The sequence below is a fragment of the Momordica charantia genome (assembly GCF_013281855.1).
Source record: "Momordica charantia cultivar OHB3-1 chromosome 6 unlocalized genomic scaffold, Mcharantia_2.0 BLBB01000006.1, whole genome shotgun sequence".
In the NCBI taxonomy this organism is placed as follows: domain Eukaryota; kingdom Viridiplantae; phylum Streptophyta; class Magnoliopsida; order Cucurbitales; family Cucurbitaceae; genus Momordica; species Momordica charantia.
Window position 1 is genome coordinate 31416261 of NW_028275164.1, and position 129722 is coordinate 31545982.

At 34.4% G+C, this 129722-nt stretch overlaps 15 protein-coding genes and 1 long non-coding RNA gene across 29 annotated transcripts; 11 read left to right on the top strand and 5 right to left on the bottom strand.

Moving 5' to 3' along the window:
* Positions 1–230: 230 nt before the first annotated feature.
* Positions 231–6143, top strand: LOC111022590 (uncharacterized). The gene is made up of 5 exons (XM_022299759.2): positions 231–851; positions 1332–1698; positions 2900–3758; positions 4316–5058; positions 5701–6143. The coding sequence occupies exons 1-5, from the start codon at positions 264–266 to the stop codon at positions 5994–5996; spliced, it is 2853 nt and encodes a 950-aa protein (XP_022155451.1). The 5' UTR covers positions 231–263; the 3' UTR covers positions 5997–6143.
* Positions 6144–7502: 1359 nt separating this feature from the next.
* Positions 7503–8906, bottom strand: LOC148211081 (uncharacterized). The gene is made up of 2 exons (XR_015791322.1): positions 8698–8906; positions 7503–7999 (listed from the first exon to the last, which is right to left on the bottom strand). It is a non-coding gene; the product is annotated as an uncharacterized LOC148211081 (long non-coding RNA).
* Positions 8907–12275: 3369 nt separating this feature from the next.
* NOA1 (P-loop containing nucleoside triphosphate hydrolases superfamily protein) lies at positions 12276–16874 on the bottom strand. Of its 2 annotated transcripts, none has more exons than XM_022304189.2 (13): positions 16356–16874; positions 15754–15939; positions 15566–15652; positions 15385–15464; positions 15057–15138; positions 14652–14672; positions 14102–14147; positions 13851–13969; positions 13580–13693; positions 13397–13504; positions 13217–13306; positions 12959–13068; positions 12276–12795 (listed from the first exon to the last, which is right to left on the bottom strand). In XM_022304189.2, exons 1-13 carry the CDS (start codon positions 16779–16781, stop codon positions 12549–12551), a joined length of 1716 nt encoding a protein of 571 aa, XP_022159881.1. In that variant the 5' UTR covers positions 16782–16874; the 3' UTR covers positions 12276–12548. The 2 variants fall into 2 exon arrangements, with proteins under 2 accessions (XP_022159881.1, XP_087982234.1); XM_088126108.1 differs by lacking the exon at positions 16356–16874 and adding an exon at positions 16142–16267.
* Positions 16875–18168: 1294 nt separating this feature from the next.
* Positions 18169–19460, bottom strand: TIP5;1 (tonoplast intrinsic protein 5;1). The gene is made up of 3 exons (XM_022304190.2): positions 19265–19460; positions 18847–19100; positions 18169–18629 (listed from the first exon to the last, which is right to left on the bottom strand). Exons 1-3 carry the CDS (start codon positions 19407–19409, stop codon positions 18246–18248), a joined length of 783 nt encoding a protein of 260 aa, XP_022159882.1. The 5' UTR covers positions 19410–19460; the 3' UTR covers positions 18169–18245.
* Positions 19461–23674: 4214 nt separating this feature from the next.
* On the top strand, positions 23675–27168 carry GONST3 (golgi nucleotide sugar transporter 3). Of its 2 annotated transcripts, none has more exons than XM_022304089.2 (2): positions 23675–24114; positions 25866–27168. In XM_022304089.2, the coding sequence occupies exon 2, from the start codon at positions 25866–25868 to the stop codon at positions 27009–27011; it is 1146 nt and encodes a 381-aa protein (XP_022159781.1). In that variant the 5' UTR covers positions 23675–24114; the 3' UTR covers positions 27012–27168. The 2 variants fall into 2 exon arrangements, with proteins under 2 accessions (XP_022159781.1, XP_087980832.1); XM_088124706.1 differs by lacking the exon at positions 23675–24114 and adding an exon at positions 24183–24910.
* Positions 27169–33453: 6285 nt separating this feature from the next.
* LOC111025983 (late embryogenesis abundant protein At5g17165) lies at positions 33454–37980 on the top strand. Its single transcript, XM_022303940.2, has 2 exons — positions 33454–33687; positions 37381–37980. The coding sequence occupies exons 1-2, from the start codon at positions 33578–33580 to the stop codon at positions 37670–37672; spliced, it is 402 nt and encodes a 133-aa protein (XP_022159632.1). The 5' UTR covers positions 33454–33577; the 3' UTR covers positions 37673–37980.
* A 1531-nt stretch (positions 37981–39511) lies between these two features.
* SRS2 (P-loop containing nucleoside triphosphate hydrolases superfamily protein) lies at positions 39512–57516 on the top strand. 5 transcript variants are annotated; one of them, XM_088125520.1, is made up of 29 exons: positions 39512–39896; positions 40036–40636; positions 40875–40916; positions 41092–41255; positions 41949–42144; positions 44469–44525; positions 44610–44715; positions 44799–44932; positions 45593–45667; positions 45802–45927; positions 46045–46173; positions 46284–46367; positions 46719–46832; positions 47002–47102; positions 47631–47697; positions 48375–48425; positions 49157–49234; positions 50268–50477; positions 50605–50643; positions 51158–51233; positions 51325–51407; positions 51478–51534; positions 53434–53624; positions 53717–53810; positions 54571–54621; positions 55108–55170; positions 55340–55399; positions 56213–56275; positions 57096–57516. In XM_088125520.1, the coding sequence occupies exons 1-29, from the start codon at positions 39724–39726 to the stop codon at positions 57183–57185; spliced, it is 3375 nt and encodes a 1124-aa protein (XP_087981646.1). In that variant the 5' UTR covers positions 39512–39723; the 3' UTR covers positions 57186–57516. The 5 variants fall into 5 exon arrangements, 4 of the variants coding, with proteins under 4 accessions (XP_087981646.1, XP_087981647.1, XP_087981648.1 ...); XM_088125521.1 differs by having other exon boundaries at positions 46045–46169; positions 46284–46344; XM_088125522.1 differs by lacking the exons at positions 53434–53624; positions 53717–53810.
* A 1278-nt stretch (positions 57517–58794) lies between these two features.
* LOC111026031 (glutamate dehydrogenase 2) lies at positions 58795–62653 on the top strand. The gene is made up of 9 exons (XM_022303996.2): positions 58795–59265; positions 59343–59456; positions 60368–60589; positions 60725–60799; positions 60900–61016; positions 61145–61395; positions 61758–61833; positions 61914–62000; positions 62282–62653. The coding sequence occupies exons 1-9, from the start codon at positions 59158–59160 to the stop codon at positions 62465–62467; spliced, it is 1236 nt and encodes a 411-aa protein (XP_022159688.1). The 5' UTR covers positions 58795–59157; the 3' UTR covers positions 62468–62653.
* Positions 62654–65626: 2973 nt separating this feature from the next.
* Positions 65627–77486, top strand: LOC111024168 (Mitochondrial import inner membrane translocase subunit Tim17/Tim22/Tim23 family protein). The gene is made up of 8 exons (XM_022301785.2): positions 65627–66212; positions 70150–70289; positions 70429–70528; positions 70656–70754; positions 72884–73231; positions 75903–75995; positions 76077–76283; positions 76864–77486. The coding sequence occupies exons 1-8, from the start codon at positions 65820–65822 to the stop codon at positions 77125–77127; spliced, it is 1644 nt and encodes a 547-aa protein (XP_022157477.1). The 5' UTR covers positions 65627–65819; the 3' UTR covers positions 77128–77486.
* A 2304-nt stretch (positions 77487–79790) lies between these two features.
* On the top strand, positions 79791–89989 carry EMB1270 (Pentatricopeptide repeat (PPR) superfamily protein). 5 transcript variants are annotated; one of them, XR_015791622.1, is made up of 6 exons: positions 79791–83580; positions 83695–83898; positions 85033–85123; positions 87617–88175; positions 88278–89286; positions 89701–89989. XR_015791622.1 is itself a non-coding variant. In XM_022301675.2 (5 exons), exons 1-4 carry the CDS (start codon positions 80012–80014, stop codon positions 88148–88150), a joined length of 4398 nt encoding a protein of 1465 aa, XP_022157367.1. In that variant the 5' UTR covers positions 79791–80011; the 3' UTR covers positions 88151–88175; positions 88278–89989. The 5 variants fall into 5 exon arrangements, 1 of the variants encoding a protein (XP_022157367.1); XR_015791623.1 differs by having other exon boundaries at positions 88278–88945; positions 89116–89989; XR_002603271.2 differs by having other exon boundaries at positions 88278–88365; positions 88453–89989.
* A 1444-nt stretch (positions 89990–91433) lies between these two features.
* On the top strand, positions 91434–94422 carry LOC111025159 (potassium transporter 5). Its single transcript, XM_022303006.2, has 5 exons — positions 91434–91700; positions 91774–91941; positions 92140–92394; positions 92939–93387; positions 93844–94422. The coding sequence occupies exons 1-5, from the start codon at positions 91484–91486 to the stop codon at positions 94282–94284; spliced, it is 1530 nt and encodes a 509-aa protein (XP_022158698.2). The 5' UTR covers positions 91434–91483; the 3' UTR covers positions 94285–94422.
* A 3572-nt stretch (positions 94423–97994) lies between these two features.
* LOC111026157 (large ribosomal subunit protein eL13z) lies at positions 97995–99734 on the top strand. Its single transcript, XM_022304179.2, has 5 exons — positions 97995–98129; positions 98548–98660; positions 98757–98890; positions 99098–99256; positions 99348–99734. The coding sequence occupies exons 2-5, from the start codon at positions 98555–98557 to the stop codon at positions 99567–99569; spliced, it is 621 nt and encodes a 206-aa protein (XP_022159871.1). The 5' UTR covers positions 97995–98129; positions 98548–98554; the 3' UTR covers positions 99570–99734.
* Positions 99735–100914: 1180 nt separating this feature from the next.
* Positions 100915–107251, bottom strand: SWC2 (DNA binding protein SWC2). Of its 3 annotated transcripts, none has more exons than XM_022303930.2 (12): positions 106741–107251; positions 106540–106609; positions 106099–106170; positions 105971–106014; positions 105637–105892; positions 104810–104885; positions 104581–104700; positions 104420–104488; positions 103737–103779; positions 102669–102734; positions 101509–101707; positions 100915–101412 (listed from the first exon to the last, which is right to left on the bottom strand). In XM_022303930.2, the coding sequence occupies exons 1-11, from the start codon at positions 106809–106811 to the stop codon at positions 101518–101520; spliced, it is 1077 nt and encodes a 358-aa protein (XP_022159622.1). In that variant the 5' UTR covers positions 106812–107251; the 3' UTR covers positions 100915–101412; positions 101509–101517. The 3 variants fall into 3 exon arrangements, with proteins under 3 accessions (XP_022159622.1, XP_022159623.1, XP_022159624.1); XM_022303931.2 differs by having other exon boundaries at positions 100915–101421; XM_022303932.2 differs by having other exon boundaries at positions 100915–101427.
* A 418-nt stretch (positions 107252–107669) lies between these two features.
* On the top strand, positions 107670–117502 carry LOC111026015 (replicase polyprotein 1ab protein). Its single transcript, XM_022303979.2, has 4 exons — positions 107670–108158; positions 108625–108678; positions 112692–112817; positions 116922–117502. The coding sequence occupies exons 1-4, from the start codon at positions 107796–107798 to the stop codon at positions 117099–117101; spliced, it is 723 nt and encodes a 240-aa protein (XP_022159671.1). The 5' UTR covers positions 107670–107795; the 3' UTR covers positions 117102–117502.
* Positions 117503–118945: 1443 nt separating this feature from the next.
* LOC111022604 (protein ORANGE-GREEN, chloroplastic) lies at positions 118946–124787 on the top strand. Of its 2 annotated transcripts, XM_088125149.1 has the most exons (8): positions 118951–119319; positions 119956–120070; positions 121338–121454; positions 121630–121716; positions 121919–121995; positions 123482–123609; positions 123724–123860; positions 124520–124787. In XM_088125149.1, exons 1-8 carry the CDS (start codon positions 119087–119089, stop codon positions 124595–124597), a joined length of 972 nt encoding a protein of 323 aa, XP_087981275.1. In that variant the 5' UTR covers positions 118951–119086; the 3' UTR covers positions 124598–124787. The 2 variants fall into 2 exon arrangements, with proteins under 2 accessions (XP_087981276.1, XP_087981275.1); XM_088125150.1 differs by lacking the exon at positions 121630–121716 and having other exon boundaries at positions 118946–119319.
* A 1407-nt stretch (positions 124788–126194) lies between these two features.
* LOC111022878 (U6 snRNA phosphodiesterase-like protein) lies at positions 126195–129159 on the bottom strand. Its single transcript, XM_022300173.2, has 6 exons — positions 128947–129159; positions 128749–128841; positions 127699–127945; positions 127508–127604; positions 126600–126665; positions 126195–126524 (listed from the first exon to the last, which is right to left on the bottom strand). Exons 1-6 carry the CDS (start codon positions 129095–129097, stop codon positions 126330–126332), a joined length of 849 nt encoding a protein of 282 aa, XP_022155865.1. The 5' UTR covers positions 129098–129159; the 3' UTR covers positions 126195–126329.
* Between the last annotated feature and the right edge of the window lie 563 nt (positions 129160–129722).

Sequence of the window (129722 nt, forward strand, 5' to 3'; positions counted from 1 at the left end):
GTAAAATTAACCTCACAAGTCACAAGTGGGGAAAATTGTGGAAAAGAAAAGAGAAGATAGAAGACCGACCCCACCACATCATAAATTTTCAAAAGCAAAGGTCCCAACAAACAAAGTGACAATTTTGCAAGTCTTCTTCCGACACAAAAGTCAACTCAAACGACAAAAAACAAAACAAAAGAACAAAAAATAAATAAATAAATCATGAATTATATATATAGTAATAATAGTGTTGCCATATCTAATGAAGAGCAAACTCAATTATGACCAACCAAATTTTACAGCCTATTATCCCACTTCCACTTGTGCCACTAATTGTTTCTTTGTTTGTAATCCTCTGTAGAGCGAGTGCGACCAATTCTGAAGCTGAAGCTCTCCTCAAATGGAAATCAAGTCTTCCAAAGCAATCCATTTTGGACACATGGCAGCTGGTTCCTTCAAATTCTTCAAGCTCCAGAGCTTCAAATCCATGTCAATGGCGGGGAATTACTTGCAACAACCAAAGCAGTGTCGTAGGAATCAATTTGGCTTACACTGGTTTGAATGGAACTCTCCACAACTTGGACTTCTCTTCATTTCCCAACCTTCTTCGTCTCGATCTCAAGGTCAATAATCTCAATGGATCCATTCCACCCTCCATTGGACTCGTCAAAAACCTCCAATTTCTGGATCTCTCCACAAACAATCTCAATAGTACCCTTCCTCCTTCTCTCGCTAATCTCACTCAGGTCTACGAGCTCGACGTCTCTCGAAACTACATCACCGGGGGCTTGCACCCCAGCTTCTTCCCAAGCGAAGATTCCGAGTTTGGCCTCAAAAGTTTACAGCACTTCCTCCTGCAAGACACCAAGGTAGAGGAAAAGAAGCATACTATACCTTAATTAGTGACTTATACCTTAATTATGAGTCGCGTCTGAATTAACTTTTAAATACACACTTTAATGGTAATGATTCTATAGATTTTCAATTTAGTCGATTTTGTTTAAAAAATTTCAATATGTTTTAACCCATTTTTTAATACAATATGTAGGGTGAAAATCAAACTCACAACTCCTTGTTTTGAGATATATGTCAATTACGGTTAAATCATATTCATTTTGACATGTTTTAACCATTTTTAATCATATGTTAAGATTGTCCGGTGACACGTTTGACTTTATATCTAATTATTTAGTCGTATAAATTCAAAAGATGAATTAATTCGTATTACAAAGCAAAGTTTCTAATTAATTACTGTTCTTGTATCAAATTTTAAATCCATCGCTACTATCAGAACTACAATTAATTTATAATCCGATCTTATATAAACTTTTGGATCTACCACTGTTCAGGTGGGAGGAAGGCTTCCGGAGGAGATCGGAAATATGAAGTCTTTGAATCTTATAGCTTTCGATGCTTGTGAGTTCTTCGGGCCAATTCCTCAGTCTCTGGGAAACTTGAGAAATTTAACCATTCTTCGTCTGAATGAAAATCGTTTCACTGGTGAAGTTCCGGAGGGTATAGGGAAGTTGACCAAATTGGAAGATCTACGGCTGTTCAGTAATAACTTAACTGGGCCACTGCCTCAAGGATTGGGAAACTTTTCATCTCTGGTCATCGTTCACGTCTTTGACAACAACTTCACTGGAAATTTGCCGGCGGGTCTGTGTAACGGTGGGAAGCTCGTTAACTTCACTGCTGCAAGTAATTCTTTTACAGGTCTGATCCCAAAGCTTTAATTTAAACGTTTTCAGTTAATTCATTCATATATGTGTGTAAGAAATTTGATTGATTATATATTTGCTTTGATATTAGGATTAACATTTATATTTATGATTATACCTCTTGAACATCAGACTATATCTGCTGCTTGAGCTTGTGTTCGTTATTGAATGTGACTGTCCTTAATAATCGTTGGAGGTAGGTTCGATTGTTCAAATTTATATACTCTAATATCTATTCGATACAAGTTTGAAAGGCTCTTTAGATCAAGAATTATATTTTAATTTACCAAAATTTTTTTTGGGGGAGCACGATGGATTGTTAGTGCAGACGATTTGGAAGATATAGTTGGAAGAGTCATGGTTAGGTTCTATGTATACACTTAGTGGAATTTGACTTATTTTAACTCAATCCTTTTAATAGACTTGCCACACATTGTATAGGGTATGTATGGTCCGGAGAAGCTTACTGATTACCGCTACTTTATTTATTTTCGTTTTAGTGTCGGATTTTATGTTTGGTTCAATAGTATACTAATCTCTAAGTTAGTTTTATGGTCCCATTTGATCACAACCCTCTAAAGTTCAACCATTTACTTTTCTAGTTAAGATTCTCAAGATGGAATTACTACTCCATGAATATTGATATGGCATCAGAATTCAAAACGTTCTAACGAACGTTTGGTCAAAAAATTGAATCAGATCAAGATCGATGAGTTAAAATAGTTACGATCTAGAAGGGATGTTAAGGGTCCTATATTGAAAAGATAAAATGAACTAACAAGAGTTTATAATATAAGTGGGTTATTCCTCTCGATTGATTTTGAAGGAACGCTTATGAATACTAATAGTTATAACCTCTTCTTTCTAGGATTTCCATAAAAGATCAGAGACTAGCCTATATTCTGGCCAAGTTGCATGCATACTTGAGAAAGGCATGAACTAGTACACATGATCTCCTACTTCCAAGTTACCTTTTCTCTAGCACATGAGTTTAGAAACTTTTCTTTTTTTTGGTATCATGAGTTTAGGAATTCTCTCTATGTGGTCTTGATTTCCTACATAGATCGGTTTATTTGTCTATTTATTTTTAGATACAATATAGATTTGTTTATAAAATTGCCAGTGAATAATAATCAACATTAAAAATTGCTCTGAAAACTCTCTTTTATCTTTGGTCATGTGTTCACATTTTACAGGTCCGATCCCAAGAAGCTTCAAAAACTGCTCAACGTTGTATAGGCTTCGTTTGGAACACAATCAGTTAACTGGAAATCTGGACGAAGATTTTGGGGTTTATCCAAGTTTGAATTACATAGACTTGAGTGATAATCGACTGACTGGGGAGCTCTCTCCAAACTGGGGAAAATGCAAAAATTTGACTAAATTGAATATTGCTGGGAACAGGGTGAGTGGAGAAATTCCAGATGAGATCACTCAGTTGAAGAATTTGGTAGTCCTTGACCTCTCCTTCAACAATATCTCAGGAGTAATACCGAAAAATATCGGAAATTTATCGGAGTTGTCGTCGCTGCAGCTGCAAAGTAATCAGCTTTTCGGCAGCGTGCCATCCGGGATTGGAAAGCTGTCGAATCTTGCGTCGCTTGATCTCTCGATGAATCAGGTTGAAGGTTCGATTCCCCGCCAGATTAGCGACTGCTCCAAACTTCAGAATCTGAACTTGAGCAGGAATAGGCTTAATGGTTCCATCCCATTTGAGATGGGGAATCTCTTTTCCTTGCAGAATTTGTTGAATTTGAGTTATAACTCCATAGTTGGAGAAATTCCTTCATCTCTTGGGAAGCTGGTATATTTAGAGAGCTTAAACTTATCCCACAATCATCTGTCTGGTCAAATCCCTCATTCCTTAAACAACATGCTGGGGTTGGTAGATATCAATCTCTCCTTCAACAATTTAACCGGCCCTCTTCCCTCCGGTGGCGTCTTCGACAAGGCTCGGCCGGAGGATTTCGTTAACAACACAGCTCTATGTGGAAATATCGCTGGCATGCAATCGTGCCACGAAGATTCCACAGGAAAAACTAGCAATGAGTTAAGGTATTATTATTCTATCCCTTAACTCAAAGTTTAAACTATATTAGCTTTGTTGAATTCAATATTGTGTCTAATAATTACTATTTAATCTTTAAAAATGATATAAAGTAGATCCTTAAAACTTTCAATTTTGTATCTAGGTTATTTTAATTTTTAATAAATTCTTGGCTTAATAGACATTTTATAGTTGCAAAATCTTTTAAGCACGGAATTAAGGACTCATTTGGTATTGTTTTCGTTTTTTATTTAAGGTTCGCAATTTTATTAAGAAACATAAATATTTGACAACTATTTATATTTTTGTTTTTCATTTTTTTCAGAAATATAATATTCTCAAAATTTCTTGTTTCTCGTTCTCATTTCTAATTTGTTCCAAACATGCATATAAAAGAACAATATAAACAAGAAACGGAAATATTACCAAACAAGCTCTAAAAGTTCACACTACAATTTTTGAAATACAATTTTTGAAATATGGAGACTTCTCTTAAACACACAATTAAAAGTTTAATAATCTAGATGATGAAACTTATAATTTAAAATATTTATATTGTTAACAGGCGGAAGCTAGTGATCATTCTCGTTCCTTCTCTATTGGGTGCTTTAATTTTCTCTTTGCTACTTTTTGGGATCATTTCGTGCTGCAAACGAGAAAAAGGAACACAAAGATTGAATGACGAAACAAGAACACCAAAAAACCAATCACAGTACCCATTTTCAAATCTTTGGGGCTACGACGGGACGCTAGTGTACGACGACATCATAGAAGCCACACAGAATTTCGACGACGAGTTCGTCGTCGGCGCCGGTGGATCCGGGAAAGTTTACAGAGTCGAAATGCGCAGCGGTGAGGTGTTAGCGGTGAAGAAGCTAAACTTTTGGGACAGTGACATGGGAATGGAGAACATGAAGAGTTTCAGAAGCGAGATCGCGGCTCTAACAGAAATCAGGCACAGGAACATTGTGAAGCTGTACGGGTTCTGCTCGCAAGGGGAACATGCGTTTTTGGTTTATGATTTCATCGAGAGGGGAAGTTTGGCGGATTGTTTGAGGAGCGAGAAGGCGGCGGCGGAGTTGGACTGGGTGAAGAGGGTGGAGATCGTGAAGGGCGTGGCGGAGGCTTTGTGTTATCTACATCATGACTGCGTCCCAGCGATTGTCCACCGCGACATAACGGCGAAGAATGTGCTCTTGGATGAGGAGTTTGAAGCTCATGTTGCAGATTTTGGCACTGCCAGGTTTTTGAAGTTTGATGCATTGCATTCGACGGGAGTTGCAGGCACTCATGGCTATGTTGCTCCAGGTGAGTTCTTTATGGTGCAGAAAACATTGGCGTTAACATCCTCCCTACCACCATTAAATTTTTGCATTTCTATCTTTTAGTTGTTGTCGCATATTGAATGGTGATAAGAAAAAAGTTGCTTCTATTTTTCTTATTATGCATGATTAACAACCAACTTGTTTTTGTTTACATCATCTACGTTTGAAAAAGGAAAGAAATTAAGTTAGAATTGCCAATTTTGTTCTTATAGTTCAAGAGTTTTAAAAACATAGGTTAAATTAACGTATTTCGTCTCTTAATTTTGATTCTTGTGTCTAATAAGTTATTGGATTTTAGAAACTTTCTCGATAGTTAACGTATATATTTTTGACCAAAAGTCTTAGTTCGAATTCTCATCCCTATCTGTTATACTCAAAAAATTAAAATAAGTTTTACAAATAAAAAACTTAAAAGCTGACATACCGTAGTTAGATTTCCATGATATTGATTTATTCATTTACACAATCCAAAAAAACATGCTTCACAAACCTAGGCTCGTTACCAAGTCCCACACTACAAGTTATGTTTAACATCTCTTGATTGCAATTGACAATAGTAATTAGTTCATATGCAGTTTTCAATCGCGATAACTATACAATTGTTTCTCGTATATTGCAAATGCAGAGCTTGCCTATACGAACAAAGCAACAGAAAAATGTGATGTCTTTAGCTTTGGAGTCGTGGTCTTAGAAGTCATCATGGGAATACATCCCGGAGAAACAGTCCTCTCCTTACAATCTTCGCCCGAAAACACCATCGACTTGAAAGACTTATTCGATCCTCGTCTTCCACAGCCTCGAAGTCGAAAGATTTTCGATGAATTAGCTTCAATTGTAAGTACAGCTGTCTCTTGTGTGCAGGCTGAACCTCAGTCACGACCCACCATGCGCAGCATCTGCCATTTGATGGGAATGCTGTGAGTGAAAAGGGAGGAAACTCAGAAGAAAAATGTGAACTTTTGTCTTTTGGGGGAGATTTTATGTTAGAATTTATTAGTTTTCTAGTAATATGAAAAGGGCAATACGTTATTATTCATGAGTAATACAATTCAAGTTAATTCAGCTTTATAGAGATTTCTATTGGTTATATGTCAATGAATAAATGGAATCCTTTGCTGGGAAAATTGGTGCATGGGAGACCAATAAGTATTCTATCTTAATTAGGAAAATAAGGTTATGGTCTCAAATGTCTAAAAAATTTAAGCTGTTTGTTTGGTAGCCTATTTGAAGCGTATAAAGCTTGTCAAAGCAAGCAATAGTTCAACGGTAATTGCATGGATTTTTAAAATAGTAATAAGAGTCTTGTCTATGTGTTATGCTCAACTTGACTGAACAAGGTATTAATAGTCTTCTATGAAGATGCTGGTTTTGAACTCACATGAACGGCCTAGCTTAACTACTAGCCGCAAGATCTCGGCCATATGCTCCTTAGACGGGTGTGCCATGATCATGTGATTCCCTTCAGCATCGTCTAAATATGGCATACCAAAATAAGCATTAAGAACTCCTTGACTAACTATTCAGCAACTCGAGTAGAAGGTGCAAAACGAATCTCTATGTTTGAATTTTTTGGATTCTGATATCATATCAATATTTACCATGTTTCGTCTCAAAAGTAATTGACTATTAGAGGAGTAACCCATATTTATTATAAACTTTTATTATGCTTCTTATATTTTTAACGTGGGATCCTTAACATTTTAGCTAATCAAATGGATAGGATTAGAGTTTGAAATCAGCAGAATAGACGTTGCATTTACAACCAAAAAAAATGTGTTATTGTTCAATAAATTAAAATGGTAAAGAATAAAATAGTTTTGGAAAAAATTTACTTTTTACCCATTAATTTTGAAGGTGAATCCATGTCTATTACCTTAAACTTTCAACTAATAACATAAAAAAATGGACCTTAAGTTTAGATATATAAGTTCACCTACTAATTTAACTGAGTAAAAATTTTCCAAAACTCATTAATGAAAATCAAGCACCGGCATGGATATAGATCAACTATTAATATCGGTCAAAGCAAGTATAGCTCAGTAATTGGCGTATATACCCTCCAACCACAAGGTTGCAAGTTCGAATCCCCTCTCAAACATGTTGTACTAAAAAAAACTATTAATATCGAATAAAACTCGTAAAACTCACCCATTTCAACAAAAATCCAATTAGTGACATGTTTTTATTTTATCTAAAGCCCAAACACTATTAATTTTATACAAATGCCTAATATTTGTTATATATTGAATGCATATATGAAAATATTTTGTTTAACAATTTTGCACTAAGATAAAAATTACAATACTTATTTAAGTCTAAGGTTTAATTTGATGATTATTTAAAATTTAAGGTATTGATTTGACCAACTTTTTTCTAGAGTAAAAATTGTTTCTTTCTCCTATTAGTCTTTTGTGCTAAGTTTAGAACTAAAATAAAATATTTGAAAGTCTTTTATTTACAACCAGTATTGTTGTAGGCCTGGGAAATTACAACACACGTATAATGTAATTTACAACCAAATAGAACTTTTGATCACTAAAAAAACATTAATAATTCTTGTAGCTAGGCATGGGAAATTACCATACACTTATAACTTATTGTCACAGCGAGCATATATAGTTCAGTGATAATTGGTATATATTTCCAATTAAGAGGTCGTGAGTTCGATCCGCCACCCCACATGTTGTACTAAAAAAAAACAGACTTATATAACTTATTATTTTATTACACTTATAAGAATAACATATTGAAGAATTTTTCATGAAACCCCTCTCTCTGTGTCTAGGTTTTAAGTTTTGGGTTTGAAGATGTGTGAGATGGAGGATTGTAGCCTCTCCATGGAGATGGATATACATTTCCTCCCCATGGACGATCCTGTGCAGCTTGTCTATCAACTTTTCCTCCCTTGACGCCAACATCATCATCTACAATTTCAACCAACACAACATCTAGATATTTTAATTCTTAATAACACAAGGAATTTAAAGAAACAAACTTACAAAATTACACATTAACTATTAGGGATGATTTGGAAGACGAGAGATATATATATATATATATATATATATATATTTCTTACAAAATAAAAAATGATTTATAGCTCAACTGATTAGGACACCTATCTTTGACTAAAAAATCTGAGTTCAAACCCCCAACCTTCATGCATTGTACATGAAAAATAAATAAAAATATAATAAAATATAATTTTCTTATAAAAATAAAGCTAAAATACTATGATTATTTTAGTGTCATGTCGAAATTGTGATCGAAAAATGAATGTGTGGATCAAAATAAATATTTTAAAAATACAAAGACCAAAACCAAAATGAATCAAAGTTGAAAATAGAAGTAACAAACTAGTATTTTAAACCTAGTAATAATAGTAATAACAAAAATGGAGAAGAAACGTAGTTTTTTTACAAAATTGGTTTATCAATCTTATTTGATCCCAAAGTTCAATTCTTCACTTCAGTCTGGTCCTAAAGTTTCTTAAAATAATATGTTATTCAGTCCCCAATTTTTTAATATTTTGTTTTAGTCTATAAATTTTACAAAAAGTAGAAAAATTACATAAAACTATTAACAAACAACAAAAGTTGAAGATTTAATTAAGAAAAATTACCATTAGGGGCAGCAACCAAGTTCCTTTTTGCAGTCACGTGGGTGGCTAAGAGAAGCACTGCTACAGCCAACAGAAGCAATTCTTCAATTCTTAAGAAGTGCTTCTTGGAAGCCATCTTTTTTCTTATTTGTGTGCATTTTTAAAGATTATATTGTTTGTATTTATAGACAAATAATGCAATTTCTTATTTGTTTTCGATGTCATTTTCAATGAGCCGTGTCAAAGCATTCTTAGAACATATATTTTATTTAGAGTGATTTGGAGATGATATTAGAAAATAAAAATAAGGGTTTTTGATGAAATATTTTTTCAACCAAATATTGTTGAAGAATTAATTGTGTGGTTTGATATGAGCTAAAAATGATAATAATATTTGTATTTATAGACAAATAATACAATTTCTTGGAGAGAAAAATTATTTTCGATGTCATTTTCAATGAGCTTGCCAAAGCATTCCTAGAACATATCTTTTATTTAGAGTGATTTGGAGATGATTTTAGAAAAGAAAAATAAGACTTCTTGCTGAAATATTTTTTCTACCAACGTTGTTGAAGAACTAAATACTGTTAAATAACTGAAAGTGTTTTTTGTGTTTTCTTTTTTTTTGGGGGGGGGGGGAAAGTCTACAATAAAATGCTTTTTGTCCTTAAATACTTTTAAATAACTGAAAAATAATTGACCAAAAAGTAGTACCAAAAAAAAAACTTTGCTATTAATAAAATCACTTTTGAATTAAGTGCAATAACCAAACAATGTTATTAAAAGTAAATTTTAAAACAATGTAACTAAATGCATAATTTAAAAGAATTCTTATTAAAAGTATTTTAAGAAAAGTTTCCTAAAGTATGTATCTAAAAGTATTTTAAGTGCTCATAAAAGTTTCAAAATTATTTCTGATTATCTAATAAAATTTTTAATTTGATGATTTGCATACTTATGAAATTGGAAAAACACAAACACACACTTAAATCATCTTTATATTTATTATTTTATTTAAATACAATCATTACAGACAAGATAATCATTTATAAATTATTTGTAATTTTCTTTTTCATATAATTTTATTTAGTTATTTATGTACTATGCTTCCATGGTCCAGCTATAACCTTCAGCCAAAATTCACGAGGCGAGATCCGAGTGATTGGGTGAGGAGCTGAATAGAGTGAACTGAAGAGGAAGACAACGCTCAAGTCAATTGAATACCTAAAGATTTGGTTGAAGATCAGAAAATAAAAATTTGAAAACAAGAGATTCACTTTTTAGTGTTTTCAGACATATGTTTCGTGACAAATTTGATAATTGAATCCCAATTTAGAAAATTGTTTAATGTGGGTTTAGTAATATATTTCTAAACGAGAGGTAGTTACAAACTAAATTTTAGTTTAATCTAAACTTATATTAATTAATTTATTAACATTTTTTTATAAATTTTGTGTAACTATTATTTTACAATGTTATATAATTTATAATACCTCATATTTTACATATTTTAATTTTAACAAACATAAAATGAGTTTATAATATGATGTAATATATTTATCAAAGTTTTCATCATTTTTTATGTAATTCTGCATCTTAAAAATTTCAAATTCTGAATCTAAAAACACTGAAAACATAGATTAGTCGAACTATTTTCAAAAACGAATTTCAAAATCCTGCCAAACCCATATTGGTCGAATTCATTTGATTCAGTGAATCTGAAAACGAAAAACAGAATTCGGATTTCCAACCAAACAGACCCTAAATCTCTAGGTTGAGTTTAGATAGAATTACATACTTGATTGAGTAGAGTAGAGGTATATTTTATAAGGGTCGGGTGGAATTCTCCTGTTGCGAAATTGCGGACAAGATCATCACGGAGATAATCTCGACATTGATTCCGCTTGAATCACTCCTAAATATACACAAGAGCACTTTGGCCCTTAGTTCATTGAACGACTCTTTGTGTTCTATCTTTGAACCCGTGTAAAGAATTACATAGATGGTGTAAATGTTGACATTTATTAGATAAACAATTATTATATTAGTCATTTGTTATTTCACTTTCGTGCATTAATTCTTATTATTGATCGTTGTTGTCTACTAGCAACTATATATTGTCTTCGGATTAGCGCTCTTGAACAAGACTTTGACCATCTTTGATCTCTCATCAAGATCAATTCGTTTGATGTTGCTGCTGCTTTTGCTGCTGTCGTTCTGGTCATTTACGGATGTATTGCCTTCTGTATTTCTCCTCCTCTGGTTCAATTTTAGTTCTACATGTTTCTAACATATTCGCAGTATTTATTTGTATTACACTATCAAGCTTGTAGTCAATTACGTTGTAATATTTTACTAGTGTTACACAATTTATATATATATAGCGTTTATTCTTGCATTTACCCCGACACTGAAAGTATCACTTACATTTTTTAACTATTACCCTCCTTTTTAATTCTATTTCCTAAAATTGAACAATAAATGATGACACAATATTTTTACAAATATTATTTTCTATAATTTGATAAATTTTTATGTTAAATATTCATCTCATTTTAGTCGTCAATATAACAAATATGATTGAAGATATAACACTCAGCCTTGGACAAGAGTGGTTATATGTTGTGATCATTCATTTAGTAGATTTCACTTCTCCAACCAACTTCTTCCAAAGATTATAAATATTTGAGAGAGACTTTTTCTGAAATTAGAACCACGCAATTATATTGTAGTGATTAATGGATGAATTAACTTGTAAATAATTAACAATATAATGGGTTAAATTATTAGATATTTTCGAGAGGAGTCTATCGCAACGTAATCGCCTTTCTTTGTTTGACCCAACTTCGTTCTAATGCTGAAGCAACGCTCCTTGAACATGAGTGGGATTAACTCCAAGTCTTTTGCAAATGCGCCTCTTAGATACTTGGTTGGACAATTCCTGACTTTCGAGATTCGAGTCAGCTTCTCCCCTATTGGTGACTAATTTACCATTTGTTGAGGGTGTCCAGCTTATCATTTGTACTGGTTTCGTCCTTTTCCAGGTCGTGTCTTTGCATTCGTGAGAAACTTGTTACTTTCCTTTGACTTTTCCAACTCCACGAGGCGTTGAAAACTTCATTACCTTATGGTAGGTAGAAGGTATGGTCTTTAGGTTTTGGAGGGTCGACTTTCCTAAGATCACATTATAGATCGAGGCGTAATCTACAACGAAGAACTCCACCAACCAAGTGACGAGGACTCCAATGCTTTTTTCAAGGATTACCAGTTCGCCTCTTCCTAAACTCATGGTATTGAAATCTACCAAGGAGAGCAAAGTTTATCGTTTCCTCCTTTAAGAAGTCAAATCCATGAGTTCGAGTCAGACAAGCTAGTATAGCCTTTGAGAGAATCTTAATTTCTCTAGCCCTCGCCTTTCTCTTCTATGATTTTTTATTTTGTTATCTACTCTAAAACATTTTCAAAATCCAAGTCAAATTTAAAAATAAAAATAAAAATAAAAAAAACTTTTTTTAAAATTTCGCTAAAAATATAAATGTATTTTAAGATCGGTGAAAAACACTTTCTTTAGACAAAGGAAGCAAAATATCAAACATGTATTGTTCCTCTTTCAAGATCTTCCCTCCAAGATCTCCATTATGCTTCATTTCACTTGCTAAGAAATCTTATTCACCCGAACTTCGAATGACTAATTCAGAATTGTTGTAGTTACAATAGCATTCTTCAGCCTGTAAATTAGTAGCTTAGATATTGTCCATTCTCTTTGCATCTACAGTTCATTCGCCTAGGCAGCGGAAGCGGCAGCCCGGATATACGATTAACCGAAAAATATAGAGATGAAGAGAGGTAGATGATAGAGTATCTAAGAAACTCTAAAAAAACCATCTTGGTCTTACTTCCTCTTCCTCTTCTGTCAAATCGCGGTACTGATACCATTCTGCTCCAGCTTTCCCAACAGGCATGGGAGGCCTAACAAAGATCTCCACTGGCTTCGGAACATGGACAACCAACTCGACTTCCTCGACCGATGTTTCTAAATCTGAATTAGTATTTTGGAATGGATTTTTTCGTTCAACTGCGATCCATCCCAAGCCTGATATAGCCACATCACAAGCAGGCCTGTCCAGAATGCAAGGAGAAAGAATTTCTTATCAACTGAAATGCACACATTACCCAGATTACACCAACTAAAACACATCCAGAATACCAAATCTTATCTCAGAGGACAAAGGTACTTCACAAAACAACATAACTCAGTCGATCAGTAAAAGTTCTAACGCACCTTTGCTCATCCTCAAAATTTATCGATAATCGGCGCACGGTTTCAAGTCCTCTCCAGCTGTCTGTTGTTTGTTTTCCAGTTGGAGGTGTCAGTGAATCCCCAAGTTCTTCCTGTCAAATAGCGAAAGAAAACTTCAAATGGCATATAATAAAAAGGAAAGAAGTAGTCCTATGGACGATTGCTTTCATTAAGTTAAGAAAGTCAACAAAGATTAATCTTGGAATTGTTTTTTACAATTATAAACAGCATTCAGATTACCTGATAAAATTCATCTGCCTTTTCAGTAGGAACCATGTGGATCTGCAATCCTTTTGGACCATAGAATGTCAAACATGTTTCTGGTAGAACCTGTTAACAACAATGACAGATGCCAAATCCGGAAAAAGTACCATTCCTGACTAGAAGAGAAAAAGCATTTTAAATAACTAAAATAAAGACCTTTAATAAATCTACTCTCACAAGACCTCCCCAAAAGATAGAAAAGCCATTCAACCCACTGTTTAAGTCCTTGCTTCCCATCCCATCGTCAGTTGGCAATTGATGAATCTGAAAAAAAAAGTTCAATTTCATTGAAGCAGAAGCCAAGCAATGTAACCATTGTGGAATTTTGAGTCTGCATACTGGGAAATGTTGACCCCTGAGCCGACTTTGAGGTGCCAGAGCAGGAAGATCTTCTGATTGAACAACTGCAGCTAGCCTATGGTGGAGATGAACTCCAGGTGTATCATATAATTTCTGCATAAGAAACATATGCTAATCACTTAAAAGAAACGAAAAAAATTTTATTGGTTTTATAGAAATTGGAATCACTGGTTAGGCAAACACAACAGAGAATCTATACTAACGCATGAGGCAGCTTCACATACAAAAAATCAGCAATATTAACGCATACCCCTCCTCCTAAGAAAGCGTCAATTTGAATTGGACCTAAAGTAGTTCCAGGGACAGCAGATTGTATCGGTCTGTATTTTTGTGCTGCTGCAGCGACCGGATCCCTTTCACCCATCTTCTCTGCCATTAGCCCAAAAGTAATTGGGATATTAAACACAATGTCACCCTATCTAAAGCTTGACATATGATGTGCATCCTTCTATGTTACTGTGAATGTGATATAGATAATAAACGAAAGGAAAATGTACTCACGCAGCAAAGCATTGATGAAAGCAGACTTCCCAACATTGGCTGACCCCTACACGCATGCCAAAATAAAATCCAGTCTCATCAATAAAATTATCTAAAATAAGACCTGATGACATGAAAGCTCACAACAAATTTTAAGAAATGGGGAGAAGGATAAAAAAGCTATTTCCCATCAATTGGTGATGGATTTTTTTTTTTTTTTTTTTGTGGAATTTAATTAAGGAGAAAGAAGAAAGAATAGAAAGCAAGAAGTAAGAAGAATCGAGAAAAAAAATGGAACTCAGGACTTGAGAATACTGGGGCCTGACCTGGCTTTCATACATAGTGGAGCATGTTTTTGGTTTTACTAGTGGCATGTGATTCAATTTTTAAATTATTTTATATCTCAAATTTCATACTTTTAAGGTGAGATAAGTCTTAAATTTTTACTCCCATTTCATATGAAAATCTTCAGTTATTTATTAATCTATGTTAATTATTTATCAATTTATGAGTGGATACATGATACTTATATCGCAATAACTGTTCCGTTTCAATTTAATTGTATACTAACCAGAATGTAGACATCTCGCCCCTGCAACAAAAAAATTAACTCAAAAACTTCAGTCACAAAAATGGTAACAAAATAGAGACAGCATCTTCGCAGAATGGAGATGAGCAAAAGTTGAGAGCATAGCCTCAAATATCCAATTATTATGGAAGGAAAAAGGTGCATAATAGTTGACAGATTTGCTTTCACAAACTTCATAATTATGCGGATATAGAACTTGTGACTAGATCACTAAGGTCATTAATGTTGTTATAATGAATCTTTAGACTTCCTAAAACTTCCATAATCCTAGTAAATACTCCATGAGGACAATTGTTAGACTATATCGAATTAGTTGGCTGGTTCATTTATTTATAAAAACATGAATGAAAATGTTTATGGAAACTTATTAGAGTGAAGTGGAAAGACCTTTTTCTCCTTTTGAATATCTGCCACAACTCCAGCTACTCCAACCAAAGACTTTGAGCTTGTCAGATGAACGCTCAGAACACTACAAAGTTTAAGCAATGCTTCAAAATATGAAAATCCAACAAGCAACTTTAGATCACAACAGATCATGCTCTAGCTCTGACCGATCAATAAATCACATTAACTATGGGTTTATGAATGTTTTAGTTAATGTAAGACTAAGATGAATTCTTGTATATGAAGTATTGCACAAAAGAATGCTCCACATTTCTAAAATGATGTAGATGGAAAGACATTCCACAACAAGACCAAAAGGAACCCAACTTACCCGAGCTTCTTTTTTGTAGTAGCCTCCACAACCCAATCACCAATGCAGTTCAGATCAGTCCCCTTGGGGAGGAGATCAACCTTTAGAAATCATTATTAGTTTCAATCACATTATAGGAATTGGGAAGTTTTTCAATATTCGACAATATCATGAGACTCAACAGATAAGTTGCAAAAAACACCTTGGTAACCACCAGTATTATCGGATTTGCACCAGCAAGATCACGCACACGTGCCAAAAAACTGCCATTGAAGTCAACTATATCAACCTAGAACTCATTGCCAGAAACCTCATATTATACTCTGCAACTGGGAATATCCTGACCTCACTTTAAGATAAATCAAACAAACACAAACGGCCAAAGCTTACCAACTTCACAATCAAAGCCTTCTCATAACGCAAGTGAGAGAGCTGTTCTCGAAGCTGCTCCGCTGCGATGAATTGCTTTCCCCCGGAATAACCTCCATTTCCACCCACAGCAGTTATCATGTAACCATGAGATAGAAGTCGGCACCTCCCACATATAACTCTTCTAAGTTGGTGATGCTTCTTTTTCTGCCCATTACAGAGATCAGACAAATGTAACTCAAGAGCATGTACCAATATACAGGACCATGAAATGTAACAGTATTTTTATTACAAATGCAGTCCAGACAAGTCATGTCATACTCATACATCTGATAATTTCACATCAAGAACCAAAAAACCAGTGAAACTGAGAGAAAAATGGTACAATTCCTAAATACAATACAGTAACCTCTTGAAAGCCACGGAACGAAAGGTTAACTCCTAGTACCAGGTCTGGAAACTGGAAAGACATCATCTGTTCTTCCCGCTCATGAATACTCCGAAAAAAACTTCAAACAAAATTCATGGCATCCAATCCAAAAACATCAAAATATATATATATATATATATATATATATATATATATATATATATATATATATAATTCTTATACAAGTACATACTAATTCGTAGGTTTCCGGGTCCACATATCCCGGAGCGTCCAATTCCGAGGTCTGCAACGGGGCTCCACATCCATAACAAGAGGCAACCGCCAACGAGACCTTCAACGCCTTCTCCTTCGTTTTTTTCCTATTCTTCTTGTTCTCTTTGAGCACAAACTTCGCAGCTTCGAGGGACTGCTGGTGTTCGAGAAACCTATCGCCTCGAGTGGGAGCGGCGGCTCCACTTCCGTCGAATTCCGGTCTGGAAGCGGAGGAAGTGGTAGTGTCGGCGGTGGGAGGGCTTTTCTGGTGGGTTTCGAGTGAGAATTGGGAGTTAATCGAGGAGGAAGCCGAGGGAGTTTTGAGAGATTTGGGGGTGAAGAATGAGGTTTTGAAGACAGAAGGAAGCGGAGGAAAGAAAGTGGAGGAGAGGGCAGCGGCAGCCATGGATGATCGTTGGTGTAACCTTCGCCGGAGATGGACTTACGGATATTTTTTCTTTTTCTTTTCTTTTCTTAATATTACAAATTTAATCACTCACTTCTTTTGGTTTTCTATTGTATCTATTTAAAATTTACAATATTTGGCCTTCAACTATTATTCTCTTTCGGTATCTTAACAATAATTGGTATCTTATCCACTCATTTATGTTTTTAACTTTCTATTTATTATAATGGTATGATTATAAAGTAAAAATTGGTTGATTCCGTACCAGGTAACAAATAGTTGCCAAGAAAGTAGACATTTAGTCGAATAAAAAATACAATATCGATATACTTATATCATTCAATATTACTTTCAACATTCCCATCTCTAACGAAAGAAACGCTCAAGATTCACTTATCCCACAATTCTTATCTATGCCATGGCATATCCTTGAACGTGTTGATCTTACACTACATTTTTAAGTTATTTCTCTTTAAATATTCAGGAAAGTAAAGCGATCAGGAGTCACTTACCTTCATAGAACTCAAAAACAAAATGACGTGAATTTGACTCTCAATCTACTTTTATATTTCATGTTGGGTTTCTAAATTCACATTTTTCTCCATTAAAAGTTACCATCAATCTCGGATGATATAAATCATATCATCTTATTCAAGTACTAAGTTTAAGAAAATCAAAGACTTCCCGAGAGTTCATTTCACTTGTTTTATGCCAAGAAAAGTTTCAAGATGGAATTGCACTAAATGTGCTTGGACTTCATTTACAACGAGTTTAAGTTCAATTAAAGCATCATTAATATTGGAAGTACCTGTGGAGTAATTCCAATATTGATTTTGAAGAGTAATTTGAATATTGAGTTTAGAAACAATTTTCTTTTCTTTATAATTTTTATATTGATCATCTAGGTAAATTCATTCTAACTTTTTATCTCTTTAATGGTATAAATTTTATTTAGAAGTTTCACCATTTGCAATTTGAGTGTTTGCATAATCTATATAGGTTCTTCATTCTTGGTTCAATTTCCTAAAATTTTCTTATCACTTGAATAGTTGGAACAAAAAATCAGTATAATTTATATAGTTTAAACATTAGTATTAAAATCTCTCTCATTTGTGTTCTTATGCTTAAAATTATTATAGGAAATATTATAGGTAATAAAACTCTGTGTATATTATATATCATAAGCTATACTATATATATTATATATCTATATATCTATGCTACAAATTTGTCTGATTGGCTTTAAAAATAGTCACTCATTTGATGGACCATAACATTCAAGTCAATCACATAGTGATAGTGATATCATTGCGAAGATCATGAGGACAAAAAAATTGTAAAAAAGAACATAGACTTAAAAATTATCACCAAATTAATGTTAGGTACATATTATATATATAATTAAACTACAACAATTAATACAAAAACATGTAATTATTCACTAAAATCAAAGTTTAAAAAAAATTACACCCCAACAGCCTCAGAAACCCCTCTGAAAGAATCTGCATTTTCAGCCGGAAAAACCACATTGTCATGAACAATTCCGGCCAGAGCAGCCCCAATCAACGGCCCAACCCAGTACACTGCCTGGTTCTTGAAACTCCCGGCCACAATCGCCGACCCGAACGCGCACGCCGGATTCACCGACCCACCGGAGAACGGCCCCGCAGCCAGCACATTGGCTCCGGCCATCAGCCCGACCATCACGGCTCCAATCGCATTGCATGGATCTCTTTTCGGATCACCGACGGCGAAGACAGTGTACACTAAAGCAAATGTTAATATGCCTTCCACCACCGATGCTCCGAATCCGGTCATTTCCTCCGCAATAGCGTAGCTTTGAACATGCTATAAGTAAGGTAATTGGTTAAATCATCTCTGAACTCAAAAGTTTAGACTGATTGATTACTATAAATTTAATATTTTTTGTTAGGAGAATTTTAATTTTTTTAATTTTATTTATGTTATTAACAAAGTTCAATGGAAGAAATTAAGAAAATTGAAATTGAAGAAGATTAAAAATTGGAAGGGGACGGTCTTGATGAAGATCTCAATTAGTTATTACCTGTCCAAGAATGGTGACTCTAAGAACAATGCAGGCCATGACAGAGGCAAGCATCTGGGCAAACCAATAGAAGAGAGCAGTTGGGATACTGACGTGGCCGCCGACCGCCATGCCAAATGTCACCGCCGGGTTGACATGTCCTCCAGAGATATTGGCTGCAATGTACACCGCAGAAGCCAAAGCAAAGACATTGACAACGGCTGCCACGAGAAGATTCGACGAGTCTGTCCTAACAGCGCCCGACATCATCTTCTCTGCCACATATAAAGTATAATTCAATCAGATCAAACAAAATTTTACCTTCTAACTTTTTATATTTTTGTTATTCCTAGTTAGGTAATTCTAAACTTCTCTCCACTCTCTTCTTCGCTCCGCCCTTATTATAAATAGAGATCAGTAAATGGCTTGTAATACTCACGGGAGGCCATGGATGATCCGACGACAGAGAAGACGTAGAAGAATGTGGAGATGAACTCGGCGGCATAGGATCGGAGTGCGGTCGGGGTGACCGATTGTCGGAAGCGGGAAGCGAGGGAAGATGGGGCCATTTTGCAGGAGAACATTGAACAAGGAAAAGGAGGGAAAATTAAACTGAGTTTTTTCTGGGAAAGGAAAATGAGAGAAAATTTAGCCAAACAATTTTCTCAGATAATGAAATGAATCAGATGAATGATGTATAAGAGATGGTGGCAGTTTGTCCCATGGACAGTTGCAACCTTAGGGAGGGATTTTGGATTTCAAAAGCTTTAACTGCTATTACACGTGGCAAAGTTTAATTGGCTGCTGATCTTTAATGTTTTGAATAATTTACTGGTTCAATTATTTCATTTTTCAGAAAAACAAAAACAAAATAAGCTCCTAACTTTTTTTTTTCAAAACAAAAGCTATATTATTATTATTTATTTATTTTTATTACGCAAGAGCAAGGAGGATGTTAAGTGAGTTTTAAATATGACTTGAATTTTATTTAAAAAGAAAAAGGAAATAATTAATAGAATTAATATTATAAAAGACAGTAATTAATTTAATAGAATTAATATTATAAAAGACATTAATTAATTTGATCAAAAAGGAGTTTAAATTTCATTTTAGTTCCAAAACTTTTTTCCATCATTTTAGTCTTTAAAACTTTCAAAATGTTTGTTTCCCTAAGTTTTGAAAAAAAAAATTATTATTTTGATCACTGGTGTTCTTCAATTATCAATTTTTAGCACATGAATGATTTTTTTTTTAATTGAATACAATCAGATGAAGGAATGAAGGTTTAAACTTCGATCTCAGAAGAAAAAGTAAATGTGAATTATCAATTATCATTCAACTAAACTCATATTGACAATGACATGTTTTTATTGTATATTAATATATGTTGATATAAGCCTGCATTGAGGAGAGAAACCAATCTTTTCTTTTTCTTTTTAAATAAAAATCAAGTCATATTTAAAACTCACTTAACATCCTCCTTGCTCTTGCTTAATAAAAAAATAATAATAATATTGGCTCAATTTGACCCATGCATCCCTACTAATTATACATTATACATGTAAGCACATTAATCACTCCTCATATTTGAAGCTATGTCATCCATCTATTGAACAATTTAAGAAAAAATAATGGCAAGGACAAAAAATTGTTATTTTTTAAAAGTTAAGGGATTGAAATACACATTTGGAGAGTTGGAGAGTTGGAGAGTTAAGGGACCAAAATGGAATTTAAGCTATCATGAAATCTATCGTCCTATGTTTGACAATCTATAAGAGAGAGAATGAATGTTGAGTGTTAAAGTTACACTAATGTAGTATTTTTAAAAGTTGACTTTAACAATCTAGTTAGGAAGTCACTATGATTGTTATAAATGCAGGGAAAATTCAATGGAGTTTTGATCGAGAGAACAAAAAATAATTGGCATATTATTTGGTGGATCTATATGAGGCTAATATTTATAACGGTAGAAGTTAGATTTGAACCTATCTCAATAAGGGATAAGTGACGATCTCACGTCTTAAATCACAATAGGTGATCGAAGGATAGGAGCACGTGCATTAGTCGAGCTGGTGAGTTGATTGGAAGGTAAAGGTGTATTTGTCCGTGCTCAGCGGATGACTTTGAGCTAGAGGTGCTCAAAACTATGGTGTAACTCATCTGGTTGAACAAAGTATGTTCTAAACTCTACATAGTTATAGTGTAGATGTCAAAAGATCTATTATTAAAAATCGCAACATATATATATATAGTTACAACATAACAGTAGAAAAATTAAAGATCGTGTATATATAGAAATACATATTATTTAAATTGAACCATAAGAGAGAAATACTTAAGTTGTTGTAATCATAGATGATAAGATGATAACAACAACATAACAGTAATCAAACAAAACTTGATGAACCACTAGAAACTGATGAAAAAGTAGTCGAGACAGACTTCAAAACAAAGATTTATTCTACACAGGTTGTTAGTAGACTACAATTATTGTCTCAATAGGATACAATGTGACTAACTTCATCGTAGAACAACAACTCTGAGCTGCTTAAAATTTGGCCTTTATACATTTTCTCTCGACATAAACAATGAACAAAAAGAGAAGATGAGAAAATTCTTGGAGGGGGAGACACACAAATTTGGAGTATTTGGAATACTTAGAAATCTTAGTCTCTCTCGAGTGAAGAGATTCAACAACTATATATAGTTGCACTCATGTATAACTATACTCTCACTATTAATATGAATTAATACAAGAAAATCGTAACTATTAAGGATTAGTCTAATAATTATAGCATCTTAGGGTGCCAGTACAGTGGCAAGAGGTTGGAGTGTTTACACCCTGGCGAGCATAGTTCAGTGGTAATTGACATATATCTTCAATCAATTGTAAGTTCGATCCCCCACCCCACATGTTCTACTTAAAAAAAATATGATTGTTTACACGCGAATATGTAAATAAATACAATGGTTTCAAAATTAAATAATCAAAATTATTTAAATTCTCGACAATGATTACAGTAATTAAATTCGTAATTCAACAACCATTTTGAGAATTTTAAAATTCAAACCACCATTATATTTCACACATCTAGATCAAAAATCCAACATTATAGAACGTTAAAGTTTAGATTGGTATTGCATTGGTTGATAACTACTTCAATAACAGAGGTTAAATAGAGTGAATGAAGATAAGCTCATCAAAGTTTTGATATAAGCATCAAAAAGCATCTCTGGTGCAATATCCCCAAGGATAGTATTTGTAATCGGGAAACTACAAGAATTATAATGAATCTTGCCGATAAGATATCAACAATGGTGATAAACTTCGACGTGATGGAGAGATTAGGTGACCATCTATCAAGGTAACAAGACAGTTGGAAAGTAGAAGCATACTAGAACTATGTGCGTCATCTAGACGAGTTCATGATATTTTGAATCGATTAGTCATGTGGAATCGATAACTCTTAACTTTTATTTGAGAGGCTAGATTGACCATGTAAATGCTACGACTCAAGCGATCAAATTGAGGACAATTCATATAATTGATATTTGGTTTCAGTCTACATAAATTTGTTCGATCATAAACTACAATAACGTAATATCGAGCAACTAGAATAAGATGAATAGCCCATAAACTACAATAACGTAATATCGAGCAACTAGAATAAGATGAATAGCCCGTGCACCAAGTTAAAAGAGATAAAAGTATGGTTTTAAATAATAATTATTATTGTACACTGTATCCCAAATTAAGTAGAGCTATATACATTACTCTTAAATAAAGAAATCACCCAATGATCAACTTGATGGGAAAGTCCTTTGAGTTAGTTACAAGCTTTTTGTTCAGTTTCTTCCGCTCCACTTTTCATGTTGTTTACTACTATCAAAAAATATATATAATTATTTTTAAATATATTAGTCAAAGGTTTCAAAAAGATCCATGTGTTTATATATAATTTAATATTTTGTAAAATTTTGCAATTAATCTGTATTTTTGGGATGAGGAGCCCTACATTACCGATCAAGCTAATCATAATGTTACTCTCTATTGGAATTGCTGATAGTAGGGGGAAAAAAGTCAACTACATCTCTTTGAAATTCCTCTTCCTTTGAATTTCTAAACTTATTTATTAGACTTCTTAAAGTCTTAAATGTAGATTAAATAGATCGGTAGACTATATTAAAAAAATTGATGCGGAAACTCAAAGTTAATCAATATGTCTATTACAAGGTCAGAAGTATTGACAAATATAAAATATGTTAACAAAATATCACTAGGGTTAATCATAAGATTTTTTAACTTTATTTGATCAAGTCGGTTTAAATGGAAGTTGATCTGAGAGAAGTTGAAACTCTAGCAAGTGGGGACATGCAAAAGAGACAACGTCCAAGTCAGTGACATATATCATAGAGAATATAGTTTCGCGTCCCTTGAAATGAGGCAAGAGGTCTCTATTTTTAGGCGGACTTTCCAACTGGACATCCGACAAGCCTCCAACAGTTGTTTAAGGTTTCGAGAATCACGGCCTATAATCGTAGACTACCACATGATTAGTAAGAAATCACCTCCAACAAACTTATTTAAGAGGTGAGGATGTTTATTGATTAATTTCTATGGACATAAATTTGAAATTTAGATATTTGACCTTTAGAGCATCATTGCATTATCTTTTTCTATAGAATATATTATTATACTATAGAAATAAAAGATTTAGAGTCCTAATATCTCAATTATTTAACTATACATTGGTTTACACAGTTTAATTTTTCTTTTCTTTTTTAACATATAATCAAATACATCACATTTAACTGTTTCACTAAAATCCCTCGTTCGTAGATCTCAAACGAGGGCGGGTTAGAGAGTTGCAGAGGGAAAGGGCATACCGTTCTTTTCAATTTTCTTCTTCATTTCCCTCGTTTGAATCCAATTACTTCTCCATTACTCCAAATTTCTACTTTTTCTCATCTGGGTTCTGCATTTTGCCTCCACGTTTGGCCTTACAGAGCAAACCCAGCTGCCCAATTCCATAAACAAATGGCTGCTCCGACCTCCTGAACCGCACAGTTTCCTCGGCTCGGTTTTCTTCAACCCTGAGCCCGCCCGCCGCTTACAATCAAACCCAATTTCGCTTTCTTTTCTTTCTTTTCGTTACAGTTTTAGTGAGCTTTTAGAAAGAGCTGCTCTTTGGAACCATCTGGGGCTATAAATTCAATTCGTACAACACCCATTGTGCTTCCACCCTTCTCCTCCGGCTTCGGGATTTGGGAACCCCTTGTCGGTGGCAGGTAATTCGTTCTCGTTTTTGTCTTCTGCAATTCGTATTTCCCATTTCTGATCTTGTTGATTACAGGGGATTTTTGCATTTTGCGTTTTCTTTATTTCCCATTACTTCTGATTTCTATCTTTTGGGTTCCCTGGAATGTTTTGAGGAAGAATGGAATGATATAGAAACTGAAAATTTCGGTTCTGGCGCCTAATTTATTACTCGTTTGCCTTCTTCTTCTGTGCAACTGTATTTGAATGTTTGTTATAGCTGGGGATTTGAGGTGTATTTCATTCAATCTTTTGAAAATTCATTGGATGTGGCTGTTTAAAATTTTTTTGGTTCAACTTTGATGCATTTTTAATCACAAGGAATTAAAGTGTTTCTTTGATTCTTTTATAAGTTATACCATCCATATATGCTTATTAGAAATACGAATGAGTTGAAGTGTTGGATTGGAAGCAGATGGAAGTTTACTTCAAGAACTAGTTTTTCTGTTACCTATTTGGGATTCTTTTTTTCTTTTATTTTTCCTGCTACACATTCTGGTCTTCATTTCAGGAACCATCTGAATGAGTTTTGCATCAATTCTGTAAAATATTGGCTCATGTGGTTTTATACCTCCTTTGTGCTGGAAAATTATTCTCTGTGTTATCTGTGTGGGATTCTTTTTCCTTTTTCCTGCAGGGAGAGCTTTTGACCATTCATACTCCTCATTTTGATCTACGAATGGGAATTGATCTTGAGAGGGGGGGAGGGGAGAGAGTTGAAAAATTACAAAGGATTACTGAGCATTCAAGAGGCCTACGTTGGATCAAGTTACAATCTCATTGATTATTCTTCGATTCTTTTATAAGTTATACAATCTCACTCAACTGACAAATTTAAAAATTACAATCTCATTAATGCTAAATCTCTCAACAGCTATGCCATAATGCGCATTTTTAGCAATGTTTTTCTAGATGTTGGATCTATTCCCTAAGATTGCTTATATTTTAATACCGATTTGATACAACTTAATCTTGAGATTGAAAATGGAGAAAAAATCAATATCAAAGAGGGAAATTACAAAGGGTTTCCTAGTACTTGAGAGGCTTATTTCTCTTCCAAATCCAATCTAAAGAAATGTCAATTTCCCAGTCCCCCCTCTATCTATATTACCTTTTTTTTCTTTGAGATAAGAGACAGAAGAGACTATGATTTAGAGCGCCAAAAAAAACAGCGTAAAGGACATACAGTTGATATTATTTCATATTTGACATACTTCAAATGACATACGTGTAACAGTCATCTCGTCGACACATTGTTTTATTCATTTTAGGAACGCTATGATTAGTTTTAAAGTACTTCAACATTGGCTCATGCCATTCTTTTTACCACAGAAGAGTTGAGGCATTATTTCTTTATCATTTTTGTAGATGTGTTTTCCTCTCTAGTATAACTTCGGAAAGTAAAAATTGTCAATGTGCTATCAATCCATATCATTTGCATAAAGGTGCATCAATAGCTTCATCTTTGTGATAGTGCAACTCTTATCTTATTATGGTTATTTTCCATCTTATTTTATATCTATGCTGTCATTTGTCCTAAACTATTTGAACTTGTAAGATCTCTTATGGTCAAATATGAACACATGGTATTGTATTGAATATTGATCCACTTAGCTGACAACTGCTTACTTAATCATGTTTTGGCTTGTTGGTTAAAGGACTGTATTTTTCCTTTTTCGCCTCCTCCATTTCCATCGCTAATTAAGTTTCTCATTCTTGATAGATGTCTAATAAAAATGATATTGAGAACCCCAATGCTGAGAAGGTCCAGAAAGGACCAGGAGCTTCTGCTTTATCAGGTGAGATCCCATCAAACTGGTATGCCGTTGTTCTGCAGCAAGTCTCAGTATATGGTGTTGCTGCCGGGTACTGTATTTCCGCATCCCTGCTTTCCATCATCAATAAATGGGCAGTCATGAAGTTTCCTTACCCGGGCGCACTGACCGCCCTACAATACTTCACTAGTGCAGCTGGAGTTGTTGTTTGTGGTTGGGCTGGATTTATCGAACCTGATCGACTTGATCTCTTGACAATGTGGCGTTTCCTACCTGCTGCAATCATATTCTATCTCTCTCTATTCACCAACAGTGAACTTCTCCTGCATGCCAATGTTGATACATTCATTGTTTTCCGATCAGCCGTGCCAATTTTTGTCGCTGTCGGTGAGACACTTTTCCTGCACCAGCCCTGGCCATCCATGAAGACATGGGTCTCGCTTGGTACCATCCTCGGTGGCAGCATCCTTTATGTACTAACAGATTACCAATTCACAATGACAGCTTACTTCTGGGCTCTAGCTTATCTCATAAGCATGTCTATAGATTTTGTGTACATAAAGCATGTTGTTATGACCATAGGGCTGAACACATGGGGTCTTGTTCTATACAACAACTTAGAGGCACTTCTACTCTTTCCAGTGGAACTACTTATAATGGGTGAACTCAAACAAATCAAGCACGAAATATCAGACCAATCAGATTGGCACTCCTTTGCGGTGGTTTTGCCCGTTGGATTATCATGCTTATTTGGTTTGTCGATCTCCTTCTTTGGGTTCTCCTGTCGAAGGGCGATTTCTGCAACTGGATTCACTGTGCTCGGAATCGTAAATAAACTTCTGACAGTAGTGATCAATCTAGTCATTTGGGATAAGCATTCGACACTCATCGGAACTGTGGGGTTATTAATATGTATGTTTGGTGGAATCTTGTACCAACAATCAACAAGCTCAAAGCCGAAGGCGGCCGCAAAAGAGGTACTAGTACAAGAAACAGAGGAAGAAGAGCAACAAAAGCTACTTGAGATGCAAAGCGTTTCAGATAGCGGTAACGTCGAGAAGAAAGCTAGTCAATCAGGGAATGGGAAATCATGAAGTGATTCCAAATGGTAATGCAATCCTTATAAGTCTCTCCAAATTGTTATTTCAGATAGCGTTTTTATAGAAATTGTATTTTGGCTGCATTCTGGGTTTGAATTCATCATTTTGTAACATGGCAACTTAGTTTATAAAAGGCTTCGCATTTGATGTATATCTTACTATGTTCATTGAAGTTGTTATTTTTTTTCCTTTAGAATACAGGTATTTTGCTTGACACTTTTGCCAGTGTTTCTCTTGGCCAACCCATAATGTAGGAGGATCTTTTAACTTATATTTACTTTTTTGTTCGTTAAAAGTCCTTGTACTATGGTTAAAGTAACCGTCTACCTTAGGAATTAGTAATTTCTTGTGTCTTTATTGATCAACACAATATGTTGGGGAGGGGATTCGAACTCACAACCTCTTGGTTGGAGGTATATGCCAATTACCGCTGAGCTATGCTCGCTTTGACCGACGTTTTCATCTTGTTTGTATTCATTTGTCTTCCCTTAGAACATGTATCATTGTTAACAATATTATTTAAATAAAATATATTTATGATAAAAATTTTAAGATAAATTGAAAAAATTTCATGGTAAAAAGAAAGAAAAATAAGAGAATTTAACTTGTTTGAAAAGTTGCTCACGAAATTTTGAAAGGCATGTTACTATCGGCCTCTTCAAAGACATTTTATTTTTTCAAGGTATGGGATTTCAACCGCAGGTGTTGTAATAAAAAAAATATTATATTTTCAGTATTATAAAAAAAACCAAATTAATTAAAAATAAATTATATATTATATCACTAGTAAAAAGTTTTAAAACTTTGTTTAAATATTTAATCTATTGTCTAATTATATTTTAAAAATAAAAATATTAATAGATATTATAGAATAAAAAAAAAGACATTTAAAAATTGGAGGCCTTTGGCAATCACCTCGGATCTTACGCCTTATACTAAAAGTTAAAGTAGTTTTATTGTTTGGAAAATATTCCGATGTTGAACACCATTAAATTGTTGATTAATAGGAGAGAAATTTTGTAAAAATAGGAAATTATTTAAAAAAATATATTGAACTATCAATTTTTCAATGATGGCCATATTCATATACGACGACTCTATGGCGCTTTAACAATTTTTGAACTTACATCATAAAGTATTGACGGTGTTATCACCCAAGATTCAAATTTGAGTCTTTTTGAGCGGATAAATCGAAAAAAAATCATTATTGAACTTTGATATATCATCAAAAAAGGGCAATTTACAAATCACACCAATATCTCTAACCATAAAAATCTTCGATGAAAATTGAAGACAAAATATTAATAGTTGGAGAGAAGATAAATTGAAAAAAAGGAACAATCTTTAAGAAGAAGAAGAAGAAGCGCCGAGGAAGAGGCGGTTGAAGAAGGAAAAGCAAGCGCGGAAGTTGGGCAAAAATTTGTTCCTCATCTTTCTTCTTCGCTCCTCAACGACCTCTTCAACGAACATGAAATCTTTCACTTCATCTCCCAATTGGTAGTAATGACCTCCCATGGCCAATTCATCTTCCTCCTCCTCGTCATCCGACCATTGGTAGCTCAACGGAAGTGCGCCGAATGGTCGTGCTATCTTCGGCGGGCCTAGGATCGGACTCTCACGGACGACACGACCGTGGAAAACAGCTCCGATCAACGTCGATTTCATCGCGGTTCGACAAATGAATTATTGTGAGTATGAATGTGTATGTGAGTGAGTGAGTGAGTGAGTGAGGTTGGGAAGCATGGCTTTCCTTCAATGTACGTATAAATATAAAACATACCAACTTCGACTTTGATTAGGGAAAGGAAATACTAATTCTGATTACTTTACCTATTCCTTTGTGTATTAGATTACGTAAATCCTGTTTTAATAATGGTTTTATCTTTTGTATGAAAACTATTTTAATCTTTAATGTTAATCTTTTCAAAAACAATTTAACAACCAAAAACTCAGAAAATATATATAAGATTTAAATCTTATTTTATTCGTAATTATTAGTCATTAAAATTTTTAACATTTTTGTTTTACTTCTTGAACTGTATAAAAAAAATTATTTAAATCTCGATTCGTCTTAATTTTGAAAAAAAGAACTATTTAATAAAACCTAACATATATACCAATATTATTTATTTACTTTATAAGTTTGTTTACCAAATATTTGATAGTAATTTTTGTGATCGGAACTTAAGAATGGTTTGGGTCAGACTTATAATTCAATTCATAAACTTTTTTTTTATTTAACTCAATCCTTAAACTAATTGAGCTTATATTGGCTCGTTGGATCGGATTTGAATTGACACATATAATAAATTCATTAAACTTTGTTTTTAAAAATATATTTTCAAACCCAGCTTTTTTGAGTTTTAAAATATGAAAATGACAATACTAAATATTAATTAATTATATATTAATATATAATATACAATATATTCTTATGTTTAATTATATTGAATCAGACCTTTAGGTCGGTATAACAAACTCATTCAAATAAGATTCAAGCGGACTGAAATATTATCTGGTCTAATTTTAAAATTCGATGGTGAAGTTGAATGTCTAACTATGATCAGTTTTCATTGATTTTGTGAAGAAATTATAATTAAATCGAAGATACAATTTCTCCCAAGATTTTTAAGAAAATCGTATGGTGGGAAAAAGGGAAAAAGTATCTTCAATTAAGGCTAACTTCCAATTAATCATTCATTTATTTGTTTTTTTTCCCTTTGTTTCTTAAAATTTTGAGATCCATCTACCTGTTATTTTAAAAAAATATCAAGTACGAAAAATGTAAGTAAAAAGTATACCAACTAAACTGAGCTCACACACCTTTCACATCTCTTTTCTCTTCTCTTTCTTTACTCATTTCTCTCTACTCATCTATGTCTAATTCTTTTTGTCGGTTACTTTTATATCTCTTATTTTTTATCATTGATTATTTAATTTTTAAAATAGGAATAGTAGTTTATTTTAGATTCATATTAATGAATCAGCATCCTTTCCACATCATATATATATCCAATTGGCATCAAAATCATATCAATAATTAATTATACGCAATTTTTCATTTTTATTTTTACAATCACATAACTTTTTTGTCAATAGTTTAGATTACTTTTAGATCAGAATCATTTTCTAAATTTATTTTTAAAACCAAATTATTCTTACAAGTAACCCTATAAACTTCGTAAAATCAAGTTTACTAATTAAACGTGAGCCATTTGACTAAAAATATTTATCAATAAAATAAAATGCATTATTCTGAGAAGAGGACAACGCTAAACTACATGAAAGTAATCTATTAAATTGTGAACCAACGTTGAATGGGGACCAAAAATATTTATTAAAAAAATGCATAGTGAGGAAGGAATAATGTCAGAATTTGTACTAAAAAAAAGGAATAATGTTATAATCCGTAAAATAAAATTTATTAAATTGTAAGCAATGGTGAAGGAACTAAAACGTAACTATCAAAAAATAAATAAAATGCAATTAATTTGTGTTCCATTAAATATTTTCTTGGTTTAGAAGACAATGGATTTCTTGGTGCCAAACCCACTGCTTTGCCCATGGAGCCAAATTGGAAGCTTTCACACAATATATTCTAGTACTGGAGTCAGTTGAAGGAAGTTCTAGTTAGTTAGATAACCACCTAACTATTATTGTTTTATTTTGGAGAATACTGTGACGTTAACTCCCTAAATTGAGAAATAAGATTTTATGCATTCGATCTCCCAACTTGATTTTCGATCTAAGATTAGGGTTCAACAGGGTGGGACGGTATCGAAGGTATCCCCATCCCCGTCGTGTTGGGGAATTTCACCCCATCTCCGTCCCCCGAAAGAATTAGAGGAGGATTATTTCATTTTTGTATCGAGAACGAACAGGTTAAAGAGATAAGAGAATTAAGGATACCCACCAGAAAGACTAATGCAATCCTTAATGATGTACCAGAAAATACAACATTTTTGTTACCCGACCAATCATCCGGAGAAGCAAATACAATGGGCACATAATAAGTAAGATTGATGAAGTAACCAAAAACAGCCAATTAAAAGGCAATAGTCATGTTTCTGATCCTCCAATATACCAACAAAATATACCATCTGATCCCTTTACCAACGAGCCAAAATTTTTATAAAATGTATCATGGAGGGATTTTACCATAAATCCATTTATTCTATATTACTTCTTACTTTTTTAATACTTGAGCATGTATGGATTGAGGGTAGCCTTTTTTTACTTCACAAAAGGGATACTGGATCATATCTATCTATATGCACCTCTTTTTTTTAATTTATTAATATATTTTTAATTCTTAAAAAAATATAATTTTTTTGTTTTATAGAATAGTGTAAATTTTAATTAAATACAATTATGATATTTTAGATGTATTTGGTTTTTTCAATCTGAATCTTTAATTTAGAATAAAAGTTTAATCCAACAATTCAAACCTCAAATTTTGAAGTTATACAATCTAAACAAGGAAAGATAAAGAAAATTAAGATTAAAGGTTTGAATTTTGAAAGAAATTGGGCTTGAGGAATTATAAAACTAATATAAATTAATAAATATTATTATTATTATTAATTTATATATATAAAAATAAAAAAATTAATAAACAATTAAACGGGACGGGGTCGGAGATGGGGATGGGGCGGGGGGACCGAGCCCCGTCCCTGCTGGGGAACCCGATTGGAATCTCGAGTCAAACCAGGAAACCTCCGTCCCGATCGGATCGGATTCCTGTGGGGATCGGATCCCGCGAGTATTTTTATCATCCCTATATAAGATTCAAAATAAAATAATTTAAAGATTTGAAAGACCCAGATATATGTGACTTAAACAAAATAATAATAATAATAATAATAATAATAATAATAATAAGATTTTATTAAATGTTATCCTATAAATATGAAAATAATATCAAATGAATAAAAATTGATACATCATCTTCAATTATTGGGACTAATTAAAAAATTTAATATTTTAAGAAGTTCACAGCCAGATTTTGAAATATTAAAATAAAATTACTTCTTAAAATTTTACAAGGTATTTGGCTTTAGAGGATATTTATCCGTTAACCTTATATCTACTCATGTTATATAAATTAAGTTGATTAAGGCCACTTTTTTAGGCTTCTATGTTAGGTTTTGTAGAACTTAATAATGAATACGCCTTAATTTGAAATTCATTTGAAGTATGATTTGAATCTAAAATAATAATAATAACAAACAGACATGATGTTGCAACATCACCGATAGAAGGTCATCAAAGAGGCTAGCGTATACATAGTCAAATCACAACACTATTGAATTGAAGAAGATGCTTTAACGATAATATTAGTTGTTATTAGTAGAACTTGTGGTGGTAGGAACCTATGCATAATTTCAAGTTTTGGGAATTGGCGTTGTTTATTTTCTCTACTTCTTTAGTTTATTATTATTATTTTATTTTTTTAGTAAGTTTTCTTCTTGTGTTGCTTATATTATTATAGTTGTACCATGGTGCATGCTTGTGGAAGAAACATTATATTTATGTTCCAGTTAATTAAAATGCCCAAAATTTCCAACATGGACCGTGCATGGATGAATGGGACTAAAAAGAAAGTATTTGTCCAAAAGAGAGGGAAAAAAAAAACAATACTAGTGAGGAAGGAATAAATAAAGAATAATGAGATTACCTGGAACAATATCTCGAGGGTAAAGGATCAAAAAATCTAAATAGGAAAATAATTGGATTCCAATAAAAATAATGTTCTTATCCCCGTTAAATATCTCACAAGTAAAATAGAGAAATTCAAAAAACAATACATATTTTTTAAAAATGATGAGTTGTTAAATATTTAATGGCGGTAGAAAAAAGATCTCTCCTTACCAATGAGAAATCAAGTATATTTTACCTCAAAATATATAGATCCCAACGGGTGAGGATCCATTATGCTCAACACGGTTAAATACTAGATAACTTTTCAAAACTGGCTAGCATAGAAATAGGTTCGAACGTAGGTATTTTTTTTTTTTTTGAAAAGTTATCTATTTGTTTACCTTTTTCTCTCCTATTTGTCAAAATTTGAGCAGTGTTAGTAAGAGTAGCCCTGGTTGATATCTAAACATTTTTACATTTTTCTCTCTTTTATTTTTCAAAAGTTTAACGGTGCCGTTAAACATAGCGCGTGACGAATCAACACGTATGTAATAAAATATTATTCGTTTAAAGCCGAATTACATGCGGTGATAGAAAGAGAGAAAAAAATGGTAGGAATGTACGTAAGAGGGGTACGGGGCCGGTGGGGACCGACGAAATCTGACTGTGAGTGAGGAACGAATATGACCCTTTTTTCTTTTTTTTTTTTGGTTCCTTTTTGCTGTTTGAAAAATAGAGAATAAATATATTGATTTATTGAGCATGTTCTCAGCATCGCCATTGTAGCGAGGAATAAAGACAAACTCCATAATCCGTTCCTTTTATTTAAGCCCCCTTCCCTCCATATTCCATTCCATTCCAACGAACACAATTTTCTGAATTCCCCGATTTCCTTTCGATCTCTGCGTTTCTTTCATTGCATGGCCGCCGCCACTTCCAGGTTTATTGCTCGACGACTCGCCGATTTCGGGAAGCAGCCACGGCGCCCTGTTTCGCCTAATTCTTCTCTCTCCGCCGCCCTCAGCCTCAGGTATGCCCTAGCCCTGGCCTCGCCTCTGTTTTCTTTTTGTTTTTTCATCTTTGATCTTCTGATCATCCATTCATCTTCCTCCGAAATTAACTAGTTATCGGATTCGGAATTGGTAATCCATCGCTGCAATTTTTCAGAATTCTCTGTAGTGTAGTGTAGTGATTTGATTGATGCCTGAAATTTTGTTCGGAATCGGAATCAAACTCTTTCGTAATTTGGATCCACTGTATGATCTGTGTGCTTTGCAAAATTATTTTGATTCGAAGAGCGGGAAAACTGAAATCCATTTTGTATTGTTAAACAGATTTTCGAACTACTTGTGCTTTGATTATTACTTCGAAAGTACTTCTACATGTACTTTTTTCAATTTCAAACTCACCGCATTCTAAACTCCTCGAACGATCATTTTTGTGTCACAGTGATAATTCGGCCACTAATAGTTTGAAAATTTTATCTTGATTCTTTTAAATCAATTACCAATTAAATTTATATGGTGGAGTAAAATTTTTGTGTGTGTGTTGTTGAAAGGACTTATCTTCTAAAATTTAGTGCGTATTTATTAAAAACTTATGAATCAATACAAAATTATTTTAAAATATACATACTAAAGGTCTAAAGTGGAATATATTTAACCTTTAAAGGTTAAAGATGGAATTTAAACCACTTAAAATTCAATTCATTTATACTCTTGAATGTTTTTAATAAGGATTTTTTTAAAAGAATATTATACTAAAATAAGGAATTTGAACTTATAACCCATTTAGACATAGATGTTCCAATCAAAGTTTTATTCGCATTTAATACTAGCTTTTAGTTTTATTAAAGTTCTTTGGTAAATTCAATCATACTTTTACAACTTTATATGAATGTGTTTTTTAAAAAAGTATTTATTTATATTCCTATTTGAAGTTAGATCATCAATTTTCTTTAGTAACAATTTGTTTTATTGTTATGGTAAGAAAACATGACATGCTGTGATTAGATATAGCTCTTTCGTTTTAACAAACTAATATATTTGAAACATGTCATAAAAAAATTATAATAAATAATAGACTCCTTATTTTGCTAGCAAAAATGACTTTATAAATTTTGTTGGGTAAGAAAATAATTTAGTTATATTTGTCAAAATTTATTTATAACGATCATTTAAAAAAAAACCTAACTAACCACTACCTAACTAAGAAGGTATGAAATGTCAACCAAAATATAGTTTAATTGATTTAGGCACCTATATCCAATTAAAAAGGTTGTGTGTTCAAATCTCTACATTTATATGTTAGAACTCAAAAAGTTAATAATAATAAAAATTTATGAAAAAAAATTTCAGTATAATATTTTAAGATTTCAATTTATAATGGTCAATTAGTTGAATGGACTCTATAGATTATTCCTTTGCCTTTTCTTAGCATATGCTTTTTTTTTCCTTTATACTAAAAAAGTAAAAAGAATTATTAAATCTATTACAAAATCTAATCCATTGGACAAAGGACAGGCCATTGTCCAATATAGTCCGGACAACTGACACTATTTGTACTTTTTTGAGGTCTATTGTATTTTTTACTTTCAAATTGAAATATATTTTTAAATTTCATACTTGTCCTCAAATTTTTATGTTTTTCTGATTTTTTTTTTCTTGAATACATGTTTTTCTGATTTTAATCCTTATGCTTTTACGTACTTTTATTTCTATCCTCAAATTTTTGTAACGAGTTGTTTCAAGGTTCTTGGTTCTTTCTTTTTTCTTAATAAATAAAAGTAGAACCGCCTATGATAATTTTTTTCCTCATTTCTTGTGCTATCTTTAGAAAATATAGAAGTATGTTTGATAATCATAGCTTACTTTTAAATTTTTATTTTAAAAAATACATTTTCTTTAAAAAATTGTGTTGCAGTGTCTCACAGCATGCTGTGGACTAAATTCATTTTATATTCAAATTAGTTTTCCTTTGTAACATATTTTTTGTGTTGATCGGTTGTATTGTCCAAATTTAATTAATAGATAATACATTATAAGTCAAACTCACTTATTGTATATTTAATAAGAAAACTTTATCATCAGCCTGTTTGTATTATCTTGGATTTTAAGAATATATGACGTTTTCTATAATGATTTAAAATCATAATAAACTAGTTATTTAATTAAACTAATAATATTGATTTATGTCTAAAAAAGATTACTAATAATTTAAAATTATTAACTAACCAATATATATAATTTTAACTTACGTATAGAAGGAGGAATTCGAACCTCTAAATTATCTTAACTAGTTGAGATAAATTCAGGTCGACTAAAAGAGATAATTATTCTTTTAGTCAATAACAAGTTAAATTTCGATTCTATAACATAAATTTAATATATATATATATATATATATATATATATATATATATATATATATTAACAAATATTACAACTTTTCAATCTATTTCTGAATACAATATAAGTTTCACTTTTATATTAGTGTTTACATTACATTTAATTTTGATTTATATTTAAATTATGCTCTTTTTGTAAATTTTTAACCTTTCTACTATAAAATTGAGAATACGTTTTTATTTTATATTATTTAGGTAAATATCTCTTAACTAATACATGGGTAATAGATGATGGCCTTCCTAATTCGGTATTTTTTCAGTTTAGTTTCTATTCGCATTTTAATTAAACTCATAATTATGGGATGCATGATGCTGCACGTATGGGAGGGCCACTTTCTTTCTTCTTCTCTTTATTTATTTATTATTTATTTTTTGTCTTTTTGTATTTTAATCTTGTACATTATCTTTTTGTGTTAGGGTCGGCTATGGTATATTAATATAATCCACGTGGCTGTTTAATTTATTTTATCAATCTATACGAAGTCAAACTCACTTATTGTATATTTAATTAAGAAAATTTGTATGGATGGGCTTTTCTTTATAGTTAATATGTATATGGAATTTTAAAAATAAGACATTTTTTAACTTACGGCTGACTTTAGTTTTAATTTTTCTTTTATGAGTTCAAAGTATACATGGGCTGAGCATTCAACTTTTGAATTTTTTCGATAATATTTATCTTAATTAGTTGAGTTACGTTAAGATTGATTATGATTGATTTTAGTTTATGTATATAATAGTTCTTCTTATAATAATATAATCGAAAGTAAAAATATATAGGTAACTCAATTGGAGATGGAATTATATTTAAGTTATTAGTTGAGCAATATATATATTGCTCTAATAATTGATTTATTTTGATATTTAATGAATTAGATTAACTATATTAAAATTATAATTAGTTGGTTAATTCAAGGTTGACTTTTCCTTTCCGTGACCCTTGTTCTGGAAGGCACATCGGCACCCATCGGAGGTTCGTACAGTTGTGTCTTGATTTAAGTTTAACTAATATATCATTCCACTCATTTGTATTTTAACAGGTAGATACCTATTAATATCCTTGGTTACTTAAATAATGTTGATCTCCATGAAAAGGGTGATCGAGTTAGCTCATAATATCTTAGTTAGAGACGTAGATGTTAATTACCGTTGAGTTAAACTCGTATTGCTACAATTTCTAGCACGGTTTTACTCTGTTACATCACCCGTTTGCCGCATGTGACACCAATGGACAATCGGGAAGTACCAAATTAATTAATATGCATATATTGATCATGCAAAACCAATCTGACGGTTGTTTGAAAATAATTGACACAGGAGAGGAGGGCATTGGTCAGCAACAGCAACAGCATATGAGAAGAACACAGAGGATCAGGAAGTGTGCCCAACAGTGGTACCCGACCATGTGATATTCCACACAGAAGCTGCAGCCCAAAACCAAAACTACTGGGCGCCGCACCCACAAACTGGAGTATTTGGGCCACCCGCCCACCACACCGACTACTCACCATCGGCTTCGGCTTCCAAGGAGGGCTCGGTTCTGGACCTCAAGGCTTGGTTCCGCCACACCGCCCTCGAGGACGTCGACAAGGACGACCCACTACACTAATAATCAAGCTTAATTATTATATGCACTGCATTACTAGAACTTATTCATGTCTGTCTTGTATTATCAATATGTATTTGATGCTGTATATTTGGATTCAGGGCTCTGCTCTTCTCTAAATATCTATATGTGTGCTATGGAGACTTAGGGGTAATATATGCTTAATTACCTGCATGGATTTGTAATAACAATCCCCTCTGATCTCTCTCTCTTTCCACGGTTTCTGAAGCATGGGATTTTACTTTTACTGCTCCAACTTTATAAACTTATGGAGGAGGAGGATAATATACACTCCTACAAAGTTTTCATTATTGACGCTTGGATTTTTTTTTGTTTATCATTCATGTTTGTTTGATCTCAGTGAAATTGCATGAATCTTGGACGAGATTCTGAATTATAATTCTTTTATCTATTGATACTAATTTAGATGGGTCACTTTACCAACTTGATGTAAAAAATGCTGATAATTTAGATTTATGCAATCTTCTTGCTGAAATTGCGTGAATCTCGACGGAATTCATATAAATTCGCCCAATTTTTTTTAGAAAAGAGTTCGTGCAACTATAAATAGAAATAAATTGAGAATCTCCCGGGTATAATAGTATATGTTATATTGTTAATTAAAAAAATTTTTGGTCCTTGCCAATAGTTCAAATATTGCCTTCAAATTCCTTTTAAACGTTTTATTTATTATTTACATACTAAGTAAAAAAATAATTGAAAATTGCCCAAGTAGAGTTGAACACTGGCCACGGGAGAATCAAAGTGCTTAATTTGCTGAACAAAAGAGGTTTTTGTTTAGATGTTAACCATTAATATATTATATTGCGTTTGCAACAAGATTTTATTTCCAAACCATCAAAATTCAAGCTAGTCTTTTTCGTATGCGCCCGAGTTTACTTCGAACTTGCTCGAGTTTTGGTCCATTTTTCTGCTTGAGACATAACACTTTTTATTAAACTAAGGTCATTCTTCACTGACATGTCCATTAGATCACATGAGCTATTTTTGACTTAATTACTTGATCCTATAGTTTACAGTTATACATATCTAGTTTTAGATATTCTTAGATAAGCTAGTTTTTGAACACATGTTTTTTTCTCAACCAATAGATCGAATATAGAATATATTCTATTAAGCCACAATTATGTTACCTAAAGTTATTTAGTAAGAGATTCCACGATTATGTTACTTAAAGTTATGTAGTACGATATTCTCGCTTTTGCATGAAAATTTAGTATTATTTTTATTTATTTTAACCCACGGTAACATTCATTTCCAATTCCTTTTTTCTTTTTTTCTTTATTTTCTATTTTCTTCAAGAATACATTGCCACGTGTCGCTCTTTAGTTGGTTGGCTGAAATGACTTAGCCATCACATCGTTCACTTTAGATATAGTTTATATGAACTTGTTTGGGTAATAACTTTTCAATTTCAACTCTGATTTGAGTGATTGAAAATACAATGAAATCGTTATTTCAAGTTATGTGATGTTAATCCTTTAAAAGTTATGTGATGTTAATCCTTTAAAATACTAAAATTGTTAGTAAACAAAATTAAATTTGTTATCACTGAAACACCAATCAAATTAATTAATTTGAGATTAAAGACGAAAAAGCCAATAAATCTCAATATTGTAGTTCATGTGATTGTGTAAGCTTCCCGCACTTATTTATTTATTATTTTTATTTTTTTTAAGAAAATAATAGCTACTGTTAAAATATTAATAACATTTTTGTGCTAAATAAAAGAAAATAACATTTATTGGAATGCTATGATTTAATTGTAATAATATAAACAACAATGTAAAACATAGAACATCTTCAAAGGAATGAAAGGAATGCTTGTTATTTCCTATTACATTCACAATTTCCTTGTAGACATATGTTCTTCTTTTCCCTCTCGTTTGAACTTTTTTTAGTTTTGGGGGGAAAGTGAAATGAAGAGACGCAGCCCATCGGACGAACATGCGGAATTTGGAAATCCGTATGTTTCCACTCTCTGATTCTTCGGCTGGTAGGCTCTGGATTTTAGTTTAGTTTCTTTAGAAGCAATGTCCGGTAATGAAAATTCTGCCATCACCGATGAAGAAAGGGCTCGAATTTCCCGCAATTTCAGAGCTGCTAAAGCTCTACTTGCTCGCAAACGCCCTCGTCTTCTCCATTCTCACCACCTCATTTCCCAGTGTTCTTCTGATAAACCTTCAGCTAACCTACTTCCTTGCAGGTTTGTGTTCTCCAAGTTATTATGTTTGCTCTGATTTGGACTAGAAAAAGGTCTCATAGCATGCTGATATGTGTGTTAATCCTAACAGTTCAAGATTTTGAGATTTTCCATTTGTTTTCTTGCAATTGTTTAATTCCAGAGTTGCGGATTTTAGTGTAAATGTGGCCCAAGGGTGTGATAATGGTGCAAAGAGGGCTGCATTGGCAGAGATTTCGGGAAACATTCCGTCATCGAAGTCAATTGCAATTGCAACTGACGCTAGCTCAAATGGGTTGGGGTTAGATTGTCTCAAAACTCCTGTAAAAAGTCCAGAATATTATAGTACAAGCAGTTATTTCTCAGCTCCAAGTATTCTAGACGATGATTTTGATGAGACCACTTTAGAGGAAATTGATGCTCTGTGCGAGCAGGAATCATCTGCGCGAGCAGAAAGGCAAGGTTCATATTCCATCTTCCATGCGGCAAATCATGATGATGTTAGTTATAATGGTGATCTTAATATAGATCTGGAGTCTGTAATTGGTAGCGAAAGTATAGAAACCAAAGACTTAACATGTTCATCAGATACCTTGGAATCAGGAGTAGAGTGGATCAACTCTGACTCCGTGACTAGAAAGATCGGAACCATGCCGGAAGAGTATTCAAAATATCTGTTGTCTCTTAATGACAGACAACGAGAAGCAGCTTGTGGTGACATTTCAATCCCTTTAATGATTCTCGCTGGTCCAGGAAGTGGAAAGGTCTCACTTCTTGTTCTCTGATTTGTAAATTGAGAATCTATAATATCATTTTCTCTTTCGTAAATTTTTTTGCCTTCAAGAATATTTGTTTAGTTTATGCTGAATGGTAATCTTATCTAAGCTGTATTTCATTTTAAGAAAATGCTGAAGAAAACATGAGTGTAGCTTTTTCCTTAACATGGGTCTTACTTAGAGCCTTTTTTTGCTCCCAAGGTGATGAAAATTTTGTTTTATGCAGACTTCCACAATGGTTGGTCGAGTTCTGATGCTTCTTAATGAGGTATTTTTCACCTCTTGGTATAATGTTACTTTCTAAGTTTATTTTTTTTTTCCTTCACTAATTTATTTTACTCTGATATTTGTATTGGTTCCTTTTATTTCACTCCTACATCTCATTTTAATGGTCGGATCTTATTTGTCTAGTTATTCCTTCTTTTTGGTTGTTTAAACTTTAGGGTATAAAGCCGTCAAATATTTTGGCAATGACTTTCACTACTGCAGCTGCTTCTGAAATGAGAGATCGTGTTGGTGCGGTGGCTGGGAAGAAAATGGCAAAAGAACTTGTGATTAGCACATTTCATTCATTTTCATTGCAACTTTGTCGTTTGCATGCAGAAAAGTATGCTCAATTTCTGATTGACCAAAATCTCTTATTTACCCTGCCTAGATATGTAATACGTATTTGGGGTTATTTTAAGCCTTACCATAAATGGAGCACGTTTGATAGTTCAATACCATTTCTTTGTCTATTTCAATTGCGCCATAACCAATAGGGAAATTATATTGATATGTATGGAGAAGTAAAATCTCACTGAACATTGTAAGTAGTAGGGGCAACTAATAGAAGGGAGAGAGATTTCTTTACGGGTGGACGCGTTCTTGTTTTCTAACTTACAAATGTGAATAGGATCTTATCAAATCTAGGAAGATGGTACTAATTAGGATTTAGGTATCTTACTTGAGGGAAGGAGACTAAACTGGAGTGAGAAATATTTGATTAAGATGGAATTATTGATTAGAGGTATCTTTCTGCTGAGTCATAACTCATAAGTCAAATGTAAACTTATAAACTCATCCATGTAGGATCAGATCTGATTTCGAATTGTACAATGCTTCAAAATGAATATATGCTTCTCTGTAGGATATGTATTTTTTTTCTCTTGTTTATTTAGGATTCAGTCATTAGTCTTGCTAAATCTTGAGTTCAAGCATTTCATACCAAAGTGCATTTGCTCAATGGCCTTATTTTTTTGTTAAGCTTTGATCCTAGTTATTATCTTGGGTTAGATGGTTATCTTTTATTATATTACAGGTTGGAGCGCACTACAGATTTTTCAATATATGGACATGGGCAACAAAGGAGGGCAATCATTGAGGCTGTGCGTCTATTGGAAAATGACAAAAGTAGACAAAAAGTGGACTCGAACATACTTGGTAATGCTTCTAAGGATGTTACACCGTCAAATTTTAAGGATAAGTCGAAGAAATGGCAAAAATTTGTCCCTAAGGTTAGTACTTCGTCAACTTTAGCATAGGGTCTTGTGCTGTGTGTTCTTTTCTCCCTTCTTAGTGTAGTCCAAAGGCTTTCTGAATAATTTAATTGCTTTATAATTGATAATTTCATAGGATTGGATACTAATTGCTAGGCTAAAATAACTTGTAGAGTTTAAATGATGTGGTGAGCAAACTACAAACAAATAGTCTAGAGAAGGGGTGAATTGGTTGATTTACGATCTCTTACTTATTTTATGAGGTAATAAAACTTTTTTAATAAATTTAAATCAAAGTAATGAAAACTCGAGGTACTTTCATTCTTTTCATAGACTCTTAGTAGCAAAATGAAAAGGCTTTCATTTTAGAGATAATTGAGAAGAGGGAGTTAGTTTGGGAGATAATAAACAAATTGGAGAGAAAAACTTCAACTCTTTCTGCAAATTGTATGAGAAAAAAGATGTCAAAGGCTCCTCCTGGAGGACAGAGAATGGAGACTTCAACCAATAATTAATGTTAGGTGGCCAGAGAGGCCTTTTGAGGGGCTCAAAATTGTTTATGACATTTGAAATGTGGGACGATAAAAGGGGCTTCAATCTGATCTTTCTAATGAAGATGCCTAGAGTCACACAACAATTGGTTTCCAACTGTTGAAGGAGGTTATCCGTAGATAGGAAGAGTAAAAAGTCTTGGAGTACCATGAAACCAGTATTTTCAAAGTGCAAGGCACATTTCAAGGGGATAAGTCTCTTAATCACCTCATGGTAGGAGGTGAATAACTCAGGCAACATCGCTTCAAGGCAAGAGGCGACAGAAAGACATTGTTTGAGTGAAGTGAGACATACCTTAATCAATAAATAAAATATACACAAAGTAAACATAGCCAAAAAAATACCAAAGCCTTATAATTTCAATATTTAATATATCAAAATGTAAAAGACGTACAACATTCAACTTCTATCAGTTTCAAAGAAGCATTAAGTCATTAAGAAGAAGATGGTAGGATTGAAAGTGTGAAACAGCAGTAGAAACCACAAAAAGAATGAAGGAAAATTGCATAAAAAATCAAATGAAGGAAAAACAAAAGAAATAATGATGGTAAAAAGAAAATAATTACTTAAGGCTAAAAGAAAACAATAGTCAAACAGCGGGCAAAACAAAAGCTGGAAACAGAGTAAATTTCTTTCAATTAACTCCCCACCTAATGACTCTTCAGCTACCCCAGACTTTCCATTGCCCCTATCCTCTTGAGAAATTTGAAAGTTTCTGGGCTAGAAGAAGAGCTACCAACTGCTTTTAATTCCTTTCTTGGAATTATCAACTCCAGTCCTACATTTACTGACCTACATGATTACCGCATTTGTTTAGTTCAATCATATTAAAATAAACAAACTAACAACGCCAACTTGCAGTTTGGTATTCTATTATTGTGTTTTAGAGCGCTGAACGAGTGTCAATCATATTACAAATTAGTACTACCGGGTGCATGGTTAAATTGACAATGCATGTGTGACAATATTTGGTATTCCATTGATAGCCATGATACGTGTCCAAAAAAATGAAAAGTTTCTAGATGAAAATATCTCCAAGTATATCTTAGAAAATGAGCTTTATGTGTGCTATTTGTGAGAGATGTGGGATATGCATCAACCTTCCTTCATCTGTAGTAAATTTGTCAAAATTGTGTTGGATTAGAAAGTTCTTGAGGTTTGAGTTAGATGTCTGGATCTTGAAGAGATCCTCATGTTGGCTTTTCCTCTCACCTCAAGGGATTATAGCAAACTCATTTGGCTTCATGTTGTTATTGCTTTTGAGAAGCCAGCATAAAAATTTTCCTTTGAGAGTTTGTATCTTGAACAATTTTCCTTTCCATATTTCCATATATCAATGAAAAGTTGTTTCTTAGTAAAATTAAAAAAAAAAAAAAGGAGCCAGCATAAAAATACATGAGTTGTGAAGTCTGTTTTAGCTTGAGACCTCTTTTTGGGGTTCTAATACCAAATATTTTTGTTATCTTACTCCTTATATTTTTTGGAATAAATTCTCTGTGTCTCTTATAAAAAAAAAAAAAAAAATCTTAATCTAATTTCAGTTAGTTGGAGAGGCTTTTATTTGTAACCTTTGTTACTTAAAAGTTTGGATTTACTTTTAACCTTCCTGTCTCTTGTGTATATATAACTCCTCCATGATACACTCAGCTATTTGACAAAAATGAAGGGGGAGGGCCCTCCAAGATGATACTTTTTGTTCATTTGAGTTATTTTTATTGAAAATCTTCTCTGTCAACGCACAAATGTAATTCTGTGGTGGCATTTAAGGAATTGGTTTCACTCCATTCCAGGCTAAAGCATGTGGAACGACTTCTGCAGAATTACTTACAAAGGGTGATGAGATTGGAGTAAGCTTCCAATGTTCTTGTTAACAAGGTTTCTGTCAGTGGCTCTGCTTGCCATTTTTATTTTAAGTTTTGTGTCTGAATCAGGCTGGAGTTCTTGACAACTATAATACTATTTTGAAATCTTGTAATGCTCTGGACTACCACGACTTAATATGCTGTTCCTTGAAGCTGCTTACTGATTTTCCTGAAGGTTCGATACTAGCTTATCATTTTAATTATTAATTTTAAGTCTTAGTTATGGTTTGATACATTTATTTCTCTGTTTGTTTAAAGTATACGAGGAGTGTCTGGATACATGGAAAGCCATTATTATTGACGAGTTTCAAGATACAAGTACCATGCAATACAAGCTTCTCCAGATTCTGGCATCCCATAAGCGGATAACTATAGTTGGTGACGATGATCAGGTCAGCCTTTTAGTTTGTCCGGACACAATTTGCATTCCACACATTTAATTTGGAGTCCCTCCTATTTTCAAAATGGAATATTTACATTGACAGATTTGTTCGTGAATATTTTTAAGTTTCCTACAAATTTCTCTGTGTGCCTGGAATTTTTCATTGGATGATTTATCTTTTATTTTTAAATAACCGTCATCCTGCTTTCTCCATTTTTGTGTATATTCATTTCGTTGAAAGCAAAGCTTTTTCAGCTTAGCTATCTGTATTAGACGTAAAAAAAACTGAGTGTTTGGTGTAATATTAAGAATTAACTTTAAATGATGAGTATACTTGCTTTCTAATTGGTGGTTTATTATTGTAAATATTAGCTCTAAATATTTAGACAATTAATGGTCTAGTTTATTCCTATTATTATTCCTTTTTCCTTTTCTATATTGAGCCTTTCTTTTGTATAAGGACGCTTTGCATATCTTACTTTTTAATATATTGGAATACAATATTTTATTCCACCCAAATCAAGACTAATTATAATTTCCTTGCTCTAACTTCTATTATAGCAGTAAAAAATTTGGATTACTTACTTTATTATAAATTCCTTCCCCCCTCACTTTTCAATGTTTAGTATATTTGTTATTCTCAAGTGTCATTTCCAATGTTGTAATGTAGTCCATATTCAGTTTCAACGGAGCCGATACCTCTGGATTTGACTCTTTCCGTAAGGATTTCCCAACCTATAAAGAGGTTTGCATTGTCTTTAGGCTTGGATCATGTAATTCCTTACATATTATTTTAGCTTCGTTGTGTAAAGTATTATTCCAGATTTCAATACCTTGATGTTGAGGAGTCCTTTAACTTGGTTTGTTTTTATCGTGTAGATTAGACTCAATAAAAATTATCGATCTACAGGCTGTATTATTGAGGCTGCATATTCTCTGATACAAAATAATAAAAAAAGATGCCCACTCAAAGATGTTCAAACTGATAATTTAACTGGATCTAAGGTATATTTATTCTATCCATATTCTTATATTAAGCAAAATTTATAATATAATTTTCTAATTCTTATTTCTATTGTCTACTCCATAATAATATTAAATGCATGTCCCAACTTTTCCCAGATTACAATAAAAGAATGCAATAATGAGGGTGCTCAATGTGCATTTATTATTGACAAGATCATGGAAAGCACTTCAAATGGCTCAAGTTCCAAAGGCTTCGGGAGCTTTGCAGTTCTTTACCGGAGGCAGGTCAAACTTAGCCACCAATATATCAATATCATAGTTTATGGAGAAGCAAAGAAAAGCAATAAAAGTTTACTGCCTTTGTTCTTACAAAACCATTATCTTTATTTCTGCAGATATCAGGAAAAATCTTTCAAACAGCTTTCCGTGAAAGAAAAATACCATTTAATGTTCATGGTGTGGCCTTTTACCGAAAAAAGGTGTATCTTATTGCACCAATAATATGAGTAATTTATGACATCGGTTCAGGCTGATTGTCCTATAGATGCAGTTTGCATGAATTGATTCTTATAATCAAGTATGTCAATGTTAAAAATTTAATGTTCTTGATGAGTATTATGCCAGATTTCTTCTGTCCTGCAAATTTTGTATTCATATTACTGGTATTTTATAGCGCTCATATGTCCATAATATGGGTGTTTTAGTACTAGGTGTAGTAGGTTATTTTGTTTGAAATTTTACGATCTGATTTAATTGTCTATCTTGCAATTTATTGACTATCATTCCAACTATGGCTATCACTTCTTGAAACTAATCAAATTCTCTTATAGGTAGTCAAAACCATTATTGCTCTGCTTAGAACAGCATTTCCTGATTGCGATGATGGTGCTTATCGTCAAGCTTTTAAGGCTTTAATTCCTTTTGAGAAAGAGGAAAAGAAGAGGGTAATTTTTTCCTTCTTTCACTTTTTATCCTCTTTCTTTGTAGCTTTTTTTTTCTTTTCATCTACTTTGATATTTTAGATCCTTGTGGTAATAGCTTTTTGCACTTCTCTTGAATGTTGGTTTTGCTTACTAGAAGGCAGTACTTCATCCTTTCTTTTCATTTTTGCAGATAATTAATCACATTGACAAAATTTCAACAATAAGAAAATGTCCATTGATTACTGCTGCAAGGGACATCTTCAGTTCAAAGATTTCTGGTACCTTAAAGAGGTCTAGTTTTAGAGATTCTGAAAAAAATGGAAATCTATGTATCAAATCATCACTGCTCTATTTTGTTTTTCGATTTATCATTTATTGCTCTATTTTAAAAGGCATGCATAGGCGCAAGCACATTGAAACACACTCTTCAGTTTTTTTTAATGTAATTTTTTTAAAGGATTAAGAAATGTGTTGCTTAAAAGCATTATATTTAAACAATATCTTAAAGAAACTTAATTTATTTAATTTTTGAGTATCTTATTATCATAATACTATATTCTTTTTTGTTTTAGAAAATTGTTATTTTTATTTTTCTATTATACGCTTCAAAAACAAAAAAAATTTTGATCTTTGGTGTGCTTCGCATTTTAAAAGACATGACTTGTGATTGGTGACTGATTTGTGTTCTATCAAATGTAAACTGTAAATCCCAGTCTGATTCGGTGCCAAAATCTTATAATGGGCTTGACGATTTTTTGATCAACCCAATGAAGTTTCCTATTAAATTACTGAGTTTTGATCCATGCCCAAATCTTACAGGAGTCAACTTAACCAAGGGCGTAAGGTGTTGTCAACATTAGAGATGATATCAAGACTTGTTCTAAGGGTAATGCATGTGGGATGCTGCTAGAGTATTTTATGTGACGATTTCAAGTGGTAGATACATAAGTTGTTTCATTTTTATCCCATCTGGAAATCTTATTGGCCTTTTCCAGTAAAAACGTGGAAAGAAAGCATGGCATCGGTAATTTTATATTTACCTAATATAATGAACGCGGAGCTTGTTTCCTAAAATATTGAGGTGAAGTATTTATTTTAGTTCTCTTTGGCCTCTTCCAATTGTCAGAGCTTTCTGTCTTTTCAATGTCTTTTTTTTGGTTTATGTCATTTATTATTTATTTATTTTTACTTCTTTTGTAACCTGGGTATTGGGGCATTATCCCCATTAACCCGTGGGTGACCTGCCCACTCAAAGGCTGAGTAGACATCAAGGGGTAGGAGAATTAATTCTTCTGATCTCTAAGCTTGTGTAGTTTGAACTCAGGATACCTTGTCTTATTTGGTAACTGTAACTGGTTTGAAGTTTGAACTCAGTCCGCATTTTTGGTGACTAGTTTATGTTAAATTTTTAAAATCTAAATTCTTCCATCATGTATTATTTGAAATGTGGAATTGAAATCTGTCAGCTCTTTTAGTTTATTTACTTCTTTTCTTCCTTTTTTTTCACTCTACTTTAATTTTAACTAATAATTCCATTTCAATCTTATTTGTAAATATTTGCAGGAGCAATCAATTTCAACAGTTATAACCTCTGTGTCTAACATGTTACCTGAGGTTTGTCTTCTTTCAAAGCAAATACCTTTTGTGAATTTTCATATGCAATTCGTTTGGCAGATAGGTTAAAACATGCATCGGGGCGAGCATATCCTAATATTTAGGTTTGCATCCTGTACTTCATGTATAAATCAATAGGTTTACATATTATATTACGATCTTCTGGCCTTTGATTTTAGTTTTCCACCTATAAATGCTAGAGGCCATGTTTGTTTGGTAGTAGATCTATAGCATTAAACTGTCACATGCTGGGGGGGCTTGGGATGTGACTTTGACCTACTTTTTCATGTTAATAATGGAGATAATTTTATGTAATAGTTGAAACAAGGTTGGTTGTTCTTATCATTATTATTATTATTGATAGGAAACTGGAATCGAGGTAAGTTGTTATTATTATTATTCTTGATATTTTGTAATGGTTAAAAGTTGATTTCATCCTTAATTCCATTAAGCTAGTGGATGAGTGGACAAGGTGGAAAAAAGGGTTTTTTGAAACTAGATCGAGAAGGGTCTATCGTTTGGTTGTTGACATTGTTTGGATGATGTTCTGATTGTTACCAAAAAGGTCTAACTTGCTACCGTATAGTTTTTTGTTTACAATTATGTTCTCTCCCCATCATGACAGTCGTGTCTTTTACTAAAAAGATAAAAAGACTATTATTTTTAAGCCTTAATGAATGCTGCTATTTTCTCACATTCTAACATCACTTCTTCCCGCGTCATATTTCCAGAAGTATCTTCTTGAGCAACAGGCAGTTATTAATGTTGATGGGGGAAAATTGCTGAACGAAGACAATGATACCAGATCTGTAAGTATCAATCCATGCCAATGAGCATAACAATATATTATGATTTGACGTAGATGAGGGAAAATCACTTAGCGAACACAACAATATCAGATTCAGATCTATTGGTGGAACTACATGTTCTGGGTATTAGGTATAAAATAAGGGTGTTTGAGGGGTTTTCTACCTACCGTAATAGTTTCTTTTAAAAGATCAAGATTTACTTTGAGAAACACTAATACCTTTGGGAGATCTAACTCATATTGAGAACTCTCAATTCTATAGATGAGAACACAAAATTCTCACGTGGTTCTCCACCTAGTGCTAATTAAGTTCTCTTTGTTAATTATGAAATAAATATTCACATTAAATTTCAATAAATTAAAAAGGTCTTGAAACCTATATTCTTAATGACCTCAAAAAAGATTTTAGGTTTCCCAACTTCAAATTCCGTATTCCTTTTGACTGTGTTCTTAGAATCTGACCCAAAATCACTTCTTTGAGTGTAAGGTTTTTAGATTTAAAATTAATCTATAGGCATCTTAAATCAATTAAGCTATGGCCAGTCAGTTAAATGATTATGAAAGTAAGAGCACAAATAGAGTTCAAGGAGCATTTAGTACAGAAAAAATGCTTAGTTCATAATCTTTTCTATTAAAAGAACAATGAGACCCCCAAGGGACAGCTCTATTGGCAAGGGCGTAGACCTTGTGGTATCACCTATCATGAGGTTTTGTGTTCTAATTTTTGGGTGAGCTTAATACCAAAAATCCTTGATGTCTCTCGGGTTTGGGCCTTGGAGCGGGCACAGGTGCCCTCTGGTTATAGAGGTAAAAAGCCAAAGAGCTATCAATTCCGAGCTAAAAAAAAACAATGAGACTAAATATATTATGCAAACTTTTGGTATTTAGTTGCATATTTGTTGCAAATTTCTAGTAGGACAGAATACACTCACATTAGATGGGGAAGATGCTGATGAGCTTTGCCAATTGCAATCCTTGTTTTTATTTTCTTAGCCTTGATTTGTCGTATGCGGCTGCCTTTCTTGTTCGTGAAGGTTCTTCAGTATTTGTTGGACGATGTCTCCAACTTTATGTCAAGCCATTTTACTGCGGGAGAAGGAAAGAGAGACAGTATGGGAAGTGATCCAGGTTGTCTTAATGCTCTAAAAGCTTTTGTTGACCATGTATCTGAGAGGGAAAAAGCAAATTTCTGCTCTCGTCGTGTTGACAATGAAAACTCTGTCACTTTGACTACCATTCATCAGGTTCTTCTTTCCTGCCTAATTTTTAGAACTGTCTTAGATTTGGTAATAATATTTTATTAATATCATTGACATTACAATACCATTTTATTGTTTTTCTTGTAAACTTCCTTCTGTCTTCCACATGTAGTCAAAAGGCTTGGAGTGGGATATTGTCTTCATAATTAAGGTAATTGAAAGCAATCTAGAAGATCGTATCTTTCATGCTTCATTTATTTACCTATTTCCTGTTTTTTGAGAATAGTTTCTTTCATACTCTAACAGGTTCTTGTTTTCTTTTCTTGTAAAATGATTATTTAAGTATGACATGAATACACGTATCCAAGGAAAGTGGTGCAGTGGATTGGTTGGATGATATTGTATCTTCTTTTCTTTAGTTGTAGTTTGTTAATTAGTTTTAGTTGGTTGTTGGTTTCTTTGTTAAGTAGTTTTATGGGTTGCTTAGTTGTTTCAGACTGGTTAATAGGAAACCTTTGTAAATGGCGGGATTACCTCTTGTATTTTCAAGACTTTTCGAATGGAATAAAGACTTTCCTTGCCTATTCTTAGAGTGGTCTTAGATTATAGGCTGCATTAGAAAGTATGTGTTTGATTTGTGTCGGTAATAGTATGTCGATGATATGTTGCATGTTTGCATTTGTGCTCCTGAGATGACAATATTTTTAGTACTTTGATGTTACTAGGCCAATGAATCAGAGATTCCTCTCTTGCATGAATCCAGTGGCATTACAAGGGAAAACGGAAGCTCGATTGAGGCAAGTTTTTTCATGTAAATAACATTGTTACTCGTAGTTCTAGAGAATGCCTTCCATTGGTGCTGTAGTGACTCTCATTTGAAAATAACAGGAAGAACGACGCTTACTATATGTTGCAATGACACGTGCTCGAGAGAAACTTTTTATATCGTATGTCTTGATGGACTCTGATTGGCAGGTTTGTTTTAGTTGAATATTTACTATCATATGAAGGTGGATGATTTTGTTGACTTTAGCATTTCCTTTAGATACTTCAACCTTCAAGATTTCTCAAAGAAATTCCAGATCATGTTCGAGAGATACAGGTATTGTTCCTTAAGTTTTATTAGAATGCATAGTTTATTATTTATAAATAGGCATAACAACAATATAAATGATTGCTCATCTACACTCGGGCTAATGCTTTTGAAAAAGAAAAAGAAAACATATTTATTCAAGCCAATATTGCTACTTACCCTGTTGCTCAATTTTCTCTTGCAAAGCACGGAAAATGCTATCCCTAATATCACATTAGAAGACTCATCTCACTTGCCCTGATGACCCCTTACAATTTCTTGGTATTGAAATAGCAATATAATGACATACAAGCAACCTGCCAATTCGAGAGGCTGGGAATCTCTCCTACAATAGTCTCAACTATTCAGAAAAACAAAACCTCCCCTACAAGGGAGTTCCCACTCACCTATATTCTGCTCCCTCCCTCTCTCCATACTCATTCTCTAACTAGCTTTGGTGGGGAGTTACCACTCTACCCCTCCCTACTATAGGTATTAACAACTTGGTGGGAAGTTCCCACTCTACCCCTCCTACTCGAGGTATTTACCACCAGTGGCCTTACAAATGTACATGAAAATAATCTTGTATATCTTTTTTGTCATTTCTTTTTTTTCATTTTCTTAATGCATAATGCAATTAGATAAGTATTGTGGGACCTATAGATAAGAATAACAAATTTTCATTAGATTGGGAGGTCATTGATGACCATTTGGGATATGTGGGGCAGGGGAGAAAACTTTTAGGGGGTGGGTGGCGACTGGGTAAGAACAAACTTTGAGCAGGAAGAAGAAATTGGGAAATGGAAATGTAGGAAGAACGAAGGGGACGAGTCAAAGAATTGGGGGGAATTGGTGGAGTGGGAAAGGGGAAAAGAATTAGAGGGGAAATTGGTGGAGAGAAGGGGAAAAAGAAATTTGGGGAAGTAGGACACTGGACACAGTTGGAAGGAGGACTTGTTGGAGGGTCATCATCGCTTGGAGCAGTCAGATTGCTGGCATGCCCAGGGAGATGATAGATGGGGGCTGAACTGGTTGGGGGAGTTAGAATGAAAAGTTGTGTTAGGATTGGGAATGCCACTGGAGTAGTTAGGATAGGAAGGATATATTAGTAATTAGCCAAATAGTTTGTCATTGAGAGTTTGTTAAATAAGAGGGAGAGGGAGGGGATGAAGGTAGGCAATGATTTAGTTGGTTTGGTTTAAGCTTCAGAATACTCAAAAGGGAGGTTACAAGTATCTCAAATATTTGAAAAGTTATTTTACTTCTTTATCTTTTAGCTTTCATTACAATTTCAGTTCCTGGTTCTTATCAAGTTGGCAGTTGGGTAAGAATAAACTAAGGAACAGAAAACTTTTAATGTATTTCCAAATATTTAGAACAAAATAAATAAGGCATTAAAAGTTAATTTTCAATATCATGTCAATTTGGTTTTGTTCGACCAAAACATGACTGAACCTCATGAATCAATTTAGTCATGGTCGATTCAGTTCAAAGTCAAACAGAAATTGAAAACAAAAAAGTTCAGACCAAATCCTGTCATTGTGGTGTCAGTTACAGTTCAGAACTCTTTCTTATACTTGTACCCCTCTTTGAAAATCAATTTTTAGAATCCTTGATAAGTCTTGCTGTGATATCCTTTTAAAATAATCGTTTGGAAATGTTTTAAAGCACATGCCAGATTAATTTTTTGCTTAATAATTTTTTGTTCTATATCGATTATTAATATGAAAATATACAATTAAAAACTAATTCGATCCTTAATAATTAATGTTTGAAATGTTAATTTAAAAGAAAATATAGTTATTGATAAAGATGGGGTGTTTTAATCCCAAATGTTATATTTTGCCTTATTTCTCTAAAGGGCCTTCTATTTGCTTACTGTTAAGCCTGATGTTTTTCTAATTTTGATACTTTAATCTTTTGTTGTAGGGTGAAGCTAGTATTCAACACTTGCAAAATAAACACCACGATGTTTTAAAACAGAATATGCACTTGCCTCCTGAAAAATCTATATCAGCTGATTTGGATGTGGGATTAAATGATCCTGCTAACATTCAAATTGGCATTATAGATTTCGAAGAACCAATAGAGATCACTCATGGGAATAGTTTCCTAAAAAGGTTTTTGTTTTTCCAATTCCAATATTTTGTCCTTTGATAAATTCCTTTTTCTTGTTGAAATGAAAAGTTCTTTTTTCTTTTTCCAATTGTAGATTTAATGTGGATAACAGAGCAATTATTTCCCACTTATTTCATCAATGGGCCAAGAAAAAGGCATTTCAAGATCCTAAAAGGCTAATTGATAAGGTGATGAATTTTAAGAGCCTGTAGTCTCAAGTTTGATTTTTTGGAGCGATAATAATTGAAAATTCGGGTCATGTATTTACATAAATAATTGTTCTAGTTTGAATTTGAATAATGTGTATTCCATTGATAATTTATGTGAGTATAGTGTTGAAACGTTCTATCAACAGACGTGTTGAATACAAATAGATATGAAATATTAATTTACGAAAGATGGTTTATTAAAATGTTTAGCATCTACACCAAAAGGATTTTATTCTCTGGTGATTTTTCTATTGCTTTTCTTTTTGTTCCTTTTCTTCTCCTCCACAAAATAAATAGGATATCATCTCTACCAACCAAGTCATGCAGAAATTGTAATCATTGTCCAGTGCAATTATGGACATTAACAGATGTTGATGCATGAATAGATGATCAAAATAGGGTCTTAGATGAGGAGTTTGTGTTTGACAGTAATAGTATGATAAGCTATACACTAACTATTTGTATATCCAGAGGACTGACTCAATCTTCTATACTTGGACTTACTGTGGCATTTAAAGCAGGGTTAATGTCAAAGCGATAAGGAAAGAGTATAAAGAGTTAGCAAGGAAATAAACATATACAGAAGAAAAAAACTTTACCAAATCTGATTAAATGCTGTATGCTGGATAACCTTTGAGCCATTCAAATTCCATTGCATCACTTCATTTGAACTTCTGTGCTCGTGATAATTGATAAATGGGACCGTGAAAAGTTATATAATTTTTTTGTAACTTTACAGGTGGGCTTTGTAATTGACGAACGGTTGAGAGTGAAGAAATGCAAATCCAAGGTTATTCTTTTATCTTTTTATAAATTTAATAACTTTTCATTAACTGAGCAAGTTTTTGCTTCTTAATTTTAATATGTAATGAAGCTAACACGAGCTTTTAAATATTCTACGCTGCAGCAGTTTCATGAATCCTATTGTATGGGTTATTCAAAGTAGCGGCAAATTAAAATTGTTTGGTGAAGCCATAAAACCTTATTCTAATGGAGAAATTACTTATAAATTTATTTTGATTGTTCAATTATCCTAGAGAATGCATGTTTACTGAAATGAAATATAATGAATACTAAGTATATTTTAACTTCTCAAAATTTATTAGTTCTGTGTCTTCATTCTATTGATACTTACATGATCCCATCGATACTTTTACATAGCTCGATTCATTATATGTTCTTCACCATATCATTTTTCTAACCTGATTTAGTTTTCACTGCTGGAGATCAACTATGCAGTTTGAATATTTATGTTGTCGAGCTTTTGTATACTCAGGAAATCTTGCGTACACTGAAGTCGTCATTGACCAGTGATGAAGCACTTCAGTATGCTGAATATGTAAGTATATCTGTTTCAGCGTTCAGCTAATCATCAAAATAGTAAATTGATTGTTTATGTGGTTATGTTATAGTAATGATGATATACATTACTTGGAGTTTTGATATTAAAACTTCACACTATTATGCTCTGCGCTACTTCTATTGACCACCACACCTGTTTTTTACAGGTTTTGAGATGGGAACAGATTCCTGCTGATAAACGTGCTCTCTTGATGCAGGAAAAGCAGGTTTGTTCTCTTCAGCTTATGAGCTGCTGATAAATAATTGTTACGTTTTGTTTTTTTCTAAAGGTTTCATTTGATTTTGTAAAATTGTATGTTACGGTATACTTGTTTTTTTAAGTTTTTGTGGTGTTAATTGTTATGTGTCTTGACCCTAGTTTCAATCCCCACTGATAAACAATTTAAGTTGTAAAAGTTATTGGGAAATTTTTTAATTTTATGTAAAACACTGTCTTGACCCTAGTTTCAATCCCCACAGACGCTGATATTGAGAGAAAACAGATAGCAGAATGAAACTCAGACCTGATAATCTTAATGTCTATTTATATTGGATTTATAATCTTGTTTGATTTCCTTTATATTTTTGTAATATTAGTTGTGTATTAGCTGTTTATATTTATGTTAATATTTACCATCAATGGTCTTTCTCTTCTATTAGACCTTGTATTTGATTCATAATACAGAGAAAAAAAATAGAAATATAATAATTTTATTTACTTCCCATAATTCTAATTCGTACAACAGGAGGTCCTATTTTCAAACTCATGTAATCTCATTTTGTTTCCAATTAATATTCCAAACTCACAAGTGAGGAGTGTTTTAAATTTGTCAACCTATCAACTTAAGTTTTTGGATTCAATAGTGATTTAACAAATTTTAATGTTGATAATCTTCCATTTTTATAGTTCTACATTGAAAACAATGATACACATGTATTGGCCGTGTATGACAGTGCTTCTACTATTTTTTTCCTTAAACCTGAGAATGTCTTATTCTGTAGCCTGTACTACCTCAATTCTAAGCAGTGAGTTATTTCAGGAGCATTTCCAGAAATTAAGGATTGAAAATGCAATGGGCTCCTCAGCACCTACAGCAAAACAGGTAGCTATGATTTATATGCTATTCCTCAAATATATTATTGTTATCTAAAATGAGCATCATACTTGGATTTTAATGTTCTTAATCTTATGATCATCCATTTTAATCAATCTATTAATCTAGAATTTTCAAATAGTGAAATTAGTGATGTGGAGTTTCTAACCCCAATTGCAAAAGTTTCTAGTAAATTTTTTTCATCCTTATAAAATACAAGGCCAGTTACATTTTCTTTCTTTAATTTTTCTTACATTTAATTAACATGCACTTTACTTTGGGGCATCTGATTCATTCATCAAACATATTCACACTTCACAGTATTTTATTTTGATTTTAGTTCCCTTTCATTTTACTATTCATTTTCTTGATTTTATCTATAAATTTGCTCCCTGTTCTGTCATGTACATCCACTTTTGGTTCAAGAGATATCAAACCTTCAAGAGTTTTATCTATACCCTGGTATCAGGGGTCGGTTCTTACATTATGCTCATGGCCCACCTCCTACTAACCTTACTAACCTTTGGAGAGGTTCCATCCATACTAGGGCTGCTTTGGAGATATCAAGAGTTTTAACTGATTAAGTTTCCAAAATATATGCGCTTAAACTTTGTGGGTATCTCTGAATAACTCAATCCCTTACCAAGACAATTCCTTCAAGAATTTAAATATGTAGATGTTAAAATGCACGTTTTAGGTTTAATATGGTTTTAGTGTTAGGATGAGCTTTCAATATATATGTGCTTGCTTCCTTTCTTGTTAATATATATACATACATATATTACCTATGATATGAAGACTTGGTTTATCTGACATATTGAATCAACAGATTTCGTATTTGCGCAATTTGGGATGTACTATTACTCCGACATCGCGTCTCCATGCGTCGTCCTTGATCGAGCAGTATAAGTCACTATAACTAGCTAGAAAAAACGCCAAAAGGAAATGAACCATTGTCATGTATGTACCTGCCAATTGGTAACATTAAAGTTGTATGGTGCATTGTGTCATATTTATTCTTCATCTCATTTTCAAGTTGAAACAGTTTTCTTGACATCATTTGTAATTCCGTAGGTGTAGAAATCATTATTTGTTAAAACCAACATATTTAGACCACAGGGGAGGTTCTATTTTATTTTTATTTTTATAATCATTAGTATTATATATTGATGAAAATAACGTCGAAGTTTATTAGTTGGATCATGAATGTAATGTACAGTTTATTATTTATTGATTTGTTTTAATTTTGAGATTGAGGTCATTTGAAGATAATTTGTAAATTTCGACAATGGTGGAACTGAAATAAGGGAAATAGGCTATTAGATTTTGCATTTTTATATATTTTATCTGTTCTTTATCGTTACAGCTGTAGTTTCTGAAGTTTTAACTTATATAATGTAAAATATTTGAAAGATAAGTAATTGGTTGGAGGAAATATTTCGGGTTGTGTAAAAATGTAAAAAATTTGTGGTCAAACTATCTATCCAAGAAAATATGACATCTTATCTTACATCTTATTATAAAACTAAAAACTTTATGGATTGATGCCAACGATTGATAGGCTGATTTTTGTTTGTTGGTGATTAGTGATTTTGGAAGGCTCTACAACACCGATTTGGTCGGTTTTGGTCGAAATTGACACAATAATGAGCTTTCGATAAATTAGCGAGAAAAAGAAAATGGCTACTGAGGAGGTGTTTCGACCTACAAGAAAGGTGATCCACTTGTCTATATCTTAGTGGACCACAAGGGAATTTAGGAGGGAAGTTTTTTTCGAGAAAAAATGTACTCACTTAAAAAAATAAGAAATAAGTCTCCCAGAGATAGCTAGGGTGGTTTGGGGCCTCAAGAAATATCTGAGTTCCAAGTCACATGAAAGATAACTCTACCAAATAATATTTCTTACGTATGTATGGATATACTTTGGTATAGGAGCATAAAAGTCAAATAAAAAAAGAAATGCAAGGGGAGTTAGGATAGAGACTAGAGAGACATGAAACGTTCACTTTCCACAAAAATAAATTTATGTACTTTACGAAAATATTTGATGAGTCACATGCCATGCTCATGCAACATATATTATCCTCGTGATATGATGTGCATGATGCTCAATATTGTACTCAAAAGTTTTCAGCTAAAATCATTAATTAGTTCAAAGCGAGTGAAAGTAAGTTAAAACTTAAAAACAAAAAAATTGAAAGTAACATGTCTTATCCCAAACAATGTTTAAATATCAATATCGGAAATATTGAGGTGTCAGTCTCTTAAAATGATGATAGAAATATTGAAAAAATGTCGGATAATATTTCTAGAAAGATTATAAAAATAAAAAATTTGATTACAAATAACTTTTTTATTCAAATAATTAAATTAACGAATCAGCGTTCCACTATTTTTTAAATAAGTTTAAAATTATTAATTAATATTATGTTAATATTTTGTTGATTTTTTTTTAGATAAAAGTATTGACACGTCCAAGAAAATTTAATACCTTGATCCTAAGCCTTCATTTATATATCTAACGCAGTAGTTGGACAATGGGCAACATGCAAACGGGCTGATGGATAATATTGTTTAATCCGCATGGATCTGTGTTGATTGTTGAATGAATAAAGAAAATTCCAAACTTCCGAAATGGCAGATGGAGTGATCGCTGCTGAGCTTCCAAGTGTACTCGAATGGCGGAACTGGGCAACGTTGACATCGAAATTCAAGGTGAATAATAGAATACCGCCACTCTGCTCGCTTCCATCTCCAACCAAATCCAATCCAATCCAATCCATCTCACTACTCCATTCCTTCACCTCTCTCTAAATTCTCAATTCAATTCATCGCTCTTCGCCCCTAATTTCCTTTTTCCTTTCACCACACCGATTGGATCCTCCGCCACCATGAATGCCCTAGCCGCTACCAATCGCAACTTCCGCCATGCCGCGCGTATTCTCGGTCTCGACTCCAAGATCGAGAAGAGCCTTCTCATCCCCTTCAGAGAGATCAAGGTTCTTCTTCTTCTTCTCTTCTTGCTTCTTGCTTTCATTTCCTCTATTCATTTGATATTTGAGCTTCGATCCATCAGGTTGAGTGCACGATCCCGAAGGACGATGGGAGTTTGGTGTCCTATGTTGGTTTTAGGGTACAGCATGATAATGCCCGCGGCCCGATGAAGGGAGGGATCAGATACCATCCTGAGGTGACTGGATTCATTTTCCTTCTTGTGTTTATGTTGAATTGATATCTACCATCGCTTTTCTTTGCCTTGTGTATCTAACATTGATGTAATAGGCTTTGTTCTTTTCTATTTTGTCTTATTTACTTTGGATGTAAAGATGTCTTTTAGGTGTTATTGGTGTCTGGATGAGAGTTTTTTACATTTTAGATTTTAGTTTCTATCTGACAAACGTACGGCTGTCTAATTGAAAATTCTTTCCAAACTTTTCACAATGTTTTGTAATATCATCAAAAGTTATATTCAAAATTTTATAACACTTGGAAGTACTTTTAAAGTGCTTTTGAAAGCACTTGATTAAGTTACGTTTGAGACTTGAAGGGTTTTTTTTTTTCCTTTGTAATGGTCAAAAACACATTTTTTTCCCTTCAAGTTTAAAAGTAACTAAAAAACAACTTAAGGTGCTTTATGAGTAAGTATCTGCAGAGTGCTTTTGGCCCAAATGCTTCATTAGTAATTACTTCAAAAACCCATTCAAGAGTGTCTAACCAAAAAACAAAGTGATTTATTATTTAGATACTTTTTGCTAAAATGGTTTTAAAATATTCTCAAGCACAGTTTTAGTGTTTATCAAAAAAGTGCACTTAAAAGTTCAAAATTTATGTTAATAGTAGTGAGACATCCAAGGCTTTTTATGTGCTTATATGCAAGCTCTACTCTCAAACGCACCTCTTTGCATTCAAGTACTTGCAATTAGGAGTAACAAAGTACTGCTACTATACAAAGTTGGCTAAAATCTGTTACTAAAGGTTGACCCTGCTGCTTTACAAGTACTTTTGTACAAAGTACTGTTATACAAGACGAAGACGGTTAAGACGTTTTTCGTATGAGCTTTGTCTTATGGACTACTGAATTGCTTAATTCTGTTACTAAAGGTTGACCCTGATGAAGTAAATGCTCTAGCTCAACTAATGACATGGAAGACTGCTGTAGCAGATATTCCTTATGGAGGAGCAAAGGGCGGGATTGGATGCACTCCGCGAGAATTAAGTACAAGTGAGTTGGAACGCCTGACTCGAGTATTTACTCAGAAGATCCATGACCTCATTGGTATACATGCTGACATTCCAGCACCAGATATGGGCACAAATGCACAGGTTAAGTTCAGATAGTTTAAAGGTTTCATAGTATCCTTTAATTTTAGTTTAGGTGCTTCAACTATTTTCGGCAGGATGATTATGCTTAGAATTTCCTGCTGCAGCTATGAATTTGAAGCCAAATGATTTGTGCAGACTATGGCCTGGATTTTGGATGAGTACTCTAAGTTTCATGGTCACTCGCCAGCTGTCGTGACGGGGAAGCCCATTGTAAGTAATCAAGACTTGAAAATCCAAGAAACTGCTTGGTGCTTGATGAATATCATCAAAATAATTAGAGAACCCCCTTCTCTTATATTTTCAATTTTAGGACCTTGGTGGTTCGCTTGGTAGAGATGCTGCTACTGGGCGTGGTGTTGTTTTTGCTACAGAAGCTTTGCTTTCCGAGTATGGAAAGAAAATCAAAGATTTAACATTTGTTATTCAGGTATATCAAAATTCAAACTTGTAAACTTACTGCTCTTAACAATGTCTTGTGTTCTCCTTGTAAAGATTCAGCATCTAAATTGAAAAAAAAAAAAAAAAAAAAAACTCTATGAACTGCAAATTTATCAGGGATTTGGTAACGTGGGATCTTGGGCAGCAAGGCTTATCCATGAAAGAGGAGGAAAGGTTGTTGCAGTGAGTGATATTACTGGTGCCGTGACGAACCCGAATGGAATCAACGTACCTGATCTGGTTGATCATAAAGAAAAGACCAATAGCCTGGTAAATTTCCCAAGTGCAGATGGCTTGGATCCGAATGAACTTCTAGTTCATGAATGTGATGTTCTTATCCCATGTGCTTTAGGTGGAGTTTTGAACAGGTATTTCCATATTTTCCATCCACAACTCTTCCTTTGCTGTCTAATACTTCTAGTGTACTCTGAATATGTATATATATATATATATATGCTCTGTAGTGCATATCTTCTAATTCTAACATGCTCGGGGTGAGTTTGAGATAACTTTTGGAAGGATAAAAATCACTTTTCAATCCTTTCATAGAAGTGATCTTGAAAATTCTAAAAACATGGAAGAAACAACTTCAAATACTTTTAAAATTAGTGCTTCTTCCAAAATGCTTCTAGAAGAAATGTCTTCACATAAAAGGGTTTCTTTCAAAAGTCATCATACAGCAACTTTACAAGGTGAATTGCTAATTCCATAATTGTCTTTCCAACTGAAGGGAAAATGCTGCTGGTGTGAGAGCAAAGTTCATAGTAGAGGCAGCTAACCACCCTACTGATCCAGAAGCAGATGAGGTCATGTTTATAATGAATCTTTGATTCATAAATCTGAACATATGCTTAGATTTGTCACAATTCTGATTTCATTGCTACAGATCCTATCTAAGAAAGGAGTCATAATACTCCCCGACATCTACGCCAATTCTGGAGGAGTCACCGTTAGCTATTTTGAGTGGGTTCAGGTAAGCGAACTATTCATGATCTCTAAAGGGTCGTTAGGTCGTGTTCGTATTTCTTATATATCATTGTTTCTTTATCATTATTACAACTTTTTGTTTTTTCGAGTTCAACAACATGTGAATATAGGTATTCGAACTTCCGACCTTTTGGTTAAGGATATATGCTTTAATCAATTGAGCAATGCACGACTATCATTATTATAACTAATTATTACCTTTTGATTTCGAGTCTCAGCATAGCATAGCATAGCATCAAAACTCAAGTTGTTGATGTAACTTTGCAGAATATTCAGGGGTTCATGTGGGAGGAAGAGAAGGTGAACAAGGAGCTCCAAAGGTACATGACAAGAGCTTTTTATAATATAAAGAGCATGTGCAAGTCACATGACTGTAATCTTCGTATGGGTGCTTTCACATTGGGTGTCAACCGTGTGGCACGTGCTACCCTCTTGAGGGGTTGGGAGGCCTAGAAGTATAGGACTACCCTGCACTATTTTTTGTAGGGTCACTTTTTACTCTTCCTTTCACATTTCACTGTTTTCCTAAAGTGCTTAGATCATCAGCACTTGCATGCTGAAATTACTGTTGAATAAAATTCTCACTACTAACATTATTTACAAAATTTAGTAAAATTGATCAACGGTTCAGCTTGGGAAGTGTAGTGTTAGTTGATGTTTCCACTGTTTTCTTGCTTGGTTCTCCATTTTCATTGTTCTTCATTTACATTTGCTTTCTTGAGTTTCTTTCCTTATTGGAAAAGATGTTTAGTATAATACGACTTCATCTCTTGCTCTTCTTTTTTTTTTTTATCATTGTAAATAAGTAGTTACCAAACACATTTTTATTTTTTCGAACCAAAAAAGTTGTAAGAGCTCTTTTGGTAATGTTCCTCTCTCTTGTTTCTTATTTTTAGTTTCTCAATTTTATTAAATGTTTCTAAAATTATGTAGAATTAATTTATCATTTTTTATTACTAATATGCTTAGTAAATATCAAAAAATAAATTTAGCATGAAAAAAGTTGAACATTTAATTTGAAAATATAATTTTTAAAAAACTTGTTCTTTAATAATTTAAAATTTGGGATAACAAAAAAAAATGAGAAAAAGTTATGGAAACATGTTTCTATTTTTTAATAAATAAAAAAAATAAAAAACAATTATATTTTTCTTGATTTTTTTTTTTGAAAAAAACCTTAAATAAAACTAAAACAAAGAAAAGTCACTTGCAACTACATCTTGAATCCAAACAGGAAAGTTAGAAATCCATCATTGTGTGTCGCTCTCCTCACCAATTCGTGGGCCGCTGAATTCTTCCCTCTGTTGATGTGGACGATCGAAACAACTCCTCTCGCTTGAGTTATAAACGAGAAACTAAAGAAACTAAGAAAAAAAATATGTTACCGAATGAGTTATAAACCTTTCATGCTTGCTTGACCAATATCGTTTTATCCCTCTAAAGATAAATACAACCATCGCCGCCTTTAATTCACACAATTATTTTTTTCTCAAAAGAAAATAAATAAAAATTCACACAATTTTTTCGTCTCATCTATAATTTCTTTTTCTATTAAATGTAAAATTTGAGTTGACTTTTTCCTTCGCCTTTTCAAATATTTAACCACAATTGGATTATAATAAAACGTTTTAAATGTATAAAAATCTAATTGAAATCAAGATGGAAAGGACCTAAATCATAAATTGACATATAAACTAAAGACAATAAAATAATAAGCTAAATTAGGAGAGAGAGGTAGACTGAAACAATGAAAAATGATCCATGAAAATTTTCAATTTTCAATACCCATGAGTTATTAGAAATGAATTATATGTAAATTGAAATGTGGCTTATATAAAAATACAATTTTTTTTTTTGTATGAATACAACATTATAATTGCCTGTGAGAATTTGAGCTATCAAGTCTAAGGAGTTACTATTTTAATCGGTTTAACTATGTTTATATTTGTTAAAATCTTTGATACTTGACCACTAAACTATGTTATATATAATAAAAAGATGGTAGGTTTTCACAGATATAATCTTTGATACTTGACCACTAAACTATGTTATATATAATAAAAAGATGGTAGGTTTTCACAGGATAAAGAATGTAAATATGTTTCACGAAATAAAAAGTAGAATGTAAATGAAATTGATGGATGTTTTCTTTTTTTTTTATAACTTTGTTTTATAAGAACAAGCTTTCAAGCATTTAGAGACACAAGTCTATTGATTAATTTAAAAGAATAAAATTGTTGTTTTTTCATAAGTCCAAAGAAAAAGTAATTTTTTAGACCATTAGGGAGAAAAAAAATTAATAACCTAAATATATATTTTAGTTTTTAATGTTTGGATTTTTTTAAATGTAATTTCTATTATTTTAAAATTTTCAATTTAGTCACTTTATGTTGTTATGTTCTTTAATTTAGTTCATCATTGTTAGTAGATAATATATTGGTTGAACTTATGTGATGTAATATTTAGTGAATTGGTATAAATTTATTGGAAAAAAATGTCACCAAGAAAAAAAAAACTCAAAACTTTTATCAACTTTCTAAAATTTTGGAGAAGAAATTAGAAATTTTCTTTTTCTTAGTAACTTTTCTCCTCCTTTAAATTTTCACAAATTCACACGGTATTATACTAGGTAAGTTTATCATCAATCAATTTTAAAGTTTATTAAAAATGAGAGACTAAATTAAAAATATATAAATTACAAAGGATTAAATTGAAACTTTTTAAATAATATAGTTATTTGAAAGAAAAAAAAAGATACCATTAAGACTATAACTAAGGTATTAAATGTCCATCCACGTATCCACATATCCATGAGTTCAACATTTGAATCAATATTTCTATAATATTGCAAAAAAAAAAAAGACAAAATAGATATCAATAAAATATTATTAATATATTTTTATATTAAAATATTTTAATTTATTTAAAAATAGTAAATTATTGTTTAGGTCCTCTACTTTGGGTTTTGGTTTAGTTTTGTTGTTGTACTTTCACGATGTTCATTTCGATTAATGTATTTCAACTTTAGTTCGGTTTTGGTTTATTTTTGTTGTTGTACTTTCACGATGTTCATTTCGATTAATGTATTTCAACTTTAGTTCACATACTCTCAAAATCTGTTTTTTGTTCCCTATATTTTTTATAAATTAATAATTTTATTTTTAATCTTATTATTTTGTTACGATTTGAACATGAAACTACACTCAATGTATTTATATATAGTAAAGGATTATCATTATGTGTAGAATTTATTTTAAAAATTTACAAATAAAAATTAAAATAGTCGCTTTTTAAAAGTGCAAGAACTAAGATCAACACGGTAGAACAACTGAAATGATCTTAGAGATAAAAATGAAGCAAAAGCTGAAGGACCCACTGTTTTAACCTAAAATATTTGTCTGTTAATTTTTTTATTATATATATATATATATTTTTCAGAAACATCCACCCACGTCAAAATTATATCTAATATTTACACATTTCCATAACAATAAATATTTTTTCCCTTTTTCAAAGGAAAAAGGAAAAAAGCATGGTTTTGTAAGGGAACGGCGTCAGGAAACTTGAAAACCGTGCCAATGTGATATGTGTCTAATAGATAGAACCCCGTCTGACCGATCTCTCCATTTTGCAAAACATTTTCCCCAACTGCCAAACGGAGCCTTCCTTCTTCTTCTTCTTCTTCTTCCATGTAAAGCCTAAAGCCATCACCATGGTTCAGTTACCGCCATTGCCACTCTGCTCTCTCTCATCTTCCTTCTCTTCTTGATTCTTCAATCCTTCTCTCTCTTCCTCACATCGCAAAATGTCGTCGTCCTCTTCTTCGTCTTCTTCTTCCTCCTCCTCCTCCTCCTTTCCGCCCCTCTCTTCTCCTCCCTCGCCGTCTCTTCAGAGGAGCATGAGCATCCAGAATTCGGAGGCCGAGCGCCGTCTTCGTGAGGCCGAAGACCGCCTCCGGGAAGCTATTCACGAGCTTCAGCATCGCCAGCGCAAAGTTGCGGCTTGTGGATCTCGTCACCCGAGCCGGGAACAACCCCCGCCCTGTGATCATGCCGACTCCTCCTGTGTCGCTAATGCCATTGGTAATCTCTGCCAGACCTTCCTCCTCTCTTATGGTGTTCGAGTCGGCATTGGTATACTTCTCCGGGCTTTCAAGCTCGCGCGGGGACACTCCTATTCCTCTATCCTCGATCTCAAGGTTAGTTTCCTTTCACTGTTTCGGTCCTTGTTTTCTTCTTTTCCGATACAAAATTTTAATTAGGGCTGAAAAGATGTTGTTCAATTCACTTCTCCATTAGTCTTCTCTTTCTTTGTTTCCTCCCTTTATAATTGTTATTACTTAAGATGTTTCTCATTGCTGCTATGCGACTGTTTGGTTAGTTTAATGCATTTGATGTTGATTATTATTTTTTGTCCAAATGTATTCTTCACTATCTCGGGCCACTTTTCTTACCAGCAATGGATTCGTATTGGAGGAGAATCGAAATAAAATGGAATGAACTCTGCAGAAACTATAACAGTATTTCCAGTATTGTGTTTTCTACGATTGTTTTGAAATCAAGATTAAATTACAGAGGATTATCATTTGTTTACCCGCATTTTTTGATATTAGGATTTAACTTATTATTATTATTATTATTTATCTTTTAGGGTATTTATGTCTTACTGCGTATTATATTTCATTGGTTCATTTTTTGATAATGAAAGAATATTTCACAATAACGATTCTCTGGATAGGTGGTTAGTGATGAATTATCCCTTGCCCCCTTACGTTGCTGTTCGATAGAATACAAATAGCTTGCAATGGGTTTTGACAAAAACTCCCTGTATAGTCGAGCTAGATTGTTCTGACAACAAGTTTTCATTCTCTGTGCGATCTTCATTGTGGATATGTGACAGCTTTTTTTAAGATTGCTCAAGCTACCAAGAAGTGCTAAATTCTTTTATATAAACTAGGTGGTACAATAATAATTTTTGAATAGAGAAGAAGGAAGAATAACAAGAGAGGAGCATCCCTTCAAAAAAAAAAAATAAATAACAAGAGAGGAGCGGTGGCGGAAATTTCCGAAGTTGAGGGAAATTGAAAAAAAGGTAGCATTGTAATAATAAAGGGCCAAAACTTGGAAGGTTGGAGAAGCTTATTGGGTTGGGTTAGGTCGGTGAAGCCTCTTTGGTTTGGTTGATGGTTTCATGTTACAAAGTTAAGTTAATTAGAAGCTTATCGGGTTTGGTTGATGGTTCCCTGGTATAAAGGTTTAATTAATTCCTTCAAGCTTTCTACTTAGGATACCTTCACGGAAGTGGTTCCATGTGATGGCTAAAACCTTGGTTGATAAAGAAGTTATAAAGCTCTTCTTTTTAAGAGCAGCATCTGGATGCATTTTATTATTAAATTGTTCTACAAAATCAGACAAACTAATTGTTTACCTCATTTCCCTCTCAAATATTCAGGGAAAAGTAAAACCCACAAAAAGAAACAAATTCAAATGAATAAAAAATAACATGAGGCAAACCATAGTTTGAACCATGCCCACAAGTTCTAACCAATTTTTAAAAAAAAAAACACTTAGAATATCTTCTCCAATTCATCAACGCCCATCGTATTCTGTAGTAGAGTGGCTGTAAGGTAGTTCTCACTTTCTCAACTTTTGCATTATCCATCTTCTTTTTGATTAGTTGGAGTTGTTCCTTGAACATCTTTCTCTGCTGTCTTAAGCTCATATCATTTTTCTCCACAATTCTCCTCTAAGCACAACCTTCTTTTTCCTTCTTTTTTTCATCTTCCTCTTTCTCTTTCTCTTTCTCTTTCTCTTCAACATCTGAGTTATCCATCAGTAGCCTAATGGTTTGTTCTTTTGAGGGGAGATTTAGTCACCGTTGGCCGAGGAAGTTTGGGAACTTTGGTTTTAAAGCTGTTATTCGGGAACTTTGATTTAATCCAAGAATCTCTGAAGAAAATTTTCAACCTTGGCGAGAAAGAGTGGGTGTGCACTTTCTAAATACTTTTTCTACTATTGCCAGAATGAAATACTTCGTAATCGGGAGGCCTTTTTATAATTTATCTTGGTAGTTTCATGAGAATGTTATTAGTATGTTCTACCATTTGTATTCATGTTTTTGGAGTTTTGTACTTTGTTTATTGATGTAAAATTTCCATGATCAATGATAAGGTTTTTTCTTCTATAAAAGAAGGAGATAAAGACGTTATTAAGATTCCCATAAAAGCTGTTAATCAAGGTGGCGAAGAATTTGGCATGTAGTCGTTATCTTTTCATCTCTGTTAACTCCAATAATGTAGGTCGTGACGTTAATTGAAATATAATTGTGTTATTGGTTAGAAAAGTATCCACCAAGACCAGTTTAAGGTCCACAGAGTCTTGCTGGAGGGCATTGTGTGCCATTTATCCCTTTCTCTCGTTTAAAGCTTTATTATGATACTAGGATTGGGATCAAGCCATATTGCATTGTGTTAAAAAAGGTGGTTAACCGTTGGAGATAATTGAAACTTGGGATGAATCTTTTCATAGTGAAGTGGTTGTTAAACCCTCTTATGGAGGGTGGATCAAAACATGAACTTACCTTTGACATGGTGGAATAAGGAGACTTGGGAGTTCGTCGGAAATGCTTTCAGAGGTTTAATTGCTTGTGCTAGCAGCTGTTAAACAACTTAAACCCTCTTATGGAGGGTGGACCAAAACATGAACTTACCTTTGAAACAGTGGAATAAGGAGACTTTGAAGTTTTTTGGAAACGTTTGCGGATGTTTTATTTCTTGTGATAGCTGCCATTAAACCCTCTTACGGAGGATGGGCTAGCACTACAATTTTTGGAGCTTCTGATTGCAAAGGGATTTTGAGGATGAAATAGAGCTGACAAACCATCTACAGCTGCTGGAACAAATTAATCTAGAATCTTGATTTTCAGGAACCTTCCCTGTACGTCATTCTCTTGGAAAAGTGGTTGCAGTTAAGTCTCTCCCTAATATACTCCTTAAAACTGTGTAAACGTAAAATCCTAGAAAGGTTAAAGTTTTGCCTTTGGACAACTTTTCTCGGAGGGTTGACTATCGATACAGTGAAAACAAGAAGCCCGCATGAGACTCTGTTTTTCCGTATTGTTTTTTCCTTTTAACTTGCAAGAATCAGATGGGAATGCTGGACACTTATTCTTCTTTCGCTTGGTTTCTAGTTATTTAAGATGGAGACTATTTAAAATTTTTGGTATGAGTTAATCCATGCCCCTACCAGCTCAAGAGAATGTATCCTCTTTTTCATGTGGAACTTGTTTTAAAAAAAGGCTTTAGTTTTATGGTTGAAGCCCTTAAAGTATTTTTTGGGGGGTTTTGGCTAGAGAAAGGAATAGGAGAATATATTCTAAGATGCTTATAATGGGTCTTCGATCTTTGGGAAATCACTGCTTCCGTTGCTTCTCTAACTCTTGTCCAAACCATTTTTCGCAACCATTCATCCGATCATCCAGTCGTAAGCATCGGGAGATTTCACTTTTGTAAATTTTATCATACATTTGGGTAATTCGTTTCTTATAATAAAAAGTAAGAGGATTGCCATTTATGTTAGTCTTCATAATAAGGATTTAAATTTGAAGTTGAGGTGGAATCCATACAAAGGAGTGTAACGTCTTCACCATTCCAAAATTAAATCCATCAACAAAAATGTTTCCTAATTTTGGTCTGGGCCCACTAATTGAGAATCATTTACCATCCATTCTTAATTTAGCAAACAATGAAAATGACAGTAAGGAAGAATAACCCTTCGCTCATTCTCATTCCTAATAGACATGGTTTATTGCAAGTAATTAATATGGTTTTGTTGAAAAAAATAATATACGTCTGATCAAACAAGAAAACAAAAATGTGGGCGATCAACAATCAAATCACCAACTGATTACAAATGACAACTGAAACAACGCTTTTAATTGATAACATATTATATTCTCATCAAAAAATTATGTTCTCATAAAAAAACACAATATATTATGTTTATTCCGTGCTGCATCCAAAACTTTCTGTTGCCTCTCACATTTATCTAATAATTTAATTCTTTGATGATACTGTTCCTTCCATTTGTTCCATGAGCTTGATTAGTTTTTTCCTCCTTCTGAATACTCTTTTGTAGCAACTTGTCTCAGAGAAAGACTTGATAGTGAGGGAAGAGGCATGTCGTATTGGTTTGCTTTTTGGTGGCTTCACTGGGTCTTATCATGCCCTCAGATGCTTTCTTAGAAAGTGGAGAAAGAAAGAGACACCGTTAAATGTGTAAGTCTGTAATTCATTATAGCATCAATCTTCCCTTCTTTATGGTTTTCTTCGTATTTCATTTTCTTCTTTAAAATGCAATAGACGGGTTAATAAGCACATTCCGTATTTATGACATTGTTTAAGGGATGATGAGCAGAATTTTAGCAGGTTCACTGGCTGGTCTGTCTGTTTTAGCATTGGACGACTCAAATCGGAGGCGTACTCTTGCTTTATATCTTATGGCTAGACTTGCTCAGGTATGAGGCACATAAATTTTCTCTTTCTCCCATTTCTTTGTCTCCTTATCCCCTATCTTTACTCAAATCCTATCTAATTGAGTTTGTTTTTATTTTATTTTTTCTTCTCATTTTCTTTTTAAAATAGTGTGCCTATAACTCAGCGAAATCCAAGAACAAGTTCCACCTCTGGGGAAGTCATTGGAGACATGGTGATTCTCTGCTTTTTGCCATGGCATGTGCACAGGTAGTTTAAAGCCATATGGATTCTCTTCTTTTTGTCTTGGCTCAGGTGTAGAAGATTTTTTAATTCCTGCAAGATCTCTTGGGTTCCAAGTTGTGAGTGTTGCTGGTTGATGAGAGTTTCTTGGACCTTCCCCTTTAGTGAGAGAGGAAAGCTTACCTGGCTGCCTGGGCTCTTTTCTACTTTGTGGAGTGTTTGGTTGGGACGGAATGGAAGTGGCTTTTTATGGGATGTTGTTCATGCAGATGTTTTCACTTGGGTTTTGGCTTTTAAATTCGTTTGTTATACTCCCATTCCAATCAGCAATAATTGGGCCTCTTACTCATAATCTTACTTTTCTTTGTACTGGTCCTTCTTGGTGCTGGTCCATCCTTTTCATGTGACCTTTCTTTTCTTTCACTTCCCCCATGAAAGTTGCTTTTACACTCGAGAGAAAGAAAAGAAAAAAACTGTATATCTCCCTCCAACTCCTAAAGAAAAAGAAGAAAAAAGTATATCCCCCTCCAACCCAACAGGTTCTCTTTTTGTAAGCTTTTCAATGGGTCGAGGATCACGATCATTTGTTTCTGCCTTGTCTACTGCCAACGATCTATAATGCAAATGCAAACTATTTGGCATCTTCAATTTTGTTTCTGCCTTGTCTAACTGCCAACAATCTATAATGCAAATGCAAACTATTTGGCATCTTCAATTTTCATCTTCTCACACCTATATGTCGAAGATTCGCTTTCTTAATTCTTTGTGGTCATGGCTTAAGGAATAAAGCCAAGGTTCCATTGATTATAGTAGCTTGAGTGCTGCCATTTGGGAGTTACCAAGTTTCGAACAATTCTGTGGGAGGAAGTCATTGTCTTCGTTTCTTTTTCTTGCTTGGCCTTTTATGTTTTGCGACGCCATTTATCTCAGGAGTCAGTTGGAGAGTCAGAGACCTTTTTGAAGCTTCATTCTTTGTGTAAATGAAATTCTTTCTTGTCAAAAGGATAGAGTAATCAGAAAATAAAGCCAACTATACTTTTTCATGAAATATATTGAAACAAATTCATTATTTTATTTTTCTTCCTTTTTTTTTTTTTTGATAAGAAACAGAGAGAATGCATTCAAATCAAAAGAGCCCAAAAAGGCAAGAACAACCTAAAGGCGGAGGGTAGAGAGAACCCTCCTCAAAGAGAACTATACAATCGCATTCTTCCAATCCTGTGAAATCAAAAAAAGACTGTAGTTTCCAAAAGACTTCTTGTGGATTGTGGCCCACCAAAAAGCTGTATGCTTTGTATTCACACAGAAAGAATCTAAAGGGGCAGATTTGTCCTAAAAAAGTCTACTATTTCTCTATTTCCAAAGATGCCAAAGAAGAGCCCTCGCTGCACAGTGCCATAGGACCGCAGCTTTGCCTTTGAGCGCCACCCCACCAAATCCTTCCGCTACGAAGTCATCTATATGTTTAGGAAGACGGAAGGAAAATTCCAAAAGTGAAGCCATATAGTTCCAAGCCCGAGTGGCAAAATAACAGTGGATGAAAATATGATCCACCGAATCTGAATTTCTTAGGCAGAGATCACAAACCGAAGGGGAGAGCGTCCAATGGGGGAGCTTTCTTTGTACTCTCTCGATTGTGTTTGTGCTCCTATAAAAGAGAGTCCATAGGAATTTTATTTTTCTTCCTTAGTTAAATTTAAAAAGTAAATAATTTTATGGCCCTGAAAAGTTGTTTCAGTTTTTAAGTCGGAATGTGGGGTAATTTCATTTTTTAGGCTAGAATGTTGTCATTCTTTGTTAGAGTATAGGGAAACATTGGGAGTGCTATTGGGATATCTAGAGGTGGCATAGTTGTGATTACTTGGTAGTTTGTTGGGTGGGGTGGTTATGAATGGAGGGAGTTAGGGAGCTTAGACGATGGGTAGAATTTTGTGGATTAGTTATCTTGTAGGAGAGGGATAGCAGGCTTTTATTATTGTAATTTCTCTTTGATATTAAAATATAGTTAAAATTTGTTTCTTGCTAAAAAAAAATTGAATGTTGTTTTCTTATAATCGGGATCCTAACATTCATCTCTGCCATCATGATGTTTCTGGCATTAATAATAATTAATTTATCTAATAGAAATACCTTGTTTTATATTCATTATCATTCAGGTTATGTATGCCTTTGTAATGCGTCCTGAGAGCTTGCCAAAATCATACCGGGACTTCATTCAAAAGACAGGGCCAGTTGCCGAACCTGTTTATAAGGCTGTAAGAGATAGTTGTAGAGGCTATCCTGTGGATGTTGCTTCACTTTCTTCTTACTTGTCAGATAAGAATAAATCTGGCAATGTAAATCTAGAGGAATTTCCCTCCATCATTCCATGTAGTATAATCCACCCAGTCTCAAGTTCATGCATGGCTCACACTTCGAAGGCAGCATCAGCCACATTCAAGAAGACATTTCCGCTTTACTTCTCTTTGACATTTGTGCCATTTGTTGTTCTGCACCTACATAAAGTAAGTTTTTCACAATTTTTTTTTTCGGTTGTTGAATTTCTGTTCTCTTTTTGGATGTCGAAGAGTATATAAATCGAAAGTTGCAGTCAATACGAATATTAATTAAATGGTGAATTGGGGTTCTATTCTTAGTGACCATTGTACTTGTTAAAGACTTTTATTATTTATTTATTTATAAGAAACACTGATGGTATATATAAACCAAAGCCCAAAAGAGCAAGAGACGGGGTAGAGGAAACCCTCCCCAAAGAACTATACAATCGTAGCTTTCCAATCTTACATGATCAAAAAAAGGTTATAGTTACAAAAAACCTTCTTGTGGATAAAAGCCCACCAAGAAGCCGTATGTTTGATATTCACAAAAAAGAATCTAAAAAACAAAAATTCTACTGTTTCTTTCCCTCCATAGAAGCCAAAGAACCGTCCTTGCCGCACAATTCCAAAGAACATAAAATTTGCCTTTTAGGGCGTTAACCCCAAAAACTTCAGATATAAAATCATCAATATACCGAGGAAAACAGAAGGAAAAATCCAGAGAAGCCACATAACTCCAAGCTATGGATGGTACTTGTTAAGAAATTTAAATACCAACACTCTTGTTATTGTCTTCTTATTACTGTCTTTTTTTGGATAAAGGTCTTCTTATTACTGTTTATTATTATCGGCTAGAAACCTAACTCTCACCAAGAATAACAAAAGTGGAAGATATTATTATTGGGCTGAATTATTTGAAGTTTTTCCAGATTCAGTGTTGTTTCCCAAAAAAAGACTATCGAGGCAGCAATTCCATTGATTTGTATTTGGTGTAACGTGGTGATTATTCTTTTTCAGGAACTTCGGTTGGAGCACAACTGAATAATGTTTAATGATACTTCCAACCAAAAAAATGTTTAATGATACTTTAGTGGATTCTTAAGAGTTATGAGATTGTATAAAGTTTTTGAGCTCTAATTGGTGTATACTCTCTGTGGTACTATTTTAAATCATGCCAATTGGAGTAGCTTTTGTATCCTCAGTTTGCTTTCATGTTTTTGGCGCAATCCTAGTTAGTTTCCTTAAACTAAGTCCTGAGAAGCCCCTCTAACCTGAAAAAGGCTTCAAGCCACACGAATCAAGACAACAAAAACCTGTCTTTGGCCTTCCATCAGGATTCTCTAGTTGCCGCTTGGTACTCTTAGCTCAATGCCTCCTTCAGAGCAGATTAAAAAGGGGTGGAGATGCCCATAGTTTGAGGTGGGAACTCTGATTTGTGCTGTTTAGACTGTAGAGCTTAATATTATTTCAAAATGCACAAGTTGTTGGACTTGAAAAGTTATCAATGTTGAGTTGTGATAGGGAGGCACTATCCTGGTATTTGGGCTGAAACAGGCAAAGATTTTGAGATTGGCAGCACTTGAAGTAGATGCAAGTATAAAATATCTTGCTTGCAACGAGAGAGAACTGATGGCTATTATGTTGTCCATCGAACTATAGTGGCATGGGAACTTATTGAAAGGAGGTAGATTATTTGTTCCTTACTTTCTCGCTTAGCAATCCACGATAGTGCATGCTATTCACAACATAGCTCTGGGGTTTACTTCATATTATTTAGCACCCATAAAATATCAACATGAGAACTGCATTGAAGACAGATGTGAAGAGGTATGTAGAAGAGCTACCAGCAAAACAGGACTTTATCTTCATCCAAAACAGGTCTCTTAAATCCCTAGTCTATTGTATTTGGGGTGACATAACCATGGATTTATGTAAGGCCTCCCAAATTCAAATAGATCTGATACCATTTTCTTGATGGTTTGCCGATTGAGTATGTACTTGTTATCCCCTTACATGACTTCTTCACTACTAAATTCATGGATGCCTCCATTTGTGAAAGTTGGACGTCTTCGTGAGTTTCCACAACCAACTCATTTCTATTTAGATGAAGTCTTTACCAACCATTTATAGATCAAATTATTCAGGCTACATGGAACACTACTAAAGAGAAGTACAATCTGTCATTCTCAAACGAATGGGCTATTAGAGGTGGTTAATTTTTGTATGAGAATGTACCTGGAATGTAAGAAAACATCCCCTTTTCCAAAAACAGGGGGAAAAGTACTGTCAGTTATCTTGATGTTTTGTGGTTGTCAACAGTTGAGAATAAGTAGAAAAATAGGACAAATAATTGGCCATATGATTCCATATAAAAAGGCCATACGATTAGAAGCACCTAAGCCATTAGATGGGAAGATTGGTTTTTGAAGAGTCAAGGCCGAGGAAATACCTGATTGCGCAAGAGAGCAGGAATTAGTTGTGGCTTCAGCTCATGAGATCCAGTAGGACTATATGAAAGAATAGCCCTCAACTGTTTAGTTTCCACCTTGCTAACCCCAAAATTTAACTCTACCATTTCATTTTCCACTACCACGGTTGGGTGGGCCCCTCCCTTTCACTAGGAAACAGAGTAGGGCTTTCAAGTCTATCATGAGAAGGATGTACAAGACCAATGAGTTACAAAAAGGCACTCCAATTGGTGAACAAAATTGAACATGAGTGTTACAAAAAGCCCCTTATTATTTGACATATGTATATATGTTAAAATGTTTAGATAATTGTTATTCCCTGTATCTGTTGCTGAGATTGTTTTCGAATTAGTTCTTGTTGCTGGTTATTTTAATTCATGATTTTGCAGTTCATGGATGCTCCTGGTCGTACCTGTTGGCTTGCTGTCAAAGGTGCAGTTCGCTCAACAAGTTTTTTGTCTGCGTTTGTTGGCATTTTTCAGGTTGTTTTTCTGATATTTATTGACTTTAATATCAGTTGTAATCTGTGAGATAACGTTCTGAAGTATTTGGGGTGATTCTAGGCGGTAATTTGTTTGCATAGGAAAGTTGCAATCAAGGACCACAAACTAGTATATTGGCTTGCCGGTGGAATATCTGCCCTCTCAGTTCTTTTAGAGAAGAAGGGAAGACGATCCGAGCTAGCTCTGTATGTTCTTCCCCGTGCAGTAGATTCTTGGTGGTATATCTTGGTCAACCGCCACCTGCTTCCTAATATAAGAAATGCTGAGGTATTTGATTATCTCAAATCTTATTTTTAAAGATCAAAAGTTAATGCTTTGGAGCGGGGATTAGTATCTAGGTTGTTTTCTAGATTCTATCTTTAAATAATTATACCATCCAGCAATATATTTCCTCATGGGAATGGCCTTGATGTTATAACTAGCAATGTCATGTTTGGAATACAACATAGGACTGCAGCTTGGATTTCTAGTGATTTGTTTTGAAAAGAGCTATTTGGAAATCTACTAAATCTCGTGGCTTAGGTGTGTTTTGAGGCACTGTTAAAATAAGTGCATTAGTAAAATATGTTTAATAACAAATCACTTTGATACTTGGTTTTGCATGTAATTGTGTTTAAAGCACCCGATCAGTATTTTCGACTTTTATCAAAAGCAGTTCTAAGTTACTCCAAACAGTTTTGAATGGACAGTTTTTCGTCATGGCCAAAAAACCAAGAACACTTCACACCAGTCAAGTTTTAGAAACAATTAAGCTTGTAATATACTCTAGAGTCTAGCTTAACCTGAAATCTGATGTTCGGTTAAATTCCTAAATAAAGTATTCCTTCTGTTTTGGTAATATGAACAGGTCTTCCTATTTTCAATTTCCATGGGAGGAATCATGTATTACTTGGAATACGAGCCAGATACTATGGCTCCATTCCTCCGGGGTCTGATTCGCCGCTTCCTCGCGAGCAGAATCAGCAATTCAGGCACATCTTCCAGTCGAGATGTTTCTCACTCGTATTTAAACACACTTGACGCCATGAAGAAACCAAATTTAGAAGATTCCAGAGAAGTCGAAGCTGCACGGTCCAAGAAATATAATCTTGAATCAATACCAGGCTTATAATAAACAGAAGCTACAAAATGCAAGGTGATGGTACATGCTTGACTTTTTCTTTTAATAAAATTCGATTGAGTTGGTTGATTGAAAAATTAACTATTTGGCCAACAATCAATTTTCTTCGTATACAAAACAGTGTCATTTTATTTTCTAATATCTTGACATATATCTATTGTGCTGGATGCCTACCAGAACAATGAGATTGAAGGAAAGGTTAGGCAGGAAATTTTATCCGTTGGAATTCTTTCCTTTAGTTCTTTGGTCTGGTTCCACTTGATTTTGGGCTTCTTTGGTTTTTTAAAAATACCTGATGTATCCTTTCATTTGCTCTATGAAAGTATGGCTATGCTAGGATGTTGTTGATACTCATGTGGTTTTTAATTCAGTCCTAGAACTTTAACTTGGGAAATAATTTTATTGGTGCTATGAAATTGTACAAAAGGATCAATCCCTATTCAGGTTAAAAAAAAAACTTCTCCAATTTAATGCAAGAGAATTCAAACTGTAGTTGCATTGCGTTAAGGAGAGACATTTTTAAGCCAAAAGGTATGTAGAATCACGTGTTTTGGAGAATTTTCCTTGTCCTTAAATTTTGGAATTTCTTCCGCTCAAAATGGACCAAATGTAAGCTCTGTTGAGGTGAAGTTAAATAGATAAAAGATGCTTTGAAAACCAAAGCTAGGAGTGAGATAGTTAACAAAAGTTATCTTGATTTGTTATTAACAAAGATTATTTGACTATTCTTCAAAACAAAAGTAAATAAGGACGTTTCAATGTTTCTGTTTATTAGGTAGTCTAAATTGAAGTAGTTAGAATTTGTAATTTAGATATAAAATATTAACTGCATGTTAATAATAATGATTATATTCATTATCATTACACAGCGTGTTTTGTAAAATTGTCAAAAGTTTAAAAAATTATAAATCTAGCCATGTGGGTAGTTGTAATTTTGATCAATAAGACCAAAATAGTCTACCATGTCTTATAATCTTATTTTCACTTGGTGAAAATAAAATATTTTTAATGCAAGCCTGGCCAACCAAATATATTTTTTTTTTTTTTGAAAAAAGTGATTTTCGAGAAAGGATGAAAATAAAAGTAACTAAAAATGGAAACAAAGAGATGGAAAAAAATGTTAGAGTAGCAATAATTACCTGAGGTGGTTGCTAACATGAGCTTAGCTCACTGTAATTGGTACTTGTGTTTGACTAAAAGATTATGAGTTCGATCTCCGACCTCCACTTATTATACTAAAAAATATTACCTCGATCAACCAAGAATTTGAAGAGTGAGTTGGGTTTGTAGTGAGAGGAAAAAATACAGTACCTCTATTTGTGAGTGAATTTGGGATGGATCAAATTGGTGTAAATGAAAGGATTACCTATCTCGTTGAGAATGATTTCGATTGGGGATTATGAGATTTGCAAGATAACTACTACTATACGAATGGAATGAAAAATCACGATGAAACAAATCCTAAATTCCTCCTTAAATTTCAGCTCAAGCTTCAAGATAAATTTTAAATTTAGGCAACTAATTTCTACACTTTTTTTTTCTTGAATTATTATTATTATTTTAAAAATGAGATTTGTTAGTAACAGTATTTTTTAAATCTAAACTCAAAATTTACTATCTTTTTCTTACTAATGAAATCAAAGTGTTACTCTTCACACAAATCTTAGTTAAATCTCAACAATATTCCTAATGTATCATCCTTGTAGTGGTGGATGTGTGCGAATGAACAAAAATTATCAATTAGAAATTAGTAGTTGCAAGATTTCTAATCGTTGAAGTCATGATAAAGATGAAGCTCCAATTAGACAGGCTCTAAATTGTGTTTGAAAACAGTAGGAGATGAGCTCCCTCCAATTCTCTCTCGAGATTGTTTGGGTCAACAAAGTGCTTGGAAATATGTTTCAGATGCCAAGCTTCAACTGACCTCCATTGTTGAATAGGGACAACTCTTGTGGTTGCATAAACCTTCTCATTCCTTCTAATTGTGCCTAAGCCAATAGTTTAAGCTTGTTCCCTCGAATGTACATCTCAATTAAGCTCCAAAAGTAATTATATATTGTTCCACCTCCTCTAATTCAATTGAATCAATTTTCTTATTCAATTATTCATAATAACATAGGTATATCCAAAACTAGCATAACTCATAAGTAGTTGATATGTATCTTCAACCAAAAAATTGAGTTTGAATCTCAACTCCTACATGTTGTACTTAAAAAAAAAAAGCATAAATATATGATTTGGGTCTCTAAGTTGTTTCTTTTTGCAATATTGTGAACCACATTATTTGACTTAGTCAAACAAAAACAATTGATCTAACCATCTTTATTTGTAAGATCTTTTGAATCATTCTAACTTCTTGGTATCTGAATATTGTTGTCCTTTGATATTTCTTTTCTCATCATTTATATTAAAACTTGACACTATACACTTGCGATATTGTAAATTACAAACAAGTTTATGACATCGGTAAACAAAATACCTAATTATTACTTTTTATTGGTAGAACATGTAGGAACGATAATTCAAACTCACAACTTCTTGATCGGAGACATAATTATTACCATTATTACTATTACGAATCTGTACGGTAAATAATGAAGGTATCTAGAGTCATAATTTCCAAATCTGAATCCCCCCTACTCAAAATTATCCATGCTTCTAATTCGCTTACAATCACTGAATAGCAGATATCTTTTGCTATTGCAATCTTTGCTTCCCCAAGGCAGAAGTAAACCGAGTTTCAGTTAAACTGAACCCACTCAAGCTTCCAGGTTCAGTTTGCTTTCTTCCCTCTCTCTTTGAATTAATCCACAAGTTTCTCAGCATGAGATTGTAGCGCCAATTTTCATCTGGTTTCTCTGAGGTCGCCATTTCCATGGCATGCACAGCGGTGCTTCCCTTGGCCTTCGCTGCATCTACAAAGGTACGCAAAGTCACTTCTGCTTCATCTTCTTCCACCGAACAACACAATGAAATCAATACGAATACGACTCAGAAATTTCATTACAGCAGAGCTTCTCCTTCTGTGAGATGGCCCAACCTCAAGTTAACCGATAGTTTTCAATTGCCGTCTCAGACCCACTTCACGCTTCCTTCTCCTTTGCAGACCCACGTGGTCGATGAATCGGATGTTTCTGTCAGAACCCAAAATTCTGAGATTAAGGATGGAAATTGCGAAGGGAATGAGTTAGAATCTGTAGGGATGATGAGTGATGAAACCCAAGAGGCTTTAGGGAGGCGTAGCAAGACGAGAGTTAAAAAGATGAACAAATTGGCACTCAAGAGAGCGAAAGATTGGAGGGAGAGAGTGCAATTTTTGACTGATAGAATTTTAGCACTGAAACAGGACGAATTTGTGGCTGATGTGTTGGACGATAGGAAGGTTCAAATGACACCCACTGATTTTTGCTTTGTAGTGAAATGGGTGGGGCGTTCGAACTGGCACCGTGCTTTGGAGGTGTATGAGTGGTTGAATTTACGGCACTGGTATTCACCCAATGCTCGGATGCTGGCTACCATCCTAGCTGTGCTTGGAAAGGCCAATCAAGAAGCGTTGGCTGTAGAAATATTTACCAGGTCAGAGTCTGCCATTGGAAATACTGTCCAAGTATACAATGCTATGATGGGCGTATATGCGCGGAATGGTCGGTTTCTTCAGGTTCAAGGGTTGCTTGATTTGATGCGTACAAGAGGGTGTGAGCCTGACCTTGTGAGTTTCAACACTTTGATAAATGCCCGTATGAAGTCAGGACCCATGACACCAAATTTATCCCTTCAGTTTCTAAATGAGGTTAGGAAATCGGGTGTTAGGCCCGATATAATAACGTATAATACTTTGATTAGTGCTTGTTCGCGTGAATCGAATCTTGAGGAAGCAATGAAGGTCTATAATGATATGGAGGCACATAATTGTCAACCTGATTTATGGACTTACAATGCTATGATTTCAGTTTATGGGAGATGTGGGTTAGCAAGCAGAGCTGAGAAGCTCTTCAAGGAATTAGAGTCCAAAGGGTTCTTTCCAGATGCAGTGACATATAATTCATTATTATATGCTTTTGCAAGAGAAGGGAATGTAGAAAAGGTAAAGGAAATTTGTGAAGAAATGGTAAGCAATGGGTTTGCTAAGGATGAGATGACATATAATACAATTATCCACATGTATGGGAAGCAGGAGCAGCATGACCTGGCTTTTCAGCTTTACAGGGATATGAAATTGTCGGGCCGGATTCCTGATGAAGTTACATATACTGTTCTTATCGATTCACTTGGAAAATCAAGTAAAATAGAAGAAGCTACTAACATAATGACCGAGATGTTGGACTCTGGAGTCAAACCCACTTTAAGGACATATAGTGCTTTAATATGTGGGTATGGTAAGGCTGGGAAACCAGTAGAAGCTGAAAATACATTTGATTGCATGCTTAGGTCTGGGATTAGACCTGATTATTTGGCATACTCTGTTATGATTGATCTTTTTCTTAGGTTCAATGAGACAAAGAAGGCAATGCTGTTGTACAAAGAAATGGTATGTGATGGTCTAACACCAGATGGTGTCCTATACGAAGTCATGCTTCGGAATCTTGTGAAAGAAAACAGATTGGATGACATTAACAAAGCTATCAGAGATATGCAAGATAAATGTGGTTTGAATCCTCAAGTTATTTCTTCGATCCTTATAAAGGGGGAATGCTTTGACCATGCTGCTAAAATGTTGAGAATGGCCATTGACACAGGCTATGACCTAAACCATGAGAACTTATTATCTATTTTGAGTACATATAGCTTGTCTGGTAGGCACTTGGAAGCTTGTGAATTACTAGAATTTTTTAGAGAAAGGACTTCTAATTCCGATCACCTGGTAGCTGAATCACTAATTGTTTTACTTTGTAAGGCTGGTAAAATAGATGCTGCTCTAATGGAGTATGGTAATACAACTAAAGGGTTTGGTTCATATGGCACAAGTTCCATAATGTATGAATGTTTGATTCAAGGATGCCAGGAAAAGGAACTCTTTGACACAGCATCTCAAATTTTTTCTGACATGATATTCTATGGTGTCAAAACTTCGAAAAACCTGTACCAAGTCATGATGCTTATGCACTGTAAAACAGGCTATCCTGAAATAGCCCATTATTTGCTTGAACGTGCAGAGCTTGAAGAGGTTGTAATTGATGATATCTCTATTTATGTTAAAATTATTGATGCATATGGGGAGCTAAAACTATGGCAAAAAGCTGAAAGCTTGGTTGGAAATTTAAGGCTAAAACTAACTACCATCGACAGGAAGATTTGGAATGCATTAATACAAGCTTATGCCAAAAGTGGTTGCTATGAACGAGCAAGGGCTGTTTTTAATAACATGATGCACGATGGTCCTTCTCCTACAGTGAATTCTATTAATGGTTTATTGAAAGCGTTAATAGTTGATAATCGGCTGAAAGAGCTTTATGTTGTTGTCCAGGAGTTGCAAGATATGGGCTTTAAGATAAGCAAAAGTTCTATTCTTTTGATACTTGATGCATTTGCTCGAGATGGAAACATATTTGAGGTGAAGAAAATTTATCATGGCATGAAAGCTGCAGGTTATCTTCCAACTATGCATCTTTATAGGAGTATGATTGTGTTGTTATGCAAGGGAAAACGAGTTAGGGATGTTGAGGCCATGTTATCAGAAATGGAGGAGGCCGGATTTAGACCTGATCTATCCATATTGAATTCTGTAATCAAGTTGTATGTAGGAGTTGAGGATTTCAGAAATGCTTCTAGAGTGTACCAGCTAATAAAAGAAATTGGATTTACACCAAATGAGGATACTTATAATTCTTTAATTATAATGTATTGTAGAGATTGTAGACCAGAAGAGGGGCTTTCACTGATGCACGAAATGAAAAGGCAGGGTATGGAGCCCATGTTAGACACCTATAAAAGTTTGATTTCAGCACTATCTAAAAGGCAGCTGGTTGAAGAAGCAGAGGAGCTTTTTGAAGAATTGAGAGCAAATGGATGTAAATTAGACCGATTTTTTTATCATGTAATGATGAAGATGTTTAGAAATTCTGGAAATCATTTGAAAGCGGAGCGCTTACTTGTCATGATGAAAGAGACGGGAATAGATCCCACTGTTGCCACAATGCACTTGTTAATGGTTTCCTATGGCAGTTCTGGCCACCCTAAGGAAGCTGAAAGGGTTCTCAATGATCTAAAAGCAACTAGTATGAACCTTGATACATTACCATATAGTTCAGTAATTGATGCCTTTCTCAGAAATGGAGATTACGATGGTGGAATCCAGAAACTGATGGAAATGAAGGCAGATGGTATAGAGCCAGATTATAGAATATGGACATGTTTTATAAGGGCTGCAAGTTTTTCTGAAAGTACAAGTGAAGCCATTATCGTTTTAAATGCACTACGAGATACAGGATTCAATCTTCCAGTCAGGTACTTACTAATTTTTCTAATGTTAAAGCGAGACAATGTTTTAGTTCTTTTTTAATATGATGCTGCCAAGTAATGTTCATAAATAGCCATTTCAAGATAGTGCTTTTCTTGTAGGCTTTTAACAGAAAGGTCAGGGTCATTGGTTCTGGAGGTTGACCAAGTTCTAGAGAAACTTGGAGCCATGGAAGATGGTGATGCAGCATTTAACTTCGTTAATGCGTTAGAGGATCTGCTGTGGGCATTTGAACTTCGAGCAACTGCATCATGGGTTTTCGAGTTGGCAATCAAGAAAAGTATATACCAACAGGATATATTTAGGTAATTTCTAATTTGTTCCCGTTATTGTCTATCAGTTTATTATGCCTATCCCCCCAGACTTCACTGTCCAAGCTACCAAAGTTTGAATTTCCCTGTATATCACTATGTATGAAAATAAACCCATAATTTCCATGTATGAGAAGAGATAACGATTGAGGAAAGTAGGGGCAAACAAGGTAAATAAGTTGGAAAATGTGGTGTGCACATGTAATTATGGGACAGAAAGGAGAGTTTTACGGTTTGTCCCAACTTCTACTATGTCCTTTGAGTACTAAAATCGCACCAAAGTTAGAAGTGGAAGATCGTGGATTTATAAATAAGTATAATATCTCTATTAATGCCTAGGGGCATGTTCACCATCTTGAATCATGAATCATCATGCACAAACCATTGAGACTCGCCCTTCAATAACTTGTGGAAAGATGTTTCCACCTCTTCAACTAGCGATACTTATCCAACTGAATGACCCTGTGATCAAGCCAAATGGGCAGAATGATTGGAGTGAGCATGTTGTTGATGGTGGTTTGCTCCCTGCAAATGATGGATGGATTCTAGGAATTGGTGTTACTACTAACGGCTCTTTCTTCATGTAAACTGGTTGTTTGTTTGATCCAAGATCTGCAAAAGTGTCATCGTGTCAATCGATTGAGACTTCTGCACTCTGATTGGATTTTCTGCTTAAGGATCAATGCCTCTTCCTGGGGTGGAAGTGCTAGTGTTAGTGGCTGGCGGCTATAAGTTGTGATTGAATACTCTTGTGTTTTTGGGAGACATGGTGGTGAAAAGGTATGGACTTCCATGGGTTGGGTGGTTTGTTAGGTTAAGGAATTTTTTGGAACCAACACAACCGTTTGGGTTGCAAATCTCTCCAATACAAATGGTTATAATTAGACCCAATTCAACTATGTCGCTTGGATGTATATGGTGAGCATGTGACGACTTTGGGGGCATTGATCCAGTTGTGGGTGACCATGCCAAATCAATGAGCAAATTTGAACTCATACACACATGATGTCTAAAATTATTATTGATGTTATGGTTTGTAGCCATATTATTATGAGATTGGAGACAATTTGTTTGTTACTAATAATACACTGTTCAACTTGTTTCTCATGTGCTAGTCTAACAATGCAGGGTAGCTGACAAGGACTGGGGTGCTGATTTTAGAAAGTTGTCTGCTGGTTCAGCTCTTGTTGCTCTGACTTTATGGCTTGACCATATGCAGGCTAGTTCTTTTCCTATGTTGCTCCTCTACAATGATTGAAATTGTCTGCTGAATAATGATTGTGCATATTCTTTTGTGATAGAAAGTTGTTATTACCATCTATGGTTAGTTAGTGTAATGGTATGAACTTATCATCTATGTCTCCATAACTATCCTTAAACGAGTCATCTGGTTATGGTACAGACCAAATCTTAGAAGGTAAAATAGAATAAGCAGAGAGAATTTTATGGAAGTCCAGCGAAATCTACAACCAAAACAATGCTGTTAGCCATTTTAGGGAACTAACTCTCTCCCTACTAGATCATCTTTACCTCAGATTATCCCCCTCCCATAATTGTATTTCTCTCTCTCGCATGCAAAACATTCTTTTAAATTTTCCACTTTGCCCTTCCTCTTATTGGTCTGCAAAATCGATGATGGTCTATCATTACCCCTGAGGCAGAAAAACATCTTGTCTGCAAGCTGGAAGGGCCACTTGTATTTCAACAAACATATTTTTTTATCAGCATGGTAGACTCTGTTGAGCTTGGAGAGGGGAACGACAAGATCGTATTGTCCTTAGATCACACTGGTATTTTCTCCTCAAGGTCTGCCTTTTTAAGCCATACAAATTCGAGGCCTATTTTGAAGACGCCCCTAGTGAAGCTGATTTGGGAGCTCAAATACCCGAAGAAATAACTTATCCCCTGGTCAATGGCTCATAGAGGGCTTAACACTCATGATAGGCTACAGAAGAAATGCAGAGAATGGGTGCTTTTTCCTTCGGTGTGCTGTTTATGCCAGTTACACCTTAGATCATTTGTTTATTCATTGCCCTTTTGCTTTGAGTTGTTGGGCTCTCCTCCAAAAGGAATTTGGTCTGTCTGTTTGTCGAGACAGATAGATGATTGGCTCATTGAAGCACTTCATGGTTGGCAGATTAAAGACAAAGCTAGAGTTTTGTGGAGATATTCGACTAGGGCTTTGTTGTGGGGTCTTTGTTTGAAAAGAAATTGTAGGTATTTTGAAGATAAGTCTACTGATTTAGTAACTTTTTTGGAGTAATGAACAGCTCACTGCTTCTTGGTGGAACCACAGCTATAACAAATTCTTTTGTAATCACTCTCTCTAATCCTTCAAGATTGGAAGTTCTTCATGTTTAGCTTGCTTGGGAGGGGCTTCTCTCTCCTCTCTTTTTTTTTATAATAAACAAAGAACTTTCATTAATAAAAAGAGAGGAGCCCAAAAAAGGCAGGAAAAACAGCCTAGAGGCAGAGGATCGAGAGGACCCTCTCCAAAGAGACTAAGCAATCAAGGAATTCCAACTCTGAAGAGTCAAAAGAAAACCATAATTACAAAAAACCTTCTTGTGGATCGAGGCCCACCAAGAAGCAGTATGCTTTATATTCACACAAAAAGAGTCAAGTGAAGCTCCTCTCCCTCAGGTTGTTCATTCTTTTTGTGATTAATACAAATCTCAGATTTCTTAACAAAGAAAGAGCAAGCTGGAAGGCCACTTGCCAACGGCCTGAAAATTGCAATAAGTATTGGGATCAACTCTTGTTCTCCTAACTGGATTACGGAAAAATAAGGTACGAGATAACTTTTAACCTATTGTTTGATTCATGCTTTTGTTCCATTCCATTCTTGGACTTTTACTTTCTTCAGCCTTGGAAGTAACCAATGCATTAACCCAGCTTCAAAGAGAAGGAAACGCAAAAAGAATAATGTATATATTCTTATGAAATCTTAGATAGCCTAATTCTGTCCCTTGTATAGTATACCTGTTATGTATTATCATACTACACAAATTCCATACATCCCTCCCCTTCCCAAAATGAAAGACAGGATTCGAATAACAAAGTGCATATGCATGTACTTTCTCGATTTCCATTTCCTGAAATTAAGAATGTATCAAGTCATTAGCTGGGGACATTTCGGCTTTCTTCGCACTTTATGTGCTGTGCTGAGTTACATTGACCAGAATGAAGAATAACATTCACACATTTGTACAAGGTTGCCTAGTTTGTCAACAAAAAAAATAAACGGCACTATCCCTGGTTGGCCTTCTCCAGCCTTAACCGATCCCTGGATAGTATGAGACAGTGTGAAAATGGAATTTGGTATGCACTATAAAAGGAAGGGAGTGCTGATAATTTGGAAGTATAGTATAACTATTTACAGTTCGTCAAGAAAATTATCCACTAGAATTCCTAAAGTAGTCTTGATATTGTTGACTCTGTATCCCCTTCTCTGGGTCCTACTTTCTCTGGACGCTGGTCATTCCCAACATTCATTGATGAAAATTCTACTAGTAATATACTGTGTTATGAGATTGTACTAGCCTTTAGCAAAGTGTGCACACCTAATTATTCATATAAAGGCCTACTTTCTGTAATTCTAGATTTTACTTGGAATTCATATCTGAGATCAATATTGCATAAAAATATTTGGGATTGGTTTCAAGTATTTTTCAAGGTGGATTTACACCTAATATCTGGTATATCGATGCAGGATGCTTCCTTGCAAGGTTTCCCAGAATCTCCAAAATCAGTTGTTCTAATCACTGGAACAGCAGAGTACAACATGGTTTCACTCAATAGCACACTAAAAGTATGCCTTTGGGAGATGGGTTCTCCTTTTCTGCCTTGTAGAACACGGAGTGGTCTCCTCATAGCAAAAGCTCATTCTCTCAGGATGTGGCTAAAAGATTCTTCATTTTGTTTGGACCTTGAGCTGAAAGATGCCCAGGCTCTCCCAGAAATAAATTCGATGAAGCTAATCGATGGATGCTTTATAAGACGAGGCCTTGTTCCAGCATTCAAGGATATAACTGAAAGACTGGGATTTGTGAGGCCAAAGAAATTCTCTAGATTAGCTTTGCTTCCTGATGAAAAGAGGGACAAAGTCATTAAAGCTGATTTAGAAGGGAGGAAAGAGAAGCTTGAAAAAGTGAAAAACATGATCAACTCTGGGAAGGTGAGGAGGTTAACAAAGATTAAAAGGAGAAAATACCGTCGTAGCATCCATACTGTGAAGAAAAATTAGAAAATCTTGGACAGTACAGTCCATGGTAATTAAACAAATTATTTTTTGGTCCCTTGTCACCTCTAGTCATGAATAACAATTTCAACAATAACTAATAAATTTGAACAACTTTGTTCACTCTCTACAGCTTGGCATTGATGTTAGGCTTGTTCTATCTATCCTTCTTTGCATACAATTAATCCTCTTGCAGGCCCCGCGAATTGGAAGAAAAAAAGGTCTGCATTTTTTTTTCTTTTATTTAAAATTAATAGACATTATCTCAAGCAGAGGATAACTGCACGTTTTTCCTTTGTTGAATCAAGGTAGAACGGTGGTTGACTATCATTTTCCTGCCAAATGTCTGGTGGAGTGAAATTCTCCATCAAGGATGAATGTTGGGAAGAATTCAGTAGTGCTTGCTAATTCGATAATTTGTTACTGTTTAGACTTTGATTCCATAGGTAATTTGTCGGTAGTCGACAAAGAGGTAAAATCCCTTCAAATATATATTTATGATATTTCAGAAAACTCTCATCTCCTCAACCAACTGAAATCTCTCACTTTTTTCCATCAAGTCTGCTATTTTGAACTCAATTTTTGAGCTGTTTTCTTCTGCGGGTGAAACTCAGGTTTTTTTACTACCAAAAAGTTCCAGGCATAAACGATTTTCTCCCTTCTGTACTCTGATAGACGAAGAAACATTAAGATTTTCCATATTAATTATTGTTTCAGTTCTAAGCTTGAAGCCAATATGTCCTAAAATCCAGCAGAAACAGCTTACTGTGGACTGTGGTAATGGAAACAGATTGGATATATGTATGTATCTCTCTTTAATCAAAATAGAATCTATCTTTACATTTTTGTTGGGGAAATCACTAAAAGTTCCCAGCTCCCCCTCCGTTTTTTGTAAAAAATTCATAATATCATCGTTTATTAACTTGATTTAAATGTTACATCATCTGAAACCAGTTGCATGTGTAATATAGCTAGTGGTTCTCTTATATGCCATTTTTTCATGAACGAGACTACGAGTACTTCAAACTGATCATGAAAGCAAAAGAAGTAGTTAAAAGCACATCCATATTGATGAAATTATCCAGACAAAACGAAGAATCGGCATTTTGGATGACTCGAACCGGGACGGGAGGCTTGCTCAGGTACGTATATTCTTTCACTTCACCTATGAGATTCCTTGTTCTGTTTCCCTGTAAATGTCAAATTATCATACAGCTATTCTTTTTTTGGTTATTTATAATTAGTTGATGATCTCTATGAGATTGATAGGACAGTTGATATTTTTTTCTTTTACGTCGTATCCTTTCTTTCCAAGTTGTAATCTTTATTTAGACCTGTCGTGTATACCGTTTCAACCCACTAAGAAATTACAATGATTTTCACGGTATCAGAACCTCATCTTCGGCTCTCATTGCCATTTGTTCTTTGCTACTCTGAAATCACCAACGAAATTGTTTACGACCTTCATTGCTAGAAGTTGAAATCACACCAGTGTTCATCTGTTAATTTTTTTCTTCTACGGCCTTCATTGCCATTATTTAATCATTGGCCTTCAGTTCCTCTTTGAGCAGCCAATAATTTACATCTTCTTCATGTGTTTCGGCCTTCTTGAGCAAAAGATGAGATGGCTTGGGTCTCCTCTATCGGCAGTTTCTGAACAAGAAATTGGTTGGTTCTTCACTGTCAGCACTTTCTGAGCAGGAAATTTGTTGATTTCTAATTGATGTATATGGGATTACGTTCAAAATTGTCATATATAAATTTTTCTTGACGTTGCGAACTTTTATTAAACACAATTGTGACAAAAAGCTACGATGGTTAATAAATTTTTTACTGTTAAAATTATCAATATAAAATTTTTTGTGACAGGTTAAAATTGTATATATAAAGGTTTTTGTGATGGTTAATATAATACAAAAAATTTTGTGATGGTTAAATACTGTCAATATAAATATTTTCGTGACGGTTAAATTTTGTCATCGTTATATTTATCTTGACGGAAGTGTGAATTATATATATTTTATTGACTATTATCAATTATCATAAAAATGTTTGTGACGTTTATTAACTGTCATGAATACTCTCTAGGTAGGGTTGGATTTACTTATGTCAAACCCTCCCGAACTTATTAATATATATATATTATATATATATATATATTTTTTGGTACAATATGTGGGGACGAGGATTTGAACTTTCAACTTTATGGTTGAATACATACTCATTGAATTGTGTTTTGGTTGGTTGCTAATATATACTAATAGTTTACCGTATATTTGTCCAATTATATTGTTGACGTAGTGGCCCGTGCTCGTGCAAATCAAGTTCCAATCTTCACCTTGCCGGCTAAGCTCCCTCCCAAAATAAGAAATTTTCCCTCCCAAAATAAGAAATTTTCTTTACATAAATATTTCAAATTTTAGAAAAGGAAAAAAAGTTAATTCAAGATTCCAGGTTATTTTAATTGAAAAAGTTGAAAATTTTCTTTATTAAAATATGTCAATTTTTAAAAAATTGACAATTTTTTAATAAAGTATATGTTTTTGTTTATTCACAATTTTTATATTTATTTTTTCATCTTCTTAAAAAAATTATTAGTAAATTTAACCATTTTTAAAAGTATTATTTGAGTTAAAAAAATTTGCTAAAATGAAAAAAATAAATAATGTGGAAACAAATTGTTTTTGAAAAACAAAATGGTTTTCAAATCGTGATTAATAATTTTAAAAGTTCAGTTAAATTCTAACTTTTGATGAGTTATTCAGAAAATAGAAAACACCCTCTACAATGAACTCAACTCAATAGAAGAATGAGCTTGAAAATGACTTCCAATCGCAGTACTCCTTGGATGAAAACACCTTTCACAATTATTTTTGAAGAAAAAAACTCTCAATGCATTTGATTTTTAGAATTTCTAAAGTCATTTTAGAGAGTGTACTCATATATCCAAGAGTAAGTTTGGCATGTACAATCTAATATAAATATTTTTAAACATATATTTTTCTCTCTTAAAATTACACATAAGAAAAATAGCTAGTTTTAATTAAAATAAATGTGTTTAGTTTCATTTTCTTAAAAATGATTTAGTCACTAGTTTCCTTTTTTGTTACAACGCATCTAAAAATGGTTCTACAGATAACCAAAGTGATTCCTAATGAGTCACTTTTTGGATAATCAATCTTAACGTGATTCTTCAAAAAAATGATTACAAACCAATTTCATCATAGTGATTTTTTAATTGTTAATTTCAAACACGCTCTAAAAAGTCGAACGACCCAAAACCATTTTTTGGCAGAAAGGATTGTTTGGATATCAGTGGGCATATTGGTGTGCCTGTTCATGGTTCAAAGACTGGGAACTGACAAAGTAGGGTACAGTTTTGCTCCTGTAATCTGCATTTGGTTTGCGTTCAACGCTGGGATTGGAGTTTACAACTTCATCAAATACGACCCAACAGTTTTAAAGGCCTTAAATCCAAAGTACATAGTGGATTATTTCCAAAGGAACAAAAAGGATGCTTGGATTTCTCTCGGCGGCACTGTACTTTCCATCACAGGTCTTATTTCCTACCCAAAAAACTCTTTATTTTGTGGTTTCAATGATATATAATACTACACTCTCAAACACAGGAACTGAAGCATTATTCGCCGATGTCGGGCATTTCAGCGTTCGATCAGTTCAGCTGAGCATGTCGGCGGTGACCTACCCAGCTCTAATTTGTGCCTACGTAGGTCAGACCGCGTTTCTTCGCAAGCACAGCGATCTCGTTGCAGATACATTCTACAAGTCGATTCCTGGTACCCTACCTACAAACAACTAACTACATTGTTGCATGCAAATTTCTCACTAAAGTACAAATTAGAGGAAAACCACACAATAATCCTATGTATTTTATGTATACTTTTTGAGTCCACTATGGGCGCATATAAGAGAGGCAAATTTCAGCTCTCCTTCCTTCTTGGCTCCGTCCCTAATTTCACGTACATATACTGTAGGAGGTCTGTATTGGCCAATGTTTGTGGTGGCTGTTTTAGCATCAAGCATAGCAAGCCAGGCCATGATCTCAGGAACTTTCTCTATAATTCAACAGTCGCTTTCACTTGGATGCTTCCCTAGAGTCAAAGTGGTTCATATATCTGATAAGTACGAAGGCCAAGTTTATGTTCCTGAGGTCAATTACCTTCTCATGTTGGCTTGCATTGGGGTCACTTTGGCCTTCAAGAACACTACAAAGGTTGGCAATGCATATGGTATGATATATTAATCTTCTCATATCTCATTCTTCTTAAATTAGCCTCTCTCCTCTAATTCTGATAAAATCTTATGCATGGGAACTTGTTCTCAATTCAAGTTCTTAGGGTTTGTTTGAAAAATCAAATTGACCCGACGACTCGACTCTCATATGGATGGGTTGAGTTGGACTTGGTTATTTGATCTGTTTGAGTTGAGTTGGGTTTATATAAATTGAAATTTTAGGATTTGGTTGGTTTGTCAAAATTAATTAGGATTCCAAGTTTTCTTCAACTTTTTCTGGAGGGTTGAGTTTATGAGTTTTTCTGAAATTTGTTTAGATAAAACGTACATCATTATTGGGTTAAATTAGGTCCATCATCTCATCTGAGTCATTCGGATAAAACCAATTCTATGTTCTGAATTGAACAATTAAGTTGGATCTAAAAACACACGAATTCAACCCAACTTGATGAACACACGGGTAACGTTATTTACGTGCTCCAATGTTCTCCATAAACGCAACAAGAGCTAACTCAAAATCCTGAAATTTTTGTTTGACAGGAATAGCAGTGGTTTTTGTGATGACACTCACATCCTCCTTCCTAGTACTCATAATGGTGATGCTATGGAAAACTCACAACCTACTCATAATCACTTACATACTTGTAATTGGAAGTGTGGAATTTATGTATCTGAGTTCAGTCCTTTACAAGTTCGACCAAGGAGGCTATCTCCCGCTGACATTTGCAGCTATTTTGATGACAATAATGTATGTGTGGAATAGTGTCTTCAGAAAAAGGTACTTTTATGAGCTCAACAACAAAATCTCCTCAGAAAAGCTCAATGAGATGGTGAATACCACCAACTTTAGGCGGATTCCTGGCGTGGCATTCTTCTATTCAGAGCTTGTTCAAGGCATCCCTCCCATCTTCAAGCACTACATCGAGCACGTACCCGCACTGCACACCGTGCTCGTCTTCGTCACCATTAAATCGCTTCCCATGAGCAAGGTTTGTTAAAAATGTCAAGTTTTCATTTTGCTTCCTATGGTTTTCAAAATTTCGATTTTGTTTTTATGATTTGGGCTAGCTTGGCTTCAATAATTTAGTTCCTATGTTTTTAAAAATTTCAGTTTGGTCCCTATGATTGAGTTAAATTTCACGAATTGTCTATAAATCATATTTTACTCGATCTAAAAGCCACACACTTTCCTATTTATTACTTAGCCCTACAGTCCACTAATATGGTAAGTTAAATAAAAAAATATGAGCTTATTAACACAGTAAATAAATAAAAATGTCATGTGTATTCAATATACTAACAGGAAAGGATGATTTGACTAAAAAAGTATAGAAACTAAATTGAAACTATGTCCAAACCATCCCGACCAAATTTATAATTTAACTTTCATTAGATCACCACTAAACCTAAAAAATATTTTGTGTATATTATTTCATAATAATTAGGTTCCAGCGGATGAACGTTTCCTTTTCCGACAACTAGAAGTCAAGGAGATCGATGTGTTCCGCTGTGTTGTTCGATATGGGTACACGGATGTACACACCGAACAAGAGTCGTTCGAGAAGATTTTACTCGAAAGATTGAAGGAGTTCGAAAGAGACCAACGGAAGTTGTCTAAGGTGAAAAATGGGGTCGGGGAGAGAGTGGAAGAAGAGGAAGATGATGATGAAAACGGTTTTGGAGGAGTTGTAGAAGCATGGAAGGATGGTGTAGTTCACTTGATGGGGGAAACTGAAGTAATTGCCCAAAAAGGGGCTGGCATGGGAAAGAGGATTATGATAAACTATGCACATAACTTCTTGAAGAAGAACCTGAGGCAAACTGAGGAAGTTTTTGACATTCCTCACAAGCATATGCTCAAAGTGGGCATGATTTATGAACTTTAGAAACGCCAAGGGCATTTTTGTCTTTGTATTTATTTATTGTCGTTATTTTTGTTGAAAAAATACTTATTGCAAGTGTATGACGAGTCTAAGTTTTAATAAAAGTAAATGGTATGTGAATTGAGTTTCTAGTTCACTCAATTACCACAAATACTAATGTCTCATTTTATTTAGAAATAACAATGAGTTTTAAAACAATCTGGAAAATCAATGGGAATAATAAATGTTCAGGAAAAAAGAATGTGAAAAGGGGAAATTGATTGAATTAATAAACAAACAAATTAAACAATGTAAAGATTGAATAAAGAATTAATATGTAAAGAAAGAAATCACATATTTATAATTGATTGTTTCACTTATTAAGAAATTAATATCTGTGTCTAGATTGATTAATTAGCAAAGGCCTTAAGTATATTTCTTTTAACAACATCTAAACACTTCTAAATCTCCTCATCTTAGAACTGAGAAGGAGGGTCATAAAGAATGAGGACTAAATAAGTTCCTATTCTTAGGGTCGAACATGTTTTTGTGGCTATTTTTATGATTCAAACATTAATTTTTGTGGCTATTTTTATGATTCAAACATAAGTTTTAGATGAACAGATCAACATAAAATTAATTCATCTAAAACTCATGTAATCTAATAGCTACATCAATCTCTAAGAGAACTAATTTAACTACTCATGTTCAAATGAATACAACAAAAATAATCTCAATGGGGTTTCATAACAAAACTAGAAATAAAGTTAAAAGGGAAATGAGAGAAACTAAATACGTTGTGTCAAGTTATCGTCTCCAAGCCAATCTCCATCATCCCCAGCCTTGAAAATCTCTTCCCTCAACTTCTTAATACTCTCCTAACTCTCAAAATTCCAACTAAGAATGCAAGCAGCATTCTGTAGAAATTGTCGCGTTAGTACCAAGTTCGATGTGAGTTGATTAACCTCGGAAATGTGTTGGAGGACTGGAAGGGGTTGACGACCTTTGAGGCTAGATTCGTGCAAGCCAGATGCGGCCCTAACCTCCTCAATTATGTGCAGACTATAATCGTAGAGGTTGTGGTCCACCAGCAGAGCTAGGTAATGCCGAGCTACTCTGTAAATCTTGGAAATCCTCTTAAGATATTCCAACGTTAGCTCGTCGCTCTGGGCACGGGTCTGGGAAGAATTGTGGAAAGAAAGAGGTTGAGGTCAATTAGAAAATAAACCTGCCACCACGACGTGAGCTACCAACTCGAGGGGACTCGATAACTAAGCTCGCCTTTGCGGTTTTTGGCTAGCCAATCACCGTACACATAAAACCAGACCTCTATCTAGTGTTTTATAGGATGGGTCCCAAACCAATTTCCCAACACACCTTGCCAGTTAAGTAGAATCTACCGGGGTTCTTGACGGTATAAAAGGACAAAAACTGGTCGGAAGTTAAATACTTCACGTCCATAGTGTCGACTTTGAGCCCCCATCGTAGCACCCAACAACCCAAGATGATGCCCCAGTTGTTGGAAACAATTTGGGTTGGCGCGAAGTTCACCTTGGTAAGGAACTCCTATGCGACAAGGTGTAGGGGGAGGAAAACCCCAAAATCGAATATCTTTTTGTAAATGGCTACATGCCCTTCTAATGAGTTTTTTATGGTCTCATCTTCATCGGGAACCTCATCCTAATAAACGTTGGAACCTCGTACCTATCCCTGATAAAGCTAGAGTCCTATCGTCCAGCTCTGACAGATTGTCCTCGTACTGTTAAGAGACATAGCTTCAATAGGCACCCTGTTAATGAGGTGGTTATTCACAAAGTAGATGGAATCAGCAAGAAAATAGGATGGTAGAAGAAAAAATTAAACCTTAGTCACGTGAATTTTTAGGGAGTGGGGCCATGGGTGTGGAAAATATACAACATAAACATTGCTAAAATTTAAGGTTGGATTTACATAAATCTGTTGAGGTTCATTTCATTTTGAAGCAGATATTGAAATGGTGGATGAATATATGGTTGGGTTGTCGTATTGTGTATAACCTAGAAACCGACCTAATTGGGCATCACCTTAACCATGTGCAAAAAATTGCCCTAGCCGCATGTACTTCCCTTACTTTTCACATATGTTGTGTGTGCTACTACTGCCATTCGTCGATTTGAAGGGACAGGTCAGGAAACATAAGCCTGAATCTCCATATTTTAGAGGGTGATGACATTTTGAGAGACCTCCTCTCCACCAATGACTGGGGCCGGCCTCTCACTTGGTGACCTGGCATGTGCCGATCTTTCACTCGACGAACCAATAGGGGCCGATCTGCTGCTAGAAGACCAACTATCTGAGGACCCACTCTTGAGGAGGGAACCCCTCATAAGGTGACTTAAAGCTCCCTCCATAGCTATCTCCGCCCAACCTAGAACTAAACTCATTTGCCTATTTGACATGACTAAGATCTAAGATGAATTTACAAAGAGGGGGGACGATCTACTAACGTAGGTGCGAGAGCAAAAATGGAATCCAAAAAGCGTGAAATGAAGGAGAAAGTTCTCTCGTATATATAGGAGCCAGAGAAATATCCTAGCCCTCCACGTGGCAACCTTTTTTAAGGTCCAGATCGCACAGAGACGAAATGACTAAGTACTCGAGTGCGGCTAGGAAGGCATGCCTAATGAATGATCTTCCATCGGTCATTTAATGCTCTTGTGGGGGACGACAGGTCGGTCCATGTCACCACTACCACCATGTGAGTACAGGAAATTTGGGAGCCCACCCCATGCCACCGCGATCGCCCAAGGTCAACTCTCAGATAGGTCGTCCACGACCCTATCTGAGAGGGGGTCAATACCCCTCTCCAAGAGAATAATATGGACTGAGCTCAAAGGTCAATTAGAAGTTTTAAGCTCCCATGCGAACATTGAGGTCGAGCTACTATACGACAAGTTTGACCATCGATATGACCAACAGTGAACAACAGGTCACCTACCTGCATAATAGTAGAATAGACCGATGAGACGAGTAACTACCAATTTCATCCCCTGTAAATACACCGACTCAATTAGGTATGAAAATCTATCTGAAGCTGATCTGCCAAATTCGTACTCAATACTAACTTGAGCGTCAGAGTGCTTTACTTATTTTTGTAGGTCTCTTGTCTCCAACTCGTCTGACACAAGAGCTCGCTAGCTCCGGTTCACTTGAGCAGATTTGGCATCAAAACAAAGTAGTGTTTAAATACTAGCATTACAAAAAATTCATACGACTATTTTTTGTTAGTGAGAAGGTAAATGAAAACAGTCAACCCAATCTTCTAAATTTATTTGCGTAAAAATCAAGGTTTTAAATAAATATTGATGTTCATGGTAATATTGAGAGGTTCCAATTTTATGGAAATATCGATAAAATGTCGATGCCGATAAATATTTGAAAAGTTATGAAAAAAAATTCGTAAAAAATATTTAAATTAACAAATAAGAATTTCATCCTTTCTAAATAAGTTTAATTATTATTAATATTATGTTTATTTTAGTGATATTTTATCGATTTTTTTCAACATTATTGGAAATGTCAATTTCCCTCATGTTGATATCAAATTCATGTATGATGAAAATATCGATGAAAATGTCAAGAGATATTTAATACAAACAACAGTTTAATTTTTATTTAAAAAATAATAAAAATAAAATAAAATAAAATAACAACAGTTTAACCCGGCCCAACCGATCTAAATTGTGAAAGAAAAGGCCAATCCGGTCCAATTGCACCGGCCGTAAAATCCTAGGGTTTTGTTATGGCTATATATGAAACCTTAAGTAGCCGTGCGCAGAAGCTGAACTAAGAACTCGAATTGCAGAAGGGGCGGCGCAGAGAAAGAAAAGGTCCGTATTGCGATTTTCTCTGTGTTACGTTCTTCAGCTGGCTTTGATCTTCTTTCATCCAACTATTTGTTAAATTAGTTTTTACTTTCGTATTCTCGAGCTGTGTAGAGGGATTTGCATCAATACAGTTTGGTTCTCTCTTTTCCTGTTTTCCCATTTGCTTTCTGCGTTTTCTGGGCATCCTACGAATTGTTGCGATATTGTATGGTTTTTTTTTTTTTTTTTTGCGTGTTTTAACAGAGTTTATAGAATCTGGCAAATAAAATAGTTAGAATGAAGTTTGCTATGTATGTTGTATGTCAGTGTTTTAACAGAATTGATCTGTATCGATTTTACGCATGTACCAATTTTGCGATATCCAGAGCATCTATGAAGTTTCTTTATTTGGTTGGAATTCTAACCCTAGTGATTTGAGCAGGGAAGCCATGAAGCACAATAACGTTATCCCTAGTGGCCACTTTAGGAAGCACTGGCAAAATTATGTTAGAACTTGGTTCAACCAACCTGCTCGGAAAACAAGGAGAAGGAATGGTGAGTATCTGGGTTTTCTTCGAGTTCATCCGTGGTTAGATGTTGAAGGTTTTATGTATTGTTTCAACTGATTTTTCTTGTGTAATCCTTCACTAGCTCGTCAAGAGAAGGCTGTGAAAAATTTCCCTCGCCCCACTGCTGGACCGCTTCGTCCTGTTGTCCATGGACAGACACTTAAGTATAACATGAAAGTCAGGGCTGGTAGAGGCTTCTCTTTGGAAGAGTTGAAGGTGGGATTACTTTTTCAGTCAATTGTTTTGCTATTGCTTTGCCATTCTTTTCAGATTAACGAATAGATGCTTTATTGAGTCATGAGATTAGATATTAGTTGAAATATCAATACAGTTGTAGATGTTGATTGAAGAACATGTTTGCAGATTTAATGAAGTATGATTGTGTTTAAAATGGTTGAACCTGACAAAATTTTCATAAACCAGGCCGCTGGAATCCCAAAGAAGTATGCACCAACAATTGGCATAGCAGTTGATCATCGGCGCAGGAACCGCTCCTTGGAGAGTCTTCAAGCTAATGTGCAGAGGTTGAAGACATACAAGGCCAAGGTCGTCGTCTTCCCACGACGTGCCCGTAAATTCAAGGTAACTAACTCTTCCAACTGCTGGAGCAAATACAATTCATAAGTTAAACCTTTTGTATCTGGATCATAACATCACATATTTGTTGATGTAGAATGGTGATTCTGCTCCCGAGGAACTAGCAACTGCCACCCAGGTCCACGGACCTTACATGTCTATTGGTCTAGAAAAGCCATCAGTTGAGCTCGTGGACATCACAGAAAAGATGAAATCGTTCAAGGCATACGATAAGCTTCGTCTTGAGCGAACAAATGCTCGCCATGTTGGTGCTCGGTTGAAGAGAGCGGCCGAGGCAGAGAAGGATGAAAAGAAGTAGATGGTTCCAATGTTTTCAACTGCATGCCCATGTGTTTCGAGTGAAAATTCAAGTTGCTATAGTGTTCGGCATTTAATTAAGTTATGTTTTTACCCCGCTTTATATGATGTGCAAACCTGAGTTATGAGTTCAATTTTGAAATGATTAGAGATTGTTATTTATGCATATTGAACATACGCTGATTTTCATCGGTTTTGCACCTATGATTTTTAAGTCAGAGATATACGCCTTAGCCTGGTCTCTGATTTTTTTTTTTTCCTTATACATCCATTTTTGAGGTGGTTATTTTATGCCGCATCATCTTAAATTATTGAAATTTACTACTCATTTTGGTTCGGATTGGTTTGTAACTATTTAGTTATACTTGTAGAAATGTAATGTTTGTCTTCAGTTTAAGTTTTTATTAATAATTTGGTTGGGTAACAATCATTACAATGTAGGTAAATGGATGAAACTTGCAAATATTTTTATGATTCAAAAGTACATGTAATTCAATAATATAGTAATAAAATTTTTAGTGTTAAGGAATTCAATTGTGTTATAAATTGTTACAGAAGGAAAATAGAGGCAAGCACAATTGCTAAATTAATTAATTATTATAAGATTAAATAATGTGTTTTAATTGATTTCAATATAAATGTTGGAGTTTCCAACTGGAGTTTCCAACTCTACAAAAATGTCGAACATTAATTTTAGGTCTCAATTTTTTTTCTTTTTTGTACAATTAACAAGAGATTTGTGAACACTAGTTCAATTTTATGAAAATATTGATAGAATGGATAAAATATTAATGTGGAGAGATATTATTAAAATATAAATACAGAATTTAAGTTATTAATAAAAGAAAACTATTCAAATTTTTACATATATGAAAATTTTTATTTGTTTTTTTATTAATGAAAATTTTGGAGTTGTAGAATATTTAATACCCTAGTTTTAATCAATCGTTTCTAGATTATTTCATTAAATTTCTCTTTAAAAAATATTTAATTTGGTACATTAAAAATATATTATTAAATGAGTGTTCAGTACATTTCAATTATAAATATTAAAAAAAAAACAAGTTATGGTGTTTTGTAAATTAGTATTAAATTGTTATAATTTGACTATAATAACTAAAATAGACATGCTGGTAAAAGTTGTGAAATTTATTGTCGATAACTTATAAATATTTTAAAGATAATTATTTAAAATTTATATGATTTCCAATTTAAAATTAGAACGGAGAACCATTCTTCTCATTGTCACTCTTTTTCTCTCTCCATAGTTGTTCCCTCTCTCCCTCCCATTCTTTCCATTTGAGTGAGTCTATGAAACAAACAAAACACAATTTTGTTTAAGTCTCTAAAAACAATTTATAGGTTTCTTCCATTTTCATTTTCAAAATATCAGAATACATATGACAACATCTTAAACAAGATTACAGTGGCTTGGATAGAAAAATCCAAACAAAAAGAACAATATAGGAACAAGATTTGAAGCTAAAACGAGCCTAACTTAGTGGTAAATAACATCTACTCCTAACTAAGTTCTGATTATCGAGAACACATCCAGAAACTGTCCGAAACAGTTATTCAGGGGAAATGTCCAAGTACTTAAGAAGAACCTGGCTTGCAATGGTAGCATAACAATAGTGGACTAAACAACTATAGAGATGGTGAATTGTTGCGAAGCCCAAAAGGGCCCCTGAAACTGCAGGTGTTAGGTTCTGAAATTCCCTCGAAATGAAACCTATGGAGTAGGAAAATTCGGTTTCTATATTCCAGTTTCTAAGTTCATCAGAGCCAATGTCTCCAAGCACTGAAAATCAAAACACTGCCTCCCCTCACGTCTGGTCCCATCCCTGAACAAACTATGGCTATATAAGATAATAATAATAATAGTTCATGATCATCAGACGGTAGAATGGGTGTTAAAAAGTTTGCCAGTAAAAGATTACCTTGAAAAACTAATCAGAAAGTTCAGAATCAATGGCTGGAATTTGGCGAAAACGAGAAAAGTGGCGTAAGTAGGGCATTCTGTTTTTATTTTGCAGCATTGATCTCTTCCGCCTTGCTGAGAATCCTTTACCAGAAAGCGAAGCAAATAAATATCCCATATCCATGTCCTTCTTGGCTCCCATACCATCATCCGCAAAACTGCATCAGCAATTAGACACTCAAGTGTTATCAAAGGATAAAAGGATCAATTTGGGGTAACCAAGTAGAGAAAGAGCTTCGAGAACATTCACTTTACGAATCAACGCAGATAATAAAAAGAAAGAAAAAAGGCATTAACTCCAGTTTTTTTAATACTATTAACCTCTGAGTTATCATTGACCACAGACACCTTTAGAAGAAACAGGTTACCAATTACCATGACCTCTGAATTACCATCTACGACTAAACAAGTTCCCTATAGTCCCTTATAATAAACTCAAAAAGAAAAAGGCCGGGCAGGGCCACACCGAATACTCAAAAGAGTGGAACTTAATGCTCAAGTCATATTGACTTCTGATCTTAATATCTCAAATGTCTATAATATTTTTGACCTGGCCACTTATTACACTCTTGATGAGCCACGAATCATGATTGGAAACTGATGTTTTCTTTTAAGAGGGAGAGAATTGATGTAGGCTCCTTTGGGTACACTTGTATATTAGTTGTATTTTGTTTGATTTTTCAGTTAGTTAAGTTAGTACGTATGGTTTTATTAGTTACTTTCTTATTTATGAATTATGACTTGTTAGTTATCTGACAGTTTATGTAGTTAAGTAGTTATCCTTGTAAGCCTATTTATGAAGGCTAGGATTCCTGGACTTGGTTGTACATATATTTTGGGAAACTAATAAAGCAGTTCTTTGTCCTTACCAGTCACACCACAATGAAGCGATGGAAAGCTAAGATATGGCGAGGAAAGATAAATTAGTCAATTTTTTCTGAACTTGTATCATCAGTCACCCTCCAGCTTCTTTGTTGGGTTAAAAACAAAATTGACATATAATACAATCAAGAAATGATTCTTATGCTGGAAGAAAATGAAATGAAGAGACAAGTAGATAGATTCTAGTATCATATAATGAAGAAATCAAGACTCCAAAATAAGCGATAAGAACTATACCGTTCACGGATTGTCTTAAAAGCTTCTTTAGTTGCATAAGGTAACCCTGTTTTTGGGTCACGATACCTGCAGCATAAAAGCAGTAATTACAAGAGAGAGCAGTAGGCTGCAGAATTATCAAGTTCTTAATACCCGACTTAATTACTGTTTTAAGAGCAATACCGTGCAGAAAACTGAAGTTCCTTTAATTGCATAAGGTAACTCTGTTTCTGCGGTGTATTAAGGTCTGAGGATTGCACCTTCATCTACTACTATTTAAAAAAACAAGGATAAGACTTCTTCTGCTCTATCCAAAACCACTGACCTATCTATCTTTAATGATTTCTATTATACAACAAATACGAAGGAATTAGACCATGTTGGCTTCCGATTGAGGACAATTGAACTAGGCTTATAAACTACATCATCATGATTCATGAAGCATTTGAACTTTTATTTTTTCAGATTAAAAGAACGTCAGAACAATCACTTGAACCTTTTCTTTGGAATAGGAAAATAAGAACAAAATATAAGAAGGCTTGGACCCTTTCTCCCTCTGTTTGCTGCCTTTGTTCCGAGGGAAGATATAAATCATCTTTTCTTACATTGCAACTTTGCCTCCAAAGGTTGGTCTTTTATTCTTTGTGAGGTTGGCCTTTCTTTATGTTTGCCTTTTTAAAATAAAGGATTGGGTTTTGGAGGCCATTGGGGTTGGAATTTAAGAAAATTTGTGGAAATATGCAGTTAGAACTCTTCTTTGGCATATTTGGAAGGGACAGAAGTCAGCGCATTTTTTAAGATAAGTTCACTGCTTTAGATTTATTTTTTTCTTCTGTAGTATTGTGTTCAGCACAATGCTTCTTAGTGGTGCTCAAATCACTAGAAATTCTTTTGTAATTATAGATTTTGTTGATTTTGTCAAATTGGCAGCCTCTTATTTCATATGTAGTTCGTTCTCGAGCAGGGACCTTCTCGTCCCTCGCCATTAGGGTGTTCCTTTCCTTTCCTTTCTGAATATACATCTTTCTGTTTATTAGAAAAAAAAAAGAAAAAAAATTTAAGAAGCAACAAATAGCATTGAGATCCTACCTCGCAGGCAAACCAGTTATCACACATACATTTTTCTCTGGATCTGTACAGAAAAAGGGAAGAGAGAAAAAATACTTAGGTGCTAAAATTTTAAAGAAACTTACAGTGCACAAAAGTATACTAGATTCTCTCAAGTCTCAATGTTTTCCAATTTCATATGCATTGCAGAAGATAGAGGACAAAGGATTACATAATTTACATTAAAACCTGATCATCTTTGAGTACAAAGGAAGAGGAAAAAAGAACCAAGAACTTAATGAAATGAATTTGACACCTTACAAGCACATTCCAAGGGACATTAGCTCTCAGAAGTCAGAACTCTCTCAGAAGTCAGAACTAAGATTTAACTCATCATATTTAGAAGGGTAAATCACACTTTTTTCTCATAAGAAATCTTACTATTCATTGAAAATTTGAAAAGATGTAAAAATTAAAAAAATAATAATAATTAAAAAAAGAGGAACCAAATAAGCTTACGAGAGGGTCACTCCAATTGTGGGGGGGAGGGGGGGGGGGGATGTACTGGCCCGAACAAGATCCATTTTTTTCTTTTTGGCAGTAAACAATTTTTTTTACCATGACAAATACAAGGAAGCAGGATATCAGACAAATTTTTGGAGCTAACAATGCTTGATGATTTGCTGTTTTATAACTAAAGTGGATGATCATGTACAAGTAATTACATGGAACTGATGCGGTTGAAAGCTCTGCCTGAAATGATGATCCTTTACTAAACTCTAGATACGAGCAACCTGCAACAAAACACATCAATATTACCTAATTCCAAACATGGACAGTTCTTATCTGAAAGAACACAAAATTTCAATTGCACTTCAGAAGGTACCACTTATTGATAAGTATCGTATCCGTGGACCACTGTACACATCTTTATGCACAATTGCTCTCTTTTTGACTTCTTCTTCCCTTGCCAAAACACGCTCCAAATTCCTCAAGTTCATGATTTCTTAGATATGGAAGTTTGAAATATTAATCCAAGAGAAAAATGAGAGCATTCCTACTAGTATCATCCAGAGTATCAAGTTACAACAACATACATTAGCCATCAGTTTCACCTGTTTGAGCAGCTTCAAGAAGCATGTCTTCCTGACTCATCTTCTTCTCCTCGCCTGGATTTTTCCTCTTTATTGGCTAGTAGACAAGAAAGGATACAATCTCACTCATATCTAATACTGTAAACAGTGATTTTGTGAAAATTATTTGATGGTAAACATTAGAGTAATATTACACATTGCAGGACAAGAAGCAGGATAGGAACTTCTTGGGAAAGGAAAAAATATGCGATTAATAATTAGAACCACATAAACAGAACAGTGTATTCATTTGGTAAGGCAATAAAGGCTCGTATGTAGAAGACTTGGATTAGAAGAAAGCAAAGCATCTTCCACCCCTAGATAGATGGAAACGTTTCCACCTATCTAACTTCTTAGATACTTTTTCAAGAACCAGGTGCCAAAAATCTGTGCTTTTAGGATTACCACCTAAGAGTAAGTCTAAGTACAAAAAAGGAAGAATATCAACTTTGCAATAAAAAGTGGAAGCGGTCTGCTGCACCTTTTGGAACTGATACCATTAGAACTCATTAGAACTCAAAAGATTCTGTCTTATATTTTTAATTTTTTTCCCTTATGCAGGATTTTTTTCTCATTTCATCTCATCTCTTAAACACATAATGGATCTCAAGATTGAAATGGATGCTCATTAACATGACACAACAAATGACTAAGAAATTGAGAGGATGATAAAAAAATTTCAAGTAGTTGAAGAGAATATGAACCAAATAAAAGTTTCTACTCCATCATAGCATCACAATATTCAAAACAAGAAACTGCTTTCAAGAAAATCTCAAACCACTCCAACAAACCAAGTATTCAGGACTCACCTTCATTGTGGCTTGCAAAGCCGCACGAATAGCATCCCTCTCAGCTTGCCTAACAATAACTGAAGTTCTAGTGGATTTCCTCACCGTTCTCTCCACTTCAGTATCATCTGGTGTATCATGATGTTCAGGAGGTGTAGAGTGATCAGTTGATGCTTCATCTTTAGAAGGCGTCTCTATTTTCGAAACAGCTCTCTTTTTATTCTTTTTCTTTGAAGAAGTCTTTCCCGGAAATATTAGTCGCTTCTTTGTTTGTGTCCTAGAAGAAAACCCAATTTTAAAAAATAAATATTTCTAATCCAACCTCCAAGCATTTTGGAGAAGATAAAAGTAAAACCTGTCATCTGCTTCATTCTCAGCTTCTTCCTCTGGTTCGGACTCCTATCAAGAAAATATAGCCAAAGAGGATTTATTTGACCATAAATACATGTTGTGACAGGGTTAGGGAACTGAAACAGAACTCACATCTTCATTGAAATCACTATCAAATTCATCAGCAATCTCAGGTTCTTCTTCATATTCATCATCATTCTCTTCCTGCAGCGTGTTTTGAAGATTTACAAGTTCAGAAAAGATAATCAATTCAGTCAAGAAAACACAATCCTCATCATTTAGTGGACACATGTCCCCAATCTAACGGAGGCCGTCCAGACGGACCAGATCATGGCGTCATAAGACGGAAATTCGACAGTATAATGAAATCTAAGTGAATGTGTACAGGATCAAATTCAGCGAAATCTTCAAAATTGGACATTAAATGGGGGAGAAAATGAAAAACATTGCATAATTGCACCATGGTGTTACAGTTAACCACCAAAAAGCCAAAAAAAAAAAAAGAAGAAGAAAAATTACTATAATATCATATGGTGCGCAGAGATTAAGTAAAAAAGATTATTTCCAAAGTACCTCTTTCAGAGCTTCCTGATTCCAAAACAACTCGTCTTCTTCGACTTCCTCATCAAGCAGCCTGGTCATCCTATAACCAACAAGAATACCCCATTCATAAATACATACCAATTGGAACATTTTGCATCAATCTTGTTGCCAATTTGCAATCAAATCCATCCCCAAGAAGATAAAAGAAAAGATAGGAAAGTTGTCCCTCACCTCTTTCCTCTAGTCAACCGAGAAGAACGATCAAGAAAAACGGGAGCATCTTCTTCTTTGGTGGTTTCCATGACTGGAAAAAGAACCCACAAAAGATTGCCGGAGAATGAAGTTCAAGACTGATTATTCCAATAACGTAGAGAAAACACAGCCGGCAACCGGTGGCGGAGAAGCGATAGTGGATTACGAGTACCCACTGGTTGTCGGAACTCGAATCGGACAGTGACGATAACTTAAGACGATCTGGCGTAACGTAACAAAACAATGAAGCGCGAGAAATTTTGGGCGATAGAATTCGATAGTGCTCCACCTTAACCCCTGTTTACAGTTTACACCATGGGTATGGTTCTGCACAAATTAGAGAAATGGAAAAAATCCGATATGATTGATGACACTTTTCAGGGCGAGTCGGAGGGATAGGAATTAGGATAAACGGAACGGAACGGAGTTCGACAAGGGGCGCCGAGAGTGAATGTGAAGTGGCGAGTGAAGGCGGGAACGGCGGGGAAAAGGATTATAGAGGCATTAAAAAAGGGAAAATATTTTTTTCTTTTTGAAGTGAAAAAAAAACCAAAGAAAACACTTGTGACCCGGTAACTTTTCAATTTTAGTTCATTTTAATATCTTTCTTCAAAATTTCTATTTTGGTTTATAATTTTAGTTAAATGGGATTATTTTAGTCTCTTCATTTTATTTTAATTAATTTTTTAGAATGGAGATTGAATTTACAGCATCTATGAAAGATATAGGTTAATGAAATAGTTCGCATTGATTTATTAGGGATATGTTACATCAAATTTGAGTTTAAAGATAACTATTTTCTTTTATACAATATTTGAGATGGGATCTCACAATCTCGTTTATAATATATGATATTTTAGGTATTGATTAAATTTGCTGTAATATAATATTATTGGTTTAAGTTTATTTTTCGTGAAAAAACATTCTGACCGCAGAGACGAGCTGCCGAAGCGATAGAGACATTTCCAGCAAGCGAACACGCATAACTTGCAGTGGAAGAAGCGGCCATCCAAACAACTGCAATACAACTTGGAATGATAGCTTCAACAGCTCTGCCGCCATGGCAGCCACCGCTTCAAGCTCCGTTAAGGCTGAGGAGGAGGCCCTCAATCCCTCTGCGGAGGGTTGGCTTCGTTCAGGCGTACCGTCGCGGGAACAGCGATGATTTTGGCGAGGCCTGGAATAAAGTGTGGCGAGGCGCCAACGATGGTTTCGAGAAATTCGTATTCGAGGCGAGGAAAACCGCGGAGCGCCTCGACAGGCGCTACTCTGTATCGCGCCGTGTTAGCTCTGTTGCCCAATCAGCGGCCGAGCGGGCGCGCGAGATTGATAGGGAGTTCGGGATTGGATTGCGTTGGCGTAATTTTACATTGGATTTTAGCAGAAATTGGCCAAGGGTTTGTACTGCGGATTGATTGGTATTCGTGTTTGTGAAATGAATTTGTGTAGATAGGGCCTTGTTTTGTCCCAACTTGCGGAGTTAACATTGATTGTGGAAGGGAACTTTTGATATTTTAGTTTTCTGATTGATATGTTCTTAATTAATTCTCTATAAGATTAGCATTCAGTTCGAGTATCAATGCTTGATGTCTTGATATTTATAATTTGCTGGTTTCCACTGAAGTGGAATGAAAATCATATCTTTTTTTTGTTGTCCGTAATTTTGGGTATTCTTGCATGTTATGATGCTTTCAACCCCTAATTCATAGCTGTGCCAATCTTTTACTCATTTTAGAACTACTACCCTTTGTTTGAACCACTTTAAAATGTCTGTTGAATTTTGTTGTTTTGTTACCTATTTAGTGCTCTAATGTCAGTGCCGTTCCTTATCTCACTCACCCGTATTTCCCTTGGTCTGTGCAGTATAGGAGGCAACTCAATGAATTTATGGACACGCCATTAGGGAAAAGTTTTGTGGTACGTGGTACAAGCTTCTCTTCTAGATATACGTTGTTGTTATTAAGATTATTGGTGTCAATGGTGGTCTCTGTTTAACGTGTTCTTAGAATGGCAATGATGCGACTCACTGCACTTTATTTTTTAAGAAAATAACAATGACCTACAGGCATTAAGAAATTAGTACATTTTATTTTTATTTTCTTTTTGATTAGAAACATCAATATGCATTAGACAAAGGGGCAAAAGAACAGCCTAGGGGCCGGGGTAGAGAGAACCCCTGCTGAAAGCAACTATACAATCAGAGCTTTCCCATGATTGGTAACGATGAGGTGTAGATTGTCCATCCAGAGTAGGTACTTTTGTTGTTGAAATAGTCTTATCTCACTCTTCAAGATCATTGGTTGGATGGATGAAGAGTGCCAATTCCTTAAGTCTTGAATATGCCAAGATGTGTTGTATATGTTCCTGGTATTTACTTGTAATCTACTCTTATCAATACTATATAGGCAGAATAACTTAGTGAACAAAGGAGGGAAGACTAAGTATCTGCCCATAAAACAATTGAAGAGAGTACAAAAAAGCTCTCCAATTGACTGTAATTACAAAAAAGAGTATTACAAAAATCTAGAATCAGCTATCCAAGGTAGTAAATAAGATTTTGTTCCTCCTTAACTTTTCTTCCGTCATAAAAAAAATGATGTCAAAGTGAGTATAGCTCAGCGGTAATTGGCATAATCTCCAACCAAGAGGTTGTGAGTTTGATCTCCCACCCCTACACGTTATATTAAAAAAATGATAAGGCCTCTTTAATTGCACATTTGAGCCAATATTCATAATCATTTTGCAAGGTCCAATCTTCTTATGCTCGAGTTTATTATATTGCCTAGAAGGGAATTATACTTTCTGTAAGTAAACTATGACAAAATCTTCCTAAAAGGAACCTCTCTCTCTCTCTCTTTTTTATATAATATTAGAAGAAACAATTTCATTGATAATATGAAATTAAAAGTACAAAATAGGGAGAAGAACCCATTCCAATTTTGAAGTGCTCACTGGACTCTGTGGCCTTCACAACACTAGACAGATTCTTGATAACCTCTTTACGGGTATTTTGTACCTAAGCTATTAGGTCTTCTGCTTTAGTATATGAGATAGCATAATTTGGAAGTGGAACTAGATCCATCCAATGGACACGAGTTTATACAATCTTAGAAGGAAGGAGAGAGGCCAATGGCCATATGAGATGCTGCCAAAAATCATCCCAGTTCTTAAAAGCATCATGGAAGTGATAAGCATCCCTTACTCAGGGAGATCACAAGAAGGAATTACAACCTATCAAGCCAACAACCAATTCAAGAGGGTCATTAGTCTCTCCACACCATTTATAGACTTCACATACAATATATATATATATTTTTTAACAAAGATACAACTTCTCATTGAAATAATGAAAAGATAATACTAGACTTCACACACAAATTAAAACTAAACCTAGTTCTTACACACAAAAACACAACAATATAATGAAAGACATAACATAATTGACCAAGGAAGTTGTAACTCCATTTTCAAACATTCAACCATGCCATCGATTTGCTATTTGGAGCTAAATTTCCTTTTTTGCCCTTCCTCGAATAAACCTTCATGTGGAATTATGGAAACGGGGAGGCAATGGGGTAGGGACGGGGAGGCATTCCCATCCCCATCCCGTGGGGACATTAGTTCCCAGCCATCATCCTTGATTTTTGGAAGTGGAGCGGGAGCGGGAATTATCGGGCTGGGGATGGGTTCCCCTGCTGTAATGGAGATAGTAGAACTAACGGCAAGAAAAAATGGCGACAGATGGGCAAAGTAGTAGCAATGGATGTATAGTGACGATGGACAGACAATGACGATATATGGGCGAAAATTGCGATGGACGAGTGCAGTTGATGGGGTAGTTCACGACTATGGGGAGTTGAAAGAAGAGTGAAGAAGAAGGAAGAGTGATGAAGTGGAAGAGAGAAGAAGATAGGAATCATAGGATTATGATATTTAGGGTTAGGGTTAGGTTTTTTCTTTTTCCTTGTCTCACATTTTAAATATAACAGGCAAAAGTTGGGTTTTTTTTTCATGCCTAAAGAAAAGGTATATATAATTATTAAATATTAATATTAAAAATAAAAAAATACAAATAAAATTCCAGGTGGGGTCAGGGAGGGTAGACCCTTCCCTGTCCCTTACCAAGGATTCGCTTGGCATCCTTGGTTTGATCACCATTTCTGGTCAAACCAAGGATGTCCGGAGGTATTGCACCTGCGAGTTTATTTGCCATCCCTACTTGTCACTCAAACTTGGGAGACAAATGTGTAGTAAGGGGTTGAGGGATCATCCTATTGTCAAGAGCTTTCTTCAATTGAGAAATATAAACATAAAACTCCGGATGTATTTGATTAGTAGGAGGGAGCTCCAATTTATATGCAACAAGCTGTAAAATATGGAACAGACCTTAATACTTAGGAGCTAGCTTTTCATTATGGCACCTTGCTAATGAGTTCAAATGATGAGGATGAAGATTTAAGTAAACTAGGTCGCCTTCCACAAATTAAATCTCTCCTATGCTGATCTTGCTTCTTCATTTTTTTTTATTGAGCTTGTGTTTAGTGGTCCTTGAGATCTTAAAGAGCCTGATGTCTATCAACCATCTGATTTACCAAAGCGCAATTCCTGTAGTTGATTGGCCATATTGGTTAGTGGAGGAGCATGACCATACATAATTTGAAAAGAGTAGTGCTTGGATTAGCAGAATGCGGTATTACTCCAATACTCAACCCACGATAACCAATACAACTATTGAGTAGGTGTCTCTCGAGAAAAAAGTTGATTGGCCATATTGGTTAGTGGAGGAGCATGACCATACATAATGTGAAAAGAGTAGTACTTGGATTAGTAGAATGCGGTATTACTCCAATACTCAACCCATGATAACCAATACAACTATTGAGTAGGTGTCTCTCGAGAAAAACAGTGCCAGTACCCCAATTGGCCATTGGTTTGGGGATGATGGGATGTGCTCTCTTGAAGTTGAGTTCCATGCGATCAAAATACTCATTCCAAAAATGATTGAGGACAACTTTATCACGATAAGATACAGTAGATAGATAAGGGAAACCTATGAAGTCTAACAACTTCGTTAACGAAGATGGAGGCAATAGATTTAGCAGAAAATGGGTGTCAAAGGCCAAAAAATGAGCATATTTGCTAAGCTGGTCCACAATCACTTCATTTAACGTTAAACCATAATGGTAGTCCCTCTATAAAATCCATAGTACCATCCAGTACTTGCTGTGGATAGGCAATGGTTGTAGCAATCTGCTGGTGACATATGCATGGTTTATTTGGCTGACAAATAGGATATTCATCCACATTTTCTTAACATCATTTTCATTCCTTGCCAATATAACTTAGAAGTGAGCCCTTTATATGTGCGCAGAAATCCCAAATGACCACCCATGACTGTGTTGTGAGAAGTGTAGAATTTAGAGCTAAGTTGGAAGGGATGAAGTATTTGATAAAACTAACCTGTCCTTGGAACAAAATTTGGGTCATTCTTTAGTTTTACCAAATAAACTAAAACTAACCTATCCTTGGAACGACATTTGGGTCATCCATTTAAATCTGGATTTCAAGATATTAGAGTTAAAGAAAAAGAGTGAAAGAAAAAGACAACATACCAAGCTCAACAAAAAACATGACAAACAAAATAAGAACAATAATAAAAGCCAACAATGAGATCAAGCTAACTACAAACAAAACAGGCCACCAAGATGCGAGGACGCAAATAGAGAAAATTTTTAAGAGTCTTTAACTTAGTGCTCGCCAAAATATTATAGTTTTCTACAACTAAAAATTAGTTTTCTACTATAACTCCTAAATATACTCCGAATTAAACTATGAATAAAGATGCTTAAAGAATTTCTCCAACCTCATTTATTCTTTTCTTTCTAATATTCTGTGTCACATTGCTAATTCACCTTTTCATTTTCTTGTAGACAATATTCTTCCTTTGGTTTGCATTATCTGGATGGCTTTTCCGATTCTTAATATTTGCAACGTGGATACTACCTTTTGCCGGTCCACTTCTCATTGGGACTTTTGCCAATAGCCTTATAATAAAGGTAATTCCACCTTGCTCATCATTTTCTGTTGTATGTGTGAGAGTGTGCATTTGTGTAATAACCAATATCTTATTAGCTTTCTGTGATGATTTTTCTAGTTGTAGCTCAAAATTGTGCAAACACTTTTGTTAAGAAGCCACATAATAATACCTTTTAATGATTACTAAAATTAATGATATTTTAGTGGGGAGTTGATAAGAAAACTCTAACCAATGAATCTAAGAACCCTTATGATTATGCAAATTTCTAGATCACAAATGCTAAAACTACAAGGAAGAAGTTAGAACGGATTTACTTGGATGATCAAGATTAAGAGTAAGAAAACTTGTTTCTAAACTTAAGATTTGAATCCCTTCACGAGTTAGTTTGATCAAGGTTACTTGAATGATTCTGGCGTGCATTGCATGGGAGATACTCAAGGTCAATAAGCTCAAATTTCATATATCTCAAATCTCAAATCTTAAATCTCGAGTATGAATTGCAATACATCTCACAGCTTTATAACCTAAAACAAGCCAATAAAGTTGATTTAAGGTTGTAACCTCCAAAACTTGCCATTATAGACCACTAGCTAAAATAACCTAAAGTGTAATGGAAAGTCTTGAAACAAAAGATTACAATAAAAATGCACAATAAATCTGAGAATTAAACTTCTGCATCAGAAAAATCAAGAGTGGGTAACCTCTAGGAGTAAGAAGTGGAGCTTGAACAAGTTTGAAGTACTTCAAGTCTTGTTTCATTAAATGGAGTGCTAGTTGCTTGATTTTTCTTCCATAAGCTTGAGTTGCACTTGAGTTCATTTAACGCATCGCATCTTGAGCTCAACTTTGAGTTCCATTAATGTAACTTGAATTCGCCATAAATGAGACAGTGCATTTAATGCAACTTCATTTTGAAGCTCTTCTTCACTTAAAGTGAATAGAATGAACTTATTGCACGAATTTTTCATGCCAGGAGTTGTGTACACACTACAAAGTAGGAAATGCACTAATATTTGATTGTAGGAAGTTGAAGAGACAATTCTCCCTTTTGTGCCTTTCTTTATTTTTTTTATAAGAGACCAAACTTCCTCTAAATGAGAAAAATTACAATGTGTGATTAGGAATCAACTTGTGAGAGCAAATAGGACTACTGAAAATTTCCTCCAATTGGCATTGATAAAAAGAAGAATTGTGGTTTAGGGTGGGAGAAAAGCCTCTTTGTTTTTTGTTTCCTCGTATTTTTCATTTGTCAGACAGAAGACTGCACTCGATGGCCTCGATGTTGGGGAATGGGGGGATGGGTTGTCTTTATCTCTGGGCCTCTCTCGGTCTTTAACTGATAGAGAGACTCGAGATGTGTCTGAATTGATCCACATGCTCTCTGCAATTTCTCTCTCTTGTGATAGGAAGGACTCTCGTGTTTGGTCCCCTAACCCTTCTAGGGGCTTCTCTTCCCGTTCTTTCTTTAAGCTCTTATGTTCCCCTGATTCTCCCCCTGCGGCCCTTGTGTTTACCTCGCTGTGGAAAGTGAAGATCCCGAAGAAGATTAAATTTTTCATGTGGCAGGTCTTACTTGGGAAGGTCAACACCGTGGATCGTATTCAGAAGCGCTCTTCTTCTTACTTGGGGCCACATTGGTGCGTTCTTTGTAAGCGGGAATCCGAGGACCTTGATCATATTTTATGCCAGTGCTAGTTTGCCCAGAACATTTGGGGCTGGTTCTTGGAGACTTTTGAAATTCTTGGGCTTGTCATAGAGGGTGGGTGTCGATGCTGGAGGAAGTGTTGTTGTTTTCCCCCTTCTGCGAGAAAGAGAGTTTCCTGTGGGGTATTTGGATGGAAAGAAACAATAGAATCTTTAGGGGGGTGGAAAGAGAGTGGGAGTTTGTTTGGAATCTCATTTGGGATCTCATAAGGTTTAATGTCTCTTTATGGGGTCCGTTTCGAATGTATTCTGTAATTATCAGTTAGGTCCTATTCTTTTGGATTGGAAGCCCTTTCTCTAGTCTGGCTTCCTTTCTCGGGGCTGTGTTTTTTGTATACCTTTGTAGTTCTGTTTTGTTTTCATTCTTCTCAATGAAAAGTTCGGTTTCTTATTAGAAAAAAAAAAAAGAATTGTGGTTACAAATAGAGAGCTCCAAAGGGAAGCTTTTAGTTAAGCAGTTTCCAATTTCCCTTGCTTTCTTTAAACATTCTTGGACATTCTATGATTTCTCTTGATTCAAATTTCTAAACTATTTGCTGGAGAAAGGACATCAAATACTTTGAGCATAGGGACAGTGGAAAAAAAAGATGGCTTTGACTTTTACAGAACAAATATTCTAGAGTAGGACGTCTTTTCTCTAGATGACATCTGTTGTATTTACCCACCCAGCAGTAGGTTTCATTAGAAAAATCTGATCTTCTTCAAGAGTTCCAAAAAGCCAAATATGCCTGAATATATTCTGAATTCTGATGCATAATATGCATTCTGTTAAGAAAGAGAAAAAGGAACTGCAAGAGTGAACACCTGAGTTGTGAGGAACATTTGATGATAAATGTATTTTATCTCCTTTATGTCTTTTCACCTTCACTCCACGGGAGTTTGTATCTTTGAATGTTAAAAAAGGAAAAGAAAAGAGTGAATACCTGAATTATTTAGGATCTCCCGGATTGCCAGTCTTAGGGAGAGTAGCCACACCATCAAAATTATCATACAGAAGCCGAAAGAACTAAGATCCTAGATTGGCTGTCTTCTGTATTTCAAGTAATAGAACGAGAGTAGACTAATTATCTATTTCAATAATCATCAGAGGCCAAATAAAACTAAGATTTCAGTAGGAAGTCCCCCTGTCCTGAAAAATCTGCCACTATCCCATTCTTTAAGGAGGGATTTGGTCAATTTGAATAATAGTTTTGGAGGTTCTTGTACTACCCGACTCGTATATTCATATTCTAGAATCTAGTACTTCTTCCACTACCAATTTAATAATTTATCATCAAAAAGTTCCTCACAACTTTCTTTTGCATTTTACTAAAAAAAAATCTTACCCTCATTTTCCATTGCCTAGTAAGGCTAGTTCTGTGACTGCTGCTATGGCCTTGATGCTCTCTCTTTATTTAGAGAAGTTGGAGAAGAGTATATGATTTTCCTTTGCCCTTTCCAGCTATGTCTCAGCTTTTGTTCGTGTGTCTTGGAACAATCCCTGTTTATTTTGGGACTTGGAATTCCACAGAAATTTTCATGATGACGAACCAGTTGACTGGACACTTTTTTGGAAACCCTTCCTCTCATGATTCCCAATGTAAGGGCAGATAAATGGGAATGGCCCCAGTATCCATCAAAATTTTTCTCGGACAGCTCAGTTAACAAAGATTTATTAAAGAGGCAATACCAATTTTACGAACCACCACTAAACAATGAGAGGAAAAGTACCTCCTAAATCAGTCATGTTCTTTTTTTATGGGAGAAATCACAAGAGCATCAACACAAAAGATAACATCCGAAAGAGGTTCCAGATGCTAGCTCTCTCTCCAATATTGATGTTTGTGTCATGTGCAAGCAAAAATTGGATATCCAAGCCCACCTATTTCATAAGCCCAACTACAAAATATTGGAATTAAATGCCATCCATTTTAAATAGGAGGTGGCTCTTCCAAACAATATGAATCTCCGTTTTTCCATCATATTAAACGTCACTGATATGCTAGAAAAGGAACCCTTATTCTTGAGGTTCCAAACTACTCTGTCCCTTCGTAGCCTAGCCTAGTTAGGGTTAAGTTTCAAGGAAAAAATGAAGCCTTCTTTCATTTCTATGCCACAGAAGTTCTCTTCAATCTGAAGTCCCAGCCCTGTGACTGCAATAAGGTCTCTTTAGTGTTCGATATGGGACAAATTTGTTTAACATTAGTCGGGATGATTTGATTTCTGAAGATATTATATTTATATTGTATGAGGTGATTTAAAACTGGATTTTGCCTATATCGACATTACCTTGTGGAGGTGCTGGACCAAGGACACCTTGGTTGACTAGTAAAACTGTTCCTCCCTCAATCATTATACTTTTAAAGTTTTTATATCTGTTTATTTTCTTTCTTTTGTTGTATGAATATTACCCAATTGATGTCTGAAAAATTTTGTATAGGGTACTTGTCCTGCCTGTAATAGGGAGTTTGCTGGGTACAAGAACCAAATTATTTCCTGCAGTGGCTGTGGAAACATAGTGTGGCAGCCTAAAGGCCAAGGGGAATACAATTCAAGAAAAGGTAATTCTGGTTCTAAGTCACAACCCAATGTTATTGACGTGGAGTTTGAGGAGAAATGACAAAGCTAGAACGGATGGTGAATCGCTCGACCACCTTTATCGACAGGCACGCCGTGACCAAAATGAAGATAGAGTTACCAACGACCATAACTTGGAGTCATTGAAGTTTCATGTTCGTGCGTCTTCTCTTCTCCCTTGATAGTTACTGATGTAGTTTGGCAGCATTTGTTTGTAGTATCAATACATGATATGGTACATAAATGCGAAGTCCACAGGTGCTGGATCATTTCTGAAATATACTATCCTCACTTCTATTGGAGTGATAGAAACGGTCTTTCTTTGGAATTTCTTCATTTTTATCTTGTAACAAATGTCACTAGAGCCGATGAATTAGTATTATTGTCCAACTAGAGCCTCGAGTTGTAAATTGGATTAATTAATGACCCGTTTAGTAACATTCATATTTCTTGTTTTTTTTTCTTTCTTATCAAAGAAGAAATAGAACTGCATTATGGCAATTTTTTTTTATTCTTGATTTTTTTAGTTTTCTACTTTTTAGAAAAGTTTTATACGAAAATTAATGTTCTAAATTAAATGTTAAAAAATATTATGTTTTACTTATTTATATTTATTGTGCATTTTATAAGTTTAAAGTGATTAAGTAATATTTTTATATATATTTTTGAGAAAAAAAAGTGGAAATGGAAATAAGAAAGAATAAGCAAGAAATTTGATTTCGTTGTTTCTAATTTTATACACGATTTTGAAAATGTTTGTTAAAAATGAGAAAAGTGAGAACTGAGAATGTTACTCGAGATGATTTGTTTGTTTGGTTGTAACCTAAGAGGATTTGTTTGGTTGTTGATTCATTGATGAGTAGTTTAGAGAAACATTGATTTTTAGATAACAAGCTCGAGGGGAAAAGACTGAAGTTTTTCTTATTAGACTTAAGATGAAATATTATATTATTTTTATTAGGTGATTTAAGAAATCAATGAGGATTAACTTTAAAAAATTATTTAATTAAGAAATTATTTTAAAAAATAAAAATAAGAAATAGGAAAATAATTCCTCCCATAGAGCACAATTTATGTAAAATTTGATGAGAAAGTTTGCAAAAATGGAGAATGGGACGAGGTCCCTACCTTAGAAGAGGCTAGAAACCCAAAAATGACAACTATTTTTAAATAATGTTTTATTTTAAACTTATTCTAAATATATATCAATTACCAAACTATTTATAATAATAATACTTGGAAAATTGTAGGTCGTTTCTTAAGGGATGATGTCACTTTACGTTTCACGCTACCTACAACCACGGTAGCAAAATAATAATTATGTGTTAACTATGGTATATGTCGTTTATTGAAAAGATAATATGCCATAATTAAAAAAAAAACGAATCATGGAAATGGGGAAGCCTAAAAGTGACGTAGGTCGTCTCCTCCAATTTTCCAAACATTATTTTTTAAAATAGTTTGGTGATCAACATATATTTGAAATAAATTTAAAAATAAAACATTATTAAAAAAATTCCTAAAATGACCCTTAAACTATCTGATAGAAATGGACGACCAATTGACCTATTAGTTAACTTATAGGAATGGATGTACAATTACAAACAAGTTCTAATAGAAATTTTAAAAAAATGTTATTCTCAAAACAATAAAAAAAAAATGTATTCAGTAGTTTTTTTATCCTTTAAATTATAAAATATTTTTGTAGCAAGGACAAAACTTCTTCCCTCCCAAGTCCCACAGTCCCACTCAACAATTAATTTTCCTTTTTCCATATGAAATAGAAATATGATAATAAATGTCAAAAAGAAAAAGAAAAAAAAAACCCCAAAAAGAGGAGAGAGAAAATATCATTTATTCTACGTGGCGCACAACACTCGCTTCTTCTCTCTCTCTCTCTCTCTTCCTGTCACTGTTCGGAGCTGAGTCCTTTGATTTCTCAGAAATTTTTTCCATCAGAAGTTGCAGAAATATATAACAGAATCAACGAAAATTTTTGAACCATTTTCTGCTTCCCAGATATTTTCAATGGATCGAATTTTGGTCGCTTCATATCCAATCAATCACCTCATTCGACCGCACAGTTTCCGAATCGATCACTGTTGGAGCACTGGTTTCAGGTTGAGTCCCGTTAAAGAGCGGCAGAAACTGAGCTCGAGGTGGCCATGCCGATCCATGGCCTCGGATTCCACTGACTCTTCTTCTTCTTCTTCCTTCGCTCCGTCTTTAGAATCTGATCCTTCTGATAAAACTTCTGCCAGGTAGGTCAATTCTTGCTTGCGCTAGCTGTAGTAGGAAGTGAGATAATTGTTGTTATGCTATTCTTTATGTTGATTCACGTGAGGAACTTGCAAAATGGCTGGACAATTTCTTATGTCATTTACTTAACTAAGCAATGATACCTGAAAATGGCCCAATTGTTTCGAGTCCTGTTTTTTTTCCCCCGGAAGTCGTCAATTTACTGCGCGGAAGCTTGTGTTATAATTGTATATCAAAGCAGGAATTGGGAAAATGCTCATGTGATGAGTGAACGCTTGGGCTGGACTGACTGGTCGTTTTTGTTCTCATGATTCGAAGAATTTATTATCTATTCAGTTTTGAAATTACCCGAAGCTCTTATCTTTATAGATGCACTGGTTTTCCTTGAATTTACGTGAACCCTTTTGACTGTGAAAAGAATATATGGACTTCGGCATGTACCATGGAGCAATTTCTAAGATTTAGTGCCACGTCCCCAAGGATTAAAACCACTTTTAACACTTCGAATTTTAGTTTTTGATTCACTGTCTTGACGAAATTCTGTCTTTATCCAATATATATGACAACATTGACAAGTAAGAATATTTTATCTGTACATTAAATGTTAACATAACATGATTTTTTTTTTTTTTTTGCAGTTTTTGTATCATAGAGGGACCTGAAACAGTACAAGATTTTGCAAAAATGGAACTGCAAGAAATTCAAGAGAACATTCGAAGTCGTCGTAACAAAATTTTCTTGCATATGGAAGAGGTTAGAATTAGTGGACAATGATATTTTGAGTAGTAGTACAAACTATTCTCATGAACTGATTATTTTGTTTGATCGTTCAAGTATGTTAATTTCGAGGTATATTTAGATGTGTTCAAAATTTTGATTACTTGATAAAATCGAACCCAACCAAAGCCTTTCAGTCGAGTGGGGTTCATTTTTTAGTTGGCTTGGGTTCAAACCCATTGAAATCCTTTGAGTTGGATTTTTTCATGGTTCTTTTCTTTGGTTGAACCTAAACAATCTGAATTTATTGAACGCAAAAAGTATATATTTTACTTTGGCTGATATTACTTGAGTTTAACGTGTTATTTTACTTTTATAGTTTTAATCCTCCACCAGATTTTGCAATAATCAATGTTAAGTGTTGAACTCTGATGTAGCTAATTCTATGCGACCATTCTTAGACTACCTTTATTTGGCTAAAATTTCAGGCTTCAGCTAGAATATCTAAATTCATTCTGTGGGAGGGTGTGGATAAGTAGGGAAGAGATTATCTGTCAATTGGTCTATTGTTTCCAAGTCCAAGTAGAAGCGGGCTTAGAATTTTGAATGATGTGCTTAATGGAAACAGATTTTAAGGTTCCTTGTTCAGTTTCTCTTGGAATGTTCAGATCCCCAAAACAGATTCTCCTCCTACCCTCAAATACTGACCCCCTCCCTCACAACCTAATACCTATTGTCGAGACTTCCTATTACAAAAATGGGACCCACCTATTACATGCACTCACACACAAAGATAAGTTATAACTAACGCATGCCCCTGTCCTTCCTTCTTCTTTTCGTCTCTTTCTCTTTGGTACACAAAACGTACGGCAGGTGGTGGCTCTTCCATGTTCCCATCAATTCCTTTGGTTAATGGAACCAAAGAATTCTATAATTTCACTGTGGTAGAATTATGATTATGCGTCATTTTCTTTCTGTCCTGTAAGTTCTGTTCTTGGGATCTCAGAGATTTTTCTGTAGAATAATAATGTCTGAATTTCTTAGGATAAAGGATACCTAGTAGAGTTGACAGCTTAAGGTATTACCCAGTTGAATTCTTCCGGGCATAAATTTTATCCAGTTTATTTGAATTGCTTTTCACTTTATTTAGTTAGTATAGTAAGTACTGCAGGAAAAACTACTATGGCAGAAACTTTAACTTTCAATGTTCTCAATTTTCGTTCTAATGCTTGAAATAAAAACATGCTGCTTCCTTTTCCCTTCAATTTTTTTTTTTTTTTTTGAAATGCTTCAATCTTTGTAGGTTCGCAGGCTGAGGATACAACAGAGAATAAAAAATGCTGAACTTGGAATTTCAAAGGAAGAGCAAGAAAACGAACTTCCAAATTTTCCATCATTCATCCCATTCTTACCCCCACTGGTATGTTTTATTCCCCAGCAATTTCTTTCTCCATATTATCATTTTTCTTTTCAATTCTTGATATTTATTCTGCCAATAAGAACTATGTTATCTGCAATTCCTTCGTGGGTCATTATCTGAAGAAATTGTTCTTATCTACTACTTGTTGATCACCATGTAAAAATACTACTTGCAGAGTTCAGCAAACCTGAAGCTGTACTATGTTACGTGTTATTCTCTTATTGCTGGTATTATATTATTTGGAGGCCTATTAGCACCCACGGTAACTTTTTACCATCTATTAAACTCTGTTTCCATCCTTTAGAGCCTCTAAGCCTTTCTAACTGTCCAATTTAACTTGTTCTATATACCACACGTTTGATGTGGTGTCTTCCATGCTAGGGGCAGTGGTAGGCAGTCTTAGTTTTCTTCAATTTAGAATAGAATTTGCTAATGTTTCCCACTTTTTTCTCCTTACATTTAAGCTTGAGCTGAAGTTGGGACTAGGAGGCACATCATATGAAGATTTTATTCGTAGTGTGCATCTTCCAATGCAGTTGAGGTGAGCCTAATAGTCTCTCTGGGTTGGTTTATTTATTCTTGATACAATACAATTAAATATATGCTTAAATTACGTACTTGTTTGTTGTGGCTTATTGACGAGGTAATGGTCAAAAGATAAATACCCTTTCTATAGTTTGTCAAAATATTTTAGGATAACCTGACCACACTAATATATGGTAAATGCGACTTACTGTAAAGGTCAGTTTATTGGTTAAAAGATTTTTGAGATTCAATCGAGAGGTATAAATTTGAAATTATTTAGGTCCACCTGTCAAGGAATCAAGATCATAATATGTTACACTGCTTGTATAGCCGTGGCAGTAGTCTTCAACTTGATATCAATGACAGAGTTTTACACCAGAAAAATGTCAAGTTTAACTGCAATCGTGAATTTCTTAAGATTTGTTATCCTTCCTACAAAGGTAATGAAATTCCAAAAATGGGTGGATATTGTATTAGCTGTCTTTTAAGATATCAAGGACTTTATTTTCACCCTTTTGTCGGGACGTTTGTAAATAACAAACATAATGGAATATTGTGAATAAATGCTCGTGTGGAACATTCTAGTATGTTTATTGTTTCTCACCTCATCAATTCTTAGAAATTTTGGCCTCATGGAGTTGTTTAAATCGAATATAGAACTTACAGCCTAGTGCATTCATGAAAAAAATATGAAACGATGATTCAGAGGTAGGAATTAAAAGCTTTTGGTATTCAAAATTTCTTCTGGTTTATAACAAGACTATATGGGGACGTGACATCCCTCTTGCTGACAGTCTCATGTTGGAAATATGACGCCAATTCACCAAGGCAGCAATTCATTTGTTAATTTATTTTGGGAGAACTTGATTTTCAACGTGTATTTAATGATGATGGATTATCTTTGAACGCAACTTCGGAGATTCAAAGTACTATTTAATATAGGCTTTTCTGATTGTGAGGGAAGGCATGCTCTATTATATTTCAAATTTCAATATATGGAATGCAAACAAGGCATTCCTAAATTTGTTTATTGTTAAGATGGTTGCCTAAAGGTAACTAGGATGCTTATAATGCAAGATCGATGATTAATTTCCTGTATTCGCTTTTGGTTTGGGAATCAATTATGTTTATTGGTTAATTTTGAAGTTTGACGCCATACTAGTATTCTTCCATTATTCTGCTTTTCTTTTACATGTTTCCAACTGAAAAGCCTGTTTTCCATTTGAAAACACTTTCTTTTATCTATCAGACTTGGATAAAGACATTGGATCTCATAATGAGGGTCTATTTATTTGAGACCTATACATAGATAGATAAGTTTCCTTTTAATCTAGCGTTTGATGATTATATACAAGTGAACTGCGAGGAGCATTCTTCAAAATTTGAATATTTAGGTTACAAAAGTTTTTCAACTTTGTAATTAAGATCAATGGCATTAATACTCGAGCACTTTTCATGGAAGTCAAATTTATATGTTTTTTGTTTTTCCTGTGACTGTGCAGTCAGGTTGATCCAATTGTGGCATCTTTCTCTGGAGGAGCAGTGGGGGTGATCTCAGCACTGATGGTTGTTGAAGTAAACAATGTAAAACAGCAGGAGCATAAAAGATGCAAATACTGTCTTGGCACTGGTACGGTTTTGGCACTTGTTTTAGTATTGGAATTTGAGTTCTGAACAATGTTTATAATCGTTTGAATCGAAGTTCCATCTCAATCTTCGGGATGTACATTTATAATTGGACCAGGATATTTGGCTTGTGCTCGGTGTTCAAACACAGGAGCTCTTGTGCTGATCGAGCCAGTATCGACCTTAAATGGTGAAGACCAGCCCTTATCACTGCCAAAGACTGAAAGATGCCAAAATTGTTCAGGGTCTGGAAAGGTATGATTTCTTGAAATACAACTGATATTTCCACCATATTTAAGTTTATTCACAAGTAGCTGAAGTGTTGTAGCAGTTGGGATCACCATGAGCTTTTATGCTTGTTCTATTTTGGTCTTTAAAATGTTCTATTTTCATCTTTGTTTTAGTCCTAAAGTTTGCATAAATTTCTTTTAGGCCTTGCGGCAGTCTAAATACATTTTAAAATACACGTGGTTTAAAGTATTTGTTTAAATGAATAAAACATGGGGTCTATGTTAGGGTTCTCTTAAATGATTTTAAGAAACAAATCATGGCAAGAACTAAATTACTTCTTTTTTATAAAGTTAGAAGACTAATAGAATATTCGCTAAAATGAAATAAACATTGAAATTTAAACCAATTAATAAGAGAAATCTTTCTTTTCCGATGGCAAAAGCATCTGTCAATGTCTCTGAAATGCATCTATTGAAACATTCATAAACTTCATACTATCTAAATCGGGAAGGCAGGTGGTAACCTGTTGTCTTGTAGTTGTGGGAAATTTATTGTTTTTGATCCAAAAGCTTCATGAGGAGGACTTGGGACTTTCCACCTTTTTATTTATATCAATGAACCAAGCTTCACAAAGGGAAAGGGGGGGCAAAGCTAGCGTTTTAACTCGGAATTTCATTTTGCAGGTTATGTGCCCAACATGTCTTTGCACTGGTATGGCAATGGCAAGTGAACACGACCCACGAATCGACCCTTTTGATTAGACCCGCTTAATCGAATTTGTATGTATATATATATATATTTATATATATTAGAACTTTGTATACAGAGGACTTCGGTCCTTTGAAGAGAGGAAAATGTTAGTCCTTATCTTGTCCAATATCAAATATAACTATCCCCATCTCTAATTCATGTTGGTTTGAAATTTGATGAGAATGTTATGACTCTTTCTAACTTCTAATTGCACGTTATCGCTTTATTAAATCTAATGTGAGGCCAGTAATTGAACTCCATGCAGGAATCTCAAGTCTCACTCTCTTTCTACTATGATTACTTTTTTAAGTTTTGGAAAGAAAATGAAATTTACTAGAACGGAGAGTGGAGTGATTTGGATTGGGATGCAACAAAACGGGCAAGTTGGGTATAAATACCTACTAAAAGTTTACATTTCTAATATTAAATTTGTATTGTATTCTAATCAGATTGATGTTCTAATTGAACAAGGCGAGATAGATGCTTTAACATTCAAAAAGTATCAACTTATGGAAGATACCATTTCAATGATATTACTGTGTGAAATTAATTAGAAAATTGAAATGCATGGAAAGAAATGAACTAAAATAATAAGAAAGCATCTCTTTCTTCCTTTTGTTTTGTCATTTTCTCCCTCTACAAAGGTGAGGACAAAATTGTGAGTTAGAGGCTTCAATTTCCAAAAAGAAAAAGAAAATCCTTTCACAAAGTTCAAAGAAACCTTAGAGAACATGGGAGGCATAACTCAAATGAAGTTATAGCCTCAATGAAGACTTAGAGCTGAAAATGTCTAAAAATACATGCACTGCAGATGGTGGTCCCTGTCACAATGCTTATCTATGAGAAAGGTGGGTGTCATTCTCCCTTGCGACCTTCTAAAATGGGATGAGAGTCATATTTTTTATAATAAATGAAGCTTCCATTGAGAAAAGATGAAAGAGAACAAATACAGAGGGCAAAGAAGATCAAAGACAAGGAGAAAAAAGAAAAAGACAGCTCACAGATGAGAAGGGACACAAATTCAAAAAAATAAGACCTAAAAAGTAAGAACAAAACTCCTTATAAATCGACGCCCAAAGCCCAAATAGAGGCATTAAACCTAACAAGGGGCTTTAAGGAGGTGAGAGTCATCGAAATAAGGGACTTAAAACATGTAGCTATAGCTATATGCACTATTAGCTAGGAAGCCAATACTTCCCAATAGATGTTGGTAAAAGTTCTCTGAGAAATTCTTTGCATGTAACATTCTCTTTTTCCTACCACGAGAAGTGGTGTGGGGTATTTTCAAGCACTTTTTAAATAATAATTTCTTCAATGAATCCGAACAAAATATTGGTTAAATGGATTTCAAGATTTGGTAGGAAATGGAGGGGTAGCTACTTTATGTGCATCAAATGCACATTTATTGGTGTTGTACCTAGGCAAAAAAACAAAGCAATTCACACCTTTTAGAAGATTATCTACTCGCAAACTCCCAGTGTTCCCTCCATTTCCTAACATGATTCCGGAGCTCTTTTATATCAATGGTGCCAAGAATGTACACCCTAAAAATCATAGAAACAAAGCTTCACAATTAAATATCATGGAAGACTATAAAAGAGAAACCTCTGCAGAACAGAAAGAAAGTTGTTTTACTTTCTTGGTATGTTAATGAGGTTTTGAAAAGACCCAAATAACTAGAAATAATTTCATGGGTATACCAAGAAAGCAATATAATACTCGTACAAATTTATCATGTTCCTCTTATTCATCTGGAGATTTACATATTTTATACGTTTTTTTACCAATCTTACATTCAATGCCACTGAATTTAGTGGTGAAAATACATCTCTTTGATGGTGCCATGGAGGACCTCTTCATTTTGTCGTCAACTACACGACTCAATAATTTACTAAGGTCACCTAATGCCCAGGCTAAGGATATATGTGGCCTCTCTTCCTACAAAATAGAAGTCCAAAAGGTCATCTTTCTAGTTAAAGATGGAAAGGGACAGAAAATACCAAAGGAACTAACCTTGTAAAATTCAGGAAGATTGTGGAACTTATAAACCTCATTAACAACTTGAATCTGTTTTCTTATCTGCAATCAGTCGAGGGAAAAAAATGATTACTTTTGCTTCTATTGAGCATTTTCAATCCCAATCGTGTAAATGTAAAACTTAGATGAAATCATCATAATTTAATGTCAAAAGATCCCAAAAAAAGATGACCAAACAAACAAGGGTGGCCTTGTTGACAAATTACAAGTATATACAACTTCTTGCAATTTCAAAACATCACATGAGAGAGTGTTAGGAGAATAGCGGCACTATAAGCACTTCAGAAAATTTCTATCACATGATGTAATTGCCAACTCGATCCTATTTTCCAATATTTCATTTGTTGGACAACATGAAAGGGTAAAACTTTTTTTTTTTAATATCTGTGTGTCTGGGCCAGCTTGCGCGCACCTCAACTATTTACGGGCCAACCGCCTGACCCTACTACATTTGGTTGACAAGGAAACATATTTATGTGCATGATGTATGAATATTCGATACTATCGATCCAAAGCTAGTCTAGGCACATTTCAACAAATTCCACAAAACAAAAGTGTAATCTTTCAATCTTTTGACATAGCAAAGCAGAAAAATTTTGAGTTCAAATCATTTGATCTATTTAAAGCTTCTAGTCCAAGTCTATGCATCAGCTTTTTAAATCAATATGAAGACCAAACCCATATGAGATCAGGTAAAGAGTTAACTATAACCTAATTCCTTCTTGGGCTAGTGATATAGAAACTAATATGAGCTTAAATGCATATTTAGGAGAAGCGGAAGTTACAATATTATCAGCCCAAAATTTGAGAATGTTAAAGAGACCTCTACGCTAGAAATGCTAAGACAATGGAAATGGTAAGGTAATCCATCAAATCTCACGCACCTCCATTAGCCCTCCAGCGATAATTTCCATTGACAGGAAGGTCCGAGAGAGGTCATCATTAACAAAAGTCTCCCACTTGCTAAAATCAATCCAATAACTGCTCAAAACCAAAAAGTACTTGAGTAAAAATTAAAAACAAATTGGAAATTCAACAGCCACTAATCAAACTAAATGAAGAATTTCTAGCTTACCGCCTTTGACACTGAAGCTTCTGACGAAGCATTGACACTATTGAGTCAATCTGGTGCACTCGGATTGGCACTGTTCTTGATAAACTTATGTGAAATTCTCTGGCCAAGGCTTGCTCAAGCTTGTGCTCATCTTTGCATAAAGAGGTCAAAGGAACGTCAATATCAACAAGATGGAGAGAGGGCACAAGTGAGGAGACTTTCTTCAAAAACAGGACCACCTCCTTCTTTGATGTAGTTGGTATATAAACTGGGAATATGAAAAACAAAATATGTATAGCCATATGTAGTATTCATTGGAAAGGTCATTGTATTACATACAACAAATGGAAAATCCCAATAAGAGTTGCTTGAGTCCAATTAAATAAGATCGACCACATAGACGAAAATAAAGAACACTAAAAAATCTATTTCCTTTTATGTAGGAAATATCTTTTTCCTCATTTGACTGCACTTCTAAGTGCATGAGTTGGCAGCAGACTAAAAATCAGACAAGAAAGCATGGAAATCAATTGAGGAAAGCAAATATATTAAGCAATCAATATCATTGCACAAATATATTTATTCTATATATATCATTATCAAGTATTAGAATAATAGATAATGTTGAAAAATTCTAGTACATATTAGCAAATTGTCACAGATATTGTCCATTTTTACTAGAGGAAATGTGAAAAACCAAATTTAAATCAACATATATTTACTCAAGGAAAAAGAAACCAGCACAGTAAGAGTAGCCATAAACAAGAGATCGTGGGAGTGAACTTTCCAAAAAAGTAAAGCAGCAGAAGAAAATGATAAGAACAGGGCACCATAACTGTTAGAATCTCCTTAATACTTAATAATGATCAACTAAAGGGAAGCTCCCCATAATCGTAGCTACACTTCCAACTAATAATAAATGATTTCTGAATAAGCAACAAAAGGAGAAAAGCCCCTTTCAGTAAGATTAAACTGGAAAAGTGGAAAAGGTAGGTTTTAAGAATCAAATTTGACGAACTACATAGCTTCACTTATGATGAATGCAACTGAAAAGGGATAAATGGGAAAGACCTGGAATATAGACGTGTAGGGCATAGTTTCCTTCAACATGAGGGAAGCTCCGAAATCTAGTGGGCTGAGCGATTGGTAAGTCATGTAACGCGGCTTAAGAAGAAAATATTGATAGAGTCGATGAGCGAAGTTAGAGAGTAAGAAATGAAAAGGTAAGAAGAGCATAATGTAACTGTAAGGCAGAGAGAAGAGGCATACAGATGGAATTGGGAAAATCGAGAAGCGAGAGAGGCGGCGGTGGCAGAGACGGAGGCGGCGGCGGCGGCGACAAGTCTGACGGTGCAGTTGAGACTATGTCGTCTTCTTCATCCGACGAGCTGCCTCTATACGAGGCCTTCAGAGCATCCATCGTCTCTCTCTCTCTCTCTCTCTCTCTCTCTCTCTCTCTCGGTCTCAGGTTGGTTTAAATATTTGATTAATGGATTTTGACATAAAATATCTCAATTGAATTGGTTTGTTGTTTCAGCCATTGAATCATAATCCATTTGATTTTTTAAAATATTTATAAAATAATACCTAGGTTAACACGGAAGGCTGATGTGGCACTGATATTTATTAATTTTATATTTTTAAAATTATTTGTCATTTTTTCCCATTTTTCTTTAATTTTCTCTCCTGTTCCCCTTCTCTCCCTCTTTCTCCCCTCTTCATCCTTCTCGTAGGTCTCTCTTCCTCTCTCTACAAGTTCTAATAGTTGGGGGGAAAATTGGACGATGAAGCTCAAAACTTCGGTCAAATTATGGGCGAGATGGAAGTTCAGTGAAGCAAGGGAGAGAATTGGGCTTCTGGGTAAGTGGAACTGTGGGTTCGAGAGAAACGGCACTTCGCGGCATTCGGAATTTCAGATGAGGGTTGAAGACGAAGAGGGAGATAATTGAGCTTCTGGGTAAGAGGGTTTTGCATAGGAATAGAACCCACAGGAAATAGTGGGAATTTCAAGCTCTGCATATTGGGGGACGAAATGGATTCGAAAA

What these genes read in the sequence shown, in the direction of transcription:
- LOC111022590 (XM_022299759.2), top strand. Translation starts at nt 264, where the DNA reads ATGACCAACCAAATTTTACAGCCTATTATCCCACTTCCACTTGTGCCA. An exon ending in TCCTCCTGCAAGACACCAAG is followed by an intron (nt 852 to 1,331) that starts GTAGAGGAAAAG and finishes ACCACTGTTCAG; the next exon opens with GTGGGAGGAAGGCTTCCGGA. An exon ending in TCATGGCTATGTTGCTCCAG is followed by an intron (nt 5,059 to 5,700) that starts GTGAGTTCTTTA and finishes TTGCAAATGCAG; the next exon opens with AGCTTGCCTATACGAACAAA.
- EMB1270 (XM_022301675.2), top strand. Translation starts at nt 80,012, where the DNA reads ATGGCATGCACAGCGGTGCTTCCCTTGGCCTTCGCTGCATCTACAAAG. An exon ending in TACCAACAGGATATATTTAG is followed by an intron (nt 83,899 to 85,032) that starts GTAATTTCTAAT and finishes CTAACAATGCAG; the next exon opens with GGTAGCTGACAAGGACTGGG. An exon ending in TATGGCTTGACCATATGCAG is followed by an intron (nt 85,124 to 87,616) that starts GCTAGTTCTTTT and finishes ATATCGATGCAG; the next exon opens with GATGCTTCCTTGCAAGGTTT.
- SRS2 (XM_088125520.1), top strand. Translation starts at nt 39,724, where the DNA reads ATGTCCGGTAATGAAAATTCTGCCATCACCGATGAAGAAAGGGCTCGA. An exon ending in AAGACAATGATACCAGATCT is followed by an intron (nt 49,235 to 50,267) that starts GTAAGTATCAAT and finishes TTGTTCGTGAAG; the next exon opens with GTTCTTCAGTATTTGTTGGA. An exon ending in TCTTGATGCAGGAAAAGCAG is followed by an intron (nt 55,400 to 56,212) that starts GTTTGTTCTCTT and finishes GAGTTATTTCAG; the next exon opens with GAGCATTTCCAGAAATTAAG.
- GONST3 (XM_022304089.2), top strand. Translation starts at nt 25,866, where the DNA reads ATGTCTAATAAAAATGATATTGAGAACCCCAATGCTGAGAAGGTCCAG.
- LOC111024168 (XM_022301785.2), top strand. Translation starts at nt 65,820, where the DNA reads ATGTCGTCGTCCTCTTCTTCGTCTTCTTCTTCCTCCTCCTCCTCCTCC. An exon ending in AAAGAGACACCGTTAAATGT is followed by an intron (nt 70,290 to 70,428) that starts GTAAGTCTGTAA and finishes GATGATGAGCAG; the next exon opens with AATTTTAGCAGGTTCACTGG. An exon ending in TTGTTCTGCACCTACATAAA is followed by an intron (nt 73,232 to 75,902) that starts GTAAGTTTTTCA and finishes ATGATTTTGCAG; the next exon opens with TTCATGGATGCTCCTGGTCG.
- LOC111026157 (XM_022304179.2), top strand. Translation starts at nt 98,555, where the DNA reads ATGAAGCACAATAACGTTATCCCTAGTGGCCACTTTAGGAAGCACTGG. An exon ending in GAAAACAAGGAGAAGGAATG is followed by an intron (nt 98,661 to 98,756) that starts GTGAGTATCTGG and finishes ATCCTTCACTAG; the next exon opens with CTCGTCAAGAGAAGGCTGTG. An exon ending in GACGTGCCCGTAAATTCAAG is followed by an intron (nt 99,257 to 99,347) that starts GTAACTAACTCT and finishes TTGTTGATGTAG; the next exon opens with AATGGTGATTCTGCTCCCGA.
- SWC2 (XM_022303930.2), bottom strand. Translation starts at nt 106,811, where the DNA reads ATGGAAACCACCAAAGAAGAAGATGCTCCCGTTTTTCTTGATCGTTCT. An exon ending in CTTTGCAAGCCACAATGAAG is followed by an intron (nt 104,886 to 105,636) that starts GTGAGTCCTGAA and finishes CTTGTCTACTAG; the next exon opens with CCAATAAAGAGGAAAAATCC. An exon ending in TCTTGAAGCTGCTCAAACAG is followed by an intron (nt 104,701 to 104,809) that starts GTGAAACTGATG and finishes TCCATATCTAAG; the next exon opens with AAATCATGAACTTGAGGAAT.
- LOC111025983 (XM_022303940.2), top strand. Translation starts at nt 33,578, where the DNA reads ATGGCCGCCGCCACTTCCAGGTTTATTGCTCGACGACTCGCCGATTTC. An exon ending in TCCGCCGCCCTCAGCCTCAG is followed by an intron (nt 33,688 to 37,380) that starts GTATGCCCTAGC and finishes TAATTGACACAG; the next exon opens with GAGAGGAGGGCATTGGTCAG.
- NOA1 (XM_022304189.2), bottom strand. Translation starts at nt 16,781, where the DNA reads ATGGCTGCCGCTGCCCTCTCCTCCACTTTCTTTCCTCCGCTTCCTTCT. An exon ending in TCAGGGGTCAACATTTCCCA is followed by an intron (nt 13,505 to 13,579) that starts GTATGCAGACTC and finishes TTTTTTTTTCAG; the next exon opens with ATTCATCAATTGCCAACTGA. An exon ending in AGGCAGATGAATTTTATCAG is followed by an intron (nt 13,069 to 13,216) that starts GTAATCTGAATG and finishes GCTATTTGACAG; the next exon opens with GAAGAACTTGGGGATTCACT.
- LOC111026015 (XM_022303979.2), top strand. Translation starts at nt 107,796, where the DNA reads ATGATAGCTTCAACAGCTCTGCCGCCATGGCAGCCACCGCTTCAAGCT. An exon ending in TTAGCAGAAATTGGCCAAGG is followed by an intron (nt 108,159 to 108,624) that starts GTTTGTACTGCG and finishes TGGTCTGTGCAG; the next exon opens with TATAGGAGGCAACTCAATGA. An exon ending in CCAATAGCCTTATAATAAAG is followed by an intron (nt 112,818 to 116,921) that starts GTAATTCCACCT and finishes AATTTTGTATAG; the next exon opens with GGTACTTGTCCTGCCTGTAA.
- LOC111022878 (XM_022300173.2), bottom strand. Translation starts at nt 129,097, where the DNA reads ATGGATGCTCTGAAGGCCTCGTATAGAGGCAGCTCGTCGGATGAAGAA. An exon ending in CCTACACGTCTATATTCCAG is followed by an intron (nt 127,946 to 128,748) that starts GTCTTTCCCATT and finishes TCATATTCCCAG; the next exon opens with TTTATATACCAACTACATCA. An exon ending in AAGCTTCAGTGTCAAAGGCG is followed by an intron (nt 127,605 to 127,698) that starts GTAAGCTAGAAA and finishes GGTTTTGAGCAG; the next exon opens with TTATTGGATTGATTTTAGCA.
- LOC111026031 (XM_022303996.2), top strand. Translation starts at nt 59,158, where the DNA reads ATGAATGCCCTAGCCGCTACCAATCGCAACTTCCGCCATGCCGCGCGT. An exon ending in GGATCAGATACCATCCTGAG is followed by an intron (nt 59,457 to 60,367) that starts GTGACTGGATTC and finishes CTGTTACTAAAG; the next exon opens with GTTGACCCTGATGAAGTAAA. An exon ending in ATATGGGCACAAATGCACAG is followed by an intron (nt 60,590 to 60,724) that starts GTTAAGTTCAGA and finishes TGATTTGTGCAG; the next exon opens with ACTATGGCCTGGATTTTGGA.
- LOC111025159 (XM_022303006.2), top strand. Translation starts at nt 91,484, where the DNA reads ATGGTTCAAAGACTGGGAACTGACAAAGTAGGGTACAGTTTTGCTCCT. An exon ending in AAAGGTTGGCAATGCATATG is followed by an intron (nt 92,395 to 92,938) that starts GTATGATATATT and finishes TTTGTTTGACAG; the next exon opens with GAATAGCAGTGGTTTTTGTG. An exon ending in AATCGCTTCCCATGAGCAAG is followed by an intron (nt 93,388 to 93,843) that starts GTTTGTTAAAAA and finishes CATAATAATTAG; the next exon opens with GTTCCAGCGGATGAACGTTT.
- LOC111022604 (XM_088125149.1), top strand. Translation starts at nt 119,087, where the DNA reads ATGGATCGAATTTTGGTCGCTTCATATCCAATCAATCACCTCATTCGA. An exon ending in TCCCATTCTTACCCCCACTG is followed by an intron (nt 121,455 to 121,629) that starts GTATGTTTTATT and finishes TACTACTTGCAG; the next exon opens with AGTTCAGCAAACCTGAAGCT. An exon ending in CAAATACTGTCTTGGCACTG is followed by an intron (nt 123,610 to 123,723) that starts GTACGGTTTTGG and finishes TAATTGGACCAG; the next exon opens with GATATTTGGCTTGTGCTCGG.